Source organism: Salvelinus namaycush, chromosome 5 (assembly GCF_016432855.1).
Source record: "Salvelinus namaycush isolate Seneca chromosome 5, SaNama_1.0, whole genome shotgun sequence".
Classification (NCBI taxonomy): Eukaryota; Metazoa; Chordata; class Actinopteri; order Salmoniformes; family Salmonidae; genus Salvelinus; species Salvelinus namaycush.
In genome coordinates, this window is record NC_052311.1 from 39950871 (window position 1) to 40091279 (window position 140409).

Consider the following 140409-nt stretch of genomic DNA (forward strand, 5'->3'; position numbering starts at 1 on the left):
GGCGCAGTGGCGAATTTGCCAATCTTGGTGTTCTCTGGCAAATGCCAAACGTCCTGCACGGTGTTGGGCTGTAAGCACAACCCCCACCTGTGGACGTCAGGCCCTCATACCACCCTCATGGAGTCTGTTTCTGACCGTTTGAGCAGACACATGCACATTTGTGGCCTGCTGGAGGTCATTTTGCAGGGCTCTGGCAGTGCTCCTCTTTGCACAAAGGCGGAGGTAGCGGTCCTGCTGCTGGGTTGTTGCCCTCCTACGGCCTCCTCCACGTCTCCTGATGTACTGGCCTCTCTCCTGGTAGCGCCTCCATGCTCTGGACACTACGCTGACAGACACAGCAAACCTTCTTGCCACAGCTCGCATTGATGTGCCATCCTGGATGAGCTGCACTACCTGAGCCACTTGTGTGGGTTGTAGACTCCGTCTCATGCTACCACTAGAGTGAGAGCACCGCCAGCATTCAAAAGTGACCAAAACATCAGCCAGGAAGCATAGGAACTGAGAAATGGTCTGTGGTCACCACCTGCAGAATCACTCCTTTATTGGGGGTGTCTTGCTAATTGCCTATAATTTCCACCATTTGTCTATTCCATTTGCACAACAGCATGTGAAATGTATTGTCAATCAGTGTTGCTTCCTAAGTGGACAGTTTGATTTCACAGAAGTGTGATTGACTTGGAGTTACATTGTGTTGTTTAAGTGTTCCCTTTATTTTTTTGAGCAGTGTATATTATGATGCCTAGTCACTTTACCCTGCCTTCATGTACATACACTACATGACCAAAAGTATGTGGACACCTGCTCTTCGAACATCTTATTCCAAAATGATGTGCATTAATATAGAGTTGGTCCCCCATTTGCTGCTATAATAGCTTCCACTCTTCTGGGAAGGCTTTCCACTAGATGTTGGAACATTACTGCGGGGACTTGCTTCCATTCAGCCACAAGAACATTGGTGAGGTCGGGCACTGACTTTGGGCGATTAGGCCTGGTTTCGCAGTTGGCGTTCCAATTCATCCCAAAGGTGTTCGACGGGGTTGAGGTCAAGGCCATGTGCAGACCAGTCAAGTTCTTCCACACAGATCGACAAACTATTGTCATGTGAAAACAGGAAAGGGCCTTCCCCAAACTGTTGCCACAAAGTTGGAAGCACAAAATCGTCTAGAATGTCACTGTATGCTGTAGAGTTAAGACTTCCCTTTACTGGAACTAAGGGGCTTAGCCTAAACCATGAAAAACAGCCCCAGACCATTATTACTCCTCCACCAAACTTTGCACGATGCATTGTGGCAGGTAGCGTTCTCCTGGCATCCGCCAATTCCAGATGGTGAAGAGTGATTCATCACTCCAGAGAACGCGTGTTCACTGCTCCAGAGTCCAATGGCGGCGAGCTTTACGCTCCTCCAGCCGACATTTGGCATTGCTCATGGCGATCTTGTGTGTGGCTGCTCAGTCTTGGAAACACAATTCATGAAGCTCCCGACTAACAGTTATTGTGCTGACATTGCTTCCAGAGGCAATTTGGAACTAGGTAGTGAGTTTTGCAACCGAGGACAGAGGATTTTTACGCTCTACGTGAGCTTGTGTGGCCTACCACTTCGTGCCTGAGCCGTTGTTGCTCCTAGACGTTTCTATTTCACAATAATAGAACTTACAGTTTACCGGGGCAGCTCTAGCAGGGCAGAAATTTGACGAACTGACTTGTTGGAATGGTGGCATCCTATGATGGTCCGATGTTGAAAGTCACTGAGTTCTTCAGTAAGGCCATTCTACTGCCAATGTTTGTCTATGGAGATTGCATGGCTGTGTGCTCAATTTTATACACCTGTCAGCAACAGGTATGGATGAAATAGCTGAATCAATCAATTTTGAAGGGGTATTTACATACACTACATATACAAAAGTATCTCCCTCAAATATCTCTGCACATTGATCTGGTACTGCTACTCCCTGTACATAGCTCCATTCTTGTATATTTTATTTTATGTCTTATGTTATTTTATTTGTATTATTTTTAAACTCTGTATTGTTGGGAAGGAATTGTAAGTAAGCATTTCACGGTTTTACTCTAATTTACTCTTGAGTTTACAGTGAATGTGGTGCCCACAAACATTGTGAATATTGCCTTTAATAGGCACATTGTTGACAGAGCAACACGCTTCTCTATAACCCTGGCCTTTGTGTATGGATGACAGACTCTTACCAGTATATCCATGGGAAAAGAGTTAGTCATGCTACTTTGGGACGGCATGTGACATAAAAGACCCACTCTCCTCTCACCCTGTGCATCCCAGCCAACAGTCTTTCTCCTAGTTATATGTTTTATACACACATTTTCTGTTAGCTTTGAAGATAGAATTTTCCCTCTTAGTACGACAGGGTCACGGGAGCAAACAATGGTAATGCTCAAACCTTACCCAAGAAACCCCTAAAAGTACTGTACACACACAAACAAACACAATGACAGCAGATATGAAGTAAACAATCATTTAAACCATTTATTTGATCATGTCTATTTTGGCTCGTATCTATCACATTCATTAAGATATTTTCCCTTTTACATCAAAACCACATTCACCATTGTCTTGATATTGCACTTCTGTAGTCTCATTTACATTACATTTAAGTCATTTAGCAGACGCTCTTATCCAGAGCGACTTACAAATTGGAAAGTTCATACATATTCATCCTGGTCCCCCCGTGGGAAATGAACCCACAACCCTGGCGTTGCAAGCGCCATGCTCTACCAACTGAGCCACACGGGACCAGTCTCCTTCACTCCTTTCCTGGATCACTTCTCCTTTGTGCCCCATGTCCCTCGCCCTCAGTCCCTCCACCACATCACATTTTGCATGACTGGATGGTCATGGCGTCCTCTGGCCAGCGGTAAGAGTCCACAGCAAACTCGTCATAGTCAGGGCTGTAGATCAGGGAGCGCACAAAAGCCTCCTTATCCTCAGGCTCCGGGTACAGCGTCGCCAACTTGTGCTCATAGGCAAACTCCACGATCTGTAAGACACGCAAACACACACACGATAGTTCATAGGTGTACACTGTATAGACTGAGTAGTATACAAAACATTAAGAAAACCTGCTCTTTCCATGACATAGACTGACCAGGTGAATCCTGGGGAAGGCTATGATCCCCGCAGTTGTTAACTCCACTTCAAATCAGTGTAGATGAAGGGGACGAGACAGGTTAAAGAAGGATTTTGTATGTGTGCCATTCAGAGGGTGAATGGGCAAGACAACTCAATATTAGGAAGGTGTTCCTAATGTTTGGTATACTCAGTGTAAGTGTGAAGACCGATTGAGGGTATGGCAGCATGAAGACCTAAGGACATGTTTGTTTGTGTGTGTGTGTGTGTGTGTGTGCGTGTGTGCTCTCACCTTCACGGCCAGCTTGAGAGAGACATCTCTGATGGTGTTCAGGGGAGGGTACAGTCTTCCCTCTGACAGATCCTTCTCTGTCACCAGGTCAGCAATGGTCTGTCAGAGAGCAACCAAATGGATGAGTTATGCACACACAGTCACAAGCAGATATTCGGCATACCTTAACATACACACACATGTTACTGTAAAGAGTATTGAGACGTTGGAATGCATTTTAAATAAAGTTACATTTGATTAGATTTCTATATGATATACCGGTAGGGTGGGTATTAGGGTATAATGAGTGGCAATCAGTGTAGATAATGTAGCTAAGGCTTGACATTCATCCCACCCTCCCCCTCCTTCTGTTGCGCAACCGGCCTCCATCCTCAGTCTACCTCATTGGTAGGCTGAGTGTGGCTCTCATATGCCTGAGGCCCATGATGACAGTATCAAATAAAATATGAAATTGTCATTCAGTAATGCATCACCGTGAAGCTTTAATCGTCTCCCATGTCTGCAGAGCCAGGCAGCACAGAGGAAAGCGAGCTGATTGGCATTCGCACAAGATCAGCCTATGAGAGGTTATTAGTTTGGGCATTTTTTTCTGGTGGTTTATTGACTGGGCTCACAGGGATATTGTTATATTTGCCATGCCACTGAGCTGGGGACAGTCATAAGGACATTTTTAAGTGATTTCCTTAATGATCTATAAGCAGACTGAGTTTCACTGTAGTGTTTTTTGCAGACTTTAGTGTAGTATTCAATGTAGTGTTTTTGTAGACTTCAGTGAATACTGTAGGTTTTACAGTAGTATACTGTAGTATTTACAGTTAACTATAGTATAAACACTGTTGTAAAATAACTAGTATATACTATAGTAATTAATGTAGTGTTTTTGTGGACATTACTGTATTATTTACTATATAGTCCTTTATTATATTTGACATAGAAGTGGAGTCTTTCTCCTTCAGGAAACCTACTGGAGAAATGTAGGTTCCTCCAGTAGGTTGTACATAACCTGTAAGGAGGTAGGACTGGGGTCTGAACAGATAGTTCTGAGATTCTGCTCTCTTCTATATAACTGAGGTGTATACTGTACCTGGCATGTAGGTTTCTCACTCCTGGGTGGCACAAATTGCGATATAGGGGAGGGGAATGGGCAAGGTATATGCACATCCGATACTTTAATATTTACTATAGTTAAAAAGAGTAGTGTTTTTGCAGACATTTTCTGTAGCATTTACTACAGTGTTTTTTTTGCGGATAATGCTGTAGTGTTTACTATAGTATTCTACAGTATACTACAGTTTACTATAGAATTATATAGTAAGTACTGTAGTATTCTATAGTAAACTGTAGTAGTTTTCATGTAGGGTCTCCAGGAAGGAGTGAAGATGAAGAGGGAAGAAGAAAGAGGGAGAGATAAGGGGGAAGAATTATAGCGAGATTGAGTTGAAACAAATAGAGAAAGCGATACGGAAAGGGAAAGAGAGATATTGAGTTGGAGAAAATACATGAATAGAGAAGGTGAAGAAATATACAAGAGAGCGATAGAGAGGGAGTTGAATAGGAAGTGATAGAGAGAATGGAAGAGAGTGTGTTAAAAAGAGACAGGCCAGATATAGGAAGGAAGATACAGAGAGAGTCAGTTGAAGAAGAGAGAGTTGGAGGGTGTGTGTGTTAATTAAGATGATATTTTAATGAGTGCTCTGTCACCAAGCTATTTGAAAGTAAATGAACTGATAATTGGATGGATGCATTTGTGTGTGTGTGTGTGTGTGTGTGTGTGTTACCTCTGCGGTGGTGAGGAAGATCTCATCGGTGACGTGTCGGATTGCACAGGCGGTGACGCCCAGGCCGACTCCAGGGAACACGTACGCATTGTTGCCCTGGCCAGGGAAGAACGTCCGCCCATCAGGGAGGGTCACGGGGTCAAATGGACTGCCACTGGCAAAGATGCCCCGCCCCTGGACCAAACAAGTGTTGAGGGTGTCAACACAGGAAAATATATTACTGTGCATATACTGTACATACACACTGACTCAACCTCTCTAAATTAACTTTCCCCCAGGGTCATTGTAGTAAGTACAATATGTGCTCTTAATCAATTTATGGAGTGGCTGCAAGGCCGAATTCTCTGGACACTTCTTTCCGATCTCTGATCAACTGAACCTTCTGTAGCATGTGCGGGATTAGACGCGACAGTACTCTGGCGAAAACACCGAACGTTCGGCTGCCCAGAGGTGGAATACTGGCAAACTTAAATTCTGCTGTCAATCAAATTGTGTGGTGTTGATCAATGAAAAGCGAAATAACAGTTTTGTGGTTAAAATGCAGACTGTTTAGACTGTGTCCTGCTTATGTTTATGCTACTGCAATATCTTAAGTTACAGACAGAGAGGGTTGTAGCCTACATCCTAACGTAACCTACAAAATATATATATTTTTGGAACATTAGTTTAAAATCGCCACACGGTTTTTATTTCAGCTGTTCAGAAATATGAGGCAGAAATAACCCAAGTACCACTTGAGCAGAACGTGATTCCTTTGTTTAGCTCTGTTTAGCTCTGTTGGTTATTACTGCATTGTCGAAACTAGAAGCACAAGCATTTCGCTACACTCGCATTAACATCTGCTAACCATGTGTGTGACAAATAAAATTTGATTTGATTTGAAGAGGCGTCCAGGTGGGCGGGACAGGGGGCGGAAGTCAGTGGTTTGAGTCGTTCGCACAGTCTCAAGAATCAATTTAACCAGTAAACACAATGCATTCACTTATATTATCTCCTGTACACATACTGTTCAACCACAGAGCTGATCAAGTGTTGAAGTACACAGACACTTCAGACCCACTCCAGTACCTCTGTGATGGTGTAGCACTGCTCGGCAGTGCACTCTGCCTTGCTGGTGGGGTTGCTAAGGGCGAAGATGATCGGCCTCTCGTTAAACGAGGCCATGTCCCTGATGATTTCCTCCGTGAAAGCTCCAGAGATGGCTGCCACACCTAGAGAGCAGGATCGTATTCATTATGCACCAAAAGGAAGAAAACAGACTGAAATAGGGAGGGACTACCTGAACTTAAATCCAATATGAAATGCTCACTTTCGTTTTCCATTGCAAAATGTTTTGCTACGGTGTATCCTAATGAATAAGACCCACGAGAGAACACATTAACCATGCAGACCACTACAAACTCTAACCCAGGGGTGGTAAACCCTCTATCCACCTGGAGAGATATCGGGTAATTGGAATTTCAATTAATCTCAGTGATTTACTGGATTGTATTGAATTGTAACCTGTATACTGTTTTCTATACTATCTCATTCACTTAATAATGTTTACATATCATTACTCATCTCATATGTATATACTGTTTTCTATACTATTCTAGTGTATCTTAGTCCGTTCCGCTCCGACATTGCTCATCCATAAGTATATAGTCTTAATTCATTCCTACTTAGATTTGTGTGTATTGGGTATATGTTGTGTAATTTGTTAGATTATTACTTGTTAGACATTACTGCACTGTCGGAGCTAGAAGCACAAGCATTTCGCTACACCCACAATAACATCTGCTAATCACGTGTATGTAACCAATAAAATTGGATTTATAAATAAAGGTTCACTTAAAATCCAATTGACCCCTCCCTGCCTCCCCAGTGAGCTGATTGGTGTATTACCTATGATGGCTGTGGGTTTGAGCTCATGCACCACATCTACCAGGTACCTCATCTGCTTGTGTTCGTGGGCAAACCTCTCCTTCTCATGGGACAGGTAGTCTCTTCCCTGAGGGTGGAAGAGAGATAGTTGGAAGACAGAATATAATGGAGCTTGTTTCTACACATGCCTACAACTGATGTTCTCTTTGATAATCTCTGAAATAAATACATAGAGGAATTCAAACAGACACTAAGACACAAAGACTATCTGCAAGAGCCAAGGATTCTGGACTTCTCCACCCTAACCCACTTAAGGGAAATAAGCTTGGAGTTTCAGTGGAGTCAAGTGCTATGTGTTCTGGTCACTAGAGGGCAGTGTTGACTCAATGCTGGTCTACAGAGTTGGTGACAAACGTACATCCAGCTTGCCAAAGGCTCCATGGAGTTAGTGACTTTACCAGAATCCTATAAAGTGAATATCAACAGGCACCACCACTCTGTCTGCATGTGTGTCTTTCTGCCTGCCTGAAAGCCTCATCATTTAGTTGATCAAATAAGGATTACTTCTATAAACAATTCCCTCTTCATCTTTTATTGCGTCAACCCTGTGGTCAGAATGACCTTTTCAAGACAGACGGTTCTGGAAAAGGCCATAGAGTGACAGAAGCATGGACACAATACCAGCTTCTGGCGTAAGTGTGTGCGCACTGTGCAGAGTTATTCTTATCATTGATCAAACAGAATTGACTCCACAAACATGCCTCAGATGACAATCTCTGGGTAGTTCTTCAGTCCCCAACCACATGTGGATCATGACAGGGCTAAGACTGTGGCAGTTCTCTGTCGAAATAAATGCAATACAGTAGCCCGTGTCAACACAACAACGGACTCAAAGGACTGGTAGACAACCAGGCTCAAACTCATCCACACCCCGGCAGCATCTGGTGAAACCCTTAATTAAATGCATAACATCTACAGTGTTTCATCCCATTATAGACTCTACCTGTCTTGTTGAACTATGAGAGCTACGACTCTCATTCAGACTCATGTCTGTCTTTCAGTTCATGTATAATAAACAAGGGTTGGGATCAATTCCATTTAAATTCAGTCAATTTTACGAAGTAAACTGAGATTCTGTCAGTCGCGTCACACATCATGAATATATACACGCCTATAGGTCCGGACAGTGGGGACTCCAGACTCCAGGGATGAGTGACACCGGACAAGTGGCCAGAGCGGAGGTACTTGTATCACCTTGACGATGAGGCCCTTGGAGTCAACCATCCAGATCTTCCTCAGAGCCTCGTCTTTGGGGAGTCCCTCCTTCTCCATCGCCATCGTGATGAGGTCAGCTATCCCCATCGCAGCCTGGGGACAAGAGGGAGAGAAAGGGAGGGAGAGAGGGAGAGAGAAAGCAGATGTGATAGGAATGCCTCTGTGCCCCACCATTCACTTCCCTGATCAAACAAGAAATAAATCCCTAGCTTTCACCCCTAAACCCGCAAACAATTTACCCAGTTATTATTCGGACTTATTGTAATCTTGACTCTAGTTAATGCACATATTAATGCACACCTTTCAATTTTGTGACTTAATTCAATGTAGGTCTGTGAAATGCTTGAAAGGCTTGTTTTTCTGTTCTCAGCACAATAACCCTTCACTGTAAATACACTCAAATTCTGCACATTACCATCTACTTCCCTTTCAATACAAAGTGGTCATCCACCAACATGGAAAACACATGAAACAAGGCATTTTAAAGAAGATGGGGGTACTATGGTTCACAGTTAGGCCAAGAGCCCCAGAGGCTAAAATACATTCTAAATGTCTCCCCATTACAAATGATGTTGTGCTAAACACAGTTGTATTTCCATGTTCTCCTGTTTATTAGAGACAGGGTCTGTTGAGCACAGCCTAGTGGTCTACTAGACCTCAATAAAAAGCTCAGTGATTGGGAATGGGTATTTGAAGCAGTGGTCTGTGGTTATTTCTGATTATGTCATTAGGGGCAATCAGTCTGGCGCGTTTCTGAGCAGAGTGAATTTACACATTGACAAGAGCTCTGCACCCACCTCCCCTGCACCCTGGAATACAATGGTATGGTCTGACATCTTGCTCTTGGTGACACGAAGGGCAGCGAGTAGGCCGGCCACCGCCACTGCAGCGGTACCTGAGGGGGGTTTGGGGGGGACAGAGTGACATATATGATTTAGACCTGCAAGTATGAGCTTTCCTCAAGTGAGTTACTATTGCAGTGAGAGAGAGAGTCAATTTGTCTGCAGTAATATGTTGTGTTGTCTGCAGTAATAGGAAGCAGATTTACCGAGAGAGAGAATTAGAGAGAAAATATGGTTTAGATTAGCCTGCTGAAATCACGGCTACCAGGGCTAATTTCTGGGGGAAATTGTTTTATTTGACAGACGAACTAATGGCTCCTCAGACATGGTGTGACTGATACTGTGGTCTCATTAAGGATACAAAAAGTTTGTCTGTGTCCCAAACGGCACCCTATTCCCTATATAGTGCACACAGGGCCCATAAGGCTCTGGTCAAAAGTAGCCCACTATAGAGGGAATAGCGGTGCCATTTGGGACACAAGCCCTAGTCTGGAGTCTCTGGACTTACTGTTACATTACTGTTGTTTTCCACAGGACTCTATCAAACCCAACCCACTGGGGAGAGAGAGGGATCAGGGGCTCGGTGTGTTTGTTTGACATTTGAATTAGTGCTCTATGAACAAGCTATCTGATTTAAACAGAATTGGTGGTTGGGTGTGTGTGTGTGTGTGTGTGTGTGTGTGTGTGTGTGTGTGTGTGTGTGTGTGTGTGTGTGTGGGAGGGAGGGAGGGAGGAAGAGAACGTGGAAATAGAAAAAGAGAGGGAGAGATAAAGGGAAGGAGGATGATTGCTCGAGAAGGAGTTTGAGTGCATGTGACGTGGGGAGTGGTGTGCGTGTGCGCGTTGTGCATGTGTGTGGGTTCTTGTGAGCGCGTTATCGTGTCTCTGCCCAATTGATATTGGCATTTTGCAATCGAAGTACACGTGTACCTTGGATGTCATCGTTGAACGTGCAGTACTGGTCGCGGTACTTGCTCAGCAGACGGAAGGCATTGGTATTGGCAAAGTCCTCAAACTGGATGAGACAATCCATTCCATACCTGCGGATAAGACAGCCAAGTCAGATAAGACAACATTCACATTCCTACTCTTTTCCTAGTCATTCGCCACAGGGCCAAGAGAGTTCAAACAAAGGAGAGAGCTGAAAATCAGAGTAATCACATCCAGGACTGTGATAATGTTGTGCATCGACAGTAGAGGAATGTTGCTAAATGACTTAAATGTCTGTACGAGCTTGGTGTTTATGCATATGACTAATTATGAATGTAAATAAGCATGTTTCAATGTGCAGGCTATACCATCCAGCGATCCACTTTGTCAGTGACTTAGGCCTCAAAAATACAGTAAGAAACTTGGTGTTCAGGACTGATTCTATGACAGGCTATTTGCCTCTGCTTAGCGACCAATCCTCAAACAGCTGTCCTCCAGGTCACTAGACAGGTTAAATGTCTGTCAAGGAGGGAGATCTGCTAGCTTCACAAAGGAACGGAAACACTATAAAACCCTGTGTAATGGCAAGAATAGCAGGACCACCTAGTAAATCATCACCGAACTACTTTACAAGCTAATCCCCAGGTCACCTGACACCCTGTTCACCGACATATATGACCTCATCATCCACTAATACAAAACCCTACAAAAACACGATACACAGAAAATAAGAAATGTATTATGAGCTGCTAAAATAGCCTTAGCAGAAAGTGACTCCTGGTTCCCATGCGCTCTTCCGCAGTGCTGTAAATCTGTGAAAACAGAGTAACACAAGCTCTCTCTATTAGCCAAGCCCAGTGTCACACAGATACAATAGGCGTAGAGGGAGGGAGAGGGTGGGAGATGCACTTCTAATGAAAACTCCAGGGCTCGCATTTCGGCCGCATGGCGCGGGAGGAAAATGGGAACAGGTCGAGCAGAGAGCGACGGCAATCATGAGGGCAAGGAGAGGGAGAGATGATGTTTCACCCCCTTGTTCTTTATGGATCTTTCTAGCTACAATATAACTTGGTTGTCTCTCCCCTCTCTCTCGCTCTCCCTCTCCATTATTTCTCTCTCTACCCCTCTCTTTCGCTCCCTCTCTCCATCTTTCTGGAGAGCCCCTCATACCCGGCATATGGAAAAGACTCACCCCAGCATTTCTGCAGCTTATTGTACAAATCATGAAAGCCGTTTCTCAGTTGGCCTTCTGCTGCTAAAATGCTTAAGCCTCCAGGGAAAGAGGAGGAAGAAGTGAGCGGGGGATGAGAATTGGAGAGGAAGGATAAGAGGATGAGAGTTGGGCTTCAGTGCTAATAAAACTTTAGCTCCAGATCAGAGAGGTGGGTTCCATCACTGTGTCCGTCTGTTTGACCCTGTATTTCATCCGACTCAGCCATCTGTGATACAGCGCATTCTGTAAGCGACGATTGACGCAGGGAATGACTGAACGAGTGCTCCAAACGAGCACAGCAGGACCGTGGAGAGAAAATGTGTTTTCTATCAGGCACAGAGGAAAGCAAAGTACTAAAGCAGTGCAGCTATGGTTACGGGGAGGATGCGAGAAGCAGCCAAAAAGGCACCATAAACTTTTCATTGTCTCAAGGCTGCGGAAGAGGCGCACAGTGAGAGATGCGAGGATGCTGTCACCACTACAGCACCACTACCGCCCCCTACCGTGCTTTATTGTGTATCGCTACGAGGTCACCTCAGTTCATCCAGATAAACAGGCGCCCTCGCAGCTATTCAAAGAGGTGGTTTTGGAGGCAGAGTGTTGTGGCTCTGTAGCTCTGAGACAGACGACAGTCATGTAGCTCTCGTGTTGCATGTGACAAAATCATATAGTAGGGAGTGGATAGCTTTGAGTTGAAGCACAGACTGATTTATCCTGCTGATAGCTAGTACATGATCTACACAGCTCTGTATAGCAGTTCTAATGAGGAGGACTGAATGTCCACAATCAATCAATCAAAACCAAAATGAGAATATTTGCGATGGAGGGAGAGACTGAAATCAGTCTTGGCTAGGGTCAAACCCCTGGTCCTCAGGCCATACCAACAGAGAGGGGGCGAGGGGGAGAAAAGGGAGATGGGGAGAGGGAGTGAGGGCTAGATGGGTGTACCTCCGACCAGAACAAAACCCCCTGGTATGTATTGACCCCCATTGTACTAACGTTTTCCATTCTTCCCTAAAGCCTGTTGTCTTTCTCTGACACCTGACGTCTGAATGGGCCCCTCACTCCCACAATGCACCTCCCAGCCTACCGTAACACACCCAAGACAAAGAGGCTGGATCTGCTTTAGGTGAGAAGCCTCTAGAAACTACCAATACGCCACACCCAGAGATGAGTAACATGCCTTGTAGAAATTCCTAGGTTGAAGTGGAGAGAACACAGTCTCTCAGTGAGGAGAGGCTGGCTTCCGTCTGGCCACTCTACCATAAAGGCCTGATTGGTGGAGTTCTGCAGAGATGGTTGTCCTCCTGGAAGGTTCTCCTATCTCCACAGAGGAACTCTGGCGCTCTGTCAGAGTGACCAGGGTTATTGGTCACCTCCCTGACCAAGGCCCTTCTCCCCCGATTGCTCAGTTTCTAGAGCTGGCCGCCCAGCCAAAGAGTCTTGGTTCCAAACTTCTTCCATTTAAGAATGATGGAGGTCACTGTTTTTTGGGGGGGATCTTCAATGCTGCAGAAATGTTTTGGTACTCTTCCCCAGATCTGTGCCTCGATACAATCCTGTCTCTGAGCTCTATGGACAATGCCTTCGACCTCATGGCTTTGTTTTTGCTCTGACATGCACGGTCACCTGTGGGACCTTATATACACAGGTGTGTGCCTTTCTAAATCATGTCCAATCAAATGAATTTACCACAGGTGGACTCCAATAAAGTTGTAGAAACATCTCAAGGATGATCAATGGAAACAGGATGCACCGGAGCTCAATTTAGAATCTCATAGTAAATGGTCTGAATACTTATGTAAATAAGGTATCGGTTTTTAATTGTAATACATTTGCAAACATTTCTAAAAACCTGTTTTCGCTTTCTCATTATGGGGTATTGTGTGTAGATAAATGAGGAAATGTTTTTATTTAATCCATTTCAGAATAAGGCTGTAATGTAACAAAATGTGGAAAAAGTGAAGGAATCTAAACACTTTCCAAATGCACTGTACATACAGTACCAGTCAAAAGTTTGGAAACACCTACTCATTCAAGGTTCTCCTTATTTTTACTGTTTTCTACATTGTAGAATAATAGTGAGTACATCAACACTATGAAATAACACATATGGAATCATGTAGTAACCCAAAAAAGTGTTTTACTAAGTTATTTCATAGTTTTGATGTCTTCACTATTATTCTACAATGTAGAAAATAGTAAAAATAAAGAAAAACCCTTGAATGAGTAGGTGTGTTCAAACTATTGACTGGTACTGTATACATTGTATATGCTTGTTTATACAGAAGCCAATGGTGACCAGTGACCTCTACGATTATGTTCTTACATTTATTTTGTTTGCTCTTTTCTATACTTATTTCTTAATTCCTCTTATAAATCAAAATGCATTTCTTGCCGTCAAAGGTTTGTGTGTGCGTCAGAGCAAAACTAATGCTGTTTTGAGTTAAGCATATATAGGGGTATGATGTGTGCTTCAGGAAAATGTGCTGAGTAATATAATTCTTTGTAGACAGCAAGTGTTGCTTCATGATGTTTATTACACACACACACACACACACACACACACACACACACACACTTTTCACTGATATCGGCTACTCATTGGCAGATGGACTAGGGGTGGAGTGCACAGTTGAGGCCTCAATCAATGTGATACTTTCCTAGCACTGCTAAAGCCATCTGGGGGACGTCACCAGCACAATACAGACCTCTTTTGGACACTTTCATTCTTCTGGGATTTACAGCTCATATGGATAATACACATTCTTACTGGAGGAAATAAGTGTTTTCCCGTGTCGGCAAGTTAAGACTATCACCTTTTGATGGGGCGCTGAGGTTTCTCACTAACTGCCAAACTTCCCCTACAGTGAGTGTAAAGCCTTTTGACACACTAAAATGTTTGATACTGGTCTGAAAAAAAAGAAAAAAAAGATGGCTGTGAGAGATGACAGCAGATTTCCCGTGTGGCGGATCGCTCAGACGCGGTGGTGTTACGTTTGGACTGGCGCGTGGGATAAAGAGGACACATTAAAGACCCCAGCTCCTTGAGGCAACTTAATCCTCTCTCATCCCAGGCCCGATGAAACCTAAACTTGTACCTAGAATCTTTCCGGAAGTGTCCTCTACTTCCAGGTTTGAGGGGGCGACAGAAGAGGAGGCATGAAGTGGGTCTTGTTCCTCCGTGTGCATACCAAGGAGCCGCTGGCATCCATAAAGAATGTCATGGATAAGAGCACTCTGTCCAAACACAGCTGTCCAAGCAAGATCACACACACTGTCCTAAACTTTACATATACCTGTACAGTACACACGCACGCACACATGCCAGGGTCAGGCCCTTTTACCTCCGTATTTGTTTCCATCTCCCTGTGTGTGCATCCACATTGGCTGCCTGTTCTTTCTGTGTCCATGGGGGGCTGAGCCGAGGGGCCTGGGGGCTGAAAGGCCAGAGAGGCTGAGAACAAAGCCTTCTTAATAAAGCCACAGCGTCTCGCCTCCCTCTTTCCTTCTCTCCTCCAGAGAGCAAACATCTCTCAGCGACACACATTATTTCCCAAAATCCCCTCTCCATCATTAAAGACAGAAACACAGTCTGCATTCCTTCTCCCCCTACATCCGCCTGTTTGTCCAATATCCCCTAACCCCATCTACCAAAGAGGTCTAACCCAAAGCTGGCCCCATAACCATGACGATGGACAGACAAAAGATGGACGACAGAGTTGTTGGGTTCAAAAGAGGGAATCTTTACTCATTAAATGATTAGACATGGGGACAAAAACGCTGGGGAAATGGTCGAGAGGCACAGAAGTCAAAAATATTTCAGGCATTGAACCAACCCTCAATTCATGCAAACCTGAGGAGAGGCCAACTCTCACAGAACCAATTGGATCGCAAAGGAATGTTCTCCTGTTTAGCATTTGAAAATGGTCTTGCTAGTTTGAGAGGGGGCTCTTCACCCAAAAGACTAAAGACTTGAACAGTGTCTAGACTGTTGGTGGGCCTTGGTTCCACTGGTTTAAAACATTGTGGGGGAGCGTGTTGACTGATCGGAGTGTTTCCATCTGTATCCTTTTCCAAGTCTGGCCAGTGACTAAAGGAGAGGGGACACATGCAGACTGTTTCACAGGAGCCACCTTGGACAAGACCTTGGCCTGAAATCAATCTTATCGGCAGACTCAACAGCCTTGGTTTCTCAAATGACTGCCTTGCCTGGTTCACCAACTACTTCTCAGACAGAGTTCAGTGTGTCAAATCGGAGGGGCTGTTGTCCGGACCTCTGGCAGTCTCTAAGGGGGTGCCACAGGGTTCAATTCTTTGGCTGACTCTTTTCTCTGTATACATCAGTGATGTCGCTCTTGCTGCTGATGATTCTCTGATCCACCTCTACGCAGACGACACCATTCTGTATACCTTTGGCCCTTCCTTGGACACTGTGTTAACTAACCTCCAGATGAGCTTCAATGCATTACAACTCTCCTTCCATGGCCTCCAACTGCTCTTAAATGCAAGTAAAACTAAATGCATGCTCTTCAACCGACCGCTGCCCGCACCTGCCCGCCCGTCCAGCATCACTACTCTGGACGGTTCTGACTTAGAATATGTGGACAATTACAAATACCTAGGTGTCTGGTTAGACTGTAAACTCTCCTTCCAGACTCCCATTAAGCATCTCCAATCCAAAATTAAATCTAGAATCGGCTTCCTATTTCACAACAAAGCATCCTTCACTCATGCTGCCAAACATACCCTCGTAAAACTGACCATCCTACCGATCCTTGACTTCGGCGATGTCATTTACAAAATAGCCTCCAACACTCTACTCAGCAAATTGGATGCAGTCTATCACAGTGCCATCCGTTTTGTCACCAAAGCCCCATATGCAACCTGTATGCTCTCGTTGGATGGCCCTCGCTTCATATTCGTCGCCAAACCCACTGGCTCCAAGTCATCTATAAGTCTTTGCTAGGTAAAGCCCCGCCTTATCTCAGCTCACTGGTCACCATAGGAGCACCCACCCGTAGCACGCGCTCCAGCAAGTATATTTCACTGGCCACCCCCAAAGCCTATTCCTCCTTTGGCCGCCTTTCCTTCCAGTTCTCTGCTGCCAATGACTGGAACGAATTTCAAAAATCACTGAAGCTGGAGACTCATATCTCCCTCACTAACTTTAAACATCAGCTGTCAGAGCAGCTCACAGATCATTGCACCTGTACATAGCCCATCTGTAAATAGTCCATCCAACTGTCACGAACGTCGTTGTAACGATTGTCGGACCAAAGTGCAGCGTGGTATGGGTTCAACATATTTATTTAGTGAACCGGCACAAAAAAACAATAAAGCACAAACGAAACGTGAAGCTAATGGCGTGCTCACAGGCAACTAACCAAAAACAAGATCCCACAAAAACCAGTGGGGAAATGGCTGCCTAAATATGATCCCCAATCAGAGACAACGATAAACAGCTGCCTCTGATTGGGAACCATACCACACCAACATAGAAAACAAAACACCTAGATAGGAACACCCCCCCTAGTCACACCCCGACCTTACCAAAATAGAGAATAAAAAAAGGCCCTCTATGGTCAGTGCGTGACACCAACTACCTCATCCCCATATTGTTATTTTTTTTTTTTGCTCCTTTGCACCCCAGTATCTCACTTTCACATTCATCTTCTGCACATCTATCACTCCAGTGTTTAATTCCTAAATACTTCGCCATTACGGCCTATTCATTGCCCTACCTCCCTAATCTTACCTCATTTGCATTTCTATTATGTTATTGACTGTACGTTTGTTTATTCCATGTGTAACTCTGTGTTGTTGTTTGTGTCGCACTGCTTTGCTTTATCTTGGCCAGGTTGCAGTTGTAAATGAGAACTTGTTCTCAACTGGCCTACCTGGTTAACCAAAGGTGAAATAAATAAAACATTTAAAGAATGACAAATGCTTGCATGGCCTTTGATGAGCAAAGATATCAAATTATATGAGGCAGTGTGAGTATAGAAAAATCAGCTTCAGAATATAAAGCGGCACCAAATGAGTGCCCGGCCCGCCTAAGAGCTCTCCGTTTCTCTCCCAGACTATAATCATTCATTCATTCACTCAATTTCCAACCCAATAATCATTTGTTTTCCGCCAAACCGGCTCTTTCGGGGGAAAAGCTCTGCCATTCCCTGGAGTTGTGAAGCCACCCAGTTATTAAGGAGTCATGGCTTTCCCCTGCCAGTTGGAGGGGCCCCAGACCCTGGTCTCTGCTCTGCTCTGGCCTCTGTGGAGCTGAACTGGTCTGACATTAAGCAAGGCCACATGTGACCAGGGGTGGTCAGGGACAGCTCTGTGTCACCGAAGAGAAAACATCAGCCACTATAGAGACAGAACTGGACTGGACACTCTCCAAGCCCCAGGGGAAAGTATAGGCCTCTCCATATTCATCCCCTTATTTATACAGTCATTGATCCATCCCCACAAATATCAAAATACCAAACAGCCCTATATCCAGTTACGCAGCTAAGTCCAGCGAGTCCATCTCTAGCCAATCCTTTCCTGCCATGTCAAGCACAGTACTGAAAGCACTGGAGACTGGGGTTTGAAAGGGCTAGATTGGTTCCATCACTAGGCTGCAGGATATGATGGGTCTGTGCGTGTGTGCGAGCGTGCGTGTGTGCGTGCGAGAAAGAGAGAGAGTTTAGAAATTTAGTGAAGGGGGTATAGTGTGGTCGGATACCTGACCACTTAAGTCAGCACTCACAAAGCAGAGGCACATACACCCTCACATTCCAAGCAGTGTAAACTGAAGGCTCAGATATTCTGTATAAGCTCAGTAGACCCACACCACCATGTAACAGCATCAGCATGAGGTCAGCTTGAGAATGAGCCTGTGCTCTTTCGTCTGATGTGGAATATAAACTACAGTATGACGACATATCGACACATAGGCTTAGAACAGTATGCTGACTAAAGCTGGGCGGTATGAGCAAATATCGATATCGCGATAAATTGCCTGAATTGATGCGGTAACGATGAATAGAAAGATACGTTTCTAACATTAATGTGCACCAGGTTTTTATTTATTATCCTACTACTACTAGTTTGATGGTTGAACCATAAACTGTCCCATTAACAATCACCCATATTAGCAAACTTATTTAATTTCAAACTTCACATTTTTCTATTATAGGCTACTTATCGTAAACAATAACAAGCAAAGTGCCTGCAATAAGTGCCCAATAGACATTAAATGGTAAATAATGTATTGTATAATTTTGGAATCACTTTTATAGGAAATAAGAATACAATATGTTTCTAAACACTTCTACAATAATATGGATGTTACCATGATTACGGATAATCATGAATGAATTGTGAATAATGATGAGAGAGAAAGTTAGAGGCATAAATATCATACCTCACAAAAATGCTAACCTCTCCTTATTGGTAATGGTGAGAGGTCAGCATGTCTTGGGGGTATGATATTTATGACTCCAACTTTCTCACTCATCATTATTCACAATTCATTCATGACTATCCGTATCATATACAGTTGAAGTCTGAAGTTTACACACACTTAGGTTGGAGTCATTAAAACCCATTTTTCAACCACTCCACAAATTTCTTCTTAACAAACTATAGTTTTGGCAAGTTGGTTAGGACATCTACTTTGTGCATGACACAAGTCATTTTTCCAACAATTGTTTACAGACAGATTATTTCACTTATAATTCACTGTACCACAATACCAGTGGGTCAGAAGTTTACATACACTAAGTTGATTGTGCCTTTAAACAGATTGGAAAATTCCAGAAAAGGATGTCATGGCTTTAGAAGCTTCTGATAGGCTAATTGACATCATTGGAGTCAATCGGAGGTGTACCTGTGGATGTATTTCAAGGCCTACCTTCAAACTCATTGACTCTTTGCTTGACATCATGGGAAAATCTAAAGAAATCAGCCAAGACCTCAGGAAAAAAAGGGTAGACCTCCACAAGTCTGGTTCATCCTTGGGAGCAATTTCCAAACGCCTGAAGGTACCACGTTCATCTGTACAAACAATACTATGCAAGTATAAACACCATGGGACTACGCAGCTGTCATACCGCTCAGGAAGGAGACACGTTCTGTCTCCTAGAGATGAACTTACTTTGGTGCGAAATGTGCAAATAAATCCCAGAACAACAGCAAAGGACCTTGTGAAGATGCTGGAGGAAACAGGTACAAAAGTATCTATATCCACAGTAAAAACAAGTCCTATATCAACATAACCTGAAAGGCCGCTCAGCAAGGAAGAAGCCACTGCTCCAAAACCGCCATAAAAAAGCGGTTTACAACTGTACATGGGGACAAAGATCGTACTTTTTGGAGAAATGTCCTCTGGTCTGATGAAACAAAAATATAACTGTTTGGCCATAATGACCACCGTTATGTTTGGAGGAAAAAGGGGAACGCTTGCAAGCCAAAGAACACCATCCCAACCATGAAGCACGGGGGTGGCAACATCATGTTGTGGAGGTGCTTTGCTGCAGGAGGGACTGGTGCACTTCACAAAATATATGGCATCATGAGGAAGGAAAATGATGTGGATATATTGAAGCAACATCTCAAGACATCAGTCAGGAAGTTAAAGTTTGGTCACAAATGGGTCTTCCAAATGGACAATGACCCCAAGCAAACTTCCAAAGTTGTGGCAAAATGGCTTAAGGACAACAAAATTAAGATATTGGAGTGGCCATCACAAAGCCCTGACCTCAATCCTATAGAAAATGTGTGGGCAGAACTGAAAAAGTGTGTGCGAGCAAGGAGGCCTACAAACCTAACTCAGTTACACCAGCTCTGTCAGGAGGAATGGGCCAAAATTCACCCAATTTATTGTGGAAAGCTTGTGGAAGGCTACCCGAAACATTTGACCCAAGTTAAACAATTTAAAGGCAATGCTACCAAATACTAATTGAGTGCATGTAAACTTCTGACCCACTGGGAATGTGATGAAAGAAATAAAAGCTAAAATAAATCATTCTCTACTATTATTCTGACATTTCACATTCTTCAAATAAAGTGGTAATCCTAATTGACCTAAAACAGGGAATTTTTACTACGATTAAATGTCAGGAATTGTGAAACACTGAGTTTAAATGTATTTGGCTAAGGTGTATGTAAACTTCCGACTTCAACTGTACATGTGACATCAATATTTAAACATTTTTATAGAAAATAATTCAAAACACTAATAGGAGATATGTATGCAAAACATGTGCATTTGACATTTTAGTCATTTAGCAGATGCTCTTATCCAGAGTGATTTACAGTAAGTACACTCATCTTAAGATAGCTAGTGGAGACAACCACATGTCACAGTCAAATATACAGGATACGAACATTCCATTCCAGCTAAACAATGGATATATAGCGTCCAATTTCTTTTTAAATTAAAAAACACAAATATGAAAAATTGGTGGATAAAGCGTTTTGGGAAAAAAACTCTTCATATGCAGTTCCTAGGCTGATAAGGGCATTAGTGCATAAACCCTTTCAGAGTCACTGTCCTGAACCTTAGATAAAATAGAGTACAAGGCAGAGGTGTTGACGTGTGATTCTTGGGCAGTATTCATATACCTAATTTTCACTATAGGGTGAACCTGAACCATACTGTGCTGGCTCAGATATTTTTGCATGCAGTCCTTTCCAGCTTGGTTCCAGTGCCTATGGTGGATGTGTAACCAGACTAGCCCAGTACATCTCGGGCTTAGCTCGGCTAAGTAGTGTGAAAATAGTTCTACTGTACCTGTCCGACACTGCCTTCATAAACTCCTCCAGCAGGTCATCATAGGCCTGGCCTCGAATCCTCTTGTGTCTCAGCCCAATGTACAGAGGGTCCTTCAGCAGCTCCTAGAAAAGAGGGGGGAGAGGGAGGGAAGGTTAGAGTCAGTTCGTACAGTATATAGTGGTAACGATTTCACACAGACCCAGGGGTGGAGAAGAACTGCTTTTTCCATCTGCGGCAGCTGGGTATGTCACACATACTGTAGGAGCAGACATCATACTGTGAGGCACGCTATGCAGAGACAGAGAGACAGAGACAGAGGGAGTGTTTGGACTGGTTGGATTCCATTTACTCCTGCATATAAGACCACTACTTATCCAAAAAAGACTGGGTTAGAGTTCACAAGGCCTCTATCCCTCAGATCCAGCAAAGCCCATTCCCCTACAACCACACTGCAAATCCATCACACACTGACTGTCCTAGCCACTGGATGATATTGGATAGAACTGTGTGACATAAGTAAGATTTACAACTATGATTATGATCTCTTTGGTGTGGAACTAAAAAAATAATATGGGGCAGAAAGTGAGACATGATTTGGTGTTTGGATTTACATTCAAACGAATTGGGAGAGAGAAAAAGGGAAGTATTTGTGTGTACTGTACATTGTGTGTGTGTGTATATGAGCGCGCGCGTGTGTGTGTGTGTGTGTGTGTGTGTGGTGTGTGTGTGTATGTAGTGTGTGTGTGTGTGTGTATATGAGCGCGCGTGTGTGTGTGTGTGTGTGTGTGTGTGTGTGTGTGTGTGTGTGTGTGTGTGTGTGTGTGTGTGTGTGTGTGTGTGTGAGAGAGAGTGTCCATGCACATGTGTGTTTGACAAAGAGTGCGAAAGACAGGAAGATAGATGTGTGTGTGGTCTAAATGTGGGAGACTCCTGCTCCTATGAGGCCTTTCCTTTGTGCCCTTAAGCACTCAACAACCCCTGCAGTACTGGTTCCAGCTCAAGCAATTTATGGTTTTTAATAACCACTCTCAAATGCTATTTCTGGGCAACGTTGTCCCCTTAAAAGTCAAATCCACAGTAAAATGGACAGACAGCGCACACACACACATTCTCACACAGGAGGCAGCTTGTGTCCTCTTTTAAAAGAAAAAAAGAAAAGTGGAAAAACTAAAGTAGTAAGGAAGAATGAAGTGATATTGGCATACACACACACACACGCTTATCACTGTAAGCCTCAGCCCCCTATAATGTGAACCATGTGTCGTTGATTCCAAAAGAGCAATGAGGAGTGCAGCCTCTGTCAGTTCAGATACAGTCAGCAAATATACACTGAGTGTACATAACATTAAGAACTGCTCTTTCCATGGCATAGACTGACCAGGTGAAAGCTATGATCCCTTATTGATGTCACTTGTTAAATCCACTTCAAATCAGTGTAGATGAAGTGGAGGAGACGGGTTAAAGAAGGATTTTTAAACCTTGAGACAATTGAGATTCGGATTGTGTATGTGTGCCATTCAGAGGGTGAATAAGCAAGGCAAAAGACGTAAGTGCCTCCGAACGGAGTATGGTAGTAGGTGCCAGGCGCACCGGTTTGTGTCAAGAACTGCAACGCTGCTGGGTTTTACGCGCTCAAAAGTTTCCTGTGTGTATCAAGAATGGTCCACCACCCAAAGGACTTCCAGCCAACTTGACACAACTGTGGAACGCATTGGAGTCAACATGGGCCAGCATGTAGAACGCTTTCGACAATTGTACAGTCCATGCTCCAAGGAATTGAAGCTGTTGAGGGCAAAATGAAGGGGGGGGGGGGGGGGGGGGGGGGTGATACCACTGACCCTCACCAAATCAAAAGTGTTGGCCTTATCACCCTTGTTGGTTTGAATTCCATTTCTGTTGGCACTTTTCACTCCTCACAAGGGCTATTATGGGGAAACAAAGTCAGACTAACTGGTAATGCTTAGATCCCTAAATTACCTCATTGCTGTAGGTAAAAGCTCAAATTAAACTTCTGGACAAAAATATGTGGAAGTAGTTTGCTGAAAGTTAATGGTAGAAGGAATCCACTCTCCCAAAACTCTTCATAGAAAATTGTTCCTTTGGTCAGAAAAATGCACCGGTTTTCCTTTTTTGTGTGCAAATACCACAGGTCAAACCTTATCGGCCTATCATACTCCTTTACTAGTTTCAAATGCCACTGCTGCTGGCTGGATTTTTATCAAGCCTCGTTTTTGGCTAAAAAACACCACACCCTTTCACCAAAGGTTGGATCAACAGAAAGGAGGTACCAAGATGATGGGAAAGGTGAAATAAGGTTTGGTTACCATCCCCAAGTCCAGTTCACATCCCTCCCCATTCCTCATTGTGTTGCTTGGAGCAGCCTCATAATACACACGGCTTCATTTACTGCCATTCCATCCTTGAAATCTTTCGCTGTAGTTAGTCCATTTTATTGCCATCCAAGCTGGCTTGTTATGAAAGTTGTTTCGGGGACGGCCAGATTGAGACAGAGAGAAAGAGGGATTGAGTAACTACGCTAGCAATTCAGCCCTTTGACTGAGGCTTGAGTTCAGGTCGAGTGTGCGCACGTGTGTGTTTCTGTGTGTGTTTCTGTGTGTGTAGCTTGTCTGCATGTCTGTGGTGATCCTGATGGAGTGCTCGGTGATGAGAGGCCTGGGTTCAGAGGGCCCCTGTATGTGATTTATCACACAAACACACTTTGATCTGCTCTTAACACACACACACACACACTCTGCATCAAAGCTTGGTCTACTCTACAAAATGTCTCCTCTTCGCTGTGGTCAGCTAGTGTGTTTTATTGTGTGTTTTAATACTGTACTTCTTCTATTTGTCTTATCTATCTCTGGCATGTGTCTGTAAAGAGAGCCACTTGGAGCCAGGTTTCTAAATCCGGGAGTGGGATGTCCTCCCTAGGATCCTGCCAGTCTTCTACGCCAATCCTGGCCCCCCTGTCTGCTCCACTGTCTGCTTCAGGGGATGCTCCTCAGAGGAGGAAGAGGAGAACCATCGTCCTCAGTGAATTTCATATTTTTTTTGTAATTGTCAAACATTTTGTTTTAAAAGTTTTTTAGATTAAACTATACAAAATATATCCATATGTCTACCAAATAATTGCAATAACGGTCTACAGTAGATGGGGTAATCGGAGGACATCCTCTGGGTACATTTACTTCAATACAAAACCTACAGTAGGAGGCTCATGGTTCTCACCCCCTTCCATAGACTTACACAGTAATTATGCCAACTTCTGGAGGATGTCCTCCAGCCTATCAGAGTTCTTGTAGCATGAACTGACATGTTGTCCACCCAATCAAAGGATCAGAGAATGAATCTAGTACTGAAAGCATAATCTACAGCTACAGTAGCTAGCACTGCAGTGCACAAAATGTTGTGAGTAGTTGACTCCCTCCCATCAGCATTCAACACCATAGTACCCTCCAAGCTCATCATTAAGCTTGAGGCCCTGGGTCTCAACCCTGCCCTGTGTGATTGTGTACTGGACTTCCTGACGGGCACAACGCATCACCGGGGGCAAACTACCTGCCCTCCAGGACACCTACAGCACCCGATGTCACAGGAAGGCCAAAAAGATCATTAAGGACATCAACCACCCGAGCCACTGCCTGTTCACCCCGCTACCATCCAGAAGGTGAGGTCAGTACAGGTGCATCAAAGCTGGGACCGAGACACTGGAAAATAGTTTCTATCGCAAGGCCATCAGACTGCTAAACAGACATCACAAACTCACAAATGCCTGCATACAGACTTGAAATCATTGGCCATTAACAAATGGATCACTAGTCACTTTATTAATGCCACTGTAATAATGATGTTTACATATCTTGCATTACTCATCCCATATGTACAGTATATACACTGTATTTTATACCATCTATTGCATCTTGCCTATGCTGCTCGGTCATTGCTCACCCATTTATTTTATGTACATATTCTTATCCCATCCCTTTACTTAGATTTGTGTGTATTAGGTAGTTGTTGTGGAATTGTTAGATTACTTGTTGATATTGCTGCACTGTCGGAACAAGAAGCACAAGCATTTGCTACACTCTCAATAATTTCTGCTAACCATGTGTATGTGACCAATAAACTTTGATTTGATTGGAGAAAAGACAGTTTTGAACAAATTCATTTCTTTAAAAAACAAAGGAGAAACAATAGAGTTTTTTTCACTTACTTAGCTAGGAAATGCAGCTAGCTAGTTTAGCCTATTTAAACACCCTGCTGAAACAGAGGGATGCTGTTAGCTAGCTGGATATGACTATCCAACACAACACTGGAACTCTTCCAAGTCAAGTTACACTTCTGGTTTTACTCATTTATTGCCACCGGGGCCTGCCGGTGTTACTGCTAAACTGCTTACTGACTGTACACGGTAAGGTTACCACATTATTGTAGCTGGTTTACTAACGTGTTAGTTCTATTAGCTATGTTAACTAGCTAATATGGTGACAATGATCTAGGCTGTGTGTAGCAGTTATGATATGGTTTGGCTTGTAAAGTTTTTTTTTGCCTGGTCACATACAGCTGAGGTGTTGTGCATTGAAGTCCACAAGCGAAGGGAAAAGGTTAGAGGAGGAGAGCGCATAGATGCGAGAGGGAATATAACGTGGCTGCTATAAAAGTGAATTGTGTTCAGGGGTGTATTCATTCTTCCGATTCTGTTGAAAAACATTTCTTAAACGGAAGCAAACAGAGCGAAACGGGGCTAAACATACCTGAAATTGTCCAATAGAAACTCATGTTTGCAACTGTTGGACTAATTATTACACCCTAGATCAGCTAGATGCAGGCAAGATTGTGCAAGGGAGTATTGAATGTGTCACTGCCTGTCCATGTATCACTGTCAAATTTCTCTCTCGACCTGTGTGCACCTACGTTGTAAACTTTCATTCATTGGCTAGGTTGTAGCAACCTCATGATGGGTATAGGGAAAATTAGAGTATCATGTAGTAGCCTAAACCTATCGATGCTACATTGAACTAGGTGAATGGACTATGAATGACAGTCATCCAATATGCTGTAATAGAAATAAGGCCATTCTCATGGAGAAAAAAAAAAATCTGACTCCCTCATCTTAAAAACGGTACCGACTGCCACTGGTCTGTTCAACTGAGGACATGACGCAAGGGAATCCTGATCCCGCTGGGAAGAGGTGATCTGGAACGCTGGCATGCCTCATCAAGACTGGAGCGTTTAGATTCCGTGGAGTCTGGGGGTGGGGGGAGGGATTTAAGGGGGTGGTCTATTTGGACAGAGCTGGGACAGGCTCTGTGTCACAAATGGACCATGACACTGTCAATCAAAACTAGTATACCCATTAACAACTCCCAGAGTAACTTTAAAGCCCCTGACATTTTCAAAACCTTCCACCCCAGGCATTGACACAGGTCTCACCACTAACTAAAACAACATTCTCAACCATGTTCATGTTCAACTCAATGATTGACTTTTACAAGACGCTAGATTACTTTCTCGTGTGCATACTGTATCCGAGGAAGGAGATACTGTATAAACAGCTCTGACAGAGTAATAATGAACGAGTTAATCTCATGTATTGGCTCAGTTGACACAGCACTGAGGTGTTGAGATATGTCGACTTTCTCCCTGAGATACTCTTCTGTTGATTGCCTGAGCTGTTCTTTCTGCTTTCAGGTGTAACTAACCCTGTTCAAAAGCAACAGTCAGGGTCTGTTTAGGACAGAGAGGTAGGAGATGGAGGGAAGAGTGGGGGATGAGGGAGCAGAGTGTGTGGGGGGGATAGGGGCCTGTCTGAAGGGACACCCCCCTTTGGGTCCAGGAGAGCGCACCCAACACAAGACAAACAACACATTGTGTGGGATGACATCACCGGGGTCTCATTTCAGTGTGTGTTGTGACACAGAGGTTATACCAGGTAATATCAGTGAAAGAGAAAGGGAGAGAAAGAGCGAGATGAGAGAGGGCCAACTTTCCCATAACACTCACCGTTTAGTTTATTTCCCACAAGCCACATTTAGATTAATGGCCATTTAGAGAAGAAAAAAAAATGTTTGTGTTGTATACTCACTCTACAGACCTGTTTACTGGGAGGGAAAACAACGTATAGACACAGAGACATGTCTTACTGATGAGTGTGAGTGTATATGTCTGTGTGTGGAAAATAGACAAAGGAGAGAGGAAAGAGAGAGATGTGCATCTGTTTTTGCGAGTACGTGCTTGTGAATGTGACGGGATGTTAGAGAGCTGAATGATGCGTCAGAAACAGTGTGCGTTTGTGTGTCAGAGGGAGGAGAGAGCGAGAAGTCCACAGGTAGCAGGGCTGTGTAGGATTAGCGATGGTTTACACAAGAGATTATCCACTTCCCGCATTCCAGTGCACCTAGAGAAGCGCACACATCCGAAACGCCTTGCACAGCACAGCCCATCCCATGCATCAGTCACATCCTATACAGGAGCTCTTCCATATCCCATCTGTTTTCTGGACATGTTCCCAAAACATTCCCCCTTGCTTTATCACATTCTGGAATTACAGTGCAACACTACCACAGGGAGATCCAGGCTGAGTCTCACATCGCACCCTACAGTATTTCCTAATTCCTATATACTTTTGACCAGGTCCCATAGAGAATAGGGTGCCATTTTGGACACAACCCCAGTCTTTCCAGTCAATGTCAAGATGTCACATGCCTGACCTCAGTGCAGGAGTCCTCATACCTACCCAAGGTCAGAAATAAGCCTCATATGTTCAATTATTTGCTGCCTACCTCCACCACCTCCTACCACTGTGTAACCCTCTGCCTGTAGGGGCTGGAGCACGGCATCAGACCAGCGTGTCTGAGATAATATATTATGAGTCAGGCCAGAGGAACTCCATATGGCTTAAGACACACAGGCACTCCATTTATCCTATTACAACTCATTTGGCCTGTCATCTCTTTAGAATAATGGAAAAATGGAAAAGGTTGTGATGGCCAACTAGAGACTACAGTGCAGGGTCTTAGTTCTCGTGAGGTTGTGTAACACATGCACGTACACACGCACTCACACACAGAGATCTGTGTCTATCCATACATGGGTGCGCCCGTGCCTGAATGAGTGTTTGTGTGCCTGTAGTGATCCTGATGGAGTGCTTAGTGATGAGTGATCTGTGGTAATGGCTGGCACATTCTGCTTCCCGGGTGGTGAGGTGATTTTTAAGGGAAATGTGCTTGGCCTGTTGTAAACTCTGACAGATACTGAGCTGCTGGGCTGCTGCTGTGCTACATCTGCAAACACTTCACAGGTTTGGAAAACACCAGGCAGAAACCTGTAACTTCTGAGTGTAAGGAAGAACACCTTTTCACACATGAAGGTTACGGCCCATTCCAGCACTATGTGTGACAATGAAGGTCTGCCCATTATTCTCAATAGTTTATTTTATTGATTAACGTTCCAATTCAGTCCCTGCCACAGACACGCATCACACAAAGGGAGAGTAGCATGAAATATGAGCACACATCGCTAAATGCACACACATAATAAAAAAATACTCCATACACACACTTCCATACATACAGAGATGAATAGAGGAGCATAGAAAGTAGACAGACCGAGCCAAATCCAGGCATAGCAGAGAAACACATCTCAAACATGCACGCACACAGACACTACAGACACGTACTCTTAGAAAAAAGGGTTCCAAAAGAGTTCTTCAGCTGTCCCCATAGGAGAACCCTTTTTGGCTCTGAAAAGGGTTCTTCAAAGGGACTCCCTATGGGGACAGCCGAAGAACCCTTTTAGGTTCTAGATAGCACTTTTTTTCTAAGAGTGCACACACACACACACACACAAATATATGGTAATACACCCCTATTTGCTTCCATCCTCTGGCAGCAGCTACAGAGTGCATTGAGGACACAGACAGTCTTTGAGGCAGCTAGTTAAAGTGGTGTTTTGATGCCTATAAATGTCCGGGAATAGTTGACAATCACCCAAGCATCCCTAAACTGGACCTGTGACAGTCACTTTCAAAATCTTTCAATAGAACAATAGAGTTCATGCATAGAAGTGTGTATGGAGATGCTATTAAAGGGATGGGGGCAGAAGGGCATGGCATTTACCTCTGCTATGAGGTAGAACAGAGTGGGAGAAACTGGCAGAGAGAGAAAACATAATCCTGTACACCAAGATCCAATGCCACCTACAGTATTCATGCTGTAGTGTAAGATCTTTTATAGGTTCTCTCATAGGCATTTTGTGTGTGTTCTATGAACAAGGGGGATTTATTCTGGGTCTCAGTGTGGTTTGATGAAGTGTGAATTGGCTAGCTGACATAAGAGAACATGGAGAGAGTTTGTGGCGACCATCCACACAGCGAATGCTACATCTGACAGGGATAGGGCTAGTCCCTCTGTTCAACTCTGCTTCCCGTCTCCTTATCTTTCCCTCCCCCTTCCTTTATTTATGCCTCTTTTATACTAGTCCCCTCGTTTTGTTGCCCATGGAGTGTCTTTCATTATTTCTCTCTATCGCCAATGATTATTGTCAGTCGTTTACATCTTTGACCAGTCCTATACCCAGCTAACCGCAAATCCATCTCCCTCTTCTTTCCTCCCACCCTTTATCCATCTATCCTTCTTTCACAGTGATGTCTTCTTTTATGTCTCATTCTCAGCATATTGAAAACTGTCAAGATCATGTCTATCCTTGACCAGACCTACCCAACTAACCCCAAATCGCCCTTTATCCTCTCCCCAACTCTTATACTGAAACTCAGAGGCTAGGAGAGCAGGTCCAGGCCCAGGAAATCAGAGGATGGCTCAGCCAAGCAGCAGGCATATGGTGGCAGTGCCACACCCTTGGCCCAGCTCTGGATGACATGGAGAAAATACACTTAAATATAGCCGTGTACACAACACAGACTATTCTTAGTTTGCTCCTGTTTAACAGTGTTGCCACAGCACACGTGCCGCCCGGCCCAGAATGAGGCTCCTCTTTCAGCTATAAAGATCAGTGAAGAATCCAGCTATGAACTGGTCTGTTTGGTACCATTTTGTGCGGCCACATTACCATAACGCTGTTTATGTAATAGCCTCAGATATGAGGTTTACATCTAATTGTTGTATAAGATGAATGAGTGAGGATGATACTGTTTGTAAAATTGTGTAATGTGATTTTGGACTGTTTAATGAAGGAAACTCCAATTCCCTAAAAAGTTTCACTAAGTCCTTGGCACGCACCCAGGGGTACAGACAGGACCGGACGTCATGAGACAGCCCTTTTCGATGTTCCGAATAAAACCCCCACTTTGAGAATTTCTCAACAGACCATGTTTCTCTCAATTACGAGAGGACAAAGGTTGCAGACCAGCTTACCTCGATAACAAGAGGGCCAAGGTTTGAGGCGACTGCTGAATCTTTTAACCATCCCACGTGGTTAAACTCTTAGACTATCGATACCGACAGAATAAGAACAAGTCTTTGATATGAATTACTAGTCTGCAGCTAGGAATTCGGTATCATTGAACGCAAAGAACGACAACCCCCGAAACATCTATAACGAAATGAATGAATGTCACTCTGAACTATCCATTCTAACCACGACCGAGAGAGAGAGAGGACGAAAACTCTCCAACAGAAACTAACTTTTCAACAGAGATCCCGACGACACACTGAGCGTAAATATATATATTGATTGCAATTGTTCCCGAATGAGTGAGCGTTCATGTGCAAAGGATTAGCATTTCAATTGTTATAATTATCAACTTTGTAGTGTCTCATCTCAGTTGACCCCCACTTCCCTTTTTCTCCACCAAGCCGCGATATCGGTTTATCCCACTAAAGAAAACGCCGTTATCATTTCCTTGTAACTATCTACATCTTCTGTGAATTACTTAGTTAGTAAATAAATTATTTAAGACAATTGATGTATGGATGACTCATAGTGAAGACTGGGTTCGTGCAGATAACCAACAATTTACAACGTTTGGAATGAGACTAACGTGAGGTAAAGTAAATAATGAATTAATTAAGAAGACTAATTGATCAGATATGAAAATATCTGAAAAGTTATTAGGAAAATTATAACTTTGTAATCTGAATATTTTCCTTGGTGCCCCGACTTCCTAGTTAATTACAGTTACATGATTAATCAGTTAAATCGCGTAATAATAATTACAGAGAGTTATTTGATGAATAAGTCTTCAGTTTAATGATGCCAAAGACACGACACGTGCTTTTCTGTCTTGCATGGGTGAACAGTACGGCTTTCCTCAGTTGCGTTCAGGGTGTTTCCTCGTTGTAAAGTGTGAGAATTTCTCGTTTCTTGGCTGTTAGTGCTTGGAAATGTGGAGTTTGGAGTCTGAGGGGCTTACCTGAATATAACGTATTGACTGGAGGGTGTTTTCTTAGCTGGCATATTACGTCTAGCATATAATATGTTACGAAGTTGACAGTTTTCTTTGTTACATAGTTGACGGGTGTCAAGTGTATCATCTTGTTTGCATGTAGCTATGCGTGTATTCACTTGGTTGTTAGGTGTGCCTCTTCTTACCTCATTGTCTGTGCCCACATCCAGCATGACTGGCAGACACTGCTGGGGTGGCATGCCTCCACAGGCCGTGTAGAGTGCCAGTTTGCCCACAGGGATGCCCATGCCGTAGCAGCCCAGGTCCCCCAGGCCCAGGATCCTCTCTCCGTCTGTCACACACACCGCCTGTCAATCACATCACATCACACCTGTCAATCATACCTGTGAGTCTATGTCAATCAAATACATTATCAGTCAGAGCAGACTGTCTATGGCTCTAGATAAGTCATTTTCTTTCGGCTTCCTGTTTGAAATTAACCAAATAAACTCTCAGATTAGCCAAAAATGTTATCATAATATCAGGTAGTGAAAATACAGTAACTAGCAAATAAAGCCAGCATATTCATTAGCCAATCAGTTTCAGTAAGTGTACATGATTAAACAGGAAATATTCACACACAATATTCACTACTGGCACGTCCTGTGTCTGTAAAATACATAAGTCAAAGACGTTATCAGTCAGAGCAGAATATTAGTAACTCTAGACAACGGTAGTCCCTAACCTCAAAGGATATCATCAAGCAGTCAGTGAAAATACAGACAGCAACTTGCAAATAAATCTATGTTCAGTAACTAATAATTTACTGTACAGTTAGCATACATTACATGGACGTGATTTAACAGGATATATTCAAACTAGCTACTGTAACAGCATTGCTTCCATCACTCCATTCCCATACTACCCTGCCAAGCAAACCCCCCACCAATCCTGCTTCTCTACTCCATCTCCCCTGTAGGTCTGGCCCGGTCCTGCTTCACACAACCTAACCATGCACTCTTATTAAACAGAAAACAACAAACGAATTGCCTGACGTTCTCAATGTGGAATTTACAAACGAATGATTGTGTAACACAACCTGATCACCAGGGGTGTTTTGGGGGAAAAAACTTTATTGTCCAGGAAATGTGTCTTTGGCTTCACAATAACTTGATTGACATTAAAACATCATCATGCTTAATAAGTGACCAACAACAAATATATATAAAGACAGTTATGAACTGGGTGGTTCGAGCTCTGAATGCTGATTGTCTGAAAGACGTGTTATGTCAGACCGTATACCACGGGAAACATTTCCTTTTTTTTACTGCTCTAATTACATTGGTATTTAAGTGATAATGCCCGAGAAGCCGGTGTTTGGATGATATGGCATGGCTGTTATTAGGCCTGAGACTAAGACGAGTGGCGGCAAACCGTGCCAATATATCCTCCAAACACCTGCTTTGGGGGCATTATCACTTTTATACAACGGGTTAGCAACATATTCAAATAATGACTGACATATTTTCATTAAAAACATTATTTTGATGGATTTATATCTATGGCAACATTCTTATCCCTTGCTTGATAGCTAGCCAACTACGGCTAACTTACAGTCACAGCCAGAATAACAGAAAACAGCTGCGTTTGCATTTGTTTAAGCTGTTTTCTAGTGACATTTATTTGGATACATCCATAACAATGAGCTAATGATGCGCAATTTCACCTGGCATAGAAAATGTGCTCTCTCGTTAGGAAATTGTTGTTCAGAGGAGCTAGGCAACAACACAGATAACTCGATCATTTCAAACTGAAGTTGGAAAGCTGCATTTCATTTAGCTTAACTGTTTTATATTGAAATTTCTTTCTATACGCTACTTTTCAAACGTTTGTGGTCACTTACAAATATCCTCGTTTTTTTGTCCATTAAAATAACATATTGATCAGAAATACAGTGTAGACTTTGTTAATTTTGTAAATGAAGCTGCCAGTCCTCAACTGGCAGCTTCATTAAACAGCATCCGCAAAACACCAGTCTCAATGTCAACAGTGAAGAGGCGACTCCGGGATGTGTCCAGTGCCTGTCCAGTGCCTGTGTTATTTTGCCCATCTTAATCTTTTATTTTTATTGGCCAGTCTGAGATATGGCTTTTTCTTTGCCACTCTGCCTAGAAGGCCAGCATCCCGGAGTCGCCTCTTCGTTGTTGATGTTTAGACTGGTGTTTTGCGGGTACTATTTAATGAAGCTGCAAGTTGAGGACTTGTGAGGCATCTGTTTCTCAAACTAGACACTCTAATGTACTTGTCCTCTTGCTCAGTTGTGCATTCTGGTTAGAGCCAGTTTGCACTGTTCTGTGAAGGGAGTAGTACACAGTGTTGTACGAGATCTTCAATGTCTTGGCAATTTCTCGCATGGAATGGCCTTCATTCCTCAGAACAAGAATAGACTGACGAGTTTCAGACGAAAGTTCTTTGTTTCTGGCCATTTTGAGCCTGTAATCGAACCCACAACTGCTGATGCTCCAGATACTCAACTAGTCTAAAGGACAGTTTTATTGCTTCTTTAAATCAGCACAACAGTTTTCAGCTGTGCTAACATAATTGCAAAAGGGTTTTCTAATGATCAATTAGCCTTTTAAAATGATAAACTTGGATCAGCTAACACAATGTGCCATTGGAACACAGGAGTGATGGTTGCTGATAATGGGCCTCTGTTCGCCTATGTAGATATTCCATTAAAATAAATAAATAAGCCGTTTGCAGCTACAATAATCATTTACAACATTAACAATGTCTACACTGTATTTCTGATCAATTTTATGTTATTGTAAATGGACAAAAAATGTTATTTTCTTTCAAAAACAAGGACATTTCTAAGTGACCCCAAACTTTTGAACGGTAGTGTATATACCCATACAAATTATGCTGATTCATGATTTCGACTGGCTGAGAAAAGCTGCCTGCCGGTCTCTCTCATCCCAACTCCTGACCCCTACACATTCATTATTATGGGATAGCTGGAGATCGAATTTCAATATTGAAACAATGTTGCAAATGTCAGAGAGACAGATAGCAAGGTTTATACAAATCTCCACTATTGAAACCAATTGCTAGTCTAAAGGAAATTGGAGATAATGTCTAGATGCTTTTTACAGTGGAGATCAAGTTTATAAATTGGCTGGGCTGATGAGACAGTGGATTGCGCAACGAGATGGAACAGAATAAATAGGCATATCAACGTCATAGCTTTAGCCAGTGGTAACTTGTAGAATAGACACAGGCTGGAATGCGGTTTTAACCAATCAGCATCCAGGATTAGACCCATCCGTTGTATAAAATAGCAGTAAGACACCTCTGGGGTTTTGAGGTATATGGCCAATATACCACAGTTAAGGGCTGTGTGCAGGCACTCAGCATTGCATCGTGCTTAAGAACAGCACTTGGCTGTGGTATATTGGCCATATACCACACCTCCTCTGGCTTTATTGCTTATCGCATTACTCAACAACATGAAAGCAGATATAATTAAAAGGAACAATCTTCCCATGAATCGTACAGGTAGAATAAACCTCTTTAGAATAGCATGGCTCCCAAAGTTTCTATATTTATTTTCAGAAATACCAATTACCCCACTGAAGAAATTCTTTAAAAAAGTATCCCGTCATACGACTTTATATGGGCAAATAAAACTCATAGAATAAAAATAAAAGTTTTACATCTCCCTAAGTCTGAAGGTGGTTTAACCTTCCAGACCTGGAATTATATAAACTCTCCACCCTGCGACATACAGAGCTTTCAGAAAGTATTCAGACCCCTTGACTTTTCCCACATTTTGTTATGTTACAGCCTTATTCTAAAATGGATTAAATAAAAATGTTCCTCATCTATATGGAAGAAAATGAAATGGATTCTACAAGAACTAAAATCACTCCCTAAAACACACCCCTATGGAACAATCCTTGGATAGCTTTTCAGAATTCACCGATAAATTGTCCCATATGGAAAACTAAAGGCATAGAAATCATAAATGACTTGGTAATAGGAAATACAATTATTTCCATGACAGAATTAAAAAGCCATTTTGGACTGACCAATGTACAGTCGTGGCCAAAAGTTTTGAGAATGACACAAATATTAATTTTCACAAAGTTTGCTCCTTCAGTGACTTTAGATATTTTTGTCAGATGTTACTATGAAATACTGAAGTATATTTACAAGCATTTCATAAGTGTCAAAGGCTTTTATTGACAATTGACAACATGAAGTTGATGCAAAGAGTCAATATTTGCAGTGTTGACCCTTCTTTTTCAAGACCTCTGCAATTCGCCCTGGCATGCTGTCAATTAACTTCTGGGCCACATCCTGTCTGATGGCAGCCCATTCTTGCATAATCAATGCTTGGAGTTTGTCAGAATTTGTGGGTTTTTGTTTGTCCACCCGCCTCTTGAGGATTGACCACAAGTTCTCAATGGGATTAAGGTCTGGGGAGTTTCCTGGCCATTGACCCAAAATATCGATATTTTGTTCTCCGAGCCACTTAGTTATCACTTTTGCCTTATGGCAAGGTGCTCCATCATGCTGGAAAAGGCATTGTTCCTCACCAAACTGTTCCTGGATGGTTGGGAGAAGTTGCACTCGGAGGATGTGTTGGTACCATTCTTTACTCATGGCTGTGTTCTTAGGCAATATTGTGAGTGAGCCCACTCCCTTGGCTGAGAAGCAACCCCACACATGAATGGTCTCAGGATGCTTTACTGTTGGCATGACACAGGACTGATGCTAGCGCTCACCTTGTCTTCTCCGGACAAGCTTTTTTCCGGATGCCCCAAACAATCGGAAAGGGGATTCATCAGACAAAATGACTTTACCCCAGTCCTCAGCAGTCCAATCCCTGTACCTTTTGCAGAATATCAGTCTGTCCCTGAAGTTTTTCCTGGAGAGAATTGGCTTCTTTGCTGCCCTTCTTGACACCAGGCCATCCTCCAAACGTCTTCGCCTCACTGTGCGTGCAGATGCACTCACACCTGCATGCTGCCATTCCTGAGCAAGCTCTGTACTGGTGGTGCCCCGATCCCGCAGCTGAATCAAATTTAGGAAACGGTCCTGGCGCTTGTTGGACTTCCTGGGGCGCCCTGAAGCCTTCTTCACAACAATTGAACCGCTCTCCTTGAAGTTCTTGATGATCCGATGAATGGTTGATTTAGGTGCAATCTTACTGTCAGCAATATCCTTGCCTGTGAAGCCCTTTTTGCGCAAAGCAATGATGACGGAACGTGTTTCTTTGCAGGTAACCATGATTGACATAGGAAGAACAATGATTCCAAGCACCACCCCCCTTTTGAAGCTTCCAGTCTGTTATTCGACTTCAAACAGAATGACAAAGTGATCTCCAGCCTTGTCCACGTCAACACTAACACCTGTGTTAACGAGAGAATCACTGACATGTCAGCTGGTCCTTTTGTGGCAGGGCTGAAATGCAGTAGAAATGTTTTTTTTGGGGATTCAGTTAATTTGCATGGCAAAGAGGGACTTTGCAATTAATTACAGTTCATCTGATCACTCTTCATAACATTCTGGAGTATATGCAAATTGCCATCATACAAACCGAGGCAGCACACTTTGTGAAAATTAATATTTGTGTCATTCTCAAAACCTTTGGCAACGACCGTAGACATTTTCAAATACGATCTGAAATCTTTTATAGACATAAGAGTAATGTTGAGGGAATCCTATTTGAGTCAGAAAAGGAAATTCATATGATAGGTAAGATATACAAAACCTTGCAGAGAGTCTATCCAACAAACAATCTTATAAATATGACCTATTGGAACAAAGACATGAAAATAACTGAAATTGGCACAAAATGGAGGGAGCATTCGAACATAACTAACAAAATTACAGTTCATGAAAATGAATGCTTAATCCAGTATAAACTAATGTATAGAATTATTATACGAGACAAAATTCACAAATTCGACAGCACAATGGCAGTCATGCCTTAAATGTAAAATTAACAATGACTCAATAATTCATGCCTTCTGTGAGTGTTATAAAGTCCAAAAGTTACGGGCGGAGATAGAAAGTTGGCTGTTTTACAATGCAAATGTACTTTTAATCCGTATATCTGCATATTTCAAGACATGGCATATGAGGGTGCGATGAGATACGCAATGGGTTGCACCATACTTTTCTCAATCATTTTGATTTTTTTTTTTCTTTAAATCTGGAAATCAAATGACATACCCAAATCTAACTGCCTGTAGCTCAGGACCTGAAGCAAGAATATGTATATTATTGATACTATTTGAAAGAAAACACTTTGAAGTTTGTGGAATCTTTGAAATGCAAAAGAAAGGCCATTATATCACTTAGGAGTCCAGGGACAGTTTAGATTTTGGCCACTAGATGGTAGTAGTGTATGTGCAACGTTTAGACTGATTCAATGAACCATTTCATTACTGTTCAAAATGTTGTATCACGTCTGCCCAAATGTGCCGAATTGGTCAATTAATAAATGTTCAAGTACATAACTATAGAGAACATACAAACATGATATGGTAATATTCAGGGGGGGGGGGGGGATGCCAGACACAGCAGGGGTTCAAACTGTAGAACCCAGTTCCTACATTTTAATATAAAAATTGATTTTAACAAACAAAACTATTTACCCATTTTACCCTCAGTACTTTATTATGTACATGATTTACCTTCAGAGGTGAATGTATCAAACCAGTTGCCGTGATAAGTGTTTTGTTGTTGTGCACTCTCCTCAAACAATATCATGGTATTTGTTCACTGTAACAGCTATTGTAAATTGGACAGTGCAGTTAGATTAACAAGTTAAGCTTCCTGCCCATATAAGACATGTCTATGTTCTGAGAAATGTTCTTGTTACTTACAACGTCATGCTAATCACATCCCGAAGGGGGGGGACACCGATCCTGTAGAGGTTTTAAGACAATGGAAAAATCTAAACTATTTATATTTAAATATTGAAAAGGGTTGGGTGACAGAGAAAAACAGATTAATGCAATTTGAGGCAATATTTATTTATTTTATTGAACCTTTATTTAAGTAGGCAAGTCAGTTTTACAATGACGGCCTACCAAAAGGCAAAAGGCCTCCTGCGGTGACGGGGGCTGTGATGAAGAAAAAATATAAATAAATATAGGACAAAACACACATCACGAAAAGAGAGACAACACAAGACTACATAAAGAGAGACCTAAGACGACACAGCAAGGCAGCAACACAACATGACAACATCATGGTAGCAACACAATATGGTAGAAGCCAAAAACATGGTCCAAACATTATTGGGCACAGACAACAACACAAAGGCCAAGAAGGTAGAGACAACAATACATCACGCAAAGCAGCCACAACTGTCAGTAAGAGTGCCCATGATTGAGTCTTTGAATGAAGAGGGAAAAAAACTGTCCAGTTTGAGTGTTTGTTGCAGCTCGTTCCAGTCCCTAGCTGCAGCGAACTGAAAAGACGAGCGACCCTGGGATGTGTGTGCTTTGGGGACCTTTAACAGAATGTGACTGGCAGAACGGGTGTTGTATGTGGAGGATGAGGTCTGCAGTACTGTAGATATCTCAGATAAGGGGGAGTGATGCCTAAGAGGGTTTTATAAATAAGCATCAACCAGTGGGTCCTGCGATAGGTACATCATTTTACAAGCACTGGAGAGAGATGCGGTGGGAACATGTGGGTCTGGGCAGGTGTGATGACATTAATGTTTGTGTGCGTCTGTCTGTTGTATTTTATCTATATATGTTTATATTGTTTGAAAAATGTAATCTTGCAAAAAAAGTTAATAAAAAATCAGGAGCACTTCATCATCATCAACTTCATAATATGTTCGATCCCAAAACCCAACATGCATGTGTGTTTTTCCATGATTAGTCTGACGCAGGCCACTCTGGCACTTTACTTTTACAACCTTCTTCCACACTGGTTCCACAGCACCCTGACACCACCTCAAGGGATGATGTCATCCACCTAATCATGTTTTTAATGCCCAATGAACACATGATTAGGGGTTTATGACATTCTAACAGCAAAACCACTTATTATTTTTGGGAAAAATGTAATTAATAGTCCCATACATTTGGGGCTTACTGATTTGTTTCAGAATTTGTAGCTTTTATTATTGGAACTATGTAAGTAGGGCATCGGATCGTGATGAATAGTTTTATATGAGGTCCTGTGAGCTCAGGGTTTCAGAGGGAAATGCCATTGTGTTGACAGCTGTGAACAGGTGGTAGACCGGCTAGAGGCTGCAGCAGGCATATCTTTACATGCCAAGAATACCTGGACGACTTGTCATACTGACTCTACAGTTGAAGTCAAAAGTTTACATACACTTAGGTTGGAATCATTAAAATTCGTTTTTCAACCACTCCACAAATTTATTATTAACAAAAAATAGTTTTGGCAAATCGGTTAGGACATCTACTTTGTGCATGACAAGTAATTTTTCCAACAATTGTTTACAGACAGATTATTTCACTGTATCACAATTCCAATGTGCCAGAAGTTTACATACACTAAATTGACTGTGCCTTTAAACAGCTTGGAAAATTCCAGAAAATTATGTCATGGCTTTAGAAGATTCTGATAGGATAATTGACATAATTTGAGTCAATTGGAGGTGTACCTGTGGATTTATTTCAAGGCCTACCTTCAAACTCAGTGCCTCTTTGCTTGATATCATGGGAAAATCTAAAGAAATCAGCCAAGACCTCAGGAAAAAAAGGGTAGACCTCCACAAGTCTGGTTCATCCTTGGAAGCAATTTCCAAACGCCTGAAGGTACCACGTTCATCTGTACAAACAATACTATGCAAGTATAAACACCATGGGACTACGCAGCTGTCATACCGCTCAGGAAGGAGACACGTTCTGTCTCCTAGAGATGAACGTACTTTGGTGCGAAATGTGCCAATCAATCCCAGAACAACAGCAAAGGACCTTGTGAAGATGCTGAAGGAAACAGGTACAAAAGTATCTATATCCACAGTAAAACAAGTCCTATATCGACATAACCTGAAGGGCCGCTCAGCAAGGAAGAAGCCACTGCTCCAAAACCGCCATAAAAAAAGCCAGACTACGGTTTGAAACTGCACATGGGACAAAGATCGTACTTTTGAGAAATGTCCTCTCGTCTGATGAAACAAAAATAGAACGGACGAGGCTTGCAAGCCGAAGAACACCATCCAAACTGACGCACGGGGGTGGCAGCATCATGTTGTGGGGGTGCTTTGCTGCAGGAGGGACTGGTGCACTTCACAAAATAGATTATGTGGATTATGTGGATATATTGAAGCAACATTTCAAGACATCAGTCAGGAAGTTAAAACTTGGTCACAAATGGGTCTTCCAAATGGACAATGATCCCAAGCATACTTCCAAAGTTGTGGCAAAATGGCTTAAGGACAACAAAGTCACGGTATTGGAGTGACCATCACAAAGCACTGACCTCAATCCTATAGAAAATTTGTGGGCAGAACTGAAAAAGCATGTGCGAGCAAGGAGGCCTACAAACCTGACTAAGTTACACCAGCTCTGTCAGGAGGAATGGGCCAAAATTCACCCAACTTATTGTGGGAAGCTTGTGGAAGGCTACCCAAAATGCTTGACCCAAATTAAACAATTTAAAGGCCATGCTACCAAATACTAATTGAGTGTATGTAAACTTCTGAGCCACTGGGAATGTGATGACATAAATAAAAGCTGAAATAAATAATTCTCTACTATTATTCTGACATTTCACATGCTTAAAATAAAGTGGTTATCCTAACTGACCTAAGACAGGGAATTTTTACTCTGATTAAATGTCAGGAATTGTGAAAAACTGAGTTTACATGTATTTGGCTAAGGTGTATGTAAACTTCTGACTTCAACTGTATATGACAAGAGCATGACTTGATATGGATGCCTGATGAAGACCTAAAGGTCGAAATGTTGTTGTAAATAAATATCATCTGCGAGCATGACCAGCAGTGTGTGGCATTTTCCTTTCTGTTTTCCATGAGTTTGCCTACAACTCCAGCACCTGCGGAAAGTAACTGGATGTGCGTATGTTCTTCAGCATTTGTACAAGATCATGACTTATTAGAGGATATTAGAGCACAGTTGGATGTAATGGCCTCACAGGCCAGAACCCATTGACATCAATGCATGATTTACGAGAAAGTTGGAGTTACACTATACAGTGCCTTCGGAAAGTATTCAGACCCCTTGACTTGTTCCACATTTTGTTACGTTACAGCCTTATTCTAACATTTATTACAAGAAGAAAAAAAAGTTATTTAAAAATAATAAACAATAATATCACATTTAAATAATTATTCAGATCCGTTACTCTGTACTTTGTTGAAGCAACTTTGGCAGCGATTACAGCATAGAGTCTTCTTGGGTATGATGCTACAAGCTTGGCACCCCTGTATTTGGTAAGTTTCTTCCATTCTTCTTTGCAGATCCTCTCAAGCTCTGTTGGATGGGGAGCGTTGCTGCACAGCTATTTTCAGGTCTCTCCAGAGATGTTCGAGTCTGGGCTTTGGCTGAGTCATTCAAGGACATTCAGAGACTGTCCCGAAGACACTCCTGCGTTGTCTTGGCTGTGTGTTTAGGGTTGTCGTCCTTTTGGAAGGTGAACCTTCACCCCAGTCTGAGGTTCTGAGCACTCTGAAGCAGGTTTTCATCAAGGATCTCTCTGTACTTTGCTCCATTCATCTTTTCCTCGATCCTGACTAGTCTTCCAGTCCCTGACACTGAAAAACATCCCCACAGCATGATAATGCCACCACCATGCTTCAATGTAGGGTTGGTGCCAGGTTTCTTCCAGACGTGGCGCTTGGCATTCAGGCCAAAGAGTTCAATCTTGGTTTCATCAGCCCAAAGAATCTTGTTTCTCATGGTCTGAGAGTCCATTAGGTGCCTTTTGGCAAACTCCAAGCGGGCTATCATTTGCCTTTTACTGAGAAGTGGCTTCTGTCTGGCACTCTACCATAAAGGCCTGATTGGTGGAGTGCTGCTTGTCATTTTGAAAGGTTCTCCCATCTCCACAGAGGAATGGAGCTCTGTCATGTCAATGACCATCAGGTTCTTGGTCACCTCCCCGACTAAGGCCCTTCTCCCCCGATTGCTCAGTTTGGCCGGGCGGCCGGCTCTAGGAAGAGTCTCGTTGGTACCAAAAATCTTCCATTTAAGAATGATGGAGGCCACTGTGTTCTTGGGGAAATTTAATGCTGTAGACATTTTTTGGTACTCTTCCCCAGATCTGTACCTCGACACAATCCTGTCTCGGAGCTCTACGGACAATTTCTTCGACCTCATGGCTTGGTTTTTGCTCTGACGTGCACTGTCAACTGTGGGATCTTATATAGACAGGTGTGTGCCTTTCCAAATCATGTCCAATCAATTGAATTTACCACAGGTGGACTCCAATCAAGTTGTAGACACATCGAGGATTATCAATTGAAACAGGATGCACCTGAGCTCATTTTCGAGTCTCATAGTAAAGGGGCTGAATACTTATGTAAATAAGATATATTTTTATACATTGGTAAAAATGTCAACACCTGTTTTCGCTTGGTCATTATGGGTATTGTGTGTAGATTGCTGAGTATTATTATTTATTTAATCCATTTTAGAATAAGGCTGTAACGTAACAAAATGTGGAAAAAGTCAAGGGGTCTGTATACTTTCCAAAGGCACAGTATACACAAAAGTATGTAGACATCCCTTCAAATGTGTGGATTTGGCTATTTCAGCCACACCTGTTGTTTTTCCATGGTTTGGGCTAGGCCCCTTAGTTCCAGTGAAGGGAAATCTTAACGTTACAGCATACAATGACATTCTAGACGATTGTGTGCTTCCAACTTTGTGGCAACAGGTTGGGGAAGGCCCTTTCCTGTTTCAGCATGACAATGCCCCCGTACACAAAACGAGGTCCATACAGAAATGGTTTGTCGAGATTGGTGTGGAATAACTTGACTGGCCTGCACACAACCCTGACCTCAACCCCATCGAACACCTTTGGGATGAATTGGAAAGCCGACTGCAAGCCAGGCCTGATCGCCCAACATCAGTGCCCGACCTCACTAATGCTCTTGTGGCTGAATGGAAGCAAGTCCCCGCAGCAATGTTCCAACATGTAGTGGAAAGCCTTCCCAGAAGAGTGGAGGCTGTTATAGCAGCAAAGGGGGGACCAACTCCATATTAATGCCCATCATTTTTGGAACGAGATGTTCGATGAGCAGGTGTCCACATACTTTTGGTCATGTAGCGTATGTGTGCTTTTCAGTGGCGGCTGGTGGGAGAAGCTATAGGAGAATGGGCTATTGTAATGGCTGGAACGGTATCAAACATATGGATACCACATGTCCTCCTATAGCTCTTCCCACCAGCCTCCACTGGTGCCTATCCCCAGTTATCACACTGTCCATACAGAGAACTACCAGGAATGCTAACCCCTGACTTCTAAGCCAGGGCTGCCCAACTTCCTCCTGAAGAGCTACTCTGTTGCAGAGCAGAATTTCACTCCAACCCTGATCTAACACACCTGATTCTACTAGTTAGCAGTTCACCAGGACCTTGCTTCGCCGGATCAGGCGTGTAATTTACAACAGGCCTGGAGCAAAACCATGCATATGTAACCGATGTGAAATGGCTAGCTAGTTAGCGGTGGTGCGCGCTAATAGCGTTTCAATCGGTGACGTCACTCGCTCTGAGACCTGAAGTAGTTGTTCCCCTTGCTTTGTGGCGCGATGGGTAACGATGCTTCGAGAGTGGCTGTTGTTGATGTGTGCAGAGAGTCCCTGGTTCGAGCCCAGGTTGGGGCGAGGAGAGGGACGGAAGCAATACTGTTACACATACCCAGTAGCAATACCTGCCTTAAGCCATCAGACCAAACAACTAGGCCTAACAGTGAAAAGGGCATAGCACCCCTAATAGAGCGATATGGTGCCATTTCAGACACAACCTATTTCTGCATTATATAGGGAAAGGCCATTTCAGGTTTGACCATAGACTTACGCGTATGTCCTTCTCTGGCCAGCTCTGGAGCACGGTGGAGATGTGAGTGAGGTCATGGATGGTGATAAAAAGCCCCCTGGAACAGATCAGAGATCAGATGAGTTATAATGAGTGAGACTAGACAAACTGTTTACAGTACCTTTCACATTGCACATCGATTACCAGCATAAGGAAATACTGTAATTTTCCTCAGTGCAGGGTCAGTACGGAGAAAAAAACATTGTCTTTGCATTCAGTTTCAAATGGTTCTTTGATACCTGAATGGAAGCTTGAAATTAACTTTAAGCACTATTTGAGTAGCTTTTTGAAGTTTCAATACAATTTTTCTGCCTTTTTCCCCCCCTACTTGTGCTGTAATATCCCAGAGCAGATGCCACCTGGAAAATGGATAGCTGGGCCAGGGACCCCTCTAGTGCTCCTCTGCTCCAGGAAAAGCTAGAGAGATACGCTTAGTCTGTGTACGTAGGCCCACAGGGTGGGAGGTCCAGCCCAGAAGGGTTTCAGCTCGGCCCAACAAAGCCATCTGCCCATGATGTGGAGGCACTATCATCTCCATATGTGCCAGCAACAACAAAAAAACATCTATATTGTAAAATCTGTTCATAAACTAAAAACACAGGTCAAAGCTGGAAAGCGAGAAGGAAAATGTGAAGCAGCAAACAGCCCAAAGCCTGTTAAAAAAGAACCAGAACACAAAAAGGTTTGGAAAGAAGGAGAGACATAAACGTGTCACATAAAAACACCCTGATAACTTAAAAGTTTCAGCTGAGGTTGACCCCAATGTCATGGCTGGGTTTTAACTTTCCTGCAAGACTTCGGTAGCTACAGACAATAACAGGCAGTAACAGTACAACAAGTCTAATATTAATGACAAACCTGTCACACCCGGATCTGTTTCACCTGTCTTTGTGCTTGTCTCTGCCAGGTGTCGCCCATCTTCCCCATTATACCCTGTGTATTTACACCTGTGTTCTCTGTTTGTCCGTTGCAAGTTTGTTTTGTTTCGTGAAACCTACCAGTGTTTGTTCCCCTGCTCCTGTCTCTTCCTGCTCCTGTTTTCTAGTTTTTCACAGTTTTGACCGTTCTGCCTGCCCTGACCCTCAGCCTGCCTGCCGTTCTATACCTTGCCCCGCCTCACTGGATTATTGACCCCTGCCTGCCCTGACCCTGAGACTGCCTGCCGTTCTGGACCTTTTGCACCCTCTTTGGATTACTGACATCTGCCTGCCTTTGACCTGTCGTTTGCCTGCCCCTGCACTAGAAATAAACGTTTGTTTCTTTGACACTGTCTGCATCTGGGTCATACCCGAAACCTGATAAAACCTGATGACACAATCCTTGTATGAAGGCCCACTAGATTAGAGCATTGGATTCTGTTGTGAGATTCAGATAGTCCTGAATACTCTGATAAAATGATGGGTCACATTTCATCCCCCTGAGAAACTGGAAACCTTCCTACTACATCATATAATTTGGAAATGGAAACCTCTGGAGTTGAAACTTGGGTTAGTTTCCATGGTGTGTGTGTGTGTGTGTGCTTGTCTGTTTGCATGTGTGTGTCTGTGCACGTATACATCTATATGCATGTGTGTACGAGGCTGATAGAGGACCAGTCAATATGAGGGCCACATTACTTGAGTTAAAGGTAGAGAGAGAGAGCCTCTCACACATGGTGACCCACGTCACTCACCCCGGGGCTCTACATATTTGGCCTCCATAGGTAAACACTGTGTCCTCCTGCCACATTTCTGATGAATTTGAGTCGACATTTCCAAAATAAGAAAAGAGAATGAAACACATAACGAGGAAATGAAGAGCAGGAAGTAAGAGATGGAAATTCGATTTTACAGCAAGAGAAAAAGATTGAAAGGATAAGAGACGAGAGAGAGACAATGAGAGCGAGAAAGAAGGAAAGGGAGAGAGGGTTTGGAAGGAAAACCTTGAGTTGAGACCTGTTAGGGAGGTCAAAGAGGGGACCAAAACAAGAACAAATGGGACATAAAATCAAAAACATCCACGGTCAGTCACACTCTTTAAAATGTTTAAACTGAACCAGCAATGGCTGCCAGAGGTCACGCACGTAACGAGAAAGCTAACAATCAGTAGCAACTCACATGTTTGACCATCAGTGATCAAACACATGCACACAAACACACGCACATCCTGTTTGATGCGCTTCATTGTTGGAACATTTGATTAGTCTGTCTGTGTGGCGTTTAAACAGCTGTGAAGAGCTGGATTTGCTTGCAGTGTGTGTGTGCAGTGTTTTTGTGTGCCTGTGTGTGTGTGTGTGTGTGTGTGTGTGTGTGTGTGTGTGTGTGTGTGTGTAACCTGTGAGAGTTGCGTGTGTGAGAAGCCTGTGAGAGCACTGGGTCAGTGGAGTGTGTGAGGCCTGCTGGGTTTGTTTGCCTGCAGCGACCGTGGGGCAGAGAGCTGAGCTGCTGCCAATTCCAGAGCTAAGAGATCCAGGTCAGGGAAAGGAGCATGTTGATGGTGGTAGGGGATGGTCCTCATTGGCTGGACTGACCCCATTTACTGGTGTTGGTGAAAATGACTTGTCTGATATGTGATAGACGTGTACATGGTTCTTAACACATTATGACCATAGATGTTCCTTATTACAGCATAATAGCTCTATTATTTGTTCAAATATCTCACTTGAATTCTCCCAATCTGTCTCCAGTTTCTTCTATCATTCTTTCTCTCTCCCCTTCTCTTCCGTTCCCCCTCTCTCTCTTTCCCACTCACTGTCTGTCTCAACTCTCTTCAGTGCTGTTGGGGGAGACGTTGACCCCATGACCCTGAGATGAGGGAGGAGAGGTGTCCTCAGTGCCTCTGACGCCTTTCCCCCGATCCCCTCTCAACATCTGTACAGGGCCTCCAGCACCTTCTCTATCCCTTAGGAACAGTACTGGTGTTATAATAGGACAGGGAGAGGGACATTCTTCTGATAAGCTGCTAGAAAAATCATCAGTCACATCTCCTAGGCTGAAGAGAAAGGGGAAAGGGGTGAGATATTCCGTGAGAAGGGGGAGAGAGCTGAGCTTTCTCACCAAGAGTCTAATGACCCCATACTCATAATCATAGTACCTCTCAGAATCACCTCACCTGGATCTAGGTGTAAAAATAAAAGTGGAAGGAGACAATACTGTTTAACAACGTATATGAGTGATCAAATGTGTTGAGAATGCACACCTTGAGATTGATACAGAAAGAGGTTGGTGAGGAGTGTTTGTGGAGTGTGTAACTGTCTTGAGCTGTCTTGTAACTTGAGCACTGATAGGTGGATGGTGTCCCGACTGTCCTGTGAGGATCCAAATAGGTCAGACCAGCTTTGCAATATATAACTTCAACCAGACCACCTCTCTCACCCGCAGAGGGGGGAGACAGGAACTGGTGGGGGTTGACAGCTCACACCCTGTTGTAAATCAAGGACAGAACATTCAGCATCTCTCTCTAAATTCACCCAAGGAATGTGCCTTTGTCTTAAAGAAGATTTTCTTCTGCCAAAACCCTAACACCTTCAAAAGCAAATATTGGAAAAATATTTATAAAATAGAACATGGGGAATGGGCAGAGGTGACCTAAAAGAACACTAATGTCATTAACAATGTTACTAAGGAAATACTGAACTTTGAAAAGTATACCCACAATATGTGTGAAGTGTCCATAAAATCCGTTGTGCATGAAATATGAAAATGTATGAGTGTTTTTGTTAAGAGGAACATGATTTTAGGAGCCTTAAGGGATAATAGTTTTACAAAACGGAACCACCCCTTTTGAACGAACTGTATAAAATGATATGTTAATTCTTAACCCATCAGACCAGAGAGCTGTTGAGATGCAGCTCATGTTTAAAGTGGTTTAAACTTTGAACTCTCAACACGGAGACAATAGTCACCTCCCGGACAATCACTGGTATGGCTGATTAGCTGTCCTAAGCATCTAGAAAAGGACATTTAAGTGGGACCATTCCATTAGTCTGTTCAAACCATCGTTTTACGCTACTCTCATCACCCCACTGGGAACCATCGACACGGCTGGCTAGCCTATCTTCAAAGAAGCATCTTCCAGGGCGAATGGAAGTAGAATAAACTCTGTAGTTCTGTTCAGGACTATACGAAAAGTCACCGGATACCGGACGACTGCAGAGGAGAACAACAGTAGAAGACAGGTGGGGACCCCTTTGGACAATCAGAGCCTTACAAGCGTGCCGCGAAAAGGCACAGTCATCAGATTAATGAGTGTAAAGTCACGACAACGGTATAGTCTTAGATAATAGAAAGGTCAAGTTTTAAGCTAGCCTGTGTAGAACTTTCTTGGAGACTGTGTAGTGAGTGAGTGAGTGAACAAAAGACCAGAGGAAAGAAGGAAGAGAGAGAGAGGAAACAAAACCGCATTGAATCGGCAATACCGCTGACCCACAACCCAGCAGAAGACACAACCCAGGGAGTGTGTGCCAAGAGTGGGACTGCAGCATCAATACAGCCCCAGCAGGAGCTGCTCTCTACACTTGACCCACAACATGGCCAGAGCCCCAGAGAGACACCAACTTCTGACAGACTACCGACCCGTGTCCTCAACAAACACAGAGCGCCAACCACTCACCCAGAATACATCCGCCCCCTGAGCGTCGCCGCTCACCCCATTCAAGACTCTCTCTGCTGCTCGTTAGCCATAACCTCTGACCGGCTAAACTGTCACTAAGCAGTGCGAGCTGTATGTGAGCACAGTGAGAATGCAATGGGAGGTGAAACAACGTGTGCAAGTTGTGCCGTTCAACGCAACCTTTTTTTTGTCAAAGTCCAATAAGTCAATCTTAATAGGATATTGAATGCATTCTAAAATGTCACTCAAGAGACTTCTAAAGTGCTTTGACCAGCCAAAAGGCCAAGGCCCAAACAGTGGATTACATAAAACATCTGGGACAGTTTCCCTACCTACAATACCATTAATACTAGCCTTCATTTAATGTGCATCTGTGATTGGCGTGGACAGATAGAGTGGAAAGATATAGGCCTGAAACATCAAGTCACAAATGATCAAAACTCTCAGATGTTCATTAGTAATGGTCTAATTCACCACATCGCTATGAGCCAATGGTCTAGAATAATAATGAGGACAATGCAGTGAAGGCAATAACTTTACTCTGCAAAGAAATCATCTGTTTGGACTGGAGATATTTTTCATTTGGGAGAGAGAGGGGGAGGGGGGAATTTGTGACATAGCAAATATCTCTGGTATTGACTCTTTCCAAACCCAACAGAGAACACTGTGGAATACCCTTGTGACACCTTTGGGGGTCATTCGAGAAATGAAGTATTTTGTCTCCTACCAAAACATATCAATCGCGCATTTGCTTCTGTCAATAGACTGAAAAGACAGGAGTGTGGGGTCTTGCACATGCTGACCATCCAGCTTCTCTGTCATCCCTCTTAAGAATAATGTGTTGGGCAGCTCCTCTAAAGACCACTATATAAATATGAGAGAGAGAGAGAGAATATCTTTGACTGGAAGTGGTAAGTGACCGCAAGCTGAAGAAAAGGACTGACAGTATAATATTTGAGCCATGAGGTCGCTGGTTTCAGCTTTCTGCTTCTTCCTTCTCCTAGTGGTATTTAAATACATGTCCCAGAACTTTTGCGACTACTAAGTATTGTTTATACCTCTATCTTTGGGCTGGATGTGACAATTTGTAGTTCATACATGCAGATTTACTGTCTAACCTCAATTGGCCACAAAATCCCTAGTTTGAAAGCGACTGTTTTTCTGGAAGCTGTGCAGCGCCATTTTTCCTACATGTTCCCCCACCTGGCCCAGCCCCCTAGCAATTTGAGTTCAACCAATGAACTTCAGCCCCTCGACATTTGAGTGACAGATGAGGCACATCATGCACACACAGCAGAGAGAGAGAAAGAGATAAAAATGACACTAGATGGCTTAATGAACTAGAGATTGAGGCAAGGGTCAAACTGTACTCACTCACAGCAGCAGATGCAACATAATCAATATCAATAAAAATAGATTGATTGTGTTTGTTTATCTTGAAACTAAAGTTAAAACTAACTCAAGCAGGTTTCACATGACATGCAAAAGAATGACATTGCACTAAGGAAGCCGTGATAGCCTATATGGACACACCTGATGCCCAAATTGATGACTTATGTCACACAGCTGAGAGTCGAGTGGAGAAGGATGCATGCGGTTCAGTAAGTTGACCTGATGAGCCCTTCCCAGCTAGCTAGTTTATGCTTGTGGCTAAAAACTTCATCAAGAATTTGAAACTTGTCTGCCGAAGTTGGGACTTGGGAGAGTGTTCAGAATCGTTCCGTTTTTAAATCGGAGTAATTGTTATGTATAAAAAAATAAATATGTAGCCATTAATGCTGTAGTTGTACATTTTGTACATTTCTGTGAAAATCGCGTTTTAACCGTAACCCTGGTCTCATATTGCATATTGGTAATGGCTACACTATCTAGCTACACCCCTCTCCTTACTGCCAGTATGGAGAGGGAATTACTGAGGATCAACTGTACTATTTGTACAGGCTTTGATCTTATCCCATCTTGACTACTGTCCGGTAAAATGGTCAGGTGCAGCAAAGAAAGACCTAGCAAAGTTGCAGCTGTCTTAAAACAAAGCAGCACGCCTTGCCCTTAACTGCACACACAGAACTAACATCAAAAACATGCATGATAGTATTTCATGGTTGAGGGTTGAGGAGAAATTGACTACTTATCTTCTAGTCTTTTAAGAAACTTTTGTGTTGAAAATGCCTAACCATTTGTATAATCTACCGTGGCTTGTCTTTTAAAAGTTGCAGCATACTGCAGCACAGCTTGCGTGGTGCCGCAAAATTCTATGGCATGTTATTTAAGTGCCCACCACTGGTATCATTAATGCTAGTTAGTGCTAGTTTGACCACCAGATGACATCTTTGAGAAGCATTTGATAGCCTTCAATAGTGGCTGTACTAGAGAATTTAAAACCTTTTTTTTAAGAATATGGGACTGATTTTAAGAAATGTAGCTTAATTCATTTGATTAATATTATGTTGTTTCTATTCCAAGAAAAACGAAAAACCCTCTGGGTTTCCATTAGGATGGAACGGAAAATACGGCGCTGTACAAAGTGACGGTCGGGAGTAGGCTACAGTACTGGGCTATTTAGCTAAACAACCACTGTGTCGTGCGAGCATGTGGGAGACCAGGGTTCAATTCCCCGACGGGGAGGAAGGAGTAGGCTGTCTTTGTAAATAAGAATTTGTTCTTAACTGACTTGCCTAGTTAAATAAAAGGTTACACTAAGAGCATAACAATTCTACACCATAATTGTAGTCTAACCAATACCCAAACGGAGATTCAGTCTAAATAAAAATGTCTTTGGTTTATCAAGACCAGTCCCCATACATGTCTCAGAGCAGCGGGAAATGTCAATAATTACATATAGAAGATTGGAGGATTCTAAATTTAAACCAAAAGCAGCCTCATGGGTCTCCCGGGGGTAGCCGGCACGGGTATCTGTAGCAACTCATTTTGCATTGCGGTGACTTAGACAGCTGTGCCACTGGGGAGGCCCCATCCATAAAGTATCAAAATACAGAGAGGTGTTGGTAAAGGTATATTGTCCTGCTAATAGCCCACAATGGGCTATTATAATACTGTACATGGTGTCCAGGTCAGGATAACCAAAAAAAGTATTTATTAAAGACTATCAGAAAGAATGTTTGTACTTATTTATTTTGATCCAAAGCCATGAATGAGTGAGTCACTCAGCTTTATGTAGGTGCCGCTATATGACTGTGCCATCAACTTAATATATAACGAGGTTATTTTGTTTTAAAAAAAACGAAGGTGAGCGATTGTAATCTTAATAAAGGCCAAAATAATATTTGTAAAGGCCAAAACATTTATTTCTGTTTTTATAGGGAGAGAAACGCTGGGCCAATTGTGCGCTACCCTATGGGACTACCAATCATGGTCAGATGTGATACATAATAGTGGATACAGCTGGAGAATTGCAAGGTAATCCCATTGTGCGCACCTTGGGAGCCATGACCAGTATATATTGTCCTGCTAATAACAGGGTTAATAATATATCTGAGAATATCCAAGGGTCTTTTATATAATTCTAAATTAATAATAATTTAAATAATCACTTGTTTAAAAAAATAGCTGTATTCTGGAGTTTATTTTGTTTTCTAATCATGTAAAATGAGCCTAGAAAAAGGCCATTCTTGAACATGAGGTGAGACATTGAAAATAATTTGTAAATAAAGCCAGTTTGTTATTTAGAATGATGTATTTCTGTTTTTAGATGGAGAGAAACCCAAAACCTACAGTCATCTCATGGGTCTCCCAGTCGAAACAGCATATGTAACACAGCTTGCACTGCTATGCGGTGTCTTAGACCGTTGTACCACTCAGGCGCTGTACAACGTGATCGGTCGGGAGTGGGCTACTCTACTACAGTAAGAGCAAAATAATCCTAACAAAATAAAATCCTTAGTGTAACAACAGTTTTAGTAAGTAATACTGAAGTCGTGTACAATTATCAGTTAGAGACACAGTAGGACCCAAAAGCATATTCAGTGCTCTAACTCCCCCTTGCGCTGGTCAGGAGCAATGAAGTGTTGACGCAGGGTACTGTACTAAACCACAAATTACCTCTATGTACCGCAGCATAATCACAAAACTTTTAGTGGAGCAACCACTGTATGTACATAACCCACCAAACCTGTCACTATGGGTTTCTTCACGGTACCCAAACCAAAAACAGATTTAATGCGTCCCTCAGTTACTGCATGTATAAAATGCTGTCATCATGGAATGCTCTGCCACCAGAGGTCACTGTACACAGGCAAAAAGCAAGTATAGCTTAAAAAAAGGTAATCTTCTATCACAGTGTATCAAGAATGTAACTGAACTGTATATATGAATAGGAATACTGTGTAAATAATATATTTTTTTTGGGTCTCTTGGTGTCTTTACTATATAAAGTACAACTCTTGTTATATTTGGAATATATTATGTTGTTCTTGTCTATTACTGTTCTGTACTTTGTTATGTATTTGTACATTTTTTGCGGACCCTAGAAAGAGTAGCTGCTGCATGTCCAGTAGCTAATGGGGATCCTAATAAACTAAACTGCCGGACAGCAGTGCTCCCCGAGCGAGAGCGAAGGACACTGTACCCCGTGGTTTTATGTTGCCCGCTTGCAGCGCAAACTCTTCTCATTGAGCAGTAACGTTAGACTGTATTACAGTGACATCCAGATGGCTACTACCAATTATGCAATATTACAAATGATTTATCGTGTAGGCCGCTATCTTACTCTAAATAAAATCAAGTGGGACAGAACAAATTGGCCACTTTAACTACCATGTGACACAGCTGCCTAGCCTGCCTGATAGGAGCCAACTACATTCGCCTCGATACAACATCGTTGCAATGGTAATTTCGTTACGTTAACTAATTGCATGTCACAGTGACATCCAGAAGGTGACCAATACGACAAGTTATTTCTTTCTTTCCCATCAAGATAAACATCACATTATTTTACTGCGGTGGTTGCCAGCTAGACAGAATAAACTAGCTAGCTGGGACGGGCTCATCCGGACGAATTACTGCTGCTACGTTTGACCGCCCACAGCGAGCTCAGTGCGTTGCACGTATCAAGTAAAGGGGCTTTTAGTGGACAGTTATCAGAGTGAGTTATGGTGAAGGCCAAAGAGTAGAGAGGAGTCATGTGTAGAGTAGAGGTGAGGTCAGTCATTAACAACGTTAGGTAGACAGGAAGTTTTAGATAACCCTTAAGGTAGAAATTCCGCCTAAGATGTTTTGTGCATGTCACGCCCTGACCGTAGATTGCTTTGTATGTTTCTATTTTTAGTTTGGTCAGGGTGTGATGTCAGGGTGTGATGTGGGTGGGTATTCTATGTTGTAGGTCTAGGTTTTCTATGCGTTTGGCCTGGTATGGTTCTCAATCAGAGGCAGCTGTCTATCGTTGTCTCTGATTGAGAGCCATACTTAGGTATCCTGTTTTCCCACTTTTGTTTGTGGGTGGTTGTTTTCTGTTTAGTGTATGTCACCTTGCAGAACTGTTTCGTTTTCGTTTTTTCCTAGTTATTTTGTGTAGTGTTCAGTTTTGATAAAATTATTATCACGAACACTTACCACGCTGCATTTTGGTCCTCTTCTCTTTCTCCAGACGACATTCGTTACAGTGCAACTGTCTAAAAAGTTAAGGGACCTATTGGGGAAAGGGGGAAATTAACTGTTTTGTGCAACTGTTGTCTGTAGGGATCTGGAATAATACACCTGTTTCAGTGAGTAAACCAGCGCCAACCAATTGACAAAATCCATAGCAGCAGCATACGGAGGAGGAAAAAGAGACAATTGTAGGCAGGCTGCTGGCACTGCCCATCAATAACCCAACCAATGCCAGCGCCTGTACTGACGGTCGCTCTGTTTGCCCAGTTTTAAAAATATCTAATTACAACAGAACGGAGCGGCATCAAAGAGGCTAAATACTGTACGCAGCAGAGCTCTGGGAGATGGAAAATAGCTCAGTTAAAACTTGAGACGGCGGGGGAATTTGGAACGGTGACAAAGAATCCAGCATCAGCTGGACAAACAGTCCCTTTGCCTCCCTCCCCAATATCCCCCTTTCTCCCTCTCCTGTATGCAGAGACATGAGAAGCATTCCCGCTGCCTGAACCGCCAGCGACATGGGAAAATTATAACCCATAACCCTGCCTCCATCCATCCCCCTACACCACCTTCCTCCTGAGTCACTTGTCTTTCTACTGCAGCCCGTTGAATATAGGCAAGGCCTCCACCAGCCAGAGCCTCTTCCCATATGGCGCCATCCAGGTCTGCAGCCATTGACGCTGTGGTGGATGACATTGCCAATCACATTGGATGACAATAGCAAACAGGATTTATGCCGCCAAGCGGACATGCAGCCAACCTGAATGTGCGGTAAATAACACACACAGAGACAGAGACAGAGAGTGAGCGAGAGAGACTGGTATGCAATTCCAGAATGCGCAGTATAAGAGAAGACTGCATTTCTCTCAGGCCTTACCTACATTACAACAGGAGGAAAAGTCTCTCTTCCCAAAGAAAGGCATCCTGCTAAATGAATCAGAGCCACAGACCTGCAGAAACTGACAAGCCCTCCTATATCGTTCAGCCATATGCAGCTACACTTTCCATTAATTAGCCCCTTCTGCAGAGATCATTACTTTTCTGGCGTGCAAATTATGGTTTGTGTGGGTTGAAACGCGCCTCCTATTTGTGCCGAAATGTATCAGACTTGATATTTGTCTCTGCTAACTGTGTGCAATGATCAATTACAATGCGTTTCTGCAAAAGGCTACTTTTTGTTAGCAACAGAGGTCAAGATTGGATCATACCACATGAGAAAATTGCATTAGTCCTTCCACTAAGTTGGGATCAGATTTTTTTTTGGGGGTGGGGGGGGGGGAATAACCTAAAAGTAGCATGGTGGAGATGGGAGACAGGTCAAAACTAATTGTATAGCACCAGTAAATACTGTATGTGAGACTATGATTTATGGAGCATTATATACTTACATTTACAGACAAATATGGATAGAATTTTAGTAGATGTATGGGGGCAACACTGGGCAGGCTGCTACAACGATGTCCACTGTGAACCACTTGTAACGTTATCCCATTCTGATTCCTCATACATTACAGATGAGGAGATAATGTAGAACATTTATATGACACGGACAGGCCTGGACTGGGACAAACATATTTTATGACAAACCAGACATTTTCACGCACAATCCAGATTTTAGTAATAGTATTTTATTCAGATCCACCATTTTCTTCCCCCAGAAGAAGAACAATGCTGTAGGCCAAGACTGTCTCGCTCTTGGAGATCACGATGACTGTTGGAATCCTGAGGCGACTATGTGAAAAATGTGTCGATGTGCCCTTTAGCAAGGCACTTAAACTCTAATTGCTCCTGTAAGTCACTCAGGATAAGAGTGTCTGCTAAATGCTTAAAATGTCAAATGCAAATGTTGGCTTTTCGTTCAAAAACACAATTTGCCAGCATAAAACATGCACACCCTTATTGTTTTTTTATGACAATATTTGTATTGGCATTTTCCTTTTCAGCGTTGCTAGTTTTGACCTTTTAACTGATCTTTCGTGTGTAGCAATAGAGGGTAATAGGATGGCACGCCTTTGAACCTATCTTCAAGAGTTACTTTACTATAGCAGACCAGGTGATGAATGTGTGTGATTAGTGAATCCAACCCCACTAACACACATGTGGTCTTCTGTGGATTACATTGCAGGAGTATCTCCTAAATGCTGAGATGCTGAGACCTGAATCAAAGGGATTGTTGAAAGACCAAGTCGTGGGTCAGGTCAATTACAGTAGATCAAAGGAGTTTAGAAACTAAGGTTGACCATGGTCATTGTATGGTCAAAGTTACGTTAACAATGTGTGGCATCTGTTGACAAAAACACTGTCATATCCAGTAGGCAACCATGGAGTTGTCGATGTGACGTCATGTGAATGTGCCATATTTTTCTCTTTATGGTGTTTCCAACATGCCATCAACAACATAAAAAAACACAGTCCACAGACAGAGCAAATCTCTCTCCCAGGAAATGTGAATTCACTTAGCAATGAAATGACACACAGGTTTAAAGGACTGGCTTGAGAACATGCCAACTGGTCATCTAACTTAAATGGCATTTATCATAATGATGTTTACGTAATCTTATCATAGGCTATTGTGCAGTATCACTAGCTCATAGTTAATTTATGGACAGTTTATGAATAATGGGCTAAACTGGACTGTTTACACATACTTCAAGTGTCATTATTGTTGTGTAATTAATATTTGTGTGTGTGTGGGCTTGTAATAGTATACTCGTGGGTACCGGAAATCCTTAGGGGTTAGGTTTAGAGTTAGGGTTAGAATTAGGGTCAGGAGTTAATGTTAGGGGTTAAGGTTAGGGTTAGAGGTTATGAAAATAGGATTTTAAATGGAAATAAATGTTAAGTCCCCACAAGGATAGTAAAACATATACACTACCAGTCAAAAGTTTTAAAACACTCATTCAAGGGTTTTTCTTTATTTTTTACTATTTTCTACATTGTAGAATAATAGTGAAGACATCAAAACTATGAAATAACATATATGGAATCATGTTGTAAACAAAAAAAATGTTAAGCAAATCCAAATATATTTTATATTTGAGATTTTTCAAATAGCCTCCCTTTGCCTTCATGACAGCTTTGCACACTCTTGGCATTCTCTCAACCAGCTTCATGAGGTTGTCTCCTGGAATGACTTTAAATTAACAGGTGTGTCTTCTTAAAAAGTTAATTTGTCGATTTTTTTTTCTTCTTGATGCGTTTGAGCCAATCAGTTGTGTTGTGACAAGGTAGGGGGGGTATAACAAAGATAGCCCTATTTGGTAAAAGACCAAGCCCATACTATGGCAAGAACAGCTAAAATAACCAAAGAGAAACGACAGTCCATCATTACTTTAAGCAGGCTTGGGTAGCATACTTTCTAAATGTAATCCGTTACAGTTACAAATTACCTGTCCAAAAATGTAATCAGTAACGTAACTTTTGGATTACCCAAACTCAGTAACGTACTCTGATTACATTCCGTTACTTTTAAGAGGTATTAGAAGACAAAAATCTATGTTACCAATTGGACGACATCTATTGCAGGATAATTAAATGTTAAAGTTTACATAGCTGGCCATAAATGGATGTTACGATTTACTTTATGTGTTGGTTATGTGGGCTCCTTCTAACCCATCGCTTTCTACTACATATAATAATGCAACAAAATTATATCTTTACATTAAAAACCAAAGTCATTCAGAATTCCAGTCATTCCAATAAATGCTATACCCATTGATTTTCAAGAATAGGACTTGGAAATATGGAAGTATAGATGAGCCAAATTGTTTTACTTGAGCATGACCCCAAAACTGAGGACTTATTAGCCAGCCCTACTCTGTTGTTTATGATTTTGTTGTCATGGAGGACTGATTGGGTTCATTGATTCGAGTTAAAAAATAAATGCTGCGCTCATGGAATGGCATGCTTTGCCAAGAGTGTGCAAAGCTGTCATCAAGGCAAAGGGTGGCTATTTGAAGAATCTCAAATATAAAATATATTTGGATTTGTTTAACACTTTTTTGGATACTACAAGATTCCATATGTGTTATTTCATAGTTTTGATGTCTTCACTATTACTCTACAATGTAGAAAATAGTAAAATAAAGAAAAACCCTTGAATGAGTAGGTTTTCTAAAACTTTTGACCGGTAGTGTACTTTGTGTGTGTGTTCGTGTTTGGGGGTTCAAATAAAAAGGGTTAGCAAATAAAAATTAGAGGCACTATAAACCTAACTTCTCTTTTAATCATGTTTTCCCACAGCTTAAGAGATGGTGGGAACTGAGATCAAACTGCCCACAAACCAAGTTATTGAAACTGACTTTTTACAAAATAAGAGACACACAGGAATTATTGCTGATGATAGTATAATATCAGCCTAAAACATCCAAAAGAACCAATATGAATGGACAGGTCATCAGGGAGAGTAAACTCAGATACATTGACCTCTAAGAGGGGACACATTTAACTGTGACACAATGGGGAGTAGGGTAAAGTAGATATATGGACTGCCGTTGAGAACCAAATTTAAAAACATTTAAGTATGGATTTTACAGGCGGTTAGTGAACTAACTCTGGCATCGTTAATTTATTCCCAAACAAATAAATTGGATTTTAATCAGTGTCCAAACACTGCATGTTCTGATCACCTATATTGCCAAACAAACATACTGCCAGCAAAATGTGTGGTGGTGGAGAAGTACGGTGGCAACCAGGCACATTTTGATGACATGCCAGGAAGTGACAGACCCTACAGTAAATGCATGTGATCCCCTACTCTTCTCTCATTATAAAAATATTGAGAGACTGGGAATAGAGGAACTGGCAAGGTTTATAACTAAACATAAAAATACATTTGATGTACAGTAGACTTTTGGTGTGGCTGTGTATGAGCAAGACAATGAACCTGTGTGTGCATGGGAGCCATATAGTATGTGACTTATCAGTGTTACTAACGTTTACATCTTATGGTTGATTCCTCCCTTTAAATAGAGCGTGTAATAGAGGATATAAGGTTCAAGGCATATGGCCATAAGTTCACAAACCACATCAGGGAGTTTTATTTCCAGTTCTAATATACAAGAGGTTTTCTAGCAGGGAATGGAACAGAAATTATTTGCCAATCATTATGTTCTAAACAGAACCACTTTTTCTATTTTCGTTCCCCTGTTCCAACCAGCAAAATAAAGTTCTGAACCAGTTCGAACCCCCCAAAAAGTACCTTTCTGTTCCTTTTTTAATCTGTGAAATCAACCGTTTTTTTTAAAAAAACATTTAGTTCATTAAATTACATCACCAAATCAGTTTTGATAGAGCAGGCAAGCTATTTGTTTACATGCGTGATGGACAGACACGTGTAGTCTATGGTGCAAGATGTGACTGAAATTTGCAGGTGGGGAGAGAGGGTTGAGGAGGACGCTTGAAGCATGGGCACCTTGTTATGACATGCATTATCTGAATTACGTCCACAGAATTATACCTATAGGAGGAGGGGCTTCTATGGAGGAACTTTGAACGTCCTTTGAGCTAGCTAGCTAACTAGCAAGCTTCAGCTAGCTAGCTAACAGGCTTGGGTGTGCAGAGCAGCACCAGAATTAAAAACATGTTTTACCCTTTTGTATTTAATAAAGGTCTAGTTATCACGTTTCACATTGGATTTATTAAATACAAAAGGGTAAAACGTGTTTTTAATTCTGGTGCTGCTCTGCACACCCAAGCTTGTTAGCTAGCTAGCTGAAGCTTGGTAGTTAGCTAGCTAGCTCAAAGGACATCCTCCATGGAGGAACTTCTATGGAGGAACTTTGAATGTCCTTTGAGCTAACTAGCTAATAAGCTTGGGTGTCCAGAGCAGCACCAGAATTAAAAACACGTTTTACTCATTTTTATTTCATAAATCCAATGTGAAACGTGATATCTAGACCTATAGTATCCTTGACTAGCATTGAAAAAGTTTATCCATTCTTTTCCAGCAAATTAAAAGTATCCCTCCTCATCTTCTGAATCAAACCTGTAATGTCAGTACAGTAGCCTATGCTTCGGAAGGGGGTGGGGGCAAGTAGCCTAAACACAGGCAGACACTGGAATACGTTTCTGAGTGACAGAGTGAGGGGCTTTGCATAAGCACTTTGTCACGTTGTGGGACTAGAAAAAAATGCCTGGAATGTAAAATAATGTTATTAACCAGTTCCCATGATTTTAAAATAACGGAGAGTATGGATCACTTTCGTTCCAGGTTCCGTTTCTGTTCCTTGAAAAAGGAGAACACGGTTTTGGGTTCACACGGTTTTGGGTTCTGTTCCCTGAACCGGTTCCAACCCCTGGTTTCTACTGTTTATAGGCAAACCATAACAGTGAGCTGATGGGGTTTGTCATATCAAAACACAAAATAGTTTTAGGGGCTCCTTTTAGAATGAATTACAGTATGCAGCTCTTCAGCCATCAAATAGGAAGTTTTGTGGATCTGAGATTTATCATAATCATCAATGTCAAGTGCATCTGTAAGCTGCTGTCTTGACCAGATCTCCCTTAAACTGATTATTCTTGGTTAAATAAATGTAACTTTATTTAACTTCCTAGTTAAATAAAAGTTAATTATGCCTCTCTAACATACCTGCCATTCTTGTCACAGAACAAGTGCTCCTCTGGGGGCATAGCAGTCATTTTCTCTCATATCTGTTGACTTGCCTCAACCACATTATGATTGTCATTCATTAGTTGTCCCCCATGATGTTTGTCACATGCGATATCTCAGACAGCACCGGCCCGATTTTGATGAAACTTGGGTGAATGATGCGTCTTGCAATAGAGATCCTCCATTTAAGGTTGGCCAGATGGTGGCGCTATAACAAATGATTGAAAATGCTAATTTTGAAAGGTCACGCCCCTAATCCTGTTTGTGAAAGATCTCTCAAAGCAATACTTTCCAGACCAGTACCTAAAATAACATGGATGCTATTGACCAATAAACATTCACATGAGCGTGGTCTAGCACATAAATGCGTATACAAATCAGTCAAGAATATTCGTATTGTATAATAATTTTGCAGACATGTTGCAAACACTCAAGACTCAACAAGAACATTCCTATGCTAAATGATTTCCTAAAATATCGATAACACAATGGTTCTGTAATGGCCACACATTTATATCTCTTGATCTGTTTGACCCAGAGTGATGAAATTTGGTACACATGCTCAGGGATATGAGTCTAGCCATCTCAGACACCACTGGCCCAATTGACTAAACTTGGGTGAATGATGTGTCTTGCCATAGAGATCCATCATTTACACTGCTTGGCCCAAAGGGGGCGCTGCATCATTCGTGTGGGACGACATGTTTACTGTTGCCTTGTCTGACCATGGTACAATCAGACTTGGCTTAACCTTGAAACCATTAAACCCTTGGACATTAGCTGTATGAGATTATTATTTTGTGTATTAGCCAGAAATGCAACATCAGAAGAGAGAACACGGACTAATTCTAAATTGAATACTATTTGCCTACTGGACCTACGAAACTCGACTTCTTTGTTTGGGGAAAAAGTGTGCATCTAGAGCTGAAGCCTGAAGTGCCACAGCTGGAAAAACAGTGTCTAAAGTTAACCATGGGGGCTGTAGACTACGTGGCCAGACTGCCATGGAGCATCAGGTTCAGTAAAGCACACGGCCCAAACAACCAATCCCTCAGCATGGATTTTATTAATCATCACGAAATGGATAGTTTGGGAAAGTAACTCAAAAACGATGTACTGTAGCTAGGGATATCCATACAACACTGTAGTTATATTGAGATTGAAATACATTGAATCCTGCTACTGTAGCTTGCATCAGGCTCATTTGGTGTAACAGCTCTTTATATACAGTAAATTGTGTTGCATATGACATTTCATGCTCCTGATATATAGATGAATTCCTCAGATTGGCAACATGGGTTTTTAGCCTGGCTCGGAGAGAAAGGAGAAAGAGAGACAGAGACTGCAGATGATGCTGTGCCAATAAGGTTGGGAGTTGGAACGCGAGTGGGGCTTTTCGTTTTGGGTTTTTCCCATTCACCCTGGGGGAAACAAAGCTGGATTCAACAAACCAGCAGCGAACCTGTTCCGTGAAGAGACAAATGCTTTGTGTTAAGATGTTTCTGCTTGCTTGCAGTGGTCCCGAATCCCCGGTCATACGTGTAACATGCGTGTGGTCGTGTGTTAAATCCCACACACACACACACAGCTGGCCTTTAAAAAGCCACAGAAGAACGGGGCCGCACAGCACTGGCGCCCCTCCTTCCTAAACACTCCGCCAACATCTGCTCTGGCGTCACTGCAGCACACACACATATGCAAGTACGCATCAATGCACACGAGAGATATAAACTCAATATTTTCTTTAATTCTCAATCTTGCTCTAAATCGTATTATCTCATGCCCTTCCACAGTCGAAATTATTTGGCCAAAAAAGATCATTAAAAACGTACACACAATAAAGTTAGTTTAAAGTAGCCGAGATGTGCCAACACAGAGTATTTCATAAAGCAATGTATTTAACTTCTCCCTACTTGATGCTTTATGGTTCCACTTCTGAATCCAATAAAATATAAAAATTACTATATTTAGAATTGATATATAGAATGATGACGCTGAACTAACCTGGGAGCTAGTTTTCAGTAAATCAATGCCTTGTTGAAGGTTTGCTAAGCATTGACATGTTTAGACCACATTGAGTGTAGAGTTAAAGTGTGCTTGAAAATTAAATGTGATTATTGGAATGACTGTAAACAGTGAAGCAGTCAATCACTAAATCACTTTAGTTCTCCCCTATAGCCTGTTTGTGCAGCATTCCTGTGAGCCAAAGTCTTTCTCTCTCTCTCTCTGGGGGAGGGTGACAGAGACACAGAGAGAGAGAGAGAGAGAGAGACAGAGAGAGAGAGAGAGAGACACAGAGAAAGAGAGAGAGACACAGAGAGAGAGAGAGAGAGAGAGACACAGAGAGAGAGAGACACACAGAGAGAGAGAAGTGTGAGCCAGATCCTAACTTATCCTCCCCCAGAGGAGAGAGAAATGGGGAGGAGGATGGAGATGGCTGGATCGGAGCGGAGGAGGTGATTGTTCAGCATAGCTCCGTTCCAGATAAAGCTTGGCCAGAGGGGGTGAGAGGGAATTTCAGTCTGATGACCTGATGCTGTGTGTGAGCACACTGACCCTATTAGAATCCAGAACACTGGAGAGGAGAGCCCTGCTTATCCAAACATCTACAAGGTGTCTTCTATTAGGCCAAGTAGCATGGCTAAACCCACAAGGTCCTATAGTGACTAGGAGTTCTCACACACAATACTGTAAGAGTTAATCCTCCCAAATCCTGTCATAAGTGCTCCAATACACATACAGCAAGAGAGATGCATGTTCAAATTGATAACCTGTAATGAAATAGTAAAGGATATTCCAGTTGACCACAGTGCATGTCTCCTGAATAAACTGAGAGGGACTATGGTTTCAAGTCAGGTAATACCTGCAGCGGGGATTCATTTATTATCACAAAGGTTAGTGTAGAGAAAAAGGAGAGGTAATATTCAAGGTCTTTTGCTTATTTTGGCTCCAAACTTTTTACCAAGCAGTCCCAAAGACATAAACTCTAAATTGTTTTACAAGGTCCTCAAAGTCTGAGGTAATTAATCCCAAATGTTTTGCCACTTTCCTCATGAGGTCAGCGCAATTCCAAACCTTTCCTCTCTAATTTCGCCTCCCCCGCCCCCCCCATTCCCTCTCTCTTTCTTTATAAAGTCTGATTGTATAATTTACAATGCAACAATTCTGTTTCCTTCATGATATGTGATGGAACATAGTTATGGCATGATCATAAAATAGATCACATGATTAACTTCTCAAATGCATGCATATAAAAGGATTTAACCAATGTGGCAGTTACTCAATCCAGCTATCAAAGACTTGTCCCAGTCGAATGATCTCGTGGATTAAACATCCAAGAGGGCAATTTTCTACTTAGCTACTTAGACTACATGCTCATCGATTCAAACAACACTCTCCTCTTACACGCTTACACCAGCACTGTGTGTGGGCCTGATTGTTGGATCACAACACTTAAGCCTCTACCCGGGGGACTGAGGCGCTTCATCAAGCACATGTTTCCCCTTCAGACTGAGGTAGCACAGTGGCAACTTCATCTCATGTCTGTCATTAAGACAGCATAGCCATTTATACTGTATGTTAATAATGGCCTTTTATATCTCACCTTTTGGTTTAAATCATAGGCTCTCCTCTCGACTATGTAAGTCTAATTATCTTACAGCTTTGTCAATCATTGGCATTATTGTAAAGCTCGCCGCCGTTGGACTCTGGTGCAGCGGAAACGTGTTCTCTGGAGTGATGAATCACGCTTCACCATCTGGCAGTCCCGTCAAACAAATCTGGGTTTGGCGGATGCCAGGAGAATGCTACCTGTCCCAATGCATAGTGCCAACTGTAAAGTTTGGTGCAGGAGGAATAATGGTCTGGGGCTGTTTTTCATGGTTCGGGCTAGGCCCCTTAGTTCCAGTGAAGGGAAATCTTAATGATACAGCATACAATGACATTCTAGACAATTATATTCAGTTTGGGGAAGGCCCTTCTCTGTTTCAGCATGATATGCCCCTGTGCACAAAGCGAGATCCATACAGAAATGGTTTGTCGAGATCTGTGTGGAAGAACTTGACTGGCCTGCACAGAGACCTGACCTCAACCATCGAACACCTTTAGGATGAATTGGAACGCCGACTGCCAGCCAGGCCTAATAGCCCAACATCAGTAGGCTAATAGTCTTGTGGCTGAATGGAAGCAAGTCCTAGCAGCAATGTTCCAACATCTAGTAGAATGCCTTCCCAGAAGAGTAGAGGCGGTTATATCAGAAAAGTGGGGATCAACTCCATATTAATGGCCATGATTTTGAAATGAGATGTTCGACGAGCAGGAGTACACATACTTTTGGTCATGTAGTGTATTTATCTTCAAGGCCTCTCATTTCCAAAAGCTTTGACAGAGTATTGCTGTGGTCCATAGTCATTGACACTCCATAGTCATCGACATCTACCTCCGAGTCCACTAAGGGGTTTTAACCAAGGTAATTAATCTTTATTAACAAGATGGATTGGTAATCAGCGCTCATCTTAGGAGCTTCTTTGTTGGTATTATTTAGTGTCTGTGAAATTAACATTTGTGGTGGTAGTTGTAGCAATACTAGTGGCAGTTGTGCTAGCAATAGTGATAATATTAGTTCTTACTTCACAGTCTCCATTGATCACATATCACACAAACAGCTCCTGCATTTAGTGAGTGACTAGCCACAAAGTCATTCGTTTAACTGAAGCATCAGAGACAAAAAAATGCCCTGTGTATCCTACATTTGTGCGCTTATAGGTCCCAAAACTTAATGGATCCAGTGATCTCACAGTGTAGTGAACGCGCTCCTTTCTTTATCTTCTCTGCCTGCCATTAGCCCACCCAGAGATCAGTGAATCGGCTCTGTTTTGACACTTCATAGCACTTGACCTTTGCCCCCTGCAATGGAGCCTAGTATTGACGCGTTTAGTCTGCGTGAAGCGGATTACAGACAGTAAGCCTGGGTAGGACCAAAAGGACGCCTCTCCCACACGGTGCGCTTTATACCTGAGGGGAAGGCAGTGATTAGAGAGCTAATATCAGTCTGTTCAGCCACTACAGGCACACACACATCCAGGCATTAGCACACACATAAGCATGCACGCAAACTCACATCAGGAATTCATTACTGATCTATCTAAATGGTGCTACTTTGTGTGTGTACATCTGCTAGAAGAGTTAGAGAGAATCACAGAGACAGATATGTAGACAAAGACAGTGATAAGAGACAGCAAAGTTGTCCCTATAAGACCAGTTGACCATAGAAAAGGCGCTCTGAGAGGCCATGTGATCTATATACAGTACATGCATGCTCGAGCTCCCCGAATGTGAGTTCCCTGTGAATCTAGGCTGTGAGTTCAACCAATCAGGGGTAGACGTAACATAGTCAATGTAAATCCGGGGACACTCCAATTCGTATGATATGTTACGTTTCGTATGGTATGTATGGTACAGTAGGTATCATCCATTTTGTATGATGTGTTCAGATTTACAATTCATATGATATATGTTACGAATTGCAATTCGTACAATATGTTACAAATTTACAAAATGTATGATATGTAACGAATTCCAAACTGTTGTGGCTAACCTTTGCTAGGTGGCTAACGCTAACTTTAGCTAGGTGGTTAACGCTAGCTAGGCTAGGGTTTAAGGTTAAAGGTTTATGGTTAGGGTTGGGGGAAGGGTAACGCAATGGGATGCAGGGGAGAGGCCTGGGTCTGGGACTGGCTAAGGACCAGGTTTGTGGAGTCTACAGAGCCTGCTGCTAACTGACCCACGTCTACCAGTCCCAAATTCCCCACCCCCGGCCTCTGCAGCTCGCAGTGCGTCTTGGCCCACTGCATTGTGGGTCTGCAGGGAGATATAAGATCACTCCTCTAGCCCAGTGTCAGAGGTAGGGGAGCTAGGAGTATGCTAGACATATTTTCCACATACTTGCTCTGGGGAAATTGTGGAAAAGGGGGTTGTATGTGGGAGTGTGCACTTAGGTTTACAAACACATTTTAAAATGTGCCCAGGGTAAGCATTTCAAATAAAACAGCTTTGGATTTAGCATTCGCTACTAATCAAAAGCATCCCTGGACATGATCAGTTTATTTGGGGTTTTTGAGACCTGCAAGGAAAAGTTCACTGAGGATATGAGTGAGTGACTCCCAAATGGCACCCTATTCCCTATATAGTCCATATGGGCCCTGGTAAAAAAAAAAAAAAGAGTTGTGCACTATATATTGAATAAGGTGCCATTTGGAATGCACACAGTGTGTCAGTCTGTGACTGACTGACAGAGTGACTGACGAGAGAGTGAGAGGAGAGCGTGAGAGGGTCTATAAAGAGCGTTTATAACTGAGAGGTACTAGACAATATAACTTCAACATCCTTCTCCCTCTCCCTCAGTAGTTGACTACAGAACAATACTCTCGGTGGCGTTTCTTGAACCATGTTAGTTCTAATGTCTAAGACTCAAAACAAACCCAACACCTGACATCTTCACAACACAGTCTAGATATGTTAAAGCCAAGTCAAGCATGATCAGCTCCTTGACATTGTCTGAATGTGTGTTATATTCATTTGATCTCCATTATGACTCTAATGAGGGAGTTTAGTGGTGACAGAGACGTGGACCTAATTGTTTGAGGAGAAACAGACACAGATAACTGAGCAGACCGAAGAGGCAAGTCCTGCTTTATGCAATGCCAAGTCCATTCAAGGTGAACTGTACACTAACTTCTTATACTGGCCTAAGCTGCCCAAGGACTCGCAGAACCCAACTCGACACAGACCCGCCCCAGCCTCTGATTTTGATTGAGAGTTTGTTGCAACAGGCGCCAAGTCCAACATACACAGATGTTTGAAAATTCAAAAGGATTTGTGTCATAAGAATGCATCTAAATTATTTGACAATTGATGGTAAAATCTTAAAACAATGTTAAGGCTGGCCACGAGCAGCAAGTGTGTGTGTGTGTGTGTGACAGTATATCCATTAGGCCTATTCAGTGTGTGTGTGCATGCATGTGGTGTGCTCCCATGTGTGTGTGCATACATTCATGTGTGTGTGTTTCTCTCTCACCTGGGTCTCCTGAAGGCAAGGCCATACATCTGGCAGGCCAGGCCCACGGTGGGGGTGTAAACAATAGGCATGAACCTCTCTGTGTCGGACGTCAGCACACGGTAGAACAGCTTCTCATTCCTGTCCTGGAGCCCCATCAGAAACACATATCTGGGAATGGCAGAGGAGGAGGGGGTGAGGGAAAAGGTGAAAATCTTTAACACTGATTCCTAAACTGTGCATGCAAAACAGACTTTAGAGGGACTTAGAGTTACTGTTGCTTATGTTACAAATGCTTAGAAAAATACACAGCGCACAGAAACACCCATTAGATATCCTACACAAGCTCCTTGTTATGATCAAACATTGACAGGGGGACCCATATTAATTACTGGCCCACTCCACAGGCTCTCAAGAAATAAGAAAGCTTCCCATAAAATATGGTATATTGTCCCTCTTGTTGGGATGATAGGAAGTATGCATGGCCTTCTCCCACATGGTCATTGGATACAAGGTGTTAACAATCTCTTTAAAAAAAAGGTTGATGGTGTTCCAGCCAGATCAAGTCATGGCTTACATCATACCACAGGGACCATCCACTAGATTCAGACACGGGATGATTTTCTTTTGAGTATCCACTCAAGGGGGCCGGAACATAATTACAAATAATTTGTAGACTGCAAATTGACCGCAAGAAGCCCAAACAGATATAATATTTGGCTAAAACATGATAATTTCATTTTACCTTGCTTATATTTGTATACGATCACTTGCCTGCCTGTCTATTATGCATGGGAATACTTGGGAACAGATTTCCCAAAGTAAAATCACTTGGAGCTGATTCCCTGGTGTTTTTACAGTATTTTATGTCCAACAATAAAAAATAAATAAAATGTTTTTAAAGAATTTGCTCAGGGGTGCCAAATAAAACCACCCACAGGCCAAATTTGGAAATTCTGCCATAACACCACAATTCAGTCACGAACTAGGGACACAGAAAGAGACCAACTTATTGGTGCCCAACATTGTGTAATTGGTGATGTGACTTTGAGGCCATGTCAAGACAGTGTCAAGCTAGGGTTGTACCACTCACATGCCACTAGGAAACGGGGTGGCACAAAATGTATATTGTCAGTAAAATTTGGTATTTCAGTCTAGGTGGCCTAGACCCATATGATTATTTTGATTTCACTTATCTAGTTGTCTTTTCCACTAGCGACTACAACTTGAGCCTGTTGTGGCTCTCTCTCGGCCTGAAAGCATATCAGTCACACACACACTTTTTTTCAGATAGTGTTTGGGCTGTGTTAACAAGCGTGTGAAACTCTGCTTAAACTTGGCATGGGAAAATAAAAATATTCCCTCTTTCACCCCCCTTCTTTCTCCATCCAAATTCATGATTCTTTATGATTCTTGACACTCTTGCCGGTTGGTTTTTATGATATTTCTTTAAACTGCTAGATAGCATATCACATGCATCAGGTAAAAAATCTGAAATTGACATTTTAAGAGTTGACCCCTATGACATTTTAATATTCGTGAGTCCTTCTCTTTATCTCTCCCACTGTGTCTTTGTGCATAGAAGAGGATTTCCCCAATAAATCCAGCCTAGGCCACCATCTCTGTTATCATAGACATGTTTGGGCTTAAAGCCAGTGATGTCCAGAATCCAGCCTGCTTTATCAATGTCCAGACACCAGAATGAAGCTCTGCTTTGGGGAGTAGTAAAAACAGTAAATATCTGCTGCTTGGAATAGAATGGCATGTATCGTTTTGTGAGCGTTTTGAGCAACCGTCATGCAAAAATAAAGTGACATGGTCGGGTCCAGTAAATACCACAGAAAGCTTGAGAAAAAAGTAAGGCCCAGACTGCAATGGAAATACTATGGCCAGAGGCATGAGGACAGGCAGGGCGAACACCAACTCTAATAAAGTGTTCCCATGCCATGAGACAAATTGTTGATGACATTGAAAGGGCATGGGAAAGGGAATAAAACACGCTAATTGCTGTTTTGGAGGATTGGTGTGGTACAGTATAGCAACCGTACCTCTTAGTCATCATACTACCACGCTGGAAAATCAAGTGGGATAAAAGTAGTGGTGGAAAAAGTACCCAACTGTCATACTTGAGTAAAAGTAAAAATGCCTTAATAGAAAATGACTCAAGTAAGTCACCTGGTAAAATTCTACTTAAGTAAAAATACTTTAACTGGAAGGAAAGGCGACCAAAGTAGGAATTGGCTTTGGGGGTGACCAGTGAGATATACCTGCTGGAACGCGTGCTACGAGGGGGTGCTGCTATGGTGACCAGTGAGCTGAGATAAGGCGGGGCTTTACCTAGCAGACACTTGTAGATAACCTGTAGCCAGTGGGTTTGGCGACGAGTATGAAGCGAGGGCCAACCAACGAGAGCGTACAGGTCGCAGTGGTGGGTAGTGTATGGGGCTTTGGTGACAAAACGGATGGCACTGTGATAAACTGCATCCAATTTGTTGAGTAGAGTGTTGGAGGCTATTTTATAGATGACATCGCCGAGGTCGAGGATCGGTAGGGTGGTCAGTTTTACGAGGGTATGTTTGGAACATGAGTGAAGGATGCTTTGTTGCGATATAGGAAGCCGATTCTAGATTTAATTTTGGATTGGAGATGCTAAATGTGAGTCTGGAAGGAGAGCTTACAGTCTAACCAGACACCTAGGTATTTGTAGTTGTCCACGTATTCTAAGTCAGAGCCGTCCAGAGTAGTGTTGCTGGACGGGCGGGCAGGTGCTGGCAGTGATCGATTGAATAGCATGCATTTAGTTTTACTTGCATTTAAGAGCAGTTGGAGGCCACGGAAGGAGAGTTGTATGGCATTGAAGCTCGTCTGGAGGTTAGTTAACAGTGTCCAAAGAGGGGCCGAAGTATAAAGAATGGTGTCGTCTGCGTAGAGGTGGATCAGAGAATCACCAGCAGCAAGAGCGACATCCTTGATGTATACAGAGAAGAGTCGGCCCGAGAATTGAACCCTGTGGCACCCCCATAGAGAATGCCAGAGGTCCGGACAACAGGCCCTCCGATTTGACACACTGAACTCTATCAGAGAAGTAGTTGATAAACCAGGCGAGGCAGTCATTTGAGAAACCAAGGCTGTCGAGTCTGCCAATAAGAATGTGGTGATTGACAGAGTCGAAAGCCTTGGCCAGGTCGATGAATACGGCTGCACAGCAATGTCTCTTATCGATGGCGGTTATGATATCATTTAGGACCTTGAGCGTGGCTGAGGTGCACCCATGACCAACTCTGAAACCAGATTGCATAGCGGAGTTTCAGCATGACAATGCCCCCGAGGACAAAGCAAGGTCCATACAGAAAAATGGTTTGTCGAGATCGGTGTTGAAAAACTTGACTGGCCTGCACAGAGCCCTGACCTCAACCCCATCGAACACCTTTGGGATGAATTGGAACGCTGACTACCAGCCAGGCCTAATAGTCCAACATCAGTGCCCGACCTCACTAATGCTCTTGTTGCTGAATGGAAGCAAGTCCCCGCAGCAATGTTCCAACATCTAGTGGAAAGCCTTCCCAGAAGAGTGGAGGCTATTATAGCAGCAAAGGGGGGGACCAACTCCATATTAAGGCCCCTGATTTTTGGAATGAAATGTTCGACGAGCACATACATACACTACCATGCCAAATGTAACTTTCAAAATAAGAAATCATCCATGTATGATGCATTGTGCATGATATGAAGCTGTGTTTTGTGTCATAGGATGCAAAATACATAATACGGGGATGATTTCTATATTTTGAAAGTAACATATCTTGAAATCTTGATTGCTGACAAGCAAAACATTTTGGGACTATGTCAACAATGGACTGATGAAAGAAATACCAAAATATAGTTTTTCGGTGGAATTTTCCTTTAAAACAGAGAAATCAACACAGAGAATATGGTACACCCACCCCCATGATTCAAAATGTTAAATTCCCTCTGCATGACTAACTACGTGCATGTGGTATCAATGACCGAGTTGCCAATGATCAAAGAAATCAGCCTGGGACATAAGCAATGCAGCATTACATAATGCTAAACCTTTGTGACCCTAATCAGCTGCAGTAGAAACTGAAATCAGCATTTATTTTATGTCTTAAAGAAGACATGTAAAATGCTGTGAAGAAGTAAGAGGAGGACAAGGAAGAATGAAGCCATAGAAATTGTGAAAAAAGTAGTAGCGGTTTGTTCAGTAACCAGTAGGGTGCTAGGATGGGTTGAATAAAGAGCTCAGAGGACTAGTCAGTAATCCTTCCCTTAGATCTCAGTCTCTTTGAAGGCTTCCAGGTGTGTGATCTTTCTCTCCCTGCGTAGAGAGGACAGACGAGACAGACGCACACAGGATCTCAGTCTCACCTGTCCAGGTCGTCCCTCTTCATCTCGTAGTTCTTGAGGACACGGAGGAGCTGAACGTCCTGGCTGAGGAAGCAGGGAGGCAGCAGGCCGTGGATCCCCAGCTGGAGACGTTCCTCCAGGGAGAAGGCCATGCCCTAAAACACACAGAACCATAGGAGGGACATCTGTTAGACCATCATCACAACACCAGAGCACGGTAGGGGGATCTGTTAGACCATTAAACCACAATAACACCACAGACCACTATTTAAGGCCACTGTGGGCCAGCTTCTGTAGGACTACTGGATGAGAAAGACTGTCTGACCTTACTGTATACGGTAAGCCCTCTGGTCCCAACTACTCAAAATTAATCGTGCTACTGTATGTCTTGACTATAAACTGTGTACTTGAGTGTATGTATTTTGTCTTTGATTGAACTTTAATTGATACACTTCACATTACAAATGAACTTTGTGTAAAAAATGTTTTTATAATAGTTATTCTAAGTGTACAAGTCTATAGTCTGTGGAATGCTGGGCCTACATTCCAAACAGTTCAAAGTCCAGTTCAAGTCTAAAGTCAGCAGTAACTGGAGGAAGAATGGTTTAAACCACAGATCTCATGACCTACTTAAAATGTATGTTCTACAACCCTGCTATCCCCTTTACATTCAACATTACCGGCTGAGACTGCCCTGGTGAAACGTCCTTTGAACTTTTAGCCTAAGTTTGTATAAACAGGGACATTTCCATCCATCCCTCTTCAGAATCCCTGGAGTGATGATACTCAGGCTACTGCATGATCTGTCCTATCCCAGTGTTTGCTCTGGATGGGGGGTTCCCCTCAAGTATGAACCCTATTGGCTGATCTGATGTTCTGACTGTCTGCTCACATTCTGCTGTGATGTCCGTCCCCGTGAAGATACACACTGCAGCCATGAGACCAGGCTCTGTCTGACGACCACAAACTTTGACCTTTACCACAACCCTGACCTCCAGACAGGCATCTCGATAAACACACATGTTTAACATCTGGGTAGTGACCTTGAACACTACTGGATCTGTGAATCGGCTGTTGCCACTGTTGCCCCTCCTCTCTCACGGAGTCTGGTGGAGGGAGAAATAAGAGGATATGCTCATTGTTATGGCTGAAATAGAATAAATGGAAAGGTATCAGGTCAAAAACATGGTTTCCATTCCATTCCAGCCATTACAATGAGCCCAACCTCCGATTTAAAGTGACACCAGTCTCCACTTATCCATAGAGGTGCTGCCACCGCCCCATAGAGGGATCAGAGTGTGTCTAGCTGTGGTAGACAGTGTGTTTTAGACTCTCTGGATGTATTTTTACATATGTACATAATAAAATACAAGTCTGAACACACCAGATCCTGTCGCTGCTGGGATGGAATTGAAATTGTGGTGCAACTTCTGTGTTTTGGAACGCACCCCACGAGGGCTTGGTCAAAATGTACAGCTTTTTCAAGGAATTGGCACTTTTACATCTGGTTGAGGGGTTTGATTACATGGACGCAGAGAGAGTGAAGTAGAAAAGCATACAGTGCAATAAAATGTAGTGTTCTTGACGTCGTACTAACCGCAGGCACATTTTCAGACCTTTGCAGATTTTCTTTAAAAAAAAATATATAACATTATTGGGTTTGGTCTCAACTGAACTTGGCGCTAATGACTCTGGGACAACACAGTTTAGAGTGCATGCATACACAGTGCACAACATCACAGAGAGGAAAACAAACACACAAACACACAGATTCCTCTTGGCAGAACATCTGAGGAACAGGATAAGTGTTTGCCTAAACACTTCTCAAATCAGCAATGTTATTTTGTAAAATTTCTAACGAGGAGCCTTCACACAGATTCTATTATAAATAACGGGGGACGTTTGGGCTGAGAGGTTGACAGCTTGGATGTCATCTATTGTACCTGTGACTTTCAGTGGACCCATGGTCTGATGTCAATGCACACAATTTCTGTCAGCAGGCCAACAGTGTGTCTAGTCACAGCCCAAAGCCTACACTAGTCATGGATTTGTGGTTTTCCATACTGCCACATATCAGTACATTATAATACAGTAAAGCCTAAAGTACATCAACCACTTTTGGTCAGATGTAACCACTGTAGTAGTTCCTATTGACACTTGTCCCTTGTGTTAGAGCTAAAACACATACAAAAACACACCCTGCACTGAATGCAATTTCAATGATGATTAGGTCAATTCTCTTTTGTTCTGCTGTTTAAGAACAATGTTTGATATTTCAATAAAGTTACGTTCCCTCTTTGTGCCTGTCCTTTCTCCAGGCTTGACTGAGTATGTACTTAAATGACTTGAGGAGCAGACACTCAATACTGCCAGCTCGGGACTTACTACCTTCCTCATAATCGAAAGATACATTCTATTTTGCTAAGAGCCAGTGGTTGACATCATAAAGGGTGTCTCCTTCGAGGCTTTGGACTGCACCGGCCATTATACAGCTGTTTAAGTGGCTCATACAACTGACCATGAGACATATTGGAGACTAGTCTAGAAGCTCTGGAAATGAAGCAAGGTTTTTAAAAATACATGAATCGAGCTTCATATAATGTGGTGACATTATTATATGAGATCAAGCCTCAGATGTGTGACTGCACATGCCACATGTGTCAAACCAGAGAGGAAGAGGAGAAGTGAGAGGAATAACTGGGCCAAAAATCTGTCTTCTCCAGCAGGTGGCATTTTTTGTATTTTTCGCTCCAAGCGAAGAGTTTATAAACTCAGCAAAAAAAGAAACGTCCCTTTTTCAGGACCCTGTCTTTCACAGATAATTCGTAAAAATCCAAATAACTTCACAGATCTTCATTGTAAAGGGTTTAAACATTGTTTCCCATACTTGTTCAATGAACCATAAACAATTAATGAACATGTACCTGTGGAACGGTCGTTAGGACACTAACAGTTTACAGACGGTAGGCAATTAAGGTCACAGTTATCAAAACTTAGGACACCTTTCTACTGACTCTGAAAAACACCAAAAGAAAGATGCCCAGGGTCCTTGCTCATCTGTGTGAATGTGCCTTAGGAATGCTGCAAAGAGGCATGAGGACTGCAGCTGTGGCCAGGGCAACAAATTGCAATGTCCGTACTGCGAGATGCCTAAGACAGCGCTACAGGGTGACAGGACGGACAGCTGATCATCCTCACAGTGGCAGACCGCGTGTAACAGCTGCACAGGATCGCTAAATCCGAAGATCACCTGCGGGACAGGTACAGGATGGCAACAACTGCCCGAGTTACACCAGGAACGCACAATCCCTCCATCAGTGCTCAGACTGTACGCAATAGGCTGAGAGAGGCTGGACTGAGGGCTTGTAGGCCTGTTGTAAGGCAGGTCCTGACCAGACATCACCGGCAACAACGTCGCCTATGGGCACAAACCCACTGTCGTTGGACCAGACAGGACTGGCAAAAAGTGCTCTTCACTGATGAGTCGCAGTTTTGTCTCACCAAGGGTGATGGTCAGATTCGCGTTCATCGTCGAAGGAATGAGCATTACACCAAGGCCTGTACTCTGGAGTTGGATCAATTCGGAGGTGAAGGGTGGTCTAGGGCGGTGTGTCACAGCATCATCGGACTAAGCTTGTTGTCATTGCAGTCAATCTGAACGCTGTGCGTTACAGGGAAGACATCCTCCTCCCTCATGTGGTACCCTTCCTGCAGGCTCATCCTGACATGACCCTCCAGCATGACAATGCCACCAGCCATACTGCGCCTTCTGTGCGTGATTTCCTGCAAGACAGTAATGTCAGTGTTCTGCCATGGCCAGCGAAGAGCCCGGATCGAAGGGTGAGGGCTAGTGCCATTCCCCCCAGAAATGTCCGGGAACTTGCAGGGGCCTTGGTGGAAGAGTGGGGTAACATCTCACAGCAAGAACTGGCAAATCTGGTGCAATCCATGAGGAGATGCACTGCAGTAATTAATGCAGCTGGTGGCCCCACCAGATACTGACTGTTACTTTGATTTTGACCCCCCCTTTGTTCATGGACACATTACTCCATTTATGTTAGTCACATGTCTGTGGAACTTGTTCAGTTTATGTCTCAGTTGTTGAGTCTTGTGTTCATACAAATATTTACACGTTAAGTTTGCTGAAAATATACACAGTTGACAGTGTGAGGAAGTTTCTTTTTTACTGAGTTTATATGGAGGTCAATGAGAGAGCATCGAATTTGATTAACAAAAATGTAATGACTTGTTTGCTACGTGTGTCTTATTTGATCAAATAGAAGTTGCGTAATGCTTAGGTTTTTACGAGTGTAATGATATACAGTTGAAGTCGGAAGTTTACATACACTTAGGTTGGAGTCATTACAACTCGTTTTTCAACCACTTCACACATTTCTTGTTAACAAACTATAGTTTTGGCAAGTCAGTTAGGACATCTACTTCGCACATGACAAGTAACTTTTCCAACAATTGTTTACAGACAGATTATTTCACTTATAATTCACTGTATCACAATTCTAGAGGGTAAGAAGTTTACATGCACTAAGTTGACTGTGCCTTTAAACAGCTTGGAAAATTCCGGAAAATTATGTCATGGCTTTAGAAGCTTCTGATAGGCTAATTGACATAATTTGAGTCACTGGAGGTGTACCTGTGGATGTATTTCAAGGCCTACCTTCAAACTCAGTGCCTCTTTGCTTGACATCATGGGAAAATCAAAAGGAATTAAAAAATCTATTATGAAAATCTAAATAAATCAGCCAAGACCTCAGAAAAAAAAATGTGGACCTCCACAAGTCTGGATCATTGGGAGCAATTTTCAAATGCCTGAAGGTATCACATTCATCTGTACAAGCAATAGCACGCAAGTATAAACACCATGGGACCACGCAACCGTCATACCGCTCAGGAAGGAGACATGTTCTGTCTCCTAGAGATGAACGTACTTTGTTGCGAAAAGTGAAAATCAATCCCAGAACAACAGCAAATGACCTTGTGAAGATGCTGGAGGGAACAGGTACAAAAGTATCTATATCCACAGTAAAACGAGTCCTATATCGACATAACCTGAAAGGCCACTCAGCAAGGAAGCAGCCACTACCCCAAAACCGCCATAAAAAAAGCCAGACTACGGTTTGAAACTGCACATGGGGACAAAGATGGTCTGATAAAACAAAAATAGAACTGTTTGGCCATAATGACGTTATGTTTGGAGGAAAAAGAAGGAGGCTTGCAAGCCGAAGAATATCATCCCAAACGTGAAGCACGGGGGTGGCAGCATCATGTTGTGGAGGTGCTTTGCTGCAGGAAGGACTAGTGCACTTCACAAAATAGATGGCATCATGATTAAGGAAAATTATGTGGATATATTGAAGCAACATCTCAAGACATCAGTCAGGAAGTTAAAGCTTGGTCGCAAATGGGTCTTCCAAATGGACAATGACCCCAAGCATACTTCCAAAGTTGTGGCAAAATGCCTTAAGAACAACAAAGTCAAGGTATTGGAATGTTCATCACAAAGCCCTGACCTCAATCCTATAGAAAATGTGTGGGCAGAACTGAAAAAGTGTGTGTGAGCAAGGAGGCCTACAAACCTGACTCAGTTACACCAGCTCTGTCTGGAGGAATGGGACAAAATTCACCCAACTTATTGTGGGAAGCTTGTGGAAGGCTACCCGAAACATTTGACCCAAGTTAAACAATTTAAAAACAATGCTACCAAATACTAATTGTGTGTATGTAAACGTCTGACCCACTGGGAATGTGATGAAAGAAATAAAAGTTGAAATAAATCATTCTCTCTACTATTACATGGAACCCAAACCGGCTGCGCGCGTGCGCCATCATGCGCTATCGTGCATACATTTATTTTGCCCCCCCACACCAAACGCGATCACGACACGCAGGTTAAAATATCAAAACAAACTCTGAACTAATGACATTAATTTGGGGGCAGGTCCAAAAGCATTAAACATGTATGGCAATTTAGCTAGTTAGCTTGCACTTGCTAGCTAACGTTAATTTGTCCTATTTAGCTAGCTTGCTGTTGCTAGCTAATTTGTCCTGGGATATAAACATTGAGTTGTTATTTTACCTGAAATGCACCTGAAAGGACCTCTACTCCGACAATTAATCCACACATAAAACGGCCAACCGAATCGTTTCTAGTCATCTCTCTCCTTCCAGGCTTTTTCATCGTTTAACTTATATGGTGATCGCATCTAAACTTTCATAGTATTACCACGACAACCGGCAAAACAGTTCATCTTTCAATCACCCACGTGGGTATAACCAATGAGGAGATGGCACGTGGGTACCTGCTTCTATAAACCAATGAGGAGATGGGAGAGGCAGGACTTGCAGCGTGAGCTGCGTCAGAAATAGGAATGACTTCTATTTTAGCCCTTGGCGTCACAGACGCTCGCAAGCAGTGTGGGTGCAATAATTGAATAACATGGATTCCTACATTTATTTTGCGACGCTCGCGCACGCGACGTGTCCGGTCTTGTCAGCATGTTATTCTGAAATTTCACATTCTTAAAATAAAGTGGTGATCCTAACTGACCTAAGACGTGAATTTTTACCAGGATTAAATGTCAGGAATTGTGAAAAACTGAGTTTAAATCTATTTGGCTAAGGTGTATGTAAACTTCCGACTTCAACTGTAAGTAGGACACGTTAGGTAGTAGGTACATCCGGCAGGTAGCCTAGTGGTTAGAGTGTTGGGCCAGTAACCGAAAGGTTGCTAGATCAAATCCCTGAGCTGACAAAGTAAAAATCTGTCATTCTGCCCCTGAACAAGGCAGTTAGCCTAGGAACACTGGGTTGTCATTGAAAATAAGAATTTGTTCTTAACTGACTTGCATAGTTAAATAAAGGTTCAATTAAAAAACATCCCGGCAACTGAGAAAAAGCGTTATGCTTGTTGTTCAAGCGCATATCTGCCCTCTCATTAGCTAGAATGCTCCCACATCTTGCCTCCTCTCGGCTGCCATCCATTTTTGAAGACATTTCGTTTCATTGTTAGCGCAGCCACTTGAGTATCTGGTCAATATAATTCCATGGAGGGCCAAGTGTCTGCGGGTTTTTCGCTCCTCCCTTGTACTTGATTGATGAATTAAGATCACTAAATTAGTAAGGAACTCCCCTCACTTGGTTGTCTAGGTCTTAATTGAAAGGAAAAAACTAAAACCAGCAGACACTAGGCCCTCCACGGAATGAGTTTGACACCCCTGGCATACGCACACAAGCGCACGCAATCAGCCACACTTTCCCGAACCCGAAGGAGCACACGTACCCACCCATGCACGCACACACAAACTTGTTCTCTTGAATAACTGTGTGCATTTGGACAAGCATTAAAACAAACAGTGGCCCACACAGTAGCAGCACTGACACAGTTAGGGGCTTGTCTGTGTCAGAGCTAAATGTCAAGGCATGTCTGAGAGAGTGAGATGACCCATGGACTCAGTCTCATTAAGAATAATTACTCGCACAGTTCTGTGGTCGCTCAAAGGCTCCTAGTGTAATATGTGAAATGGAGACCCTCCATGGAACCCAGCCCAAATGAGCAATTAATGTCGCCGACAATGGATCAGGAAGCCTGGGCCGACAGGGCAAGCCACTGAGTATGGAAATACCTTCCGATTGGGGACATGGATGGCTGGGGAGGAGAGAAGGAGCAGGAGGAGAGGGTAGGGAACTGCTTTTCTGTTTATCCACTGTATGCTTGGATGTCAAGAAATATTATATCGACATGGTCTGCAGCTCCTGGCAGGGTCAATGTGGGAACCGGCAGGTGGATTTGCTGTGTGACTGACTAGCTATATAATCGACCTGCGTCAACCCTTAACTTAGCCCGTAAATAGAACTGGCTATCCTCTCAATCAACCACCACAGACCCTGTCAGTCACTACAGCCTGGTGAGGCCCTCAGATAGATACTGAGGAAAGCCATTCTCCAAAACAACTCAGATAACAGCTGGAGAGTGATGAGATAAGATGGCGTGAAGGGAAGAGGTGGTGAAGGAGGATTGTGTTCCTAATATGGGTGCCATATTTTGAACTGTTCAACTCAAACATTTCCACTTGTTGTTGTGGTGGAACAGGTATTAGTTTGTTGAGAAAGAATGGAACAATATGTTGTCAAACACGTTTTGCTGTTTCAGTCAGTTAGTAACTGGGGTTGAGTTCTGGTAAACCCAGGCTCTCGAAAGGAAAATATACAATTGGAACATAGTGAGAGAAAATAGAAAACGGATGAATAATAATGCCGTTTCCGCTTTCCATTAATCATCAATGGAATAGATTCCTCCGTTCATTGTTGGTGAATGTTTGCACTCACTCAAACACAAAAAAATATGCATTCTTGACCAAACAGACACACATGCACTACATGACCAAAAGTATGTGGACACCTGCTCGCCAAACATCTCAATACAAAATCATGGGAACTAATATGGAGTTGGTCCCCCTTTGCTGCTATAACAGCCTCCACTCTTCTGGGAAGGCTTTCCACTAGATGTTGGAACCTTTCTGCGAGGACTTGCTTCCATTCAGCCACAAGAGCATTAGTGAGGTCGGGCACTGTTGTTGGGCGATTAAGGCCTGGCTCGCAGTCGGCGTTCCAATTCATCCCAAAGGTGTTCAATGGGGTTGAGGTCAGGGCTCTGTGCAGGCCAGTCAAGTTCTTCCAAACCGATCTCAACAAACCATTTCTGTATAGACCTCGCTTTGTGCACGGGGTATTGTCATGCTGAAACAGGAAAGGGCCTTCCACAAACTGTTGCCACAAAGTTGGAAGCACAGAATCATTTAGAATGTCATTGTATGCTGTAGCGTTAAGATTTCCCTTCACTGGAACTAAGGGGCCTGGCCCGAACCATGAAAAAGAGCCCCAGACCATTAATACTAATCCACCAAACTTTACAATTGGCTCTATGCATTCGGGCAGGTAGCATTCTTCTGGCTTCCGCAAAACCCAGATTCCTTTGTTGGACTGCCAGATAGTGAAGCATGATTCATCACTCCAGAGATAGCGTTTCCACTACTCCAGAGTCCAATGGCGGCGAACTTTGCACCACTCCAACCGACGCTTGGCATTGCGCATGGTGATCTTAGGTTTGTGTGCGGCTGCTCAGCCATTGAAACCCATTTCATGAAGCTCGCAACGAACAGTTCTTGTACTGACGTTGCTTCCAGAGGCAGTTAGGAACTAGGTAATGAGTGTTGCAATAGAGGACAGACGATTTTTAGCACTCGGCGCTCCCGTTCTGTTGGCTTGTGTGGCATAACACTTTGCATGTGTTTCCACTTCACAATAACAGCACATATTCAATCGCTCCCTATCCCAGTCTGCTGTCCCCACATGCTTCAAGACGGCCACCATTGTTCCTGTACCCAAGAAGGCAAAGATGAACTAAATGACTACTGCCCCGTAGCACTCACTTCTGTCATCATGAAGTGCTTTGAGAGACTAGTCAAGGATCATATCACCTCTACCTTACCAGCCACCCTAGACCCACTTCAACTTGCTTACCGCCCCAATAGATCCACAGATGATGCAATCGCCATCACTCTGCACACTGCCCTATCCCATCTGGACAAGAGGAATATCTATGTAAGAATGCTGTTCATTGACTACAGCTCAGCATTCAACACCATAGTACCCTCCAAGCTCATCATCAAGCTGGAGGCCCTGGATCTCAACCCATCCCTGTGCAATTGGATCATGGACTTTCTGAAGGGCCACCCCCAGGTGGTTAAGGTAGGAAACAGCATCTCCACTTCGCTGACCCTCAACACTGGGGCCCCACAAGGGTGCGTGCTCAGCCCCCTCCTGTACTCCGTTCACCCCACGACTGCGTGGCCATGCACGCCTCAAACTCAAATCATCAAGTTTGCAGAAGACATTGATTACCAACAACGATGAGACAGCCTACAGTGAGGAGGTGAGGGCACTCGGAGTGTGGTGGCAGGAAAACCTCTCACTCAACATCAACAAAACAAAGGAGATGATCGTGGAAACAGCAGAGGGAGCACCCCCCTATCCACTGACTTGTTGAAAAGGTGGCATCCTATGATGGTGCCACGTGGAAAATCACTGAGCTCTTCAGTAAGGCCATTCTACTGCCAATGTTTGTCTATGGAGATTGAATGGCTGTGTGCTCGACAACTGAAATAGCCAAATCCACTAATTTGAAGGAGTGTCCACCTACTTTTGTATATATAGTTTACACACGCGTACACACAGCTTTTGTCTTTTTGATTGCTTGCCCTAATATTTTTAAAGTGTGATTGTTGCAAAGCTTTTCTCTTTCGCTTAGGGAGTCGAGGGTTGGGCAGGGTGGACTAGAATGCTTCCACATGTGGCGTACCACATCTAAGGTGCCCGCGCCCTGTGCCAACACGTGTCGCCCGCAGATCCATGTTCCAGGATCTAGTGGTAACCAAACAGACCTGTAATCTGCCCATGGGGCAATGCCACCCTCCAGCTCAGGCCACACTGCCACGGCCAAGCCTACCCCAAAAACACACAGTACACAAGGAAACGGGTAATTAGTAGACCAGATGGTGTAAGCATAGAATATAAAAGTATGTTATTTTCAAACTGATAAAAATCCTTCCGTGTGTTCCAGAAATTTCCAGAGTTCAAAAGCAGCGTTGTTTGGGTTATTCATTCTGGAGGGAGAGTTTCAGAAGTTTGACTAGCCCTTCTCATGCCTCAGCCATGTAATCTCACATCTCCCACAAACCCAAATACAGAGAGATGTTCAGGGGCCTGCCTAGTTTAACCTCAAATACACTAAAAGTTTAAAATGTCCAACACTGCAGGAAAGTTCTCCTGCAACAGGGTGATCAAATTAAAATCTTACATCTGTAACACTGCTCATAATTTGTCTCTTCCAACCTGAAGTACAATTTGCCCTCCCGCTGTTGACATTTCCTGAATTTCCCCCCCTCTTTCCTGCGTGTCCCCTGAGCTCTCGGTTTCGGTGGAAGCGAAGTCCCCTCTTCTTGAAGAGAAAAGACGCCCATTGAGCGAGACCTAGGCCAAGACACCCCACTCACCCCAGTCTGAGATTAGATACAGAAACATAAGCCCTTCATGGAAGACAGATGGATAATGTTTGGCAGAAAAGATTCACTGGCACAAACATGTGATCAGAGAGGTTTAGACTCTGCTGCTCCCCCGAGCGCTATGGAAGGGGGACTGGAGTGCTCTCTGTTCATCCCAGAGAGACGGAGAGCGCTGAGCTGAGCCACTGCACCTCCACTGACGCTTTCCCCACTGTAGGGTGTATAGGGCACAAGGGAAATGTGCACACAATCGAAAGGACGAAGTGTGGATAAAGACTCATTAACTCTGTTTATTGCAATTCCACAGTGTATAGCCCTGGAATCATCAGCCCACACAGGGCTCTTCTTGGCATATGAGGCTCATCGATCAACATGGCCAACTGCTGTATGAAACTACCGAAGATGCTGAAAAGGAACTAAGAGGTGTTGTAGTGTTGAAGCCCTGTGTTCAGCTTTAAGCTGATCTGGCTGGTATTCAGGTGCAACAACATGTAACTTTGCAGATAGAAATGTCCTCCATAGAGCTGACATGATTCTCTATTCTACACGACCGTGAAGCATTTCTGTTCTACATACAATATTTATATCTGAACACTATATAACGTTGCACCCCACTGGAGGTGGCCTTGGAGTTTCTGCTGGGTCTGAAGTAGGCTAAGTCCCAGGGCAGTACTCGGTCTAAAACCCCCCAGCTGACGAAACAGGGAATGAAGGCTATTACCATAAAACGTGGCCAGCCATCAGCTAAACTCCACTATTACTACAACAGGTTCTTCAGACCACACATCATCTGGGTTAAGGTGTTGCATGTGATTGGGGTCCATTGGGTCTTCATTGGTGGACACAGAGCAGGAGTGGACTTGCTTTTCTACTGAAATGACAAGGAGTCATTGTCTGGAAACCTGCCAATATGGACACCATTATACTGTACTAGAATAAATATGTTTGAGAAATGCAAAGTAAGATCATTTGGAAGAGCTGAGACGATTCCAGAACGGCTAATATTGTAAAGTCAGAAAATTGTAAGTTAAAGCATACTGTCATTAGAAGAATGACTAGTTTGGTTGTCTGTGACCTGACTGGGTTTACCACAATCAAACAGCTTGGGGAGAGTCTGACTCACACACCTCATTCCAATATGCTTTCAACAACGTGACACACACATACACACAAACACAAACTCAGAGAAGAAATCAAGATTGTGCAATGCTACAGAAGCTGTTGTGAAGAATGGTGCTGTTTAGCTCCGACTAAGAGAGGACAAACACACTACCGTACAGTACAGTCATGACCAAAAGTTGAGAATGACACAAATATTAATTTCCAAAGTTTGCTGCTTCAGTCTCTTTAGATATTTTTGTCAGATGTTACTAAGGAATACTGAAGTATAATTACAAGCATTTCATAAGTGTCAAAGGCTTTTATTGACAATTACATGAAGTTGATGCAAAGAGTCAATATTTGCAGTGTTGTCCCTTCTTTTTCACGACCTCTGCAATCCGCCCTGGCATGCTGTCAATTAACTTCTGGGCCACATCCTGTCTGATGGCAGCCCATTCTTGCATAATCAATGCTTGGAGTTTGTCAGAATTTGTGGTTTTTGTTTGTCCACCCGCCTCGAGGATTGACCACAAGTTCTCAATGGGATTAAGGTCTGGGGAGTTTCCTGGCCATGGACCCAAAATATCGATGTTTTGTTCCCCGAGCCACTTAGTTATCACTTTTGCATTATGGCAAGGTGCTGTTCCTGAATGGTTGGGAGAAGTTGCTCTCGGAGGATGTGTTGGTACCATTCTTTACTCATGGCTGTGTTCTTAGGCAACATTGTGAGTGAGCCCACTCCCTTGGCTGAGAAGCAACCCCACACATGAATGGTCTCAGGATGCTTTACTGTTGGCATGACACAGGACTGATGGTAGCGCTCACCTTGTCTTCTCCGGACAAGCTTTTTTCCTGATGCCCCAAACGAGAAAATGACTTTACCCCAGTCCTCAGCAGTCCAATCCCTGTACCTTTTGCAGAATATCAGTCTGTCCCTGATGTTTTTCCTGGAGAGAAGTGGCTTCTTTGCTGCCCTTGACATCAGGCCATCCTCCAAACGTCTTCGCCTCACTGTGCATGCAGATGCACTCACACCTGCCTGCTGCACTCACACCTGCCTGCTGCCATTCCTGAGCAAGCTCTGTACTGGTGGTGCCCCGATCCCGCAGCTGAATCAACTTTAGAAGACGGTCCTGGCGCTTGCTGGACTTTCTTGGGCGCCCTGAAGCCTTCTTCACAACAATTGAACCGCTCTCCTTGAAGTTCTTGATGATCCGATGAATGGTTGATTTAGGTGCAATCTTACTGGCAGCAATATCCTTGCCTGTGAAGCCCTTTTTGTGCAAAGCAATGATGACGGCACGTGTTTCCTTGCAGGTAACCATGGTTGACAGAGGAAGAACAATGATTCCAAGCACCACCCTCCTTTTGAAGCTTCCAGTCTGTTATTCGAACTCAATCAGTATGACAAAGTGACCTCCAGCCTTGTCCTCGTCAACACTCACACCTGTGTTAACGAGATAATCACTGACATGATGTCAGCTGGTCCTTTTGTGGCAGGGCTGACATGTAGTGGAAATCTTTTTGGGGGATTCAGTTCATTTGCATGGCAAAGAGGGACTTTGCAATTAATTACAGTTCATCTGATCACTCTTCATAACATTCTGGAGTATATGCAAATTGCCATCATACAACCCGAGGCAGCAAACTTTGTGAAAATGTATATTTGTGTCATTCTCAAAACTTTTGGCCACGACTCTACATTACTTCCTTATTGTACAGCGGCGTACCACATCATCCTTTTGTTTGATCAATTGTGGCATGTGTGTCTAGACGCTGTGAAAACAGAGGGGCTGGAGCAGGGCTTGGGGAGGGGTCATCCAGTGTGTGTGTGTCCAACAGAAGGGGCTGGGCTCCCAGTTATCAGGGAGTCCAGAGAGAGGTTCTGTTATTCTGCAGCTCAAAGACAAACTGGCACCAGAAGCAACCAGGCAAGCCACTGCTGGCTGACTGCATGAGCCAATACGTGCCAAGACTGGACTCAGACATTCACGGTCCACTTGCCTCCTCGGCTTGGTCCGGCCTGACTAGCTCAGCCAGTATGCCTGTTATATAAACCCTCACCACCTCCCTTTCTCACTGTCTCTGGTGCTGCCACGTAGCCAAACAAGCAAGAGAAAAAGAGAGAGCAAGTAAGCGAGAGAGAGATAGAGAGAAGTAGAGAGAGGGAGCAAAGGAGAGAGGGAGGTGGAGAGAGAGATGGCACATTGAGGCTTACTGGGTGATCTGAAAGGACTCAATGAGTTAGTAGCAGATCTACAATAAAGGCCTCTCTCCCTCGTGAATATAACTTGACCTCTTTCTTTCTCTCTCACGCTCTCACAGATTTGCATTCCCACACACTTGCATTTTAGACACACATGCCACACTTGCACTCACCATCTCACACACAGGTGTGGAAAATAAGTTGGCTCTGCCTGGAAAGCCCCTCACACTCACACACGCCATCCAATCCAGCCCCAGTTCTTCTCTCAACACCAGCCTCTCCACTGAGGTGTTAATGAGTCTGACGTGTTAGTGTCAGAGTGTAACAATTCCGTAACTACACGCTGGGAGACGGGAAGCAAGTACAGGATGAGGATTTAATAATAAATAAACATGTAACTAAACAAGAACAGCATCCGAACAAGGTAAACAAAACAACATCAATGCAGACACAGGAATGAAACTGAGGAAGTGACAGATATAGGGGAGGCAATCAGTGACGTGATGGAGTCCAGGTGAGTCCGATGAAGCACTGGTGCGCGTAACGATGGTGACAGGTGTGTGAAATGATGAGCAGCCTGGCAAACTCGGACGCCAGAGAGGGGGAGCGGGAGCAGATGTGACAGAGACCCCAGGGAGGGAGCAGCGGGCAGTGTTAGCTAGTTGGTGCACTGGCCTAGCACCCTGACTGAGCCAAGGCACACAGGGCTGATCTCTGATGGACAGTATGGGGAGAGAGTGACAGCACTGCACCACAGATTTTTGTACAGGCTGGATCACACGTGTCGAGTGAGAAGCAGAGCATTTCCTGTACATGCATACGCTGGGGGCATGGACATAAAGAATGCATGAACAGAGACAGGAGGAAGACAAGGAGCAGAATCACTGGATTACCTGTCAGGTCAAAATTCTGGAAAATTGCATCGCATCAGTTAGGCTGGGTTCTGTACAATAATTAAGGCTACTGGCTACCTGACAGGCTCACTAGTTCCCATTGAACTAGTCATCTTTCTTCTCGAATCCGTGGGACTTAAAACATAGAGGTAAGATAGATATCGATTTTGATACCTGACGTAGTATTTTCATATACGCTTTCATATTAATTCGAAATTCAGTTCTTCTTGAAGTTCTCACAAAAACAAGCTTGTCTCTGAAATGTCAACGCAGCACTGAACATATACCAAGCTTTCTATTTTCCAAAGCCTTTTACATTTAATTCAGCTCGTGTCATTCTAATTTAGATTTTTGCAACCTGTGGAAACAACTTCAAAGACAACAAAATGTAAAATCTGCACCGCTATGTCAACAGAGCTCGGTGCTTATTATCAGATGTATTAGGTTATGAAATCCGACTTTTTGGATATAATGTTAATGATATGTTAGAGAAAGACCCCACTGAACGATTCAGAACTTGAGTAATCATATTTATCTTGGTAAAATGTATTTTATAACATAAGGAAGTTCAATTTCATCACAAAAGCGCCTGGAGATGGCGCTGGAGAAGAAGGCTGACGTTTTACGTGTTCCTATCCAATTGTGTTTTTTTTGTTTGTTTCTTTGCATTGTTTGTAACTTATTTTGTACATAATGTTGCTGCTACCATCTCTTATGACCGAAAATAACTTCTGGACATCAGACCTGTGATTACTCACCACGAACTGGCAGAATCCTTTTTTGAGTCCGATGAGCCCGATGTGAATGACATACTGCTTTCACGGGAACAGGCCCAGATCCCCGTCATTTGTGTGGAGAGAAGGCGGTGAAAAAGGGGCCGGAGGGTGGGCTGCCTTCGGAGAATTCGTAGGTGATCGAATAAAGCTCCACTGCCTTCCATTCTGCTAGCCAACGTGCAATCGATGGAAAATAAAATCGATGACCTACGCGGAAGATTAAACTACCAACGGGACAATCAAAATTCTAATATCTAATGCTTCACGGAGTCGTGGCTGAACGACGACATTATCAACATACAGCTGGCTGGTTATACGCAGGATAGAACAGTGGCGTCTGGTAAGACAAAGGGCGGCGGACTATGTATTTTTGTAAATAACAGCTGGTGTACAAAATCTAAGGAAGTCTCAAGGTTTTGCTCGCCTGAGGTAGAGTATCTCATGATACGCTGTAGACCACACTATCTACCTAGAGAGTTTATCTGTATTTTTCATAGCTGTCTACATACCACCACAGACTGATGCTGGCATTAAGACCGCACTCAATGAGCTGTATTCCGCCATAAGCAAACAGGAAAACGCTCACCCAGAGGCGGTGCTCCTAGTGGCCGGGGACTTTAATGCAGGGAAACTTAAATCAATTTGACCTATTTTCTATCAGCATGTTAAATATACAACCAGAGGGGAAAAAACTATGGACCACCTTTACTCCACACACAGATGCATACAAAGCTCTCCCTCGCCCTCCATTTGGCAAATCTGACCATAATTCTATCCAGTTTACAAGCAACAATTAAAGTAGGAAGCACCAGTGACTTGATCAATAAAAAAGTGGTCAGATGAAGAAGATGCTAAGCTACTGGACTGTTTTGCTAGCACAGACTGGAATATGTTCCGGGATTCCTCCGATGGCATTGAGGAGTACACCACATCAGTCATTGGCTTCATCAATAAGTGCATCGATGACGTCGTCTCCACAGTGACCGTACATACATACCCCAACCAGAAGCCATGGATTACAGCCAACATACGCACTGAGCTAAAGGCTAGAGCTGCCGCTTTCAAGGAGCGGGACTCTAACCCGGAAGCTTAGAAGAAATCTCGCTATGCCCTCCGACAAACCATCAAACAGGCAAAGCGTAAATACAGGACTAAGATCGAATCATACTACACCGGCTCTGATGCTCGTCGGACGTGGCAGGGCTGCAAACCATTACAGACTACAAAGGGAAGCACAGCCGAGAGCTGCCCAGTGACAGGAGCCTACCAGACGAACTAAACTACTTCTATGCTCGCTTTGAGGCAAATAACACTGAAACATGCATGAGAGCACCATCTGTTCTGAAAGACTGATCACGCTCTCCGCAGCCGATGTGAGTAAGACCTTTAAACAGGTCAACAATCACAAGGCCAAAGGGCCAGACGGATTACCAGGATGTGTACCGCGAGCATGCGCTGACCAACTGGCAAGTGTCTTCACTGACATTTTAAACCACTATCTGTCGGGGTCTGTAATACCAACATTTCTTAAGCAGACCACCAGAGTCCCTGTGCCCAAGAACACTAAGGTAACCTGCCTAAATGACTACCGACCCGTAGCACTCACGTCTGTAGCTATGAAGTGCTTTGAAAGGCTGGTCATGGCCCACAACACCATTATCCCAGAAACCCTAGACCCACTCCAATGTGCATACCGCCCTAACAAATACACAGATGATGCAATCTCTATTGCACTCCACACTGCCCTTTCCCACCTGGACAAAAGGAACACCTATGTGAGAATGTTATTCACTGACTACAGCTCAGCATTCAACACCATAGTGCCCTCAAAGCACATCAATAAGCTAAGGACCCTGGGACCAAACATCTCCCTCTGCAACTGGATCCTGGACTTCCTGACAGGCCACCACCAGGTGGTAAGGGTAGGTAACAATACATCCGCCACGCTGATCCTCAACACAGGGGCCCCTCAGGGGTGAGTGCTCAGTCCCCTCCTGTACTCCCTGTTAACTCAGGACCACACGGCCAGGCACAACTCCAAAACCATCATTAAGATTGCTGATGACACAACAGTGATAGGCCTGATCACCGACAATGAGGAGACAGCCTATAGGGAGGAGGTCAGAGACCTGACCGTGTGGTGCCAGGACAACAACCTCTCCCTCAATGTGATCAAGACAAAGGAGATGATTGTGGACTACAGGAAAAAGAGGACCGAGCACGCCCCCATTCTCATCGACGGAGCTGTAGTGGAACAGGTTGAGAGCTTCATAGTTCCTTGGCGTCTACCTCACCAACAAACTAACATGGTCCAAGCACACCAAGACAGTCGTGAAGAGGGCACGGCAAAACCTATTCCCCTTCAGGAGACTGAAAAGATTTGGCATGGGTCCTCAAATCTTAAAAAGGTTTTACAGCTGCACCATCGAGAGCATCCTGACGGGTTGCATCACTGGCTGGTATGGCAACTGCTCGGCCTCCGACTGCAAGGCACTACAGAGGGTAGTGCGTACGGCCCAGTACATCACTGAGGCAAAGCTTCCTGCCATCCAGGACCTCTATACCAGGCGGTGTCAGAGGAAGGCCCTAAAAATTGTGAAAGACTCAAGCCACCCTAGTCATAGACTTTTCTCTCTGCTGCCGCAGAGGGTGTGGTAACTAACTCGGGCTCTCGCTCCCTATAACGGGGAGCTAGGTCAGGCAGTGTTTTCACCAGTCACCTAATGACAGAAGAGCTGACAGATTAATGAGAAACATTATAAAAAGCATATTCCTCACGGGAGAGAGAGAGAGAGAGAGAGAGAGAGAAAGGGAGAGAAAGAGAGGGAGAGAAAGAGGAAGGTGGAGAGAGGGGTACAGACAGAGCAGGTGTGAAACCTCAGCGTTGTTGTGTTTAGGGGTTTCCATTCCATAGCAGAGTTGGGATAACGAGCCGGTGAAGTGTGACGTGTCACAGCCATGTCCTGAGAAACCCCAATCGTATGGACCCTGGTGCCAATGGAAAAATGTATAGCAAAACATATTAGGTTGTCAAAATCATTCTGTGTGTGTATGTACAGTATACAGTTGAAGTCGTAAGTTTACATAAACTTAGGTTGGAGTCATTAATACTCGTTTTTCAACCACTCCACAAATTTATTGTTTGTGGAGTGGTTGGTTAGAACATCTACTTTGTGCTTGAAACAAATAATTTTTCCAACAATTGTTTACAAACAGATTATTTCACTTAATCACAATTCCAGAGGGTAAGAAGTTTACATACAATAAGTTGACTGTGCCTTTAAACAGATTGGAAAATTCCAGAAAATGATGTCATGGCTTTAGTAGATTCTGATAGGCTAATTGACATCATTTGAGACAATTGGAGGTGTACCTGTGGATGTATTTCAAGGCATACCTTCAAACTCAGTGCCTCTTTGCTTGACATCATGGGAAAATCTAAATAAATCAGCCAAGACCTCAGAAAAAGAATTGTAGACCTCTACAAGTCTGGTTCATCCTTGGGAACAATTTCCAAACGCCTGAAGGTACCATGTTCATCTGCACAAACAATAGTGAGTAAGTATAAACACCATGGGACCACGCAGCCGTCATACCGCTCACTCCCAGAACAACAGCAAAGGACCTTGTGAAGATGCTGGAGGAAACAGGTACAAAAGTATCTATATCCACAGTAAAACAAGTCCTATATCAACATAACCTGAAAAGCCGCTCAGCAAGGAAGAAGCCACTGCTCCAAAACCGCCAGAAAAAAGCCCGACTACGGTTTGCAACTGCACATGGGGACAAAGATTGTTCTTTATGGATAAATGTCCTCTGGTCTGATGAAACAAAAATAGAACTGTTCGGCCATAATGACCATCGTTATGTTTAGAGGAAAAAGTGGGATGCTTGCAAGCCGAAGAACACCATCCCAACCGTGAAGCACGGGGGTGGCAGCATCATATTGTGGGGGTGCTTCGCTGCAGAAGGGACTGGTGCACTTCACAAAATAGATGCATCATGAGGACAGAAAATGATGTGGATATATTGAAGCAACATCTCAAGACAGGAAGTTAAAGCTTGGTCGCAAATGGGTCTTCCAAATGGACAATGACCCCAAGCAAACTTCCAAAGTTGTGACAAAATGCCTTAAGGACAACAAAGTCAAGGTATTGGAGTGGCAATCACAAAGCCCTGACCTCAATCCCATAGAAAATGCATGGGCAGAACTGAAAAAGTGTGTGAGAGCAAGGAGGCCTACAAACCTGACTCAGTTACAAAATTCACTCAACGTATTGTGGGAAGCTTGTGGAAGACTACCCGAAACGTTTGACACAAGTTAAACAATTTAAAGGCAATGCTACCAAATACGAACTGAGTGTAAGTAAACTTCTGACCCACTGGGAATGTGATGAAAGAAAGAAATAATTCTCTACCATTATTCTGACATTTCACATTATTTTAAGAAAGTGGTGATCCTAACTGACCTAAGACAGGGAATTTTTACTAGGATTAAATGTCAGGAATTGTGAAAACTGAGTTTAAATGTATTTGGCTAAGGTGTATGTAAGGGTATATATTTTCTCAAGCATTTAAGAAATGTATTATTCCAGTTTAGGCAAAATTTTGATCTAGGCTACTAGATGGCAGCAGTGTATGTTTAACGTTTTAGGCTGATCCAATAATCCATTGCATTTCTTTTCAAAATGTTCTATCAAGTCTGCCCAAATGTGCCTAATTGGTTTATTGATAAATGTTCAAGTTCATAACTGTGCACTCTCCTCAGACAATCGCATTTCACTATATAGCTACTGTAAATTGGACAGTGCAGTTAGATTAACAAGACTAAGCTTTCTGCCCATATCAGATATGTCTATGTCCTGAGAAATGTTCTTGTTACTTACAACCTCATGCTAATCACATTAGCTCAACTGTCAACACACCGATCCGTAGAGGTTAATAATGGAACTCTAGTCACTTTAATAATGTTTACATACTGCTTTACTCATCTCATATGTATATACTGTATAATTTCTACTGTATTTTAGTCACTGCCACTCCGATATTGCTCAATCTAATATTTATATATTTCTTAATTCCGTTCTTTTACTTTTAGATTAGTGTGTATTGTTGTGAACTGTTAGATACTACTGCACTGTTGGAGCTAGGAAATCAAGCATTTCGCTACACCCGCAATAACTAAATGTGTATGTGACCAATACAATTTGATTTGATTTACAGGCATTGATTCCCCTATATGCATTTAGCAGCAGTGCACCGCCACTGCTAAATCGTGGCCCCTACTGATTTTTTTCACAAGAAAAGATCTTTAAAATGGTCAAATGTTCTCTCTGCCCCATGGCAAAATTGTCTCTGCGGCCTAGAAGAGGGCCTTGGCACTGGCCACCACCCTCCCGCTAACTTGCCACTGCAAGGGGAAACACTAACATGTTACATATCAGGACGTAACAGATCATGGTTTGGTACAGACATCCAAAATCATCACTGGACCTTTTGTTCCAAAGGTCTTTAGGCCATTCTACACCACATAAATTCTGTGCACAGACGAGGTAATGCTATTGGAATTTGCACTCTTTTCACAATGGAAGAGCTCTATCGCTCATACAGCACATTTAATTAAGTCTGGTCTCGGTCTGTCCGAGATGTTTACAACTGTCTGCCTCTGGGATCGTCTCTTTTTCGGACCCAATAACAGCCCATCAATCAAGCATGAACAGGTGGAGACATACATTATTTTGAATGCATGTTTTTCAACCTAGGGTACTACTAGTTCCCCTGGAGATACTTGACCTATCCACAGGGGGTACTTAAGAAAACTCATAAAGCTATGACCAGTTGCACATGAGGGGGACAGGTACTTTGGGCACAGTTAAATGTGATTGGGAGTTCAGTAACCAAAGATGGTTGAGAACCACTGTTTTAGAGGATAGTATCACCTTTCCAGCAGCCTCTTCTCCTTGCTTTTATGGTCACTCAGTACAAAGACTTGGATGAATCAAATGACTGGTTAGATTTAGGAACAAGACACGCATGAGAAATGGAAGCATCTGTCGCATGTTTAAAATAGCTAAATCAGGAGATTCCTCAAAGCGAGGCCAGGAAACCACATCTGATTACTAAGAGAGACTTCAGGCAGACAGACACTCTGCCAGCACATGTTCACAGCAAACAAACTATATCCGTCTGTGTGTCAGTCATTCAGTCATTATGGTTCTAATAAAACAAATCCAAATGGTGCCAAATACTTGTAAATTAGGCTATAACACCTACATAACATATTAACAATGTTTCAAACATATGCTCTCATAACCTAGGACTAGGCTATGATTAACGTTGATGACAGAATGATCACATTTTGTATGGAGAGCCACACCTCCACACACAAAACAGGAGCCTGAACAGCTTCTACCCCCAAGCCATAAGTCTGCTAAATAGTTAGTTAAATAGCTACCCGGATAATCTGCATTGACCCTTTTTGCACTCACCTTTTTGACTCATCACATATGCTGCTGCTACTGTTTATTATCTATCCTGTTGCCTAGTCACTTTATCCCTATCTATATGTACATATCTACCTCAATTACCACGTACCCCTGCTCATCGACTCGGTACTGGTACCCCATGTATATAGCAAAGTTATCATTACTTATTGTGTATTTATTATTACTTTTCTATTATTTATCTTTCTCTCTGCATTGTTGGGAAGGTCCCGTAAGTATTTCATTGTTAGTCTACACCCGTTGTTTGGGGAGCATGTGACAAATAACATTTGAATTGAAAAGGGCTAGTAAACATTTACAAGGGACCGTAAAATATGTAAGAAATAGTCCTATAGCCTAGGGCTAGGCTATTGTAAGATGCACAAAAGTCAAATGAAGTCCGCTTTCTAGATTATGCAGGTTCTAATTATAACAGAGGACAACATTGACCTTCATCGTAAGTCGATCCTATAGTTTAAAATGCAGGAAGAAAGGAGTAGTCCTAACACTCAATAGTTTCTCTGAAAGACATGCAGCCAAGGTCTTACAGCAGTGCAATGCACATCCCACCCACTTAACCCACTAATGTACAGACACTATTGATGGAAGCTCCTCCACTCATAACTCTACACACCTTAAATAATCATGGCATTGACCTTTGCCATCTGACACTATGTTGAAAACACAAGTGGCTGCTCTCACTTTCCCACAAAAAAAGTCACTCCTCCGTTCTGACACTTCCCTCCTTTTCAATTTGTCACCCCAAACTAGAAAATGTTGTGGTCATACACATCCTTAAAGATGTCGGTGCTGGGCTAATAAAATAATACTTGTAAAGAACAGGAAGGCCAGCACACTGTTCATGCCCCTCTCTCCCTCCCTCTATAAGCGGCTTTATTGGCATGGGAAACATGTTTACATTTCCAAAGCAAGTGAAATAGATCATAAACAAAAAATTAACAGTAAACATTACACTCACAGAAGTTCCAAAAGAATAAAGACATTTCAAATGTCATATGTCTATATACAGTGTTGTACTGATATGCAAATAGCTAAAGTACAAAAGGGAAAATAAATATACAGAAATATAGGTTGCATTTACAATGCCAAGGCAGCAGCTACTCTTTCTGTGGTCCAAACACACCAAAGCACCCACATTACATATAAAAGATAAAACAGTGAACTTTGTGTGTACTGAATGAGCTAAAGATAAAACAGTACATCATAAAACATCCCTACACCACCACATATCCACAACACAAAATGTTCAATACCACCATACAACAATATCACAATGTGTGCCTATGCATGTGTCTGCCTGCACCTTTGTGTGTCTCTCCTCACAGTCTCGGTTGTTCCATAAAGGTGCATTTTTACCTGCTTTTTAAATCTCATTCTACTGCTTGCATCAGTTACCTGATGTGGAATAGAGTTCCATGTAGTCATGGCTCTATGTAGTACTGTTCGCCTCCCAAAGTCTGTTCCGGACTTGGGGACTGAAGAGACCTCTGGTGGCATGTCTTGTGGGGTATGCATGGGTGTCCGAGCTGTGTGCTAGTATTTTAAAACAGATAGCTTAGTACATTCAGCTTGTCAGCACCTCTTACAAAAACAAGTAATGATGAAGTCAATCTCTCTTCCACTTTGAGCCATGAGAGATTGACATGCATGTCATTAAGCCCTCACCGTACTTTTAAGGGCCAGCTGTGCTGCCCTGTTCTGAGCCAACTGCAGTTTTTCCAAGTTCCTCTTTGTGGCACCAGACCACACTACTGAACAGTAGTCTAGGTGCGACAAAACCAGGGCCTGTAGGACCTGCCTTGTTGATAGTGTTGTTAAGGCAGAGCAGCGTTTTATTATGGACAGGCTTCTCCCCATCTTAGCTACTGTTGTATCAATATGTTTTGACCATGACAGTTTACAATCCAGGGTTACTCCAAGAAGTTTAGTCACCTCAACTTGCTCAATTTCCACATTATTCATTGAGGTTGAGGGTTTAGTGAATGATTTGTCCCAAATACAATGCTTTTAGTTTTGGCAATATTTAGGACTAACTTACTCCTGGCTACCCATTCCGAAACTACCTGCAGCTCTTTGTTAAGTGTTGCAGTCATTTCAGTCGATGTATGGACACGGATAGTGTTGAGTCATCCACATACATAGACACACTGGCCTAACTCAAAGCCAGTGGCATATCGTTAGTAAAGATAGAAAAAAGCAAAGGGCCTAAACAGCTACCCTGGGGAATTCCTGATTCTACCTGGATTATGTTTGAGAGGCTTCCATTAACGAACACCCTCTGTTATGTTAGACAAGTAACTCTTCATCCACATTAGACAAGTAACTCTTCATCCACATTATAGCAGAGGGTGTAAAGCCATAACACATACGTTTTTCCAGCAGGAGACTATGATCGATAATGTCAAAAGCTGCACTGAAGTCTAACAAGACAGCCCCCACAATCATTTTATCATCAATTTCTCTCAGCCAATCAGTCATTTGTGTAAGTGCTGTGCTTGTTGCGTGTCCATCCCTATAAGTGTGCTGAAAGTCTTCTGTCAATGTATTTACTGTGAAATAGCATTGTATCTGGTCAAACACCATTTTTTCCAGAAGTTTACTAAGGGTTGGTAACAGGCTGATTGGTCGTCTATTTGTGCCAGTAAAGGGCCTTTACTATTCTTGGGTAGCGGAATGACTTTAGCTTCCCTCCAAGCCTGAGGACACACTTTCTAGTAGGCTTAAATTGAAGATGTGGCAATATCATCCGTTATTATCCTCAGTAATTTTCCATCCAGATTGTCAGACCCCAGTGGCTTGTCATTGTTGATAGACAATAATTCTTTCACCTCTTCCACACTGACTTTACGGAATTCAAAAGTACAATTCTTGTCTTTCATAATTTGGTCAGATATACTTGGATGTGTAGTGTAAGTGTTTGTTGCTGGCATGTCATACCTATGTTTGCTCATCTTGCCAATTAAAAAAATAAATAGTTTTTATAGCAAATAGCAATATCAGTGTGTTTTGTGGTGAATGAGCCATCTGATTCAATTAATTATGGAGCCGAGTTGGCTTTTCCCCCTAAAAAATGTCATTTAAGGTGCTCCAAAGCTTTTTACTATTATTCTTTATATCACTTATCTTTGTTACATAATATAGTTTATTTTTATGTAGCTTAGTCACATGATTTCTTACATTTGCAGAATGTTTGCCAATCAGTTGGGCTGCCAGACTTATTTGCCATACCTTTTGCCTCATCCCTCTCAACCATACAATTTTTCAATTCCTCGTCAATCCAAGGGGATTCAACAGTTTTTACAGTAATTGTCTTGAAAGGTGTGTGCTTATTAGTAACTATAATAAGCAATTTCATAAAGGTGTCAAGTGCAGCGTCTGGTTGCTCCTCATTACACACCACAGACCAGCAAATATTCTTTACATCATCAACATATGTATCACTACAAAACTTCTTGTATGACCTCTTATACACTATATTAGGCCCAGCCTTTGGAACTTTGGCTTTCCTAGATATGGCTACTATATTGTGATCACTACATCCTATGGATTTGGATACTTCTTTCAAGCTAATTTCTGCAGCATTAGTAAAGATATGATCAATACATGTTGATGATTTAATTCCTGTGCTTTTTGTAAATACCCTGGTAGGTTGACTGACAACATGAACCAGGTTGCAGGCACTGGTTACAGTTTGAAGTTTTTCTTGAATGGGCAGCTTGATGAGAGACAGTCAATATTTAAAATCACCCAGAAAATATACTTCTCTGTTGATATCACATACATTATCAAGAATTTCACACATATTATTAAGATACTGACTGTTCACACTTGGTGGACTATAGCAGCTTCCCACAAGAATTGGCTTTACTTCAACAGTATTTAACATTAGATCGTCTCTAAGCTTTACAGGAATTTTGTTCTGATTATAAACCGCAACACTGCCCCAGTTGGCATTTCTGTCTTTCCGGTAGATGCTATAACCATGTATTGCTACCACTGTATCAAATGTATTATCTAAGTGAGTTTCAGAGATCATAAGAACATGACTGTCATCTGTTACACGCAAGATATTGACTTCATGGACCTTGTTTCTCAGGCTGCATCTGTTAATATGGGCTATTTTTAGCATTTTTCTGGGTTGCTTGATTGTTTTTAATGCTTTACTGGGAAGCTTATCAGAAGTAGACTTGCTCATCTTATTTATTTTGGAGCTGATTGTGCAGCTCACCCTGCACTAAGTGGTCTTCCTACTAGGGCACACCTAGCACACATATGGGAGTGCATCAAAATTGGATTTGTTTTCAAATTCTTTGTGGGTCTGTAATCTGAGGGAAATATGGGTCTCAATTTGGTCATACATTTGACAGGAGGTTAGGAAGTGCAGCTCAGTATCCACCTCATTTTGTGGGCAGCGTGCACATAGCCTGTCTTGTCTTGAGAGCCAGGTCTGCCTTTCTCAATAACAAGGCTATACTTACTGAGCCTGTACATAGCCAAAGATGTCCTTCATTTTGGGTCAGTCACAGTGGTCAGGTATTCTGCTACTGTGTACTCTCTGTTTAGGGCCAAATAGCATTCTAGTTTGCTTTGTTTTTTGTAAATTCTTTCCAATGTGTCAAGTAATTATCTTTTTGTTTTCCTCATGATTTGGTTGTGTCTGTTTGTGTTTGTGAACAAAGCCCCAGGACCAGCTTGCTTAGGGGGCTCTTCTTCAGGTTAATTTCTCTGTAGGTGATGGCTTTGTTATGGAAGGTTTGGGAATTGCTTCCTTTTAGCAGGTTGAAGAATTTAACGGCTCTTTTCTGGATTTTGATAATTAGCGCGTATCAGCCTAACTCTGCATGCATTATTTGGTGTTTTACGTTATACATGGAGGACATTTTTGCATGCAGAATTCTGCATGCAGAGTCTCAATTTGGTGTTTGTCCCATTTTGTGTATTCTTGGTTGTTGAGCTGACCCCAGCCCTCACAACCATAAAGGGCAATGGGTTCTTTAACCTCTCTGGTACAAGTGGGATGCTAGCCAACAGCCAGTGAAATTGCAGGGCGCCAAATTCAAACAGAAATCCCATAATTAAAATTCCTCAAACATATAAGTATTATACACCATTTTAAAGATAAACTTATTGTAAATCCAACCACAGTGTCCAATTTCAAAAAGGCTTTATTGTGAAAGCACACCATGCGATTATGTTAGGTCAACAACTAGTCACAGAAAACCATACAGCCATTTTCCAGCCAAGGAGAGGGCTCACAAAAGTCAGAAATAGCGATTAAATTAATCACTAACCTTTGATGATCTTCAGATGGCACTCATAGGACTTCATGTTACACAATACATGTATGTTTTGTTCGATAAAGTTCATATTTATATCCAAAAATCTCAGTTTACATTGGCGCGTTATATTCAGACATGCATTGTCTCAAACAAACATCCGGTGAAACTGCAGAGAGCCACATCAAATAACAGAAATACTCATCATAAACATTGATAAATGATACAAGTGTTAAACATACGAATAAAGATAAACTTCTCCTTAATGCAACCGCTGTGTCAGATTTCAAAAAGGCTTTACGGCGAAAGCACACTGCGATTAAGTTAGGTCAACGCCTAGCTACAGAAACCCATACAGCCATTTTCCAGCCAAGGAGAGGGCTCACAAAAGTCAGAAATAGCATTAAAATTAATCACTTACCTTTGATGATCTTCATCTGGTGGCACACCCAGGTCTCCATGTTAGACAATAAATGTTTGTTTTGTTCGATAATGTCCCTCTTTATGACCAAAAACCTCCTTTTTGTTTGCACGTTTTGTCCAGTAATCCAAATGCACAAGGCTCGTGCACTAAGTCCTGATGAAAAGTTTTTAAAAAGTACAATAAAAGTTAGTAGAAACATGCCAAACGATGTTTAAAATCAATCCTCCGGTTGTTTTTGTCATAAATAATCAATAATATTTAAACCGGACAAAAGCTTCGTCAATAGGAAAGGAGAAACAAGAAAGGCTTTGAAAAATTGAAAAACAGCCTTTCAAAAATAATAGTACTTCCTGGTTGGATTTTCCTCGGGTTTTCACCTGCCATATCAGTTCTGTTATACTCACAGCCATTATTTTAACAGTTTTGGAAACTTTAGTGTTTTCTATCTAACTCTACTAATTATATGCATATCCTAGCTTCTGGGCCTGAGTAGCAGGCAGTTTAATTTGGGCACGCTTTTCATCCAAAATTCTGAATGCTGCCCCCAACCCTAGTGAAGATAACTGATTCAAGTATTTTTGCCAGATCCTAATTGGTATGTCGAATTTTATGGTCCTTTTGATAGCATAGAAGGCCCTTCTTGCCTTGTCTCTCAGATCGTTCGCAGCTTTGTGGAAGTTACCTGTGGCGCTGACGTTTAGGCCAAGTATGTATAGTTTTTTGTGTGCTCTAGGGCAACGGTGTCTAGATGGAATTTGTATTCGTGGTCCTGGCAACTGGACCTTTTTTGGAACACCATTATTGTTGTCTGACTGAGATTTACTGTCAGGACTCAGATCTGACAGACTGTGCAAAAGATCTAGGTGCTGTTGCAGGCCCTCCTTGTTTGGGGACAGAAGCACCAGATCATCAGCAAACAGTAGACATTTGACTTCAGATTCTAGTAAGGTTATCCCATCCACATCGAAGGGACAGTAGTGGAGAAGATGGAAAATTTTAAGTTACTCGGCGTAAACATCATGGACAAACTGAAATGGTCCACCCACACAGGCAGCGTGGTGAGAAGGCACAACAACCTCAGGACAACTTCAACCTCAGGAGGCTGAAGAAATGTGGCTTGTCACCAAAAACACAAACTTTTACAGATGCACAATCGAGAGCATCCTGTCGGGCTGTATCACCGCCTGGTACGGCAACTGCTCCCCCTAAAACCGTAAGCCTCTCCAGAGGGTATTGAGTTCTGCACAACGCATCACCGGGGGCAAACTACCTGCCCTCCAGGACACTTACACCCCCCGATGTCACAGGAAGGCCAAAAAGATCATCAAGGACAACAACCACCTGAGCCACTGCCTGTTCACCCTGCTATCTTCCAGAAGGCGAGGTCAGTACAGGTGCATCAAAGCTGGGACCGAGAGACTGGAAAAACAGCTTCTATCTCAAGGCCATCAGACTGTTAAACAACCTTCACTAACATTGAGTGGCTGCTGCCAACATACTGACTCAGATTTCTAGCCACTTTAATAATAAAAAATGGATGTAATAAATGTATCACTAGTCACTTTAAACAATGACACATTCTAGTGCCCTTGCCAATTCGTTGGTATATATGTTGAAGAGGGTGGGGCTTAAGCTGCATCCCTGTCTCACCCCCCGGCTCTGTGGAATGAAAGGTGTGTTTTTTGCCAATTTTAACTGCACACTTGCTTGTATACATGGATTTTATAATGTCGTATGTTTTTCCCCCACCCCACTTTCCATTAATTTGTATAGCAGACGCTCATGCCAAATTAGTCGAAAGCTTTTTTGAAATCAACAACTCATGAGAAGGCTGCCTTTGTTTTGGTTTGTTTGCTTGTCAATTAGGGTGTGCAGGGTGAATACGTGGTCAGTCGCACGGTAATTCGGTAAAAAGCCCCATTTGGTAATTGCTCAGTACATAGTTTTCACTGAGGAAATATACGAGTCTGCTATTAATGATAATGTAGACGATTTTCCCAATGTTGCTGTTGACCTACCATACAGGCTAATATAGGGGAGACATGTCATTCAGTGCAACACATAAAACTATGGGGCTGAAACTGTTACAGCTCAAGCAAAATACAAGGACTGTGGACCATGGTGGAGTAATCTAACCATTGTGAGTAGAGGGGAAAGGGACTTAGTCAGATAAATCAAGTAAGACAAAGCTTTTGTCCAGTGATTTGTTTCTAACCACGTGTTCGGCTAACATGCTGACCAGACCGGACACATCGCGTGCGCGAGCGTCACAAAATAAATTTAGAAATCCATATTATTCAAATATTGCACCCGCATCAACGAGCGTGTGCGTTACCAAGGGCTAAAATAGAAGTCATTCCTATTTGAGGCAGATCGCGCTGAAAGTCCTGCCTCTCCCATCTCCTCATTGGTTTATAGAAGCAGGTACCCACGTGCCAACTCCTCATTGGTTATACCCACGTGGGTGATTGAAAGACGAACTGTTTTGCCGGTTGTCGTGGTAACACTATGAAAGTTTAGATGCGATCACCATATAAGTTAAACGATGAAAAAGCCTGGAAGGAGAGAGATGACTAGAAACGATTCGGTTGGTCGTTTTGTGTGGATTAATTGTCGGAGTAGAGGACCTTGTGCAGTTCAGGTAAAATAACAACTCAATGTTTATATCCCAGGACAAATTAGCTAGCAACAGCAAGCTAGCTAAATAGGACAAATTAGCTAGCAAGTGCAAGCTAACTAGCTAAATTGCCATAGATGTTTAATGCTTTTCGACCTGTCCCCAAATTAATATCATTGGTTCCTGCGTGTCGTGATCGCGTTTGGTGTAGGGGGACAAAATACATTTATGCACGATAGCGCACGTGGGCAGCCGGTTTGGGTTCCGTGTAAGGCTCAATATCCATGTTGCTAAATAAAATAAATACACATAACTCTTAGACACACACAAGTGCACACAAACACCTTTCCCTACCACCACACACTTACTGTATAGGCCTAGCCCTCTTTAATTTGAAATGTAGGTTACATTCTGCTTTCAGAACAATTACTTATTATTTGAACAGCGATAATATTTCATTCTTTCAAATATTTTTTCATTAATCAAACAAAGCCTTGTTTGCCATTTATTTCCCTACTATACACACACACACACACATATATATATATATATATATACACACACCAGAAGTGAATTTACCGTTAATCCCAGTAATTTCTCAGTCTGTTACTTCAATCTATTAGTTCATTATAAAAAGTCAAACTTTTTTCCATTTTTCAGGACCCTGTCTTTCAAAGATAATTCGTAAAAATCCAAACTTCACAGATCTTCATTGTAAAGGTTTTAAACACTGTTTCCCATGCTTGTTCAATGAACCATAAACAATTAATGAACATGCACCTGTGGAACGGTCGTTAAGACACTAACAGTTTACAGATGGTAGGCAATTAAGGTCACAGTTATGAAAACTTAGGACACTAAAGAGGCCTTTCTAATGACTGAAAAACACTGAAAGAAAGATGCCCAGGGTCCTTGCTCATCTGCGTGAACGTGCCTTAGGCATGCTTCAAGGAGGCATGAGGACTGCAGATGTGGCCAGGGAAATACATTGCAATGTCCGTACTGTGACACGCCTAAGACAGCGCTACAGGGAGACAGGATGGACAGCTGATCGTCCTCGCAGTGGCAGACCATGTGTATCCATACCTGCACAGGATCGGTACATCTGAACAGCATACCTGTGGGACAGGTACAAGATGGCAACAACAACTGCACGAGTTACACCAGGAACACACAATCCCTCCATCAGTGCTCAGACTGTCTGCAATAGGCTGAGAGAGGCTGGCCTGAGGGCTTGTAGGCCTGTTGTAAGGCAGGTCCTCACCAGACATCACCGGCAACAACGTCGCCTATGGGCACAAACCCACCGTCGATGGACCAGACAGGACTGGCAAAAAGTGCTCTTCACTGATGAGTCGTGGTTTTGTCTCACCAGAGGTGATGATCAGATTCGCGTTTATCGTCGAAGGAATGAGTGTTACACCGAGGCCTGTACTCTGGAGCGGGATCAATTTGGAGGTGGTGGGTCCGTCATGGTCTGGGGCGGTGTGTCACAGCATCATCGGACTAAGCTTGTTGTCATTGCAGGCAATCTCAATGCTGTGCGTTATAGGGAAGACATCCTCCTCCCTCATGTGGTACCCTTCCTGCAGGCTCATCCTGACATGACCCTCCAGCATGACAATGCCACCAGCCATACTGTTCGTTCTGTGCGTGATTTCCTGTTAGACAGTAATGTTAGTGTTCTGCCATGGCCAGCGAAGAGCCCGGATCTCAATCCCATTGAGCACGTCTGGGACCTGTTGGATCGGAGGGTGAGGGCTAGGGCCATTCCACCCAGAAATGTCCGGGAACTTGCAGGTGCCTTGGTGGAAGAGTGGGGTAACATCTCACAGCAAGAACTGGCAAATCTGGTGCAGTCCATGAGGAGGAGATGTACTGCAGTAATTAATGCAGCTGGTGGCCACACCAGATACTGACTTACTTTTGATTTTGACCCCCCCCTTTGTTCAGGGACACATTACTCCATTTCTGTTAGTCACATGACTGTGGAACTTGTTTAGTTTATATCGCAGTTGTTGAATCTTGTCATGTTCATACAAATATTTACACATGTTAAGTTTGCTGAAAATGAACGCAGTTGACAGTGAGAGGACGTTTCTTTTTTTGCTGAGTTTAGAATAATTTACCAATGTAAGTATGGATATGGAAATGGCCTTTTACTTTGTTGGACCAGTTCATTGGTAATTTCCAACTGGGTAATTGTATGGACCTGGTAGGGGCCAAGTGCATAAACACATACAGATTTGATTTCTCAAGGGGAGGCTGTGTAGTCTTGCCCTCTACCTGTGTCTGTTCAGATAGGACATGTTAAGCCTGATACAGAGGCTATTTCTGTAAGGCTGTTGCACGTGTATATTTTGTAAATCGACTCGTTTGATATATGGCACCTGCACTGTTGGATCAGCAAGACTTGTAAATAGATCTACATTTTGAGAACTTCAACCTGCCTTCCTTCCACTGATTACTGCCCTTATGACTGCTACAACATTTGTAAACACTTGCATACCAAGACATAATTGGGTCCTTAGTTGGAATCACGGGCAGAAAACGTGTTAATATGCCAACTTTGTTTAGAGAGTGGTTGTCATCAGGACCTAAACCTTTGCAGCTAGTAATAATAACTTAGCAGGAGAGAGAATAAGGAAGAAGTAGGGTAAGTGGAGAGAGATAGCATGGAGGCATTCCTACCGAAGCAGAGAAAAGCGAAGGAAATTATGTGGTGGTGTGATATAGTATAGTAGTCTATGAGAGGTGTGGTATTGGAAGTAGAGAGACAAGGACACCAGTAGATAGACCCACAAGGTCTTCTCGAAAGGCTATTTATGAAAGTTTCCCAATTTACATGTCACAACTGACTCATGTCTAAATTAAACAGGCATTGGCAAACTTGACTTAACACACAACTTTGCTCTCAGGAGTAAAGGCCAGCCTTAGTTTAGTTCACTAAGCTTTCAGTCTTCAACAGCACCATGCTGTAGACTTTAGCCTCCACATTATCCAGAACCTCAGTTGACAGTCTGATGAGTATTGCCATTGTGTTTAAGCCTGCTTGGACGTGGCGTCACCTTGGAAGACAGACGTTCTTGAGACTGGATGACAGAGTGACCGTGACCAGTGGTCAGCCCCACGGGACTCAAACATAACATGCAGAGTAAACAACCATCACAGACACGTCCATATGGCATACCACAGCCCAGCACTGTTCCAAAACCACCATTAGTAACCACAACATTAACGCCTATTTAGGTTATCTCCACTTCCAGTAAGTCATCCTCATCCTGAAAACTCCACCCATCTGTGCTCCCATTCTCTTTTGACTGAGAGGAGCTTCTAAAAGTCTTCCTTCTGAGCAAATATGTGAACCCACGGGGCTCTGTAAATCAGTGAGGTGTCAACTTGTGAATTTATGGACACTCTTGCTGGTTAAACAGCCTTGAAAACGGAGGTGGGCCGGGGTGTGGGATGTAAGACTTAAAATGCAGCCTTCTGCCGTGGTCTTCTCATGCTCTATGTACGGGGTTTGCCGGGCAAGAGTCCAAGTCTCTAAACAAATCAGCAACTCTGTGAAGCCTTGGGCTAAACATTCACATACCTCAGGCCAGTCCCTACTCAGCACTCATTAGTCTAGTACCAAAAACTGTCTGAGCTGATTAGCACATGAAGGCATTAAAATCCCTCTGTCACTCTCACAGCTGTCCTGTAGGCGTCAGTCACAACATGTTGTTCCCTTGTGACAGCTAAACCGTGCCCACACCTAGAATGCAGCTAAATCCATTTTAAAGAAGCTGTACATCAAGGGTCATGAGGTCATTTCTGAGCAATATGTCCGTCCATTTTAGTGGACACCTTTTGGCTCAGGAGCACCCCCAGAGGCAACATTTCTGTATAGCCACAAAGTATAACGTATGCTACAGAAATGTTTTAAGTTAGGCTACATATGAGGGAGAAACTTACAAATCTAATAGCTAAAGTCTGTTAGCTACTGAATTGCTCTTCTCAGTATAAATTCCTAATCAATTTGGCTTCTGTTCTGTTCCCAGAAATAAGTAAATCATTGTTGACCTGCTATCGCAGAATAACAACAACACTGTGAACTCACTATAGAGTGATTCCAGTTCTACAATTGTCAGAACTGAAACGCTTTGGCCGTGTTTTTAGGTGGGCTGATTTATTTACAGTTGTACAATCATCAGAATTGCAATGCTTTGGCCATGTCTTAAATGACAGCCATCTCTAAGCCTACTCCATGCTGGAGTATAGCCTTGGGATAGCCAGTGTGAATGGGATTCCAGTTAGAATAGGATGCATGACATAGGTTTACCATCAATGGACATTGTGTGTTGTTAACATGAAACCTATGAAAGGGAGACACAAATGGTTGTCCCTTGTTCCTACTGCCTTTTATGATATCTTCCATCCACAAGGCCCACCTACATCACAACCGGTGCTCTGAATGAATATTTCCAAAAAACACAAAAGCGAAAAAGAATGGAGAATTGGAACTTGTTTCGAGCCATGCAAACACCTTCACCATTACAACGAGCACATGTTGTAACACCGCAACCCCATAACATAACTCCATTGCCAGTGTCATAACTTTCCTTGTGACACCAGTGATGTTGTGCTTGGACCCGAGCTTGTACTGCTGCTTGTGCAGGCCAGATTGGGTTTCTCCACTGTTTCCCAGAAAGTGGATATGGAGGCCCATTGACCAGGTTGACTTTCAGTCGTTGACATTTGGTCATATTCAAAGTCCTTTGGGAATCGTGTCAAATCTGATAAGCCGAAACCAGACCCTCAACCTGTTTATCAGACAATTTCCTCACACAACCTCCTTTATGATACAATAGGCAATCGGTCATTCCAAATCCACTGACTAGTCTCACTGGGATAGGCCTAGTCCTCATCTCAATAGCATTAGGTCTGTTCTTTTGGTTATTCCCTTGGTTCTCCATCTCTAGATCCATATTTATGTCAGGACTTTGTAAGACTTTCCCTTTCAAACAACAAACAAAAGCTGTATTGAGGAAACAAGGAAGTGACAAGAGCAACAGATGGGTGGGGAGGGGAGGACTGAGCCATGCTTCATAGGCAGGCGATGAGTCCATCACTGTCTCCCTCTATGCGTCTGGGACCAGTCTAATGGCTTCTCCATTGTCCAGATCTGAAAAAGACTGTCTTAGAGAAAACACAGTCTCAACGAACCAGCAGGTTAGGGGATTTAGACGTGTCTGTCCCAGAGAAACAAAACAGGCCAGAACAAACAGGCAGATTGAGATCTTGTGTGTGTGTGTGACAGTGTAAAAATCAGGCTGCTTGGCAGGTTCCACCGAGGTTGAGTTATTGAGGGGGCACTTTCCCCGTCTGGCCGATCCACTCCAGGCCATCAGTGGAATGTCTGGCGGCCGGCGATGCGTGCGGTCGCACTGCCACACCTGGAAACACCTGGGATACCTGGGACATCTTACACACACAGTCCTGGGAGTTCTAGAGTTCTAGTTCCTAGTGAGGGAGATTGACAGGATCATCTGACCTGTGATAGAGCAAGAACAGAGCACTCTTTGTCCCATAGCCACTCATCGGTTTAACAGTGTCATGAAAGCTTATTGCCAGCTAACACCCGCCTGCATCTCACGTTGGCCCTGAAAAAAACGAGTTTCTGTACTACTCATAATAGAATGGCCTATGTCATAGAGTTGTGACAATAACAAGTTTCCCAACAGTCCAAAATATTTGGAGAGACATGCTCATTCTGTAGGTGAACAAGTCAGGGCTAGGCCCCACACTCTCGCGAGCATCCAATGACACCTTTTCCAAATTAGGCAAGCATTGGGTTATACCTTGGTCCAAGTATTACAGCCCAGACTGAAGAACATTAGGATTCACACAAAACCAGTCCCTCTCAATCACTGGCTGCTCTTCCAACCAACCAACCAACCAACCAACCATAAAGAGTGCTGGCTAATGATTACTTCTATTTGTTAAAGACAGAGGATTATGATAACCCAGCTCCATTCCCAGGGTCAGCCAGTTGGCATTCCAGCACATCCTCGTTGTCCAATCAGATAGTGTTGTTCCACAGAATTTTCACTAAGCCAAGAACACAGATTAATGGATGTCTGTTGTCGGATGGGCCATCTGCGATGTCAATGTGGACAAAGAGTTACTTGTCTAACAGAACACATAGGGTGTTCTTTAATGGAAGCCTCTCAAACATAATCCAGGTAGAATGAATTCCCCAGGGTAGCTGTTTAGGCCCCTTGCTTTTGATTTTTTTTACTAATGACATGCCACTGACTTTGAGTAAAGCCAGAGTGTCTATGTTTACGGATGACTCAACACTATACACGTCAGCTACTACAGCGACTGAAATGACTGCAATAATTAACAAAGAGCTGCAGTTAGTTTCAGAGTGGGTGGCAAGGAATAAGTTAGCCCTAAATATTTCTAAAACTAAAAGCATCGTATTTGGTACAAAACATTCATTAAACCCTAAACCTCAACTAAATCTTGTAATAAATAATGTGGAAATTGAGCAAGTTGAGATGACTAAACTGCTTGGAGTAATCCTGGATTGTAAACTGTCATGGTCAAAACATATTGATATAATGGTAGCTAAGATGGGGAGAAGTATGTCCATAATAAAGCGCTGCTCTGCCTTTTTAACAACACTATCAACAAGGAAGGTACTACAGGCCCTAGTTGTCACACCTTGACTAAATCAAATTAAATGTAGTTTGTCACATGTGCCGAATACAACAGGTGTAGTAGACCTTACAGTGAAATGCTTACTTACAAGCCCTTAACCAACAATGCATTAAGAAGTTAAAATAAAAGTGTTTAGTAAAAAAATTGAAAATAAAAATAACAAATAATTACACAGCAGCAGTAAAATAACAAGCGAGGCTATATACAGGGGGTACCGGTGCAGAGTCAATGTGCGGGGGCACCGGTTAGTCGAGGTAATTGAGATAATATGTACATGTAGGCAGAGTAAAAGTGACTATGCATAGATTATAAACAGAGAGTAGCAGCAGCGTAAAAGACGGGTCTGGGTAGCCCTTTGATTAGCTGTTCAGGAGTCTTATGTCTTGGGGGTAGAAGCTGTTAAGAAGCCTTTTGGACCTAGACTTGACGCTCCGGTACCGCTTGCCGTGCGGTAGCAGAGAGAACAGTCTATGACTAGGGTGGCTGGAGTCTTTCACAATTTTTAGGGACTTCCTCTGACACCGCATGGTATAGAGGTCCTGGATGGCAGTAAGCTTGGCCCCAGTGATGTACTGGGCCGTACGCACTACCCTCTGTAGTGCCTTGCGGTTGGAAGCCGAGCAGTTGCCATACCAGGCAGTGATGCAACCAGTCAGGATGCTCTCAATGGTGCAGCTGTAGAACCTTTTTAGGATCTGAGGACCCATGCCAAATCTTTTCAGTCTCCTGAAGGGCAATAGGCTTTGTCATGCCCTCTTCACGACTGTCTTAGTGTGTTTGGCCCATGATAGTTTGTTGTTGATGTGGACACCAAGGAACTTGAAGCTCTCAACCTGTTCCACTACAGCCACATCGATGAGAATGGGGGCGTGCTCGGTCCGACTGTTCAGTCGTGTGGTCAGGTGCCACAAAAAATTACATAGGAAAATTGCAATTGGCTCAGAACAGGGTAGCATGGCTGTCCCTTGGATGTACACAGAGAGCTAATATTAATAATATGCATGTTAATCTCTCCTGGCTCAAAGTCGAGGAGAGATTGACTTCATCACTACTTGTATTTAAGAGAGGTAATATCATGTTGAATGCACCGAGCTGTCTGTCTAAACTACTGGCACACAGCTCAGACACCCATGCATACCCCACAAGACATGCCACAAGAGGTCTCTTCACAGTCCCCAAGTCCAGAACAGACTATGAGAGGCGCACAGTACTACATAGAGCCATGACTACATGGAACTCTATTCCACATCAAGTAACTGATGCAAGCAGTAAAAATAGATTTAAAAAACAAAGAAAAAAAACACTATGAAACAGTGGGGACTGTGAAGCAACAAACATAGGCACAGACATGCATACACACACAATAACATATGCACTATTTACACACATACACGTGGATTTAGTACTGTAGATATGTGGTAGTGGTGGAGTAGGGGCCTAAGGGCACACAGTGTGTTGTGAAATCTGTGAATGTATTGTAATGTTTTTAAAATTGTATCAACTGTCTTAATTTTGCAGGACCCCAGATACTCTTCGTATCTGCTGCCTTGGCAGCAGCCAATGGGGATCCACAATAAATACAAATGTGGAGTCTGTGGTTACAAATGGGGCATCCAATTGCTGTTCTGGATCTTCACCACAGTTTGATTTTGGGCTGAAATGTTACATAACACTAGCTATTTAAACCTCAATAAACTGCATATTACTGCTTAATCAAGAGATCTCCATTTTCTGGGGAGTTGAAAGTTGATGCCAGATTGAACTCTGCACCATTCCACACTATTTTGGTGAAATTGAATACCAATCCATGATGAACAGCTGAAAATCTTCTGTGCATCATAGGGGTCTTCTGAGGAGAGCCATCTTCCTTAACATCCAGGGATGTTAGAGGACTGTCCCAGTTCAAGGTCTTCATTGATGCCACCCTGACCCTCAAATGAATGCCTAAGGCAAATTGTCCATCCATACCGTGACCAAACTCAGCACAGGGTTAGCCTAGTTAGCACACAAAGACCAACTGAATGGGCATCTGTTGGATCACCTGCGCTCCACTACCTCTGTGTTTGAGGTGAAACACAATCCCTGATAGGGCGCTCAGAGAGTGTTTCACTTCTTGTTGTTTTTCATGCCAGCGTTTCGTGGCAGCCCAGCAAGCATCAGAGGGCTGCAGTGTGGCCTGGGAGCCTGGGATTCACACAGGCTGCTCATTAATACCTGATCAACCCAGAGAGACAGAGGACGTCTGTGGAGTCCGGCCAGCTCTCTCTTCCTCCCCACAGAGACCCCTTTCTTTGCCTCGCTCCCCACTTTATTTCTTTATTGCGTGGTGTGCACACAGAAAACACACCTATAATATCCTGTTCCACCTTTTCAAAGGGGTGGAGTGAGTGTTGAGCGAGAAAGGAGGGGTACAAGGTGAATGGAGAGTGAGTGGAGGGGGATGAAAACAAAATTGACTCTTGCAGATGTGAGGACACACTGCTTTTAGTAACCTCCGTCCCTCAGCATCAATTAGTGTGTTGTCCTTCTCACTGGCTCCTGTCTGAGGCTGAAGTGGATCAGGTGAGGGAGGTAAACACATATCCCCAGGGGGTGCTGAACCTAGGAGTGGGCAACAATGTCCCACTACTGGGCCCACAAAAGGCTGCCTGTTGTTGAGAAGCAGAACATGCTTTAGCAGGCATTTCCTACTTTCTCCTCTAATTTCCTCCTGCTGGTTCATGGACAAGGTTGACAGTGAATGGTTCACCCCGCTGCATAAAAAGCCTTTTTCTCCTCTGATCAGTCTTACCTGTGCACTTGTGTGTTTAAGTGTGTGTCAACGTCAGTTTCGACTTGACTTATGAGGGTATCAGGTAGATCATACCAAACCAAAGCTGGAGCATTCAATAAGGCAATCTCAGTGTCTTTGCACTTAGTGCTTATACTTCATTGACTGCTGCCAGTCAAAAATAATTGTGGTTTAGCCCTACTTATAGAAAAAGAAACGTTCTTTAAAAGAATAGTCTATCTCGGTTATTATCAATTAACAAAGAGAAACCCATTGTAGCCTTCTTTGACCATTCTTTGACTGATGCAAATAGACCTGGCAATTTGTTACTCACACTGACTATTAAGCCTGTACTTTGGTCCACAGTCTTTTGGTGTATTAGGCCTAACTTAACGTTTTCCAGATGAAGCACGTTTACTATAGAAGGAGAGTTAAATAAATAGGTCGCTGCACTCCGTCTCCAATGACTCCCAATTTAAAGCAGTTTGAAAGCAGTTTTCTTAATTAATCTCATTAAACCCCCAGTCTTCTCCAAAACAAAGCAATAACACATGCTCTAGCTAGCTCATTACGACAGGAGACATAGAAGTAACATGAAAACCTCCGACACAGAGAGGGATGAGCATAGAAATAATGGATAGACCATCCAGGGTCTCTAGGTCTATAGCTCATAGCCTAGTTCATGTGACCAAATCCAATATGGCCAACCAAATAAAATATTGTTGTGCTGACACGTGTCTTTGTGGTTTGCACCTAGTGAAGCATGCTTGAGAATTTGTGCAACTCAAATCAAATATCCTAGCCATTCCTTCTGGAATTTCAACATTCAATGCCATTCCAGAATCAAATTCACTGTGTTTCTCTGACCAATCAACTTGTCAAATTCACTGTCCAATTGCAATTTCAAATTCAAGCTTGCATTGACGGGCTAATAGCTCTCTTGTACAGACGGTCCATTCAAACCACTTGGGTGCAAACTGGGAAGTGCGGCAGGTAGCCTAGCTGGTAAGAGCATTGGGCCAGTAACTGAAAGGTTGCTGGCTCGAATCCCTGAGCCGACTAGATGAAAGATCTATCGATGTGCCCTTGAGCAAGGCACTTAACCCTAATTGCTCCTGTAAGTCGCTCTGGATAAGAGTGTCTGCTATCTGACTAAAATTTTTATTTAATGTAAACAATCAGTTTACAAGATGTAAACAAACAATTTAGACAGGGTTCAGAGCTGACATGACCAACTTGAGTTAAAACAGCAGAAGCAAGAACCTGGCTCAAGCTTTAGTCTATCAATGATTGGGGATTAGAATCAGATTCAAGGCAGATTCAGTGCTCCCAGTGACCAATATCACATAGGCTACCCTTGACAAAACCCCTTTCTTATTGGATTAACAATAAATGTAGGTATGGAACTGTACAACACAAAGCAAAGCCTAATCATACTCCACCATGCAGCCAGCCACATTCACTGTGTAAAAAAAAGGATGTTTGAAACAGGATGTTTGAACTGCACTGACTGACTTATCAGCAGCTAGGTAGGGACAAGGACCCTGACAGCCCTTCAACAGTTGTAAATGTCACTCTTTATCAGATAAGGGAGAGCTTTTACCCAAAGACCTCTGCTGCTGAATGGCGTCATGCTGTGCTTCAAGGCAATCAGAGAGACATTTTGAGACCAAAGGTGGGGAATATAGCAGGGGTCATTCCATTTTTTTCTTACGTAATTCCTAAAATATAATCTATTGAAATTAACCCTTTAAACTAACCCTTCCCCTAACCCTTTATCCTAACTCCTAAACGTAACCCTAGAATTTGTACGTTTTTCAAATTTGTAATTTATAATACAAATTGTAATTCATAACATATCATATGAAATGGGTGATGGACATCCACATATCATACGAAATGTAACATATCATAATAAATAGTGTCTCGGATTTACCCACAGAATAATATGAAATGCTCTGAGAGCAGGTTGCCCCAATCGGTCCCAATTAATGGACAACGGCAATACAACAATAATGGAGAGTTCAACAGGCAATTCGTTTTTCTGGCTTTAGTACACTACAAATGTCTAATTAAACAGTTTTGGTTTTAGGGGAGGCGTGGCTCGTGCGACCAAGAAAAACACTAGAAAGCTCCCTTGGTTACCACAATCAAACGGACACAATGACTATGCTTTGCAGCCTAGCAAAGCTATCTCCTGACATTTTGGCTAATTTCGTTAACCGTTGTGCCAGCCTCTCTGTGCTATTTTGAAAACATATTCCTAAAGTGGCAGCCTATGACAAAAACTGGAAACGTTTTTCGAAGTCTGACCAGCAAGTGGAGGGTGGATATGTGCTTCCATAGCTTCACTCCACTCATGCAACTGCGAAGGTTAGCAGCTGACCGACTTTAGTTCTTCCTCTCGCCAAATGAAAATATATTGTTAGCTCGTTAATCTTAAATGCACAAATCTCAATCATCCACAGTGGGCTGCCTGTCATTTAATATTTGAAAAGCTGAACTTGTGTAATGGGTATTACGCGGGGAGGATGGGCTTTCGCGTCATTTCTTGGAGCTAGGGGCAACTAGAAAAAAAAACGCAAACGCGAGAGTGGAACAACTTCATGTAAACCGCTTCGAGGGGCATTGTGCTCCTTTAAATCTAAATATAGCCTATAGCTCAAACTCCTAAACATGTAGGCTAAAGCTAACACTTCGTTTAGAAAATAAACGTACAAAGTAAACACAAAAAGCACTTGTTTTGGTTACCTTGTTCAGGTAGGGGTTACGTGTAACGTCATACCCCCTCTTCTTCGTGTAAACAAAGATCTTACTTTGGTCTTCGGGTTTATGCATCTCACTCTCGACTGATTCCCGTTTGACTAAACCGAGTGCCATGTTGCCTCCCTCTTTAAATAGCGTACAGTAACCCTGAACTCTGTTGTGAACACAGGTCAACAAGTGGATGCGCCGGTGAATGCTCTCCCAGTGACAACACAGAACGATGAGCACGAGCGCAACGATCAGTCTACCTACCGTGAGGAATGAAGTTAGTCTACATTCATTAACAACAATGCTATTGTATTGCTAGGATAAGACTCCTTCATACCTTAATGCAACTATTTTCTTGTATTTAATACATTTCAAATGCATGTGGTAATATTTTTATGATGAATTCATTTTCTATTCCATCCTGAAAAGAGCTAGGGGCTATGTTATTAATTTAATTTGAGTGAATATTGGCTTTTATCCCTTACAGTAGGAGCACTTATAAAAATGAGCCATGAAATCCTGAACAGCCATATAGGTTCATGGCCAACCTTGAGCACACACACCTGTGTCGTTGATAAAGAGTGAAGGCTAGGCTGTGTTTGAGAGAGTGTTGTTCAATAGAGGGTAAGAAACAGCCTATACATTACTCTTGCAGAATGTCCACATTTGACATTTTATCAAAGCCTATTGGATGACAACTTATTTTTTTACAAAGGACAGAATAATTTATAACTCACTTTTTCCAACATATAGGTATAGCAGATCCCCTTATTGTGAGAGAGTTTTAAAAATGTGCTTTTACAGGCCATGCAATTCAATATTCATATTTAAAACAAAAGCAATTTAGGTCAAAATAATTCATATTAACAAAGGAAATAGATATCATGACACAAGGCGAGACCCAGATGCAGATGGTTGGAGTCTTACAATGTTTATTAATCCAAAGGGGTAGGCAAGAGAATGGTCGTGGACAGGCAAAAAGGTCAAAACCAGATCAGAGTCCAGGAGGTACAGAGTGGCAGACAGGCTTGTGATCAAGGCAGGTGGGTACAAAATCCAGTAACAGGCAAGGGTCAAAACCAGGAGGACTAGAAAAAGGAGAATGCAAAAAGCAGGAGAACGGGAAAAACGCTGGTTGACTTGGAAACATACAAGATGAACTGGCACAGAGAGACAGGAAACACAGGGATAAATACACTGGGAAAACAAGTGACACCTGGAGGGGGTGGAAACAATAACGAGGACAGGTGAAACTGATCAGGGTGTGACAGTACCCTCCCCCATCTAGGGACGCCACCTGGTTGACGGCAGTGGAAGTCGGTGATGAGGGCTGGATCCAGGATGTCTCTAGCGGGAACCCAGCACCTCTCCACCGGGCCGTAATCCTCTCAGTCAACTAGGTACTGGAAACCCCTGCCCCGTGGTCGATCACCCAGTTTACCGTGTAGGCCGGATGGCCATCAATGACGGGGGGAGTGCTCCTGGTGACAGAAGACAAAGAACAGTGAGACAATGGGCTTAATCTTAGACACATGAAAGGTAGAGTGAATTCGGAGGGTACGGGGTAACGGACAGCAGTGGAACTCAGGAGATGGGAAAAGGACCAATGAAACGAGGGGACAGTTTGCGGGACTCTACCCAAAGGGGCAGGTCTGTGGGGACAGCCATACCCTCTGCCCAACGCGGTAGCAGGGAGCTGGGGTCCGGCGACGGTCCGCTTGTGAACGATACCTCGAGTTGTTCTTGAGAATAGCCGTCCTGGCTCTTCTCCAGGTACGCCGACAGCGGCGGACAAACATCTGGGCCGAGGGTACGCTTACCTCCTGCTCTTGTTCCGGGAAGAGCGGAGGCTGATTCCCCTTTCAAGTGCTCCATGGGGTGAGTCCTGTGGCAGAACTGGGAAGAGTGTTGCGGGCATACTCCACCCAGACCAGTTGACGGCTCCAGGTGGTGGGGTTGGTTGAGACCAGGCACCTTAAGGTGGTCTCCAGGGCTTGGTTGGCTCGGTCCGACTGACCGTTAGTTTGGGAATGGAATCCGGATGACAGACTGGCCGACAACCCAATAAGGGTGCAGAATGCCTTCCAGAACTGAGACGAGAACCCCGAGTGGAGACCATGTCTACCGGGAGTCCATGGATCCGGAAGACATGCTGCACCATAAGCTGGGCTGTCTCCTTGGCAGAAGGTAGTTTGGGGAGAGGGATGGAATGGGCGGGCTTGGAGAACCGGTCGACTACCATCAGAAAGACAGTCTTGCCATCAGACGGAGGGAGCCCAGTGACTAGGTCCAGAGATATAGGAAACCAGGGACAATGAGGAACCGGTAGTGGCTGCAGGAGGCTAGAAGGAGCTTGCCGTGGAGTCTTGTTTTGAGCACACACAGTGCATGCGGTGACGAAGGCAGAGATGTCAGGGACCATTGTGGGCCACCAGAAACATTGTCGAAGGAAGGCTAGTGTACAACGGGACACTGGATGACAGGTCAGCCTGGAGGAATGAGCCCATTCCAGGACACGGGACCGGACTGGTTTAGGGACAAACAGCCGGTTAGCCGGGCCTCCTTCAGGTCCAGGCTGGGAGCGTTGTGCCTCGCGGACCAGGTTCTCAATACCCCAATCCACAGTGGCAGCAAGGCATGAGGTAGGGAGAATGGTTTCAGAGGTCAATGGTGTGGCAGGGTAACTGTATATGCTGGAGAGGGAGTCAGGCTTCACATTCTTTGACCCTGGGTGGTAGGAGATGGTGAAGTTAAATCTGGTGAACAGGAGTGCCCACCGGGCCTGCCTGGAGATGAGGCGCTTGGCTGTAAGGAGATATTCCAGGTTATGGTCGGTCCAGACCAGGAATGGCTGTTCTGCTCCTTCCAGCCAGTGCCTCCACTCGTCCAACGCCATCTTCACCACCAGGAGTTCTCAGTTTCCTACATTGTAGTTCCTTTCAGCAGGATTGAGACGATGGGACAGGGATGAAGCTTCTGGTCCTAGGCAGATCGATGGGAAAGGATGGCCCCCACTCCAAGATCCGAAGCATCCACTTCCACCACAAATCACTGAGGGGTCCGGATGGATGAGGATGGGTTCTGTTGTGAACCGATGCTTCAGGTCCACAAAGGCTTTGTTGACAGCTGGAAACCATTTGAACGGTACCTTGAGAGGTGAGTGCCGAGAGGGGGCCGCCAGGGTGCTGTAGTTCCGAATGAAACGGCGGTAGAAGTTTGCAGAACCAAGAAACCGTTGCAACTGCACCCTGGACGTTGGTTGAGGCCAATCCACCACTGCTTTCACCTTTCCAGGATCCATCTGAACATTGCCCTCAGCAATGACATATCCCAGAAATTTGATAGTAGAGCGGAGGAACTCACACTTCTCTCCAGGAGGCGCTGAAGGACCTGTCTGACATGAAGAACATGTTCTTGTGCAGATCGGGGGAAAAAAACAGGATGTCGTAAAGGTACACGAACCGGTTTAGCATGTCCCGAGGAAAATCAAGATTTTCATCAGCCCCGTAGTCAATGAGCACTCGGAGAGAATTAGATTGGTCTCCCCACTGCACAAGAGCAAAAAGGGGTGTGTGGGTGATGGGAATTAGGGAACTCCCAGTCTGGCTCACCATAGTACTGGTACCCACTAGAGACAAGGGCAGGTATCTATAAAATGTCCTGCCCCTCTACAGTACAGACAACAGCTTTTATTCATCCTCCGTGATCGCTCCCAAACTGATAGCCTAGTTCTTCCCAACTGCATAGGCTCAGGAGTATCCAACTCACCAGTCGTAGATTCACGAGAGAGCTCGGGTGGCTTCGACTCCTCTCAGAAGAGCTGCCTTCGGAATTTTCCGGATTCCATAGGAGGTGAACGCGCCATATCGAGTGCACGAGTGTGCCCGAGACCAGACCTCTCACTCTTGCGTTCCCTTAGGCGTCCATCAATTTTATTGGTTAAGGCGATAAGGGAGTCGAGGGCCATCGGCAGTTCCCGAGCAGCTAGCTCATCCTTAACCTTCTCAGATAATCCGTGCAGAAAAGTATCTTAAAAAAGACTCCGGATTCCAGGCACTATCGGCAGCCAACGTGCGAAAGTCCACCGGGAAGTCTGCCACACTACGGGAGTTTTGACGTAAGTCAAGCAGTTTGCTGGCCGCCTTTCTCCCAGATACCGGAGACTCAAAAACTTTTCATCTCTGCCATGAATTCCTCCAAATGACCGCAAATGGCAGATTGTTGTTCCCAAACTGCCGTAGCCCAGGAGAGCGCCCTTCCCAACATTAGCGTAATTATATACGCCATCTTCGATGGGTCTGAAGAAAACAAAGATGGCTGTAGCTCAAAAATAAGTGAGCACTGAGAAAGAAAACTCCGGCAGGTACCAGGATTCCCCGAATATCGCTCTGGAGGTGGTAAGCGGCGTTCACGGGGAGTCGGGATAGGCTGTACCAACGCACCACATATGAGAAAAAATTACTGGGTGATTGGGGTTTTTCAGAGATGGCAGACAGTCTGAGCTAACTCCCTGATTTGCTCCAGTCTGAGCTAACTCCCTGATTTGCTCCATAATAGCCTTTAACCCATGGTCGTGGCATTCCATCAAGGAACTGAGCCCTTCCAAAAGGCCCTGTAGCAACTCCTGATGTCTCCCAATGGTTGCTCACTGCAGGGAGACAGCGTGGCGGAGCTGGTCCAAGTCTGCTGGGTCTGTCATGGTCTGTCATGGACTAGAAAACGGAGAATGTAAAAAGCAGGAGAATGGGAAAACCGCTGGTTGACTTGGAAACATACAAGACGAACTAGCACAGAGAAACAGGAAACACAGGGATAAATACACTGGGGAAAACAAGCGACACCTGGAGGGGTGGAGACAATAACAAGGACAGGTGAAACTGATCAGGGTGTGACAATGGAGGAGTTTACAGTACATATAGATAGCAATAAAAACTTACTACAGAAGCACAGAATACGTTAGTGGAAAAACTAAAAGTAATGGAGTAATTTATTCAAGAAAGATAAAGTGTACCTTATTATAAAAATAAAGCGAACTGGATGAAATATGGGGAAAAATAAACAAAATATATTTTTTATGTTCAACATAGAAATGCTACCAAAAATAATTTACTGTAGCTTGTTACCCATGATTCACCAAACAATATGTTGAAAGAGGAAGCAAAGTACTTTAAGCATATGTTTTCATTTCAGTCTCCTCCATCTCCACTAACCATAGTTAATTGTAAGGATTTTTTTTCAATTAATAATGTCAAATTAACAGCTGTACAGATAGACTCATGTGAAGGCCAAATTACAGAGGAGGAACTTATTGATGCAATTAAAGCCTTTAAGTCTTTTATTTATTTTCTATTTAACCTTTATTTAACCAGGTAGGCCAGTTGAGAACAAGTTCTCATTTACAACTGTGACTTGGCCAAGATAAAGCAAAGCAGTGCGACAAAAACAACAACACAGAGCTACACATTGGGATAAACAAATGTACAGTCAAAAACACAATAGAAAAATCTATCTACAGTGTGTGCAAATGTAGGTAGGTTAGGGAGGTAAGGCAATAAATAGGCCATAGTGGCGGAATAATTACAATTTAGCATTAACACTGGAGTGATAGATGTGCAGATGATGATGTGCAAGTAGAGATACTGGGGCGCAAAAGAGCAAAAAAAAAAATGGGGATGAGGATGAGGTAGTTGGGTGTGCTATTTACAGATGAGCTGTGTACAGGTACAGTGATCGGTAAGCTCTGACAGCTGATGCTTAAAGTTAGTGAGGGAGATATAAGTCTCCAGCTTCAGTGATTTTTGCAATTCGTTCCAGTCATTGGCAGCAGAGAACTGGAAGGAAAGGCGACCAAAGAAGGTGTTGGCTTTGGCGATGACCAGTGAAATATAACTGCTGGAGCGCGTGCTATGGGTGGGTGTTGCTATGATGACCAGTGAGCTGAGATAAGGCGGGGCTTTACCTAGCAAAGACATATAGATGACCTGGAGCCAGTGTGTTTGGCGACAAATATGTAGCGAGGGCCAGTCAACGAGAGCATACAGGTCTCAGTGGTGGGTAGTATATGGGGCTTTGGTCACAAAACAGATGCCACTACGATAGACTACGTCCGATTTGCTGAGTAGAGTGTTGGAGGCTACTTTGTAAATGACACAACCGAAGTCAAGGATCGGTATGATAGTTAGTTTTACAAGGGTATGTTTGGCAGCAAGATTGAAGGAGGCTTTGTTGCGAAATAGGAAGTCGATTCTAGATTTAATTTTGGATTGGAGATGCTTAATGAGAGTCTGGAAGGAGAGTTTACAGTCTAACCAGACACCTAGGTATTTGTAGTTGTCCACATATTCTAAGACAGAACCGTCCAGAGTAGTGATGCTAGGCGGGCGGGCAGGTGCAGGCAGCAATCAGTTGAAGAGCATGCATTTAGTTTTACTAGCATTTAAGAGCAGTTGGAGGCCACGGAAGGATTGTTGTATGGCAATGAAGCTCGTTTGGAGGTTTGTTAGCACAGTGTCCAAAGAAGGGCCAGATGTATACAGAATGGTGTCGTCTGCATAGAGGTGGATCAGAGAATCGACATCATTGATATATACAGAGAAAAGAGTAGGCCCGAGAATGGAACCCTGTGGTACCCCCATAGAGACTACCAGAGGTCTGGACAACAGGCTCTCCGATTTGACACACTGAACTCTATCTGAGAAGTACTTGGTGAACCAGGCGAGGCAGTCATTTGAGAAACCAAGGCTGTTGAGTCTGCCGATAAGAATGTGGTGATTGACAGACTCGAAAGCCTTGGCCAGGTCAATGAAAACGGCTGCACAGTACTGTCTTTTATCTATGGCTGTTATGATATTGTTTAGGACCTTGAGCGTGGCTGAGGTGCATTCATGACCAGCTCGGAAACCAGATTGCATAGTGGAGAAGGTACGGTGGGATTCGAAATGGTCGGTGATCTGTTTGTTAACTTGGCTTCCGAAGACTTTAGAAAGGCAGGGCAGGATGGATATAGGTCTGTAACAGTTTGGGTCTAGAGTGTCTCCCCCTTTGAAGAGGGGGATGACCGCAGCAGCTTTCTTAATCTTTAGGGCTCTCAGACGATACGAAAGAGAGGTTGAACAGGCTAGTAATAAGGGTTGCAACAAAGTCTGGGAAAACTCCAGGGCTGGGTTGCATACCAGTTGCAGTACATAAAACCTTTTTTATCAAATCAAATTTATTTATATAGCCCTTCTTACATCAGCTGATATTTTTTATTGATTTCACCTTTATTTAACCAGGTAGGCTGGTTGAGAACAAGTTCTCATTTGCAACTGCGACCTGGCCAAGATAAAGCATAGCAATTCGACACATACAACAACACAGAGTTACACATGGAATAAACAAAACATACAGTCAATAATACAGTATATATATCTCAAAGTGCTGTACAGAAACCCAGCCTAAAACCCCAAACAGCATGCAATGCAGGTGTAGAAGCACGGTGGCTAGGAAAAACTCCCTAGAAAGGCCAAAACCTAGGAAGAAACCTAGAGAGGAACCAGGCTATGAGGGGTGGCCAGTCCTCTTCTGGCTGTGCCGGGTGGAAATTATAACAGAACATGGCCAAGATGTTCAAATGTTCATAAATGACCAGCATGGTCAAATAATAATAATCACAGTAGTTGTCGAGGGTGCAACAAGTCAGCACCTCAGGAGTAAATGTCAGTTGGCTTTTCATAGCCGATCATTAAGAGTATCTCTACCGCTCCTGCTGTCTCTAGAGAGTTGAAAACAGCAGGTCTGGGACAGGTAGCACGTCCGGTGAACAGGTCAGGGTTCCATAGCCGCAGGCAGAACAGTTGAAACTGGAGCAGCAGCACGGCCAGGTGGACTGGGGACAGCAAGGAGTCATCATGCCAGGTAGTCCTGAGGCATGGTCCTAGGGCTCAGGTCCACCGAGAGAGAGAAAGAACGAAAGAGAGAAAGAGAGAATTAGAGAGAGCGTACTTAAATTCACACAGGACACCAGATAAGACAGGAGAAATACTCCAGATATAACAGACTGACCCTAGCCCCCCGACACATAAACTACTGCAGCATAAATACAGGCAGGATATAACCCCACCCACTTTGCCAAAGCACAGCCCCCACACCACTAGAGGGATATCTTCAACCACCAACTTACCATCCTGAGACAAGGCCGAGTATAGCCCACAAAGATGTCCGCACGGCACAACCCAAGGGGGTGCGCCAACCCAGACAGGAAGACCACGTCAGTGACTCAACCCACTCAAGTGACGCACCCCTCCTAGGGACGGCATGGAAGAGCACCAGTAAGCCAGTGACTCAGCCCCTGTAATAGGGTTAGAGGCAGAGAATCCCAGTGGAGAGAGGGGAACCGGCCAGGCAGAGACAGCAAGGGCGGTTCGTTGCTCCTGTGCCTTTCCGTTCACCTTCACACTCCTGGGCCAGACTACACTCAATCATAGGACCTACTGAAGAGATGAGTCTTCAATAAAGACTTAAAGGTTGAGACTGAGTCTGCGTCTCTCACATGGATAGGCAGACCATTCCATAAAAATGGAGCTCTATAGGAGAAAGCCCTGCCTCCAGCTGTTTGCTTAGAAATTCTAGGGACAATTAGGAGGCCTGCGTCTTGTGACCGTAGCGTACGTGTAGGTATGTATGGCAAGACCAAAACGGAAAGATAGGTAGGAGCAAGCCCATGTAATGCTTTGTAGGTTAGCAGTAAAACCTTGAAATCAGCCCTTGCCTTAACAGGAAGCCAGTGTAGGGAGGCTAGCACTGGGGTAATATGATCACATTTTTTGGTTCTAGTCAGGATTCTAGCAGCCGTATTTAGCACTAACTGAAGTCTATTTAATGCTTTATCCGGGTAGCCGGAAAGTAGAGCATTGCAGTAGTCTAATGTACTCAGAGGACCATTATTAGCATGTATTAACCACTCTTATAAAAATGGTAGATTATCAATACTCAACAAGATGGTCTGATTTCATTATTACTGAAACAGGACCCAAGTGGTAAATATAAAGATCCAGTTTATTTTAAAAAATCAAAAATTTGAGAAAAATGCATAGCGCATAGAATTAAAAATATATTATTCATCCTAATCCCACATTTTTTTTACATAGACAATACATTGGAGATAATATAAGACAAGTACTGGAATTTTTTTAATTTGAGCTTTATTTAATTAGGCAAGTCAGTTAAGAACAAATTCTTATTTACAATGATGGCCTAGGAACAGCGGGTTAAATGCCTTGTTCAGGGGCAGAACAAATTAGTTTTACCTCGTCAGCTCTGGGATTCGATCTAGCAACCTTTTGGTTACTGGCCCAACACTCTAACCACTAGGCTACCTGCCACCCCCCGGAAACAATAGAACAATATGAGATACTAGGCCTGGAATTCATAGTCATACTTTAGATAAAGTACGACTGGACATTAATATACTGTATAAATGCCTGGAATATACAAATTTTGGAGAATCTCTTATACAATGGGTTAAGGTTATATATACAGCCCCTAGGTGTAAAATAATAAATAATGGCTACTTCTCAGAAAGTATTAAACTGTCGAGGAGTAAAACAAGATTGTCCAGGCTCCCTGCCTGTGCCATTAAACCCCTACAACTCATCCAGAACGCCGCAGCCCGTCTGGTGTTCAACCTTCCCAAGTTCTCTCACGTCACCCCGCTCCTCCGCTCTCTTCACTGGCTTCCAGTTGAAGCTCGCATCCGCTACAAGACCATGGTGCTTGCCTACGGAGCTGTGAGGGGAACGGCACCTTTTTTAATCAACCTTCAGGCTCTGATCAGGCCCTACACCCAAACAAGGGCACTGCGTTCATCCACCTCTGGCCTGCTCGCCTCCCTACCTCTGAGGAAGTACAGCTCCCGCTCAGCCCAGTCAAAACTGTTCGCTGCTCTGGCACCCCAATGGTGGAACAAACTCCCCCACGACGCCAGGTCAGCGGAGTCAATCACCACCTTCCGGAAACAACTGAAACACCACCTCTTTAAGGAATACCTAGGATAGGATAAAGTAATCCTTCTAACCCCCCCCCTCCCCCTTAAAAGAGTTAGATGCACTATTGTAAAGTGGTTGTTCCACTGGATATCATAAGGTGAATGCACCAACTTGTAAGTCGCTCTGGATAAGAGCGTCTGCTAAATGACTTAAATGTAATGTAAATGTCCACTATCAGCATATTTATTTATTATGGAATTGTTAGCTATTAAGATCAGATCCAGCAATAATATCAAGGGGCTAGAAATCCAGGGATTAAAAAGAAAGGTGTCATTGTACACTGATGATTCATGTATTGGATCACTAAACTTTTACATAACTGTTTTGTTTACCAATAAAATGATCTGACTGTATACTAATATACTAATTGATAATAAAAAAACTTTTTTTTACGGTATAATCCTCGTGAATGATATCATAAATAGGATGGGTGTAGTTATGTCACTCATGCAGCCAACAAGATATACAGTTGAAGTCGGAAGTTTACATACACTTATGTTGGAGTCATTAAAACTAGTTTTTCAACCACTCTGCAAATTTCTTCTTAACAAACTATAGTTTTGGAAAGTCGGTTAGGACATTTACTTAAGTAATTTTTCCAACAATTGTTTACAGACAGATTATTTCTCTTATAATTCACTGTATCACAATTCCAGTGGGTCAGACAATTACATACACTAAGTTGACTGTGCCTTTAAACAGCTTTGAAAATTCCAGAAAATTATGTCATGGCTTTAGAAGCTTCTGATAGGCTAATTGACATAATTTGAGTCAGTTGGAGGTGTGCCTGTGGATGTATTTCAAGGCCTACCTTCAAACTCAGCGCCTCTTTGCTTGACTTCATGGGAAAATCAAAAGAAATCAGCCAAGACTTCAGAAAAGCAATTGTAGACCTCTACAAGTCTGGTTCATCCTTGGGAGCAATTTCCAAACCCCTGAAGGTACCACGTTCATCTGTACAAACAATAGTATGCAAGTATAAACACCATGGGACCACGCAGCTGTCATACCGCTCAGGAAGGAGACACGTTCTGTCTCCTAGAGATGAACGTACTTTGGTGCGAAAAGTGCAAATCAATCCCAGAACAACAGCAAAGGACCTTGTGAAGATGCTGGAGGAAACAGGTACAAAAGTATCTATATCCAGTAAAACGAGTTCTATATCGACATAACCTGAAAGGCCGCTCAGCAAGGACGAAGCCACTGCTCCAAAACCGCCATAAAATAGCCAGACTACGGTTTGCAACTGCACATGGGGACAAAGATTGTACTTTCGGGAGAAATGTCCTCTGGTGAAAAAAAAAATAGGACTGTTTGGCCATAATGACCATTGTTATGTTTGGAGGAAAAAGGGGGAGGCTTGCAAGCTGAATAACACAATCCCAACCGTGAAGTACGGGGGTGGCAGCATCATGTTGTGGGGGTGCTTTGCTGCAGGAGGGACTGGTGCACTTCACAAAATAGATGGCATCATGAGGACAGAATATTATGTGGATATATTGAAGCAACATCAAGACATCAGTCAGGAAGTTAAAGCGTGGGTCTTCCAAATGGACAATGACCCCAAGCAAACTTCCAAAGTTGTGTCAAAATGGCTTAAGGACAACAAAGTCAAGATATTGGAGTGGCCATCACAAAGCCCTGACCTCAATCCTATAGAAAATTTGTGGGCAGAACTGAAAAAACGTGTGCGAGCAAGGAGGCCTACAAACCTGACTCAGTTACACCAGCTCTGTCAAGAGGAATGGCCCAAAATTCACCCAACTTATTGTGGGAAGCTTGTGGAAGGCTTCCCAAAACATGTGACCCAAGTTAAACAATTTAAAGGCAATGCTACCAAATACTAATTGAGTGTACGTTAACTTCTGGCCCACTGGGAATGTGATGAAAGAAATAAAAGCTGAAATAAATCATTCTCTCTACTATTATTCTGACATTTCACATTCTTCAAATAAAGTGGTGATCCTAACTGACCTAAGACAGGGAATTCTTACTAGGATTAAATGTCAGGAATTGTGAAAACCTGAGTTTAAATGTATTTGGCTAAGGTGTATGTAAACTTCCGAATTCAACTGTATATGGAAATGTCTGCTCTACTCAAAATTACAACCAACTAATTACAGAATTACTGCAAAAATGGAGGGGGCAAGTGGAAGGGGGAGAAAGTAAGGAACTTGTCTGTCGGCCCTGCGTTAAATCCCAAAATTGGTTAAAGAAAATTGTGACTAATAAATGGCACAGCTGTGCCATATCGATGACAAAATAGTTGGGAAGAGACTTTCAATGTATCGATTCCATGGCACATGGTTTATCCACTGATACACAATACGACGCTGGATTAAAAAATTAGAGTTTTTCCATTTAAATTATTATACAAAATGATAGAATGTTTTATATATGGAGGATACAACCATCCCAGCTCTGCATATTTTGCTGTGAAGAGACAAAATCATTCTATCATTTGTTTTGGGACTGTACATATGTAGCTTGTTTTCGGTCCCAGGTTCTGGAATGGCTGAAGAATAGCAACATTTACGTGGAGCTAGCTCTGCAAATATCACTGCTGGGTGAAAAAGAATAAAAATAATCATAGTCAATTGATCAACAATATAATAATACACTTAGCAAACATCTTTATCTTTAATTTACAATCTGTAAAAACTATGAGAATAGAAAGGTTCAGAACTTTTGTGAAACATCACAGCACAGTTGAAAAATGTATGACAAATAGAAACTGGATGGTGTTCAGAGATAGATGGGAGGGGCTGAGGGTAAATGAAGGATGGGACTAAAAACAAACAAAATATAACTATTGTAAAATATACTGTGTCCGTAAATATATACAGTAGTATGTACAGTACATTCAGGAAGTATTCAGACCCCTTGACTTTTTTCACATTTTATTACGTTAAAGCCTTTTTCCTCACCAATCTACACACAATACTCCATAATGACAAATCCCAAAAAATGTTTTAGAATTTTTTGCACATTTATTAAATATAAAACAGAAATATCACATGTACATAAGTATTCAGACCCTTTACTCACTACTTTGGCAGCGATTACAGCCTCGAGTCATCTTGGGTATAACGCTAAAAGCTTGGCACACCTATATTTGGGGAGCTTCTCCCATTCTTCTCTGCAGATCCTCTCAAGCTCTGCCAGGTTGGATGGGGAGCGTCACTGCACAGCTATTTTCAGGTCTCTCCAGAGATATTTGATCGGGTTCAAGTCCGGGCTCTGGCTGGGCCACTCAAGGACATTCAAAGACTTGTCCCGAAGCCACTGCTGCATTGTCTTGGCTGTGTGCTTTGGTCATTGTCTGAGGTCCTGAACGCTCTGGAGCAGGTTTTCATCGAGGATCTCTCTGTAATTTGCTCCGTTCATCTTTCCCTCGATCCTGTCTAGTCTCCCAGTCCCTGTCGCTGAAAAACGTCCACATAGGATGATGCTGCCACCATCATGCTTCACAGTAGGGATGATGCCAGTTTTCCTCCAGACGTGCCGCTTGGCATTCAGGCCAAAGAGTTCAATCTTGGTTTCATCAGACCAAAGAATGTTGTTTCTCATGGTCTGAGAGTCTTTAGCGGGCTGTCATGTGCCTTTTACTGAGGAGTGGCTTCCATCTGGCCACTCTACCACAAAGGCCTGATTGATGGAATGCTGCAGAGATTGTTGTCCTTCTGGAAGGTTCTTCCATCTCCACAGAGGAACTCTGGCGCTCTATCAGAGTGATCATCGAGTTCTTGGTCACCTCCCTGACCAAGGCCCTTCTCCCCCGTTTAGCCCGGGAGGTGGTTCCAGACTTCTTCCATTTAACAATGATGGAGGCCACTATATACATACATATACACACTACTGTTCAAAAGTGTATATACATATATATACAGTACCAGTCAAAAGGACAAAGTTCCAACGATCTAATGTCTATTGCTTGTGTTTCTTGGCTCAAGCAAGTCTCTTCTTATTATTGTTGTCCTTTAGTAGTGGTTTCTTTGCAGCAATTCGACCATGAAGGCCTGATTCACGCAGTCTCCTTTGAACATTTGATGTTGAGATGTGTCTGTTACTTGAACTCTGTGAAGCAATTATTTGGGCTGCAATTTCTGAGGCTGGTAACTCTAATGAACTGATCCTCTGCAGCAGAGGTAAATCTGGGTCTTCCTTTCCTGTGGCGGTCCTCATGAGAGCCAGTTTCGTAATAGCGCTTGATTGTTTTTGCGACTGCACATGAAGATACTGTAAAGGTCTTGAAATTTTCCACATTGACTGAACTTCATGTCTTAAAGTAATGATGCTGTCGTTTCTCTTTCGTTTTTTGAGCTGTTCTTGCCATGTTCTTGCCATGGACTTTGTCTTTTACCAAATAGGGTTATCTTCTGTTTATCACCCCTGTCTTGTCATAACACAACTGATTGGCTCAAAACCATTAAGAAGGAAAGAAATTCCATAAATTAACTTTTAACAAGGCACACCTGTTAATTGAAATGCATTCCAGGTGACTACCTCATGAAGCTGGTTGAGAGAATGCCAAGAGTGTGCAAAGCTGTCATCAAAGCAATGGGTAACTACTTTGAAGAATCTCAAAAAATATTTAGATTTGTTTAACACTTTTTTGGTTACTACATGATTCCATATGTGTTATTTCATAGTGTTGTGTACATTATATTCTACGATGTAGAAAGTAGTAAAAATAAAGAAAAACCCTGGAATGAGTAGGTGTGTCCAAACTTTTGAATGGTACTGTATGTACACTGTGATTGCAGTTTAGAGATTTGTTTACCTTGGTTTCTTACCAGGGTTAGGGTTAATTCCATTTAAATTCCTGCAAAGACCAACGCTGGAGACAAGAAGCAAGTACAGGGAGTGAACATTTAATGAAAAATGGATATCAAACAAAACAAGAACTGCGTCTGGACGGGGGAACAAAATAACATTATGACAATAATGCTGACACGGTGAACAAATCTGAGGAACAGACAGATATAGAGGGGGCAATCAACAACGTGCAGGAGTCCAGGTGAGTCCAATGAGCGCTGATGCGTGTAATGATGGTGACATGTATGCGTAATGAAGGGCAGCCTGGCGCCCTCGAGCGCCAGAGAGGGGGAGCGGGAGCAGGCGTGACAATTCCAGTCAATTCAGGAAGTACTGGAATTTTAAATGGAATTCATCCCAACCCTGTTTCTTTAAAAAAAAAAAATCCTGAATTGACCGGAATTTAAATGGAATTAACCCTAACCCTGGTAAGAAACCAAGGTTAAAAAAACTAAAAACTGCATTCACAGTGTTATACAGGATTAGGCAATATGGCACATAAGATACTTGTGGTGTTAATGGCCATTACCCGTTAACAAACTATGGTGTTGCAGTAGTCTCGGAAACCCACACCTGAAACTGGAACAATGGTAGATCGTAGGAGGCAACCCGTCTGTCTAGAGAGACTAGTGTTGCAGGATTAGGGAAGTGGTCACTTCCACTTTGGACACTGAATCACTCCTGCACCATTTACATGTTCCTAAATCATTTCTTAGCTTTATCATCTGATTTAATCGCATAGGCCTATTCCATACTGTACATCTTTTTATGTTCATAGTGCTTGCCTCTAGAGTAAGTCTTTACGCTCCCATATTAGTCCAATTCGTTTTACAATCACATTTAACAAGACATCAAGAGAGGTTCAAAATGTGCAAGAATATGAAACCAGATAAGTCCTTTGTGTGTCAGCACTCATATTGTCTCTGCAATGACGACAGGCTGTTGTCCTTCTGTTTCTACTTGCTTGTGCCTGTTCAACTGTAACATATATTGCTGTCCATAAAATTGAGATAAGGAAAGATTATATGGGCTGTGGATGTGCATGTGAAGCTGTTCTATCTGGACCTTGATCCGTGCTGGTGCATGCGTGTGCATGCTTGTGTGTATGAAGACATGGAGAGACACAGAGACATACTGACAGAGTGAGAGAGAGAAGAGAGAGATCAGCTAGAGTAATTGAAGGCCAGCTGAACAACGGTGCAGCTGGCTGGCACTTAACTTTGTGCTGACTCACAGATCAAACAGTCAGATAGAGTCTGCTGCTGATTCACTGTGACTGACTGCAGGCCTGGCTGGCAGTTTGTCCTTCTTGGCCCTGAGTCAGCGCTACAGAGCTCTGCTGCCTGCCTACTGGAAGAGGAGGGCCGAACACGCCGTCATTCACATCGACAGGGTTCCTTGGTGTCCACATCACCAACAAACTATCATGGAGCCAAACACACCAAGGAAGTCGTGAAGAGGGCACGACAATGCCTTTTCCCCCTCAAGAGACTGAAAAGATTTGTCATGGGTCCCCAGATCCTCAAAAAGTTCTACAGCTGCACCATCGAGAGCATCCTGACCGGTTGGTATGGCAACTGCTCGGCCTTCGACCGTAAGGCTCTACAGATGGTAGTGCGTACAGCCCAGTACATCACTCGGACCAAGCTTCCTGCCATCCAGGACCTATATACTAGGCGGTGTCAGAGGAAGGCCCAAACATTTTTCAAAGACTTCGGTCACCCAATCATAGACCAGGGCTGCCCAACCCTCTTCCTGGAGATCTACTGTCCTGTGGGTTTTCAGTTCAACCCTAATTTAACACACCTGATTCTACTTATTAGCTGCTCAACAAGACCTTAACTAGCTGAATCAGATATGCTAACTTAGGGTTGGACTGAAAACCTACAGGACAGTAGATCTCCAGGAAGAAGGTTGGGCAGCCCTGTCATAGACTGTTCTCTCTGCTACTGCACGGCAAGCAGTACCGGAGCGCCAAGTCTAGGTCCAAAAGGCTCCTTCACAGCTTATACCCCCAACCCATAAGACAGCTGAACAATTCATCAAATGGCCACCCGGACTATTAGCATTGACCCTCCCCCCTTGTTTTTAAACTGCTGCTACTCACTGTTTATTATCTATGCATAGCCACTTTACCCCTACAAACTTGTACAAATTACCTCGACTAACCTGTACCCCCGCACATTGACTTGGTACAGGTACCCTCTGCATATAGCCTCATTATTGTTATTTTATTGAGGTACTTTTATTTATTTTTCATGTAGTTTATTTGGTACTAAAAATGTTCTTAAGTCTATTTTCTTAAGGCTGCATTGATGGTTAAAGGCGTGTAAGTAAGCATTTCACGGTAAGGTCTACACCTGTTGTATTTGGCGCATGTGTCACGTTCTGACCTTTATTTCCTTTGTTTTGTCTTTATTTAGTATGGTCAGGGCGTGAGTTGGGGTGGGCAGTCTATGTGTGTTTTTCTATGTTGGGGTTTTGAGTTCGGCCTGGTATGGTTCTCAATCAGAGGCAGCTGTCAATCGATGTCCCTGATTGAGAATCATACTTAGGTAGCCTGGGTTTCACTTTTGGTTTGTGGGTGTTTGTTTCCGTGTGAGTGTTTGTTGCCACACGGTACTGTTTCGGTTTCGTTCATGTTCACATTTATTGTTTTGTATTTCATAGTGTTCAGTTTATGTTTTAAAATAAACGTTATGGACACTTACCACGCTGCGCATTGGTCTTCCGATCCTTCAAACTTCTCCTCCTCAGATGAGGAGGAGGACAGCCGTTACAGCATGTGACAAATAACATTTGATTTGATCAGTGACAGAGAGGCAGTGGAGACCCCTGACTGAGACTGCATGCTAAGAGCACCATAGAAATCACTGAAATTACTTGGGCTTGGGAATAATGTAAAATCTATTGAGAGCATCACTCACCAACAGCTGCTCTGCTGCTACCTGGCTTACATCAGTGGGTAAATTCCATTTACGCACGGTTATTTTATTAGAGAAACTGTCAAAGATGAATGATTGGGGGTAGTTAATTGTTAAGATAGACCTCTTCTTATACCAATGGATGGTGACATAATGGTGACATACATGCCATTCAACAGGCCCCTTGCAAAGAACTCAGGGTTGGAGCATATCATTGTTCATTGGGCTGGGTGATTTCTCATGTTTCCTAACTGAGTAGTTGGTTTACTTAAAGAATACGGTGTCGAATGAAATTTCAAAGTGTACAACTACAGGCTGGAAGAGCAAAAGGCCAAGAAGTGAAACCTGTACTACTAAAGCCCAGGTTTAACCCTTTGCAGCCAAATCAGCTCTGCATGCCCAGTGAGTGTAGCTCATAGGATGGCAAATGGAAACCCATTACTCCCTTTTTCCCCTCAATAGAACGATAATGTGTCAATCAGACTTTCCAGCTAAATCCCTCCCGAAATGTAGTAGTTTGATAATGGCTGAGCATCCCGGCACTCCACACTGTCAGAGACTTTCACCCAAAGTCGGAATGATTTATCCAGATGACTAACAGCTATTGTCTCCAATTGGACCGGGAGCCGGGAGTAACTGTGTTGCAGGTTGGGCAGCTAGCCAGCTGGCCGAGGGAGGAACATTTTGGGAACCACCTCCACCGACCAAATCAACATGTTGGTTAGAGAGGGGGGAAGGATCTGATCACAGTGCTGGATATGACCTACAGGAAGTTGTACACATCTGGTGATAAAGCACTGATGGCAGGGATCCCTTGTTGTGTGTGGTTTGAAGAAAGAGAGATAGAGGGAACTGAAAAATAGAGGAAGACTTGGAGTTTTAGAGGGGTGGTGCATGTACAGCATAGGTCTTGGGTGGCATGGGGCCGGGCAGAGGCTGGGTTGGTGTGTACCGATATAAAACGAAACAAAAAACAACAAACAAGCTAAGGCTCAAACAGGATTACCGCACTTCCTCCACACACTGTATCACAACAGCAACATCTGGTCACACTTCCATAGCTGGGGCTGATGCTAAAGGATTTATTCACAGACAAGCTTATTATATATGATTACAGCCAGACTGCCAGGAATGAGCCAGACCTACCAGGCCTGGATTTACACCTGCCAATGCAAACTATGCATACAGTAAGAGTTCAAAGCATGAAAAAAAAAAAGACCACCAGTGTCACGCCCTGACCATAGAGAGCTGTTTATTCTCTATGTTGGTTGGGTCGGGGTGTGATTAAGGGTGGGTTATCTAGGGGAATTGTATATCTATGTTGGCCTGATATGGTTCCCAATCAGAGGCTGTTTATCGTTGTCTCTGATTGGGGATCATATTTAGGTAGCCATTTCTCCATTGTATTTGTAGGATCTTGACTATGTTTGTGTGTAGTTGCTTTCTGCACTGCATGTAGCTTCACATTTCGTTTATTCGCTTTATTGTTTTTGTGCTTTAAGTTTCTCTTCTAAATAAAGGATGGAAACATACCACGCTGCATCTTGGTCCACTCCTTATAACGATCGTGACAACCAGAAATGCATGGAATGGCTCCGTTTCAGTTCCCCTGGCGGAAATGACTTTGGTCAGTTTTAACAGGCTGACATCCACATTGTGAAGTTCACTGGTGTGAGTGAGAAAGGTACAAAGGAGGAGAAATATGAAAACAGCTCCGGTGGTTTGGGGTGTAGGATGAGAGCTGAGTGGGCTGTGGGTGTGTCTGGACCGGGAGTGACTGTTGGAGAGATTTGGATAGGGGAAATATGGCTGTTGGTGTATGGTGTTGAATGTCAAAAGGGCTTAAAAAGTTCTGTGAAAATTCCCAAGGTCAGGGAGTAGGATGAGCAATAGCTATAGACTAACTCTCTCAGGTGTGTATACCTGCTTTAGTCCACTAAGGTGTAGCACTCTCCCTCCCCCTTTCTCATTGACCACAGCTGTAGGACATATAGTAATGTGAGTTTCTGTGTGTGTATTTTGCCTCATATGCCTAGCTCCATGTACTAGACCTGTTCAGTATCCTGGAATGGGCCCACAGATACGCACATACTACATAACATAACTTCCTTCTCTTAGTTAAAGCCATCCATCCCTAAAAATACCTGAGATCTATAATGTACTTCCAGCAATCTGAACTTTTACCCCAAAATTCTGATCGATGCCAGAATAAGAAGCACATTTCTTCCCTCTGGGTGGGTGTATTAAAACCTAATTGTTTGGTTCCAGATCAGAACACACACAACGGTACTTCTTGGTTTGGCAGGTTGAGAGCCTCCCTATGGAGGAAATGGGTGGATGTTTTTGAGAGTGTCCTGTGGGACAGTGCCCTTCCGGATCTGTAGCCATGCAGCTCTTACCACCAGCACTTTGGCTCTGGCTAAGATATCATACAACTGGCCCTGTGTGGCCTATGGGCCCACTTAACACCGCCAGCCTCCTATTCAATGGGGCCTTTCACTGATCATGGGAATTAATGACCTAGTGTTTGAGCCCAGGGATATTTTAGGGATGTTGAAACTAAGAATAACAACTATAAGAAATCTTGAAACTGCAGAGTTACTTTTTTGCTTTATTGCAAAGAGTTGGGTGGCAATGTAGGTATAGAGCAAAGAGGAGTCTGATCATTTAAAGGCTAGTTTGATTTAAGGTCCGGTTCAACATTTCCGCAGAAAAGCATTCCTGAGCCTATGATTTAATGAACTATTTGAACAGGTTTATCAACCGGTTTCTTTCTTTTAGCAGTTGGTTTGTGTGTGTGTGTGTGTGTGTGTGTGTGTGTGTGTGTGTGTGTGTGTGTGTGTGTGTGTGTGTGTGTGTGTGTGTGTGTGTGTGTGTGTGTGTGTGTGTGTGTGTGTGTGTGTGTGTGTGTGTGTGTGTGTGTGTTTATGTGTGTGTGTCTGTGTGTGCATGCTTGTCTCTGTTAGTGTGCGTGTGTGTGTGTGTGTGTGCGTTTGCTTCAACAAAACCCCCTTTCTTCTACAGGGCAAAGGACATTGATTTACATAGTGGGGTGGTATTTGTATAACCTTTTTGACCTCAAGGAATAGGTATGTTAATGTGTGTGTGTCTGTGTGCGTTTTTGAGTGTGAGTATGCATGTGTGAGTGTGTACATGTACTGTATGTGTGAGTGTGTGTGCACACACTCGTCTGCTTAATTTACTAAAATGTAAATATAAAATGTGTGTGACATGGCTGCTTGTTATTGAGTTGGATACTCTCACTAAGCGTGTAAATAATGTCCGGGCTTCAGAGAGCAACTATGCACAGCTTCTGAGCTCATCAAATAACTTTTTTAATTTTTTGGCCCTTTTTTTTTTACTCCTTTTTTCTCCCCAATTTCGTGGTATCCAATTGGTAGTAGTTACAGTCTTGTCTCATCGCTGCAACTCCCGCACGGACTCGGGAAAGGCGAAGGTCGAGAGCCATACGTCCTTCGAAACACAACCCAACCTAGCCACACTGCTTCTTTACACAACGCATATCCAACCCGGAAGCCAGCCGCACCAATGTGTCGGAGGAAACACCGTACACCTGGCGACCTGGTCAGCGTGCACTGCGCCCGGCCCGACACATGAGTCGCTAGTGCGCAATGAGACAAGGATATCCCTGCCGGCCAAACCCTCCCTAACCCGGACGACGCTGGGCCAATTGTGCGCCGCCCCATGGGCCTCCCGGTCGCGGCCGGCTGCGACAGAGCCTGGGCTCGAACCCAGATGCGATGCAGTGTCTTAGACCACTGCGCCACCCGGGAGGCCCCTCTCATCAAATAACTTAATCCACCGACTCCTCTCTTCTCCCTTTAACTGTCTCGAGTGCTGGCTGGCTGCACTAATCTCTAAAGAAAACACCTCCTTTGTCCAAGTCTTCACTATAAACAAGAGGCCTGTCAGCCTGACTACATGTCCTACGTCAGCTTGTTTGTCTCAGCGTGTATAAATTGATTCATGGATTGTTGTTTGCACAGTCCTTGAGGGTGTGATAAGGCTTGACTATAGAATAACAATATACAGAAGTTACAGTATTTGACTAAACTAGTGTGTGTGTGTGTGTGTACCTTGTTGTATGTGAACCTTATTGGCTTGCCATGATAAGACATAAGGTTTTGTATATACTGCAAAAATTCTGCATTGGATTTGGGGGGTTTGTGTGTAGCACGCACTGAGATCATGTTGGGTTTGTGTTGCCTCTTTTCACGCTTGAACCGTTCAGCTGCACTGTGTATGTTGGCACTGGGACCAGAGATGATGGGGGAGGACATTTCTTCACTGTAACTGGGCTGATTGCACCAGACCACTTTGATGGCGAGAGCGATTTCAGTGCTTTGCTCAGTAGGACACAGCCAAAGCATGTTCTGTATGCAGTATAATGAGGCTTCTGTATGAGAAATCATTGAAACAACAAAGTCAGGGCCCTTAAATGGCTCAGCAGCAGAGGACCAAAGACATCCTATTTCTAGGCCGCACATTTCTGTGGGCTGAAACTCTTAGCTGCTTTTCCTGTGAAACGTCAGAAGTTATGATTACTGTACACAAATTACAATCTCAATCAAGGAGGCTTTGTACTTTAGATGTCCAAAGTTAGAACAGTGTTTTACTCATGAGCAGGGTAATTTGCTCTCCTCCTTACTCTTTCTTCTCTCAATGGTGATATTCATTAGGGATGACCTTGGTTGTAGCCAGGTTGCTTCAGGTGGAGATATGGGGTGTGGAATGTGCATGTGTGGTGTGAGAGATTTGAGTGATCAATTTACAGTGAGCTCCAAAAGTATTGGGACAGTGACATTTGTTGTTGTTTTAGCTCTGTACTCCAGCACTTAGGATTTGAAATGATACAATGACTATGAGGTTAAAGTGCAGATGCACAAATATCATGATTCCCCCCCTCCCAAAATGCTAAACTCCCCTGTTATTGTAATGGCGATAGGTTAGCAGGTCTTGGGGATATGATATTTGTGCGTCTAACTTTGCCACTCATCATCATTCACGATTATCAGTAATCATACTAGCATCCACATTAACGTAGAAGTGTTTAGAAAACATATTCTATTCTTATTTACTAAAAAAGTGACTCCAAAATGACACAATACATTATTTACCATTCATTTCTATTGGGCACAAAATAATATGAAACACAACCAAAACCAACAGCAAATGCATCCAACAAATGTATAGATTCACAAGCTTGATGTAACCATTGTGTGCTATGAGTATGGGACCAAATACTTAACTTTTTAATCGTGAATATATCCCAATACTTTTGGTCCCCTAAAATGGGGGGGTTATGTACACAAAGTGCATAATTACTAAACAGTTCACCCAATATGGATGAAAATACCCTCAAATTAAAGCTGACAGTCTTCATTTTAACCTCAGTCAGTGTATCATTTCAAATCCAAAGTGATGGATTTACCGAGCCAAAACAACAAAACATGTGTCACTGTCCCAGTACTTTTGGAGCTCACTGTACATGTGCATGTAAAAGGTAAAAGTAGGGGCATACAGTGCATTCGGGAAAGCATTCAGACTCCTTGACTTTTTCCACATTTTGTTACAGCCTTATTCTAAAATTAATGAAATATTTTTCTTCCTCATCAATCTACACAGAATACCCCATAATGACAAAACAAAAACAGGTTTAGAATTTTTTTCATTGCAAAAACTGAAATATCACATTTACATAAGTATTCAGACCCTTTACTCAGTACTTTGTTGAAGCACCTTTGGCAGCGATTACAGCCTCAATTCTTCTTGGGTATAATGCTACAAGCTTGGCACACTTGTATTTGGGAAATTTCTCCCATTCTTCTCTGTATCAAGGCACAAGGCGAGGCCAAATGCAGACACAGGAGGCAGATGGTTGGAGTCTTACAATGTTTATTAATCCAAAGGGGTAGGCAAGAGAATGGTCGTGGACAGGCAGAATAGTCAGGCAGGTGGGTACAAAGTCCAGAAACAGGCAAGGGTCAAAACACAGGGATAAATACACTGGGGAAAACAAGCGACACCTGGAGGGGGTGGAGACAATAACGAGAACAGGTAAAACAGATCAGGGTGTGACACGCTGAAGGTCCTTTCAAGCTCTCAGCATGGATGGGGAGCGTCGCTGCACAGCTATTTTCAGGTCTCTCCAGAGATATTCGATCGGGTTCTAGTCCGGGCTCTGGCTGGGCCACATCAGGACATTCAGAGACTTGTCTCGAGACCACTCCTGCGTTGTCTTGGCTGTGTGCTTAGGGTCGTTGTCCTGTTGGAAGGTGAACCTTCGGCCCCACTCTGAGGTCCCGAGCGCTCTGGAGCAGGTTTAGATCAAGGATCTCTCTGTACTTTGCTCCATTCAACTTTCCCTCGATCCTGACTAGTCTCCCAGTCCCTGCCGCTGAAAAACATTCCCACAGCATGATGCTGCCACCACCATGCTACAACATACGAATGGTGCCAGGTTTCCTCCAGACGTGACGCTTGGTATTCAGGCCAAAGAAAACAGAACATCTTGTTTATCATGGTCTGAGAGTCCTTTAGGTGCCTTTTGGCAAACTCCAAGCGGGTTCTTGGTCACCTCCCTGACCAAGGCCCTTCTCCCCCGATTACTCAGTTTGGCCGGGCGGCCAGCTCTAGGAAGAGTCTTGGTGGTTCCAAACTGCTTCCATTTAAGAATGATGGAGGTCACTGTGTTCTTGGGGACCTTCAATACTGCAGAAATATTTTGGTACCCTTCCCCAGATATGTGTCTTGACACAATCCTGTCTCGGAGCTCTACTAACAATTCCTTCGACCTCATAGTTTGTTTTTTTCTCTGACATGC

The 140409-nt window shown here is 43.2% G+C and overlaps 1 protein-coding gene across 1 annotated transcript; it reads right to left on the reverse strand.

Annotated features, from left to right (window-relative positions):
- Positions 1-2473: 2473 nt before the first annotated feature.
- Positions 2474-115980, reverse strand: LOC120047535 (NADP-dependent malic enzyme-like). The gene is made up of 14 exons (XM_038993061.1): positions 115796-115980; positions 72711-72844; positions 68343-68492; positions 44446-44521; positions 31606-31767; positions 21073-21176; positions 10082-10191; positions 9107-9204; positions 8289-8402; positions 7056-7161; positions 6237-6379; positions 5169-5342; positions 3391-3489; positions 2474-3009 (listed from the first exon to the last, which is right to left on the reverse strand). Exons 1-14 carry the CDS (start codon positions 115922-115924, stop codon positions 2842-2844), a joined length of 1767 nt encoding a protein of 588 aa, XP_038848989.1. The 5' UTR covers positions 115925-115980; the 3' UTR covers positions 2474-2841.
- Positions 115981-140409: the final 24429 nt, after the last annotated feature.

Excerpts from the sequence above, each read along its gene's own strand:
- LOC120047535 (XM_038993061.1), bottom strand. The coding sequence starts at position 115,924 with ATGGCACTCGGTTTAGTCAAACGGGAATCAGTCGAGAGTGAGATGCAT. Across the intron at positions 31,768-44,445 it reads GGCCAGAGAAGGACATACGC|GCGGTGTGTGTGACAGACGG; the intron begins GTAAGTCTATGG and ends TGTGATTGACAG. Across the intron at positions 8,403-9,106 it reads TATTCCAGGGTGCAGGGGAG|GCTGCGATGGGGATAGCTGA; the intron begins GTGGGTGCAGAG and ends TCTTGTCCCCAG.